Source organism: Echeneis naucrates, chromosome 11 (genome assembly GCF_900963305.1).
Source record: "Echeneis naucrates chromosome 11, fEcheNa1.1, whole genome shotgun sequence".
NCBI classification, from domain to species: Eukaryota; Metazoa; Chordata; class Actinopteri; order Carangiformes; family Echeneidae; genus Echeneis; species Echeneis naucrates.
The window spans coordinates 20,448,273-20,570,168 of NC_042521.1; the positions used below are offsets into that span (position 1 = coordinate 20,448,273).

Here is a 121,896-nt window from a genome sequence, read left to right on the forward strand (position 1 = left end):
ATATTACGCGTATGCATGTTCTCCCTGTGTCTGTGTGGGTTTCCTCCCACCGTCCAAAGACATGCATGTCTAGGTTAACTGGTGACTCTAAATTGTCCGTAGGTCTGAATGCCAGCACTTGTTCGTCTCTGTTTGACTTTGTGTGTGGGCCCTGTGATGGACTGGTGACCTGCCCAAGGTGTACCCCACCCCATGCCTGAATAGGTCTAGCAGCCCTGCGGCCTGGAAATGGAAAAAGCAGTAGAAGATGGATGGATGGAGACTAATTTCTTGTCATGGATGGGTGTAGAGTTGAGGGTGGTGGTGTGGGAATGAGGACCCAAATACAGGAGCCAGGAACCAGGTTTAGGAGAAAACTTAAAATACTTTTAACAGGAAAATCAAAATTACAAAGTAAAACAAGTGAACAGGCTGGGGTACAGAAAGGCAGGCAGGCAGGCAGGCAGGCAGGCAGGCAGGCAGGCCACCACCAAGACTACAGGTAAAGGGCAGCAAAGTGACATGTGGCAAGGATCTCATGTGGACTAAACAGAAAACAGGACTTAAATACACAGTGACTAGACAAGACACAGGTGATCCACATTGGGGCAGGGAAAGCAATCAACAGGGGATTCAACCAGGAAGTAAAGTAACGGGGAACACGACAGAACCAGGACTTCAAAATAAAACAGGAAGTGGCGCAGACCAAACACTAAACACCAGACAGAACCCAAAACATGACATTTCTATGATTGATTGTAGTTTCTTTCCCTTCTAAGAACATCAGTGGTGTGTCAGGGTCTGCTAGTGTCAAGTGTCATTCGGGTTAGTTGAGTTTCTGCCTTTGTTGTGCCACTTTCTGTTTTATTTTGAAACTCGTTTTGCTCCTCTGGCTTGTCTTCCTGCCCAGCCCTGTCTGATTTATTGCTCTCTCCGCCCTCATGTGTTTCCCCTGTGTGTCATTGGCTCCCTCTTCCCTGTGTATATAAGCTGTGCTCCCCATTCTTCCTGTGCCACTATGGCTTTTTGTCTATCAGCGGTCCAGTACGATTTCGCCTTGTGGCTCACTGTTGTGCTCTCTGCCTGTTTCCTGTTGCTTGATTTTTGCCCACTGGAAATTTGTACCTCTTGACTTCCTGGTTTTGACCCTGCTTCTGAATAAATACCCACTGAGCCTGCCTGATCCTTGACACTTTCATTGTGTTTGCCCAGTCTGTACCTGATATGGTGGGTCACATAAAATATGTATTCCATAATGTAATAAGATATGAGAGTTGGTATCATCATATGATCTTTTTTTTGTCTGCGTTAGTCCTCATATTTTAACACCACAAGGTGTGTCAACTTTTAATGAGATTGATGCACTTATAGTCTTGCAGCTAAATATTATATTGTTTCAATGCATATGTGTGACCGTCACCAGCCCACCCTGGAAGTTAGTTTTTTGATCTTTATTGAGTGAAATGACCTTTGTGTGGCAAGGAGGGCAGTGCTACACCTTGGTGAATACAGTGGGGAACAAAGGATACACAGGATACAGAAGGATGGATAGAAGAAGGGAAGCAGGTGGTGCTGGTAGGGACTGGTGGAGTGAAGGATCCTGTGCTTCACTCAGGATTAAGAGAGTCCAGAGGGTTTCTATGCAGATCACTGCAGAGATGGGAGTGGAGAGGAGAAAATGTCCCAAGAAGGAATGAAAGAACGGCTCAGCCCATTTTTGTCAGGATTCATCCATTCTTCAAGCTGTGACCCAACACGAGCTGGCAAGTGAAACCACACATGCATGTGAGCATTCCCTAAATATGAGTCAGACAATTACCAAGGCCTCCTCAGGTCCACCACCCTGTGCTTGATTATTTATATTTGTATTTAAAGTCTAATGGTACAAAAGTGTTCAATAGATGCAGCCAGTGACTAGTTGTGTTAAATTCTTTTGATCGCTGTATGAATTACTCATCAAAATGATAGAAATTATGATTTTCACATAATTGAATAGCCCTTAAAGTAACTAATTAAGTTAATTTTTGCATTTAATGACAGTAGTAAAGACTAACCCTGAGGTCATGTATGTTTGACAATATTATAAAGTCATTAAACATAAGTTCCATAAATGTTCCCTCACCGAATGATTGTCTCCATACTGTTCCCATCCCAGTAGTAGTTTGAAAGGTTATTTGCCCACAACCAATGCCTGCTCACCCCATTTTGGGCCTCAGGGAATAACCAAAGTATTGTCGTATTGCAACTGCTGTGTGACAAGAAAAAGGTAAAGCCAGCCACTGCCAAAGCAGTGAATCACCAGAACTAATCCCACAGGCAGGGGCTGAGGATCTCATAACTGAGAACAAAAGCTCTATTTCCTTCATGACAGAGCCACAGCAGGGGTTTGACAGTATCCAAAGGGTACTGTCAAGGTGAGTTTATGATTGGACCAAAGTCCAGACACGTTTTTTGGACACGAGTCACACCATGAATCAATACATGGCGACAATCCACCTAACATATTTCTGGCAATTAAATAATGACAGTAAAGAACAAAACTTGACCAAAAGAAATAAACTATCAAATATAGGGAGGCTATATCTTAGCCAACAAGCTAGTGACTGGCTAACAAGTATGTGTGAATAAGAAAACCTTGAAGCTGGAGTCGCTTCTTTTTCTCTCTCCCTTTGCATTTTTGGCAGGCCAGGCCAGGCCAGGCCTCAGAGGGATGTCTACAGTCTAAGTGTATTCCCAATTCACAGAAATGTCAGTGCTCCTTGAAATTGGTCTTTCAACTTCTTCTTCTGGGTAATATATATATATATATATATATATATATATATATATATATATATATATATATATATACACAGCGTGATTCTGAGAGCGGAAAAAAGGAATTGATATCAATCTTGTATGGATGTGCTGGTATGTGTGTGTTAGTGTGTATGCATATCTTGAATTAGGATGAGGTTAGCTTAGTTTTATCCTGCAAAACTTTTGTTTACAGCGTAAAGCAATCCCATCTGAAAGACTTAGTGTTAAATGGGTTGAATGTTGTTTTTTCTGTCCCATTTTATTTAGTTGTTAAAACAACTATGTCAAGGCTCAAATGTTTCTCCTTGAATGGCTACAAGCAGTGACTACATAAGTGTTACCAACTTTATTCAATTCTAATTTTTATATTGTCCAAAGAATTACTAGATGTTACAAGATTATGCTACACCAGTCTGCATCTACAAATGTTAAAAACCCACAAATTGAGACAGAAATGTATGATTACTGTGTTTTTTGATGCAAAGTTGTAGTTTGTGAACTCATTGTGTTTTCAGACAGGGCTAGGCTGGCTGATTCCTGCTGCTTCCTGTCTTATACTAAGCAAAGTTACACACATCATGACTTAGAATTGCTAAAGAAGGATGCAACTTGATGTTACATTTTCTGCCATTTTTTATGTCATAATATATTTACCTGGTGGTCTTTTCCCAGCTATTGTTCTCACATGTTCTTGCCCATCTGAGAAACCCACAATGGAGAAGCAATGAATTTCGGAAGTTCGAAAGTAGTTATTGTAATTTAACACATCTTCCTACTAAATCAGATGTTGCAATGTGTTGCCATAAGTTAATTTACCATGGAACAGACATCCCACACTGCTCTACCTGTTTTGATATTGATATAAATGATTGTGTTTGAGGGCTTGACGAAACATGACTTCTCCATACAATCCATGAGTGTAACAGATGTATTTCCCCTCCAGCAGCTGAATGAAGAAAAAGAACATTCAATATGTAATTATCTTCCAGTGACATTGTCACAGTCTTGTCAGGAATTCAATGTTCCCCCATGACAGTGGCATTTTAGCACAAAAAAATAAATACATATCTGTTTGGCTTCTTGGGAGTAGGCAGGGACCACCTCAGCAGTTCTTCATGAGAAGCAGGTCAAACATCCATTTGATACTGCTAGACATCCCACCGTGCCAATGAATTCCTGTTTAAGCACCTCCCACCCCCGCACAGCTACACCTATAGTATTTGTAATATCTGTGTGAGCTTCTGTTGCAATATATTTCTTATTCTTATTAACAGTGTGGGTGCAATTTATTTTCCTCTCAGGCAATGAAGGTGGTTAGGAGAGCAGGAAACTCTGGTTGAAGCTGATAAGCTGCTGATTTACCACTTATACAATGTCCACTAGGTCAGATGCACTCAAGCACAAAAACACACGGCCTGGGTCCTTTCTGTGTGGAGTTTGCATCTCCCCATGTCTGCGTGGGTTTCCTCCCACCGTCCAAACCTGCATGTATAGGTTAACTGGAGACTCTAAATTGGCCGTAGGTGTGAATGCAAGCATGAGTGGTTGTTTATCTCTGTTTGTTCTTGTGTCCTTTGGCCTTGTGATGGACTGGCAACCTGTCCAGGGTGTACCCTGCCCCTCGCCCAATGTGAGCTGGGACTGGCTCCAGAAGCCCTGTGACTCGGATATGGCTAAAAGCGGATGGAGATGAGTGAGTGGCTACGTTAATGCAACAAATTCATAACATGCAAAGAAAAACAAGAAAGAAAAACAAAACAAAACATGAAAGTGCAGTGGTTTTAAAAATGGAGACTTATCGCCTTAAGCAGATACTTTGTAGTAAATTCAGTAGTTTTTTCTTTTTATGTAAAAAAAAAAAAAAACGAGGGAAGAAGAGTAAGAGTCAACAGTCAGCTTATGTGTTACAGGTCCTGTGAAATCCTCAGTTCAATGTAAGTTATAATTTACAACTTATAATGATAATAATATGATCATGGTAATTATTATTTTAAAGAGAATTAGGATACACAAGACAACAAATGAGAGCAATTGATTAAAGAAACATGAAACATTTTATAATAATATAATAATAATATACACAGTTTTAACAGTGCTGACTTTTTCACTGTATTTATAAATAAATAAATAAATATGAAAATATGGCTTAGTCAGTCTGCTTCTTTTAATTATGGGGAACATGTAGCAATAAATATAGCTGCTTTCCTGTGCAGGAAATTAACTGTTGCTTATAAGGCATTTTTAGAATGTGCTTCCTTGTTTTTTACTGTATTGAGCACTTAATTCAAAACACCATACTAATGCTGTAAATGACCTTCCTCTTTGTACTCCAGAAAGGAACAAGATGTTAGTAACTTTCTTCTGACATTTTTTTGACATCACTATCTTCATCTTCATCTTCATCCGCTCTGACTGGGGGATCCCAAGGCGCTCCCAGGTCAGCGTGGAGATATAATCTCTCCACCTGGTCCTTGGCCTGCCCTGTGGCCTCCTTCCAGCTGGACAGGCCAGGAACACCTCCCTTGGGAGGGATCCCAGTTGCATCCTTATCAGATGCCCGATCCATCTCAACTGGCTCCTTTCCACGCAAAGGAGCAGCGGCTCTACTCCGAGTCCCTCCCAGATGGCCGGACTTCTCACCCTATCTCTAAGGGAGACTCCAGCCACCCTCCTGAGGAAACCCATTTCAGCCGCTTGTACCTGCAATCTCGTTCTTTCAGTCATGACCCATCGCTCATGACCATAGGTGAGGGTAGGAACAAATACTGACCGGTAGATAAAGAGCTTTGCCTTCTGGCTCAGCTCCCTCTTCATCACAACAGTGCGGTAGAGCAAACGCAACACCACCCCTGCTGCTCCGATTCTCCGGCCAATCTCAGGCTCCATTTTATCCTCACTCGTCAACAAGACCCCGACATACTTAAACTCCTTCACTTGGGGTTAGGACTCAATTCCTACCCGGAGTACACAGTCCACCAGTTTCCTGCTAAGAACCATAGCCTCCAATAAGAGGTGTTGATCCTCATCCCAGCCGCTTCACACTCGGCTGCGAATTTATCCAGTGAGCACTGGAGGTCACAGAGTGATGGAACCAATAGGACCATATCATCCACAAAAAGCAGGGATGTAACCCTCAGCTCCCCGAACTGCAGCCCTCCTCCCCACGAGTACGCCTCGATATCCTGTCCATGAAAATCACAAACAGAATTGGTGACAAAGTGTAGCCCTGGCGGAGGCCAACCCCCACCGGAAACAAGTCCGACTTATTGCAGAGAACTCGGACACAGCTCTCGCTTTGGATATACAGAGATTGGATGGCCCACAGCAGAGAACCCCTCACCCCATACTCACGCACCACCTCCCACAATGTATCCCAGGGAACCCGGTCGTATGCCTTCTCCAAATCCACAAAACACATGTAGACTGGATGGGCATACTCCCAAGCCCCCTCTAGGATATGTGCAAGAGTAAAGATCTGATCCCTTGTTCCACAACCAGGATGGAATCCACATTGTTCCCCTTAGGCATACAAAGATTGTGGGTAAGGTACAGATAGGCCAGGGAGGCTTGGGGCTTGGGCCAGGCAAACCGGTGTGGAGTAGAGCAGGTCCCAAAGAGAAGAGGAGGCTAGTTCAGGTGCAGGTTCGTAGACAGGAGGAAATATTAAGGAGTGCAAGGGCAGTGGCTCTGGGTAACTCTGGGTAAATGGAGACCCGTTATGTTCTTTGTGTTCAGGTGCTGCAACACTAAAGCACATTTTGTCATGTTGTAAGGTTAGTCTCTCACAAGAACAGTATACGTGGCCACATAACCAGGTTTTAAAAAGCTTAGCTGCAGGTATTGAAGATATACGGAGGCAGGCAATTTTAGGAGGGTCTAAGACAAAGTGAGTTGCAATACAGTTTGTTCAGGAAGGAGGGAAAGTTAATAAGATAATAAGGAAGCAAGGCTGCTTAGAGGATGCTAGTGACTGGGAGATGCAGGTAGATTTAGGAGGAAAGCTTGTTGTTCCCCAGGAAATAGCCTGTACAAAGCTAAGGCCTGATATAGTTTTGTGGTCCAGGAGTAGAAAGAGAGTATATTTCATAGAGCTGACTGTGCCTTGGGAGGATTCAGTTGAAGAAGCATATGAAAGGAAAAAGCTCAGGTATGCAGATCTAGGTAAGGATGCTGAGCAGCGAGGATGGAAGGTTAGGATTTGTCCAGTGGAAGTAGGATGTAGAGGGTTTGTAGCCAGATCTGTTGTTGCTTTGTTGAGTGAGTTAGGAGGAAGGGGACAGAGTGTGAGGAAAATAGTCAAAGAAATGTTGGATGAGGCAGTAAGATCCAGTCAGTGGATTTGGATTAGAAGAAGTAATAGTAGCTGGGGGTCAGAATAGTTGACAGTAGTGCTGCTTGAGATAGTTGTTTTTGTGTGAGGAGCAGTGATGGTGGGCATTAGGGGGGTGACTCTGGGACGCCAGTGATCACTGTTTAGCCTCCTGGAGGTTAGATGCCTCTCTGCAGACCTGATAGTCCATTGTAGTCTGGACCATTTCGTGGCTGAGCCAACCCAGATAGTAATGGATATGGACAGGACAAAAAGGTGGATCCTAGGAATTTGAAGCATGTTGAGCTCCAGGTGGTTCTGACTGCACCAGTGGACCAGTTGGTCTGCCTCCTGTCTGTACACAGACTCCTGTCCTGAATTACAGCATTGACAGCAGTGTTGTCCGCAAGTTCACCAAATGTGTTGTGAGTTTATTAAGTGACTTTGCTGTGTTGTACAGAGCACTGCCCTGCAGGAACATTTAAAGTTACTGAATTGATGGTAATGAGTTGATAGACCTCTTATATCGTCCCCCCTGTGTTTGCATATGTGTAGACGCCATTGCTGGTTTGGCAGTTGGTTCAAGAAAAGGAATAACAATAATTTATTGGGATGTTGAGATGGTGGAGAATGGAATCTGTGTGGGGAAGGAATGGGAGACCCAGGGAGCTGAGGATGCTGATGGAAGAGCCGACGGCAGAGAGGCAGCGAGCTCGCAGGTCGTCCTGATGGAAGCCATATATAAGAATTACTGGGAAGCAACAGGGGAGACAGCAATAATAACAACTCGAACGAGTATTGTATTGTATTACATTGCTGCTTGAGATTATCCTGTTTTAATCATGTTTTTAAACCTAGTTGAAAAAATTTTATTCTATTTATCTATTTCTATATGTGCACACATTCATTGTGGACAGCAAAAACGAAAATAAATAATTTTACGGGGAAACACATTTCTTTATGGTACATATGATAATAAACACTTTGACTCTTGAATCTTACCTGAAGGTTCGATGTGTTGTTGGCTCGTGAAGTTTGTGAAGCCTAGTTGTAAAATTGGTTATCTGAGTGATCACAGTCTGTCTGTCAGCTCCAACCAGGCTGTCTATTCTTCTCTAACCTCCTACCTTTGGCCAATACAGTGCTCCTGCTCACTGGATGCTTTTTGTTTCTGTTGCCATTCTGAATAAGTTGTATAGTTATAGCTGCATAAATGAAAAGCATATTTTTTTTATGCTTTGAGAAATAAAACCCCACACAACCTTGACAGATAAGCAGGAGAAAATGAATGAGTGAGAGTGAGTGATTAAAACACCCAACCCAACTTGGACTAGCTGGGAGAGCCTCATCCACTCTCACATTCGTAACTACTGCAGGTGAGGTACACCACTTTACTCCTATTCAGCCTGTTAAATGCACTGTGAGCACAGTGAGAATTTTCTATGAATGTGAGTGTGAATGGCTGTTTGTCCCTATTTGTCATACCTGTGATGGATTGGCAACCTGTCAAGGGTGTACTACACTCTTGCAAGGTGTCAACTGGGATTGGCTCCGGCATAGATGATGGGTTGAGATGAGAGCAAACCCTATGGTTTTAGTATCACTTTCTGAACTGTGCTGAATTCAGTTTCAGGAACATTTTAGCACTCTGCTCTAATCTGAAATGAACCACGCAACACCAAAAAGAAATGGCTAAGTACTATATATATATATATATATATATATATATATATTATTTAGCCGTTTAGCCATCTGAAGGGGGTAACCCTTTCTCAGATATTTGAAACTTTTGGTTACAAGCTATAAGCCTTATTCCTCTGCTCACCAAGAGCAGCAGAAAGTAACTCTCCTTTATTTAAGACTGTATAGATCACTTGCACAGTCTGCCCAGGTCAGACCTCTCTGATACCGGTCAATGCAGCATCCAGACTGGAATGTTTTATTACACAGAGCAACATCAGAAATTGAGGTCTCCTCCACCACAACCAAGCAGCTATTACCTTCCCTCAGTCCTCAAAAGTGACTGGAAAAACACACAGAATCACTTACCTATCCCAAAACAAACTCCTCATGACATTTAGCACGCTATTTAGAAAAACCCAAATCTGAGAGAAAAATTGATCATCTCATATATTAATAAAGTTATCATCTCTCTCTCTCTTCAAATTCCTAATTACAAACTGGTAAATGGGTAACTTTGAGGGTAACTTTGGATTGTAAACACAAATCTGTGAAAATAATCCCGAATGGATGTAATAGGACTGTTAGATGTAACAGACACTGAAACATGAATGTCAAATATAAAATTTTTATATTATTATCATGAGAAATGTAAATCTCCTTTAACTAAAAACAAAATAAATCTTGGATTACAGAAATCCTTATATCTAACTTATTCCCCTTAGCACGGGTGAGGTTGCCTACCCTCCAAGTTAGTGTGTGAGAAAGTGTGAGAGAAATTTCCTATTTTTCCTATTCAGGTGACTGTTGCAAAAAAGAATGATTCCCAAAGTTAGCAAAGTACCAGCACTTACAAATTACATTTGTAGTTGATCTGTACATGGGTTTGAATGTCTGATACTACTGTAGAAATTTGAACAGCTACAAGAAAAAAAAAACTTCTTACTCCCTCTGAAGACAAATAAACACCTTACATCCAAATCCAAAATTAAACACAGAACCCACAGCACCCAAAGTAAAATGTTTAAACTGGTACTGGCTGGCACAGATACCTGTCCACAATGCACTGTAGATAGCACCAGTAATTATGTTCCTGTTCATTCTCTTTGGACTGCAGTAACTGAGAAACTTTCTCTGTTTTGAGCTCCAGAATTCCACTGGCCCCATCACTCTACTACTGTTGTAGCTAGAATATATTTCCACATCACTCACTGGTTGAACATAAAGAAAGGCACAATTCAATAGAGGACAGAGTAGCTCCCAAAAAGAACAATATGCCAAGCCAGAAAAATGCAATACACTCTTAAAATTCACCTAAAAATTAAAGCCATGTTCATGACCACTGCCCCGAGACATAATAAGCAACCCCTTCTGTCATCCTCTTCTTAATTTTTCCTCCTTTTAAAGAGTATGTGTAATGTATATATTATCTGTTTGTTTTAGTGCAATGGAAAGACTTTAGCTAAAGTCACACTGGATGTGTGCTGTGTGGATGGCAATCTACCATTTCTGATCTGTCATGGAAAAGCAGGTGTATGTTTTCACAGTGGCTGTGAGTTTGCTGTTTTTCTATATGTCCCCAGGGTGAGCCACACTTGAAACCAAGTTACTGAAAACCTTTTTGTTCTTGTTTGTTCTTTTGTGTTATTTCAGTGGTCAGACAATAAAGTATATAACCTACTTAATAGTTATCACTCCATGGCTGCAGATTCTCTCCTCTGTCTCCACTCCAGCAGGAGCTAAAAAATTTGGTGACTGAACGAACCATCTGCAGGTTGATCAGAAGTAAGTGATAGGATCAATGAATATAGTCAAATGATCAACAAATTAAATTTAATGCTGTTGATTCTCAAAATAACTAAACAATATGTTATGTTTTAACAATTTTCTAATTTTTTGAAAAACACAAGGCAAGCCGTTGTTATCCCATAGAAACCAATCATTGGTGCATACATTTACATTCCTGCGTTCCCATTCAGTCCCTGACAAAAGTCTTGTCACTTATCCATTTTGTAGAAACAACAGCTTATAACCTGTCAGTTGTCATCTCGCCAGAGGAGACTCTCAAGCTGAACTCACTGTAGTAGTCCAGGATGAGGTGTTTCACCTTCTGGGGAACATGTTGTTGGTATGGTGTTAATATACTAAAATAAATTTGCTTCACTGAAGAAAGATTGATTATTTAATGAACACAGAAAGGTCAGATTTTGGCAAGACAAAAGTTTTGTCGCCTACAGAGAGTAATGTGAAAATTCAACAAATAATTTACTTCAAATACAAAAATATGTTGCATAACATCAGTGAATGAAGTAGTGGTGCTGTGAGATCCATATTTAATATCTTGTATGACTTCCATGAGCTTGAAGGACTGCATCCATGCGGTTCGACAATGATTCATACGATTTATTGATGAAGTCATCAGGAATAACAAAGAAAGCAGTCTTACATGGCTCCCAGAGTTCATCAAGATTCTTTGGTTTCATTTTCCATGCTTCCTCTTTCATTCTACCCCAGACATGTCTGGTGACTGGGCTGGCCAGTCCTGGAGCACCTAGATCTTCTTCACCTTGAGGAACTTTGATGTAGAGATGGAAGTATGCGATGGAGCACCATCCTGCTGCAAAATGTGACCCCTTTTATGGTTGTGAATGTAAGAGGGAGCTAGTAGTTCTTCATATTTTAGGCTATTGATATTGCCTTCAATCCTGCAAATCTCTCGCACACACTCATACTGGATGTAACCCCAGACCATGATTTTTCTGCCACCAAACTGTTTTCTGGGTGAATCTTGGATCCATGCAGGTTCCAGCAGGTCTCCTGCAATATTTGTGGTGTCTGTGATGTAATTCAACCAAAGATTCATCTGAAAAGTCAACCTTCACCCACTTTTTCAGCATCCATCGTTTATGCAGGCTGTGGTACTTTGCAAATGCCACACCTTTTTTTAATAGGTTTTTGTTGGTGCTGGTTTCTGGGCACTGGTTCGACCATGGAGATCATTTCGAGATAGAATTCTACAAACTGTCCTGGTTGACACGGGGACTTGAGGTGACCAGGCCTGATGGAGCTCTGCTGTGGAAAAGGGGCTGGCCTTGGTCCTCCTGAGCAGTTGTCTTGCGGGGTCTGCCAGACCTGGGCATGTCAAAAACAACTCCAGTCTCTTCAAATCTTTTTCTTATTCTTTGTACTTGACGCTGAGATACATTGAAGGTGTCAGCCGTGGATCTGGTCTTCAGCCTATTGATAATCAACCCTTTGGTCTCAGGGTGAATCTTTATACACACCCACTAATTGATTGACCCATTATTGATCATAGGTGAGGCTGTAATCTAGGATTGGGTGCACCATATGACAAGGCTACAAGACTTTTGTCTTTGCAAAAACTGACTCAGAGGGCTTTGCCAAGCTGTGAACGTTAGAATGCTTTTCAGCAGTTTTGTTTGGCACCAAAACATTATTTCAAAAGCTGTTGGGATTAAAATTAGCCATTTCTTGTAAAAAAAAAAAAAAAAAAAAAGATTACAAATATATTTGAGCAGCACTTAAGGTCAATTTGTACCCAAGCGACAAGACTTTTGTCAGGAACTGTACAACATAAGCATTTAATTGTGAAATCATGATCACGGAAGAAACATTTCTGATGAAGAAACTAGTAATGGGGCTTACTTACATGTTTATGAAGATAAACAATTTTCAAAGTAATGATCTTATTGTGAGCTATTTTCTTGTTTATATGAAGGAGCCACAAAACAGCAGTGTCATGATAAGGGAGAAAAACTACATCTTGAAGTGCATGAAGTGCACAGTCAGGAGCACAGAGACGTCCATAAAGTGAAAGAAGCACTGTACTGTTGGAATATGACAGCCAATCCATCAGAGAAATGGAGGCACGTGTCTAAAGCACCAAGGAGAGAGTGGCTGGATGTTTTATAAATAGTTACACCTTTAAAGGGAAATTGGAAGTTGTCAGACATGTCATCTGCATTTTGTTGAGAATATCTCCAGTAGAAGCACTCTCTGAAAATGAAATACCATAATATACAATGTGGAAGAGCTGACGGATTGCTTGCTGCACTAAGAGAAGTCTATTCACTGCCCAGTAACACAATCTCAAGGAGCCAGGACGAATGAATAGAGTTTTTATGACATCTATTAACCTTCCTTATACAGACGCTGTATGTATGTTTGTTTGATTGCATGTGTGTGTGTGTGTGTGTGTGTGTGTAATGTCAATATTCATGAGGACAGATGAGAAAAGTCCTCTAAAAGGAATTTATCCTTATTCTGCAGAGGGGGCAGTTTTTGAGTTTGGATTAGGGTAAAAAGCAATCTTTCTAGGAAATAAAATTTAACAGGCATAACTAAAGTTAGGGACAGGACAGTGCCATAGTGGTTAGCACTGTTGCCCCACAATAAGAAGGTCGCGGGTTTAGTTCCTGGCCTAGGGCCTTTCTGTGTGGAACTTGCATGTTCCCCTTGTTCCTGCATGGGTTTCCTCCCACTGTCCAAAGATATCCATGTTTGGGTTAAATTGTCCATAGGTCTGAGTGTGAGTGTGAGTGGTTGTTTGTGTCTTTTTATGTCTCTGTGTGTTGGTCCTGCGATGGACTGGCGATCTGTCTAGGATATATCCCACCCTCACCCAATGTGACCTGGGCTTGGCTCCAGCATCCCCCGTGACCTGGAAAAGAATATGCAGTCGAAGTTAAATTGATGAATAAATCTAAAGTTAGGGCAGCATTCCATACAAGGATAGCACGTTGTACTAATTAATCCTTACTATTTATAGATAGAATATGGACCTTTTCTTGCTAAGGTCATTTCTTAGTGTTTGTCCCTTCAAAAATTCAGTTACATGATAATAAAACGGTTGAGCCCAGCTGGCATGATTCCATAATAATTAGGTGAATGTCTTGTAACATTTAAGTAGACAATAACTGCTTTGTCAGCGTTCGTCAGTGTTTCACAGCTGCTTACTTTCAATTCAATTCAATTCCAGAGCAGACTGTGAGCCTCATCCACATTTCATTTCTAATGTCAGCTGATCATTTTTGAGGTATACTATAAAGCATGAACTGTAGACTGAAGTTACTGTGTTACACATTCAAAAACTTTTCACTGGATTTGACATGACATTTTAAGTCTTTGTAGTCTGTCATTTTGTAATACCTTGTACTAAGGGCCATGTGTATGAAGCAGCTCCCATGACCAGTGTTGCCCATTTGGGTTTGCACCCCTGATTATACTACCAATGAGGGTTAGGGTTAGCAACACTGAAATGTTGCTGTTTGGATCGCTAATAACAACAACAAAACCAATAATACTCTACTAGCTTTGCTGCTGGGACCCCAAAAAATCTATACCTGATTGCATTACTTACAGGGCCACACTGCTGCTACACTATGTGCATGGCCCCCAGCACACTTTCGCTTGGATCCCTAGTAATACATTTTACTCAAACCCTCTCTGCTTTCATTCATTCATTCATTCACTCATCTCCTACCGTTAGCTATTTCTGGGTTCGGGGGGTTGCTGTAGCCAATCCCAGCTCACATGGCTCGACGGCGGAGTACACCCTTGACAGGTCACCAGTCCATTGCAGGGCCACCATACCGTATACAGACAGACAAAGACGAACACTCACACTCAGGCCTACAGGACATTTACAGTCACCAATTAACCTAAACATGCATGTCTTTGGAAGGTGGAGTACCCAGAGGAAACCCATGCACACACACGGAGAACATGCAAACTCCACCCAGAAAGCCCCCAGGCCCAGGAATCAAACCCGCAACATTGTTGTGAGGCAACTGCACTAACCACAGCCACCATGCTGCCCCTCCTCTGTGCTTGAGCACTAATAATTATGATAATAGTAATAACCCATATATCATAAACAAAGTGGGCTTGGACAGGTCTGTCCTCACTCAGGCAAACAGACTACTTAAAATAGGGACTCATACTGCCTAGCGCCTGGCGAATAAACTTTACAAAAGACATCGGCTCCAGTCTTGCCATTGGTCTGTTCTGGCTCAGGCCTTACTAACAGTAATAATCTAAGAAGTTTCTACAGGGTTCCTGTTCCAGTTGATACTTGGGCATAATAACCTGTGCAAGAACAGCTGATTTCTTGCACCTATTGTTTCTTTATCATGAAAAGTTTGTGTAAGCTCACGCAGATCAAAAGGGCATACTGTGTGTGCAGGAAGTCATTTTGTTCAATATAAGCAAGATCTCAATATCTCATAAATAGCTTGCTATTAATCATGCTGCAACAAGTGATCTATGAAACAGTCATACAAGCCAGCTGAGAATTAAAAAGTAAAGCAAGATTTGGCTCAACATTTGAAAATGTTCTCAAATAAAGCCAATTGAAAGTACTTACCTAAGTAAGTAAAATTGTTTTGATTGTCTGTCCATAGGTTACCTCATTCACAAGTACTCAATGCTTCAACCCTTGGTGGACCTATGGGAGTCTCTTCTTTATTCAATGTTCATCAAATTGCAATCCCAGCTACATTTCAGTGAGAGTTGTAAAAAATGGTTCATGAAATATAATTTGTTCTGCACGCCTCACAAGTAATTGGTTACCAGAGAACATTTTATTGCATTAAGACATAATCAGGCACTACCAGTGGAGTAATAATACAATTCACTGTCTAGAATGAAATGTTAAGGCAGTCTTAGGAAAGATAAATGTAGAATATGGAGTCCCATGATTTATGCCATATGAATGGATAAATATTCCAATTTAAATGCAAAATCCTGACGTGAAGGGAGGCTGTAAATCAACAAAGACATTTTGGTACATGTTACAACAGCATTCATAAATAACATCGAATGCAATTTCTCCTCTTAAACTAAGGTTTTAAACCTTGCTAGTCACGGTGCATCTTTACAGTAATGTTTTTACTTCCTAAACCCTCTGCTATTCTTCCATTCAGTGCAATTGCAAACTGTCCTTTGCTTCATGATGCTGACTGATATCTGTGGTAGGATCCTTTCTCAAGATCTCAGCTCTGCACTGAGCCTGCACTGCCCTTTTCTACTGCTCCCCTTAAATCACACTAAAGCAAACATTGACTTTTATTGTTTGATTCATTTCATCCTAGCCCTTGGACATTTGTGCACCTTATTTGTTTTAAAGGGCCCTAGCACTTTCTTACACCACCATATCAAATAGTGGAGAATGTGTGATGATTCAGGATATTATTTAAGGAGCACTAATTTATTAATATAGAGTAATAAAGGGTGTTACCGGATCAGACATCATTCCCAAATGCAAATACTTCTTAAATAAAAGATTTACTCTCTCAAAAGTGTCCTGGTTGTAACAAACTTCTGCAACCTCAGTGATCAAGGCTGCTGAGCTCTTTGGAACATACAATACAGCAGAAATGTCCCTGTGTACTTGATCATCTGTCTTAGTTGTGTCTTTCTGAGCTCTGCAGAAGCTCCTTTCGCCTCAAATAGTGTGTTCAAAACTTTTGAGTGCTCCAGACCAAGGCTTATATTACACACATCTGACACAAGACCTTTATTTTACTTTTGATACTGAAAGACTGAAAAAAATAAATTATTCCGCATTCAATTTGAACATCACCAAGCATGATCGTTGTTCACAAATTGTATCATCAGGATGGCAAGTCATTTAAAACAAAATATGTAGATTTGAGTATCCCTCTCAACATGTATTTGCAGTACTAGCCAAAGGTATGAAAGTTGATATATATATGTAGGAAAAATATCATATCTACTGAGTTTAAATCTGTTACATTTTTGCCTGGACTCACTTAAAATTTCCAAACTGATTGCAATTTCAGACCCACCATTGTCGTATCTCTACAAACACTATCGGCCGTATCACAGGCATTGTGTTGATTTAATCAAAGCAGGAGAGGAAACAATCAAAATGCTGATGGTAATGGTGACAATGATGGTTACCCTGATATTCTCAATGTGTTTTGATTCAAGCTGATTAAAAAAAACTACCTGTCCACAGCAAAAAACAGGGCTATTTGTCATCAAGCAATGGCAGGGGTAATCATCCCTTCTGCTTGCCTGCCCCATCAGTGCCATCGTTTTTTTATTTGCTAAATTTGTAAAGTCAGAGGAGGACAAGTGAAACAAGGCTCATTTTGAGATGTGCAAATTTATGCACCCTTTTTTTTTTACCATGGATAGTGAAGAAATCCATTATATTAAAAAAAGTTTACAATATAATTGATCAATCGATCAATAGACCTACATTGATGAACTATATTTCAATTTAACACTTCAGCCATAAATTCTTCTTCTTCAAAGTTTAAAGAGGTCATCACTGACTGGTGCTGAGCTGAACTACATTGAAATGTTATACTTTTTATGTGATGGTGGTAGAATATTAAAATGACTTCCAAGCCAATGCAATGGGTATGTTATACTTTTCATATGTGCATTAAGTATACAGTAGTGTGCAAAAGTCTTTGACCACCATTGCATTTTTTTTTTTGCTTTAGGAATGCTATAATGATCATATTATAATCATTCTTTGGCCTCTTTATCAGAATTCAACCAGAAAATACGGGAAAAGTATATACAGTATTTTTAGTTTTATTTTTTTTTTTATCTGAAAATAACGCTTCTATAAGCTTAAGTGGCAAGTATTTACTGGGACTTCTCCTTACACTTGAGCAATAGGGGGGGATCTTTTTTTTCTCAAAACTAAATGGAATGGAACCTTTATTCACACCATTGCTAACAGCTTTATGTGACCAGTGATTTACTGAAAAAGATCTTTTACTGACAGCTTCATCAGGAGGCCAAGTTGACCCTTTTAAAGTCCAAAGAAGTGTGATCAGGAATGATCTCTGTGAAAATGTAGCAGCCAAGAAACTACTTTTTTTGAACAGACTAAAGCTCATAAAGAGTGGAATAAAGCTTTGTGGAAAAGCATATTAAGCATTGAAAGACCAAAGTTTAAACTTTTTGGGTCCCAACATGCTTGCAAACTTGAGCAAAACATGCTGGAGGGTTTGTTCTGGTTTGGGGCTGCATTTCTGCCAATGATGGTAGCGATATTGTACATATTGATTGGATCATGAATGCGAAAAAGTACAGACAGGCTTTCATTCATCATGCCATTCCTGTTGGAAAGTGCCTAAACAGGAATGGTTTTAATTTTTGGCATGCTGACGATCCTACACACACTGCAAATGCAATGAAAAAGAGACAAACAGCTGATAAAACACAGTCATGGACTGGCCTTCACAGAGTCCAGAACTTTACATTATAGAGACAGTATGGGATCACTTGGACAGAGAAGTAAAGAAAGAAAATACCGAAACCTAAAAAGTTAACCAAAGTTGATCAAATTGTAATTATTATTTATTTACTCGTGTTTTTTCCTATGAATTTGTACATTTAATGTAGCTAACCTGTGCTTCAGTCTAAACTGTCCCCATGGCAACAACATCCTGTCCTGTGTGGACGTCAATCGTGTGTTTGTCATTGTCTACCGAACATGCTGCTAACAGGAGACCTGCCTCGTTCCTTGGAGTGAAAACCAACATCCGAGTGAGTACTGCATTCTACACTGCAATGTTTCTCTAAAATCCAGTACGGTTTTGTTTTTAGACGTGTCGGTGTAACGAACAAATACGCTAATTTCCTATGTCGAACTGATGCTAATTAGCAGCTATCCCGATAGGCTAGCCTAGCTATGCTTCGTAAATAGCGTTTGGTTTTGCAAGTAATGTTGATATGTATTAGTTGCTCGTGCTGCTTGGCACGTTTGGTCTGTTATTGTCATTCAAATCTCAGACTTTTAAAGCTGTTCTCATATTCTCGTCATTTAATTTGGGTGAAGCGGGAATCTTAAGGGAATGACAACAATGCTAATGCTAGCCGCTACTACATACAGTGCTTGGGACACAAGAATGTAAATTGGCGACGCAGCTGCCGTTTTAAGGATGTTTTGTGGTCTTAATGGGTTTGGCAAGCTTTTTATGTTAAAACAGCTTGTGTGATTAACTGTTATTTGCATAGTAAAGACTCTCCAAACATCCTTATACCCCTGCGAATCGTTTTGGGAGGTATAGCAGCTCCGTATTGCTCTTTGTTTGCGAACATTGCAGCGTGAGAGGGGCTTGAGGATCTCATAATCGTCCCAATTTAATAGGTATCGGAGAAAACGAATGTTATTAACATGTCATTTGCTCTTCTGCTGCTAACGCTGAAGTGATTCACAGAGGTCTGTGTTTGCTATATACAAACACATATAAGTCATATTTCTTTGAATACAACAGCAGTTACCACTTTTGAACTTTAAATGTTAAGGTAGAACAGGAACTCCTGAGTAACATTCATTCTAAAGCCACACGGAAGTTTCCTCAATTCAGTGCTGCGCACCATTTAGGTTAAAGTAAGATATTAGCTGCAAAACAACTGTTTACAATGATAGTACTAAAACAATACAGTGCTACTTCACATTGACATACTCTACCAGTCAAACGTTTGGACACACTTTATCATTCAAATGAATAGGAAAGTGTGTCCAAACATTTGACTGGTAGTGTACATGTTTGCTGCTTAGTATGGTTTGTTGGTGTTTATTGGTGTCGGCCACTTATTGGCTAAGGCCAGTAAGTTGAATGTCAGTATTCGTTTGCTTAATATTTAAAAAAAATAACTCACTATAGCAGCATGTACACTATGGAATTTTTTTTATGTCACTGAGGTGTGGAGAGTATATGTCAGTGGAATATGAATTGACATGCTGTGTTTATATGTATATTTGTTTCTGTAAAAAACCAGTGACATGCACTATGGCTCAACCTGAACACTAAAACAAGAGTTATGTTCCGTAATGGCAGACTGGACAAGACAACAGCAGATTCAGTTTTTAAGTGGAGGACTATGTTAGGCAGCCGAATGCAATATGACTAAGTTACACATAAGCCTGGAAAAGGGAGTATGAGCAAGACTACAGCTTTGCTTCAATCAGAGCTGTATATCCCAAAAATAAAGACAAACCATTGATGCAATGAATTGAGCAAACCCAGTGCAGGCCAAGTCCAGTAAGATGATATCCAGGAAAAAACCCTCACTAATAAATGGCTAATAAATGGATAGTTTTTACTGTCTGTTTTTATTTACCTCAAAGAATAAATTGAAGTCTGTTTTGACAGATGGCTCCAGCCCCTGAGCAGAGCAGGGTTAAACCACTTGTCATTCTAATGTTTTGTTTACACGTTAACATACAGTTTTCAACCACCTTTTTGTATCATAAATTTGTACAGCTTATTTTTGCACTGTAAGCCCAATTTTTTCCCTGCGATTTCTCTTTGTTAGTGGACCGCAGTTTGAAGCGCCGGCAGGTCAAGCCATTGGCTGCCTCTCTCTTAGATGCCTTGGACTACGACAGCTCAGATGACAGTGACTTTGAAGTGGAAGATGCATCAGGTAGGCATGCCCTAACTGCTATAACTATAAACTTTTTTTACATCCTTACTAGCAATTGTTCTGTTTATACATGCACAGTGTTTTTTTTTTTTTTTGTTAGTTTTTTTTTTTTTTTTTTGGCTTCCCAGGTGTATACACACAAGCTTTTGCTGTGGACAAATGGTAGTGCTTTTTTGTTGAAGTACTTGATTAGTATACATAATTATCAAATGTTTCTTTATGCAATAAAAATGCAATAAATATTAATATACATTAAATTATTTTAATACAAACTTGAATTAATTGGAGAGAGAGAGAGACGAGAAGCAGTCCACTGCATCAACTTTTTATGCTGCACCTTAGCCTTTTGCGCAAAGGTCTATAGTTTAATGGAACCATCAGAAACTGACTCAACTAAGACTTTAGTCTTGATGAGGAACAGCAGATCAGTGGTGTGGAACTATTTCAGCTTTAAACAGGAAGATGCTGCGCAGTGTCAGGTGTTGCGCAGAACATGCTGTACCACTTTTGCTATTTCATGGGCCAACACAACAAACCTCTTCCAGCACTTAAAAAAACACCCCAAAGCCATTTACGACAGCCGAGCACCAGTGCGCCACACACACTAAACCCAAGACAGGCATTATTTCCCGACATGTTTGAAAAGAGTCGCTCTGTATGAGCGTAGTTCTCAATGGCACGGGGATGTCACTCAGGCAATAATTGAGTTAATTGCTAAAGATAGGGTGCCTCTCAGCACGATAACCAAATCTGGGTTCACAGCATTGATAAATACGCTTGATAAATGGTACAGTATGTTTATTTATCTATTTTTTTTTTTTTTTTTAAGAACTTTATTTACTTTGATTTTCCAAAATAATTTCAAAGTAGTAGAGGCAAATTGTGTGTTTCAGTTTGTGTAACTTGTTACTGACTTGGGAGCAGTAAGATAGATGTCATTTAAAAATATACTGTTAAACAGTACCTTTTTTTTTCTTTCAAATACATAGATGCAAAGCCAGAGATTTGTTGCTCTTATTTTTCTGAAATGAGCAGTTAATTAAACATTTTATTTATTTATTTCAACTCTTGCATCTTATTGTGACCTTTGACCTATGACCTTTTAATTCTAACAAAGACACCCGGCTTATGGGAAAGAACATTATATACTAAATGTATCTAAAATTTTGTTGGCCATATTAAAATAATTCATGATGTTTTGTTGAAAAAAACAAAAAAACAAAAACATGGTTAAAATAAACATTTTTAAAAATCGCAATTGCAATATTGGAGATAAAAATTGCAATTAGCTTATTTTCCAAAATCGTTTATCCCTAATTGAAACAAGGGCACATGGTTATCTCAACCTCAATTGTTGGTTGCTTTGTTGCACCCACTTGATAAACTACCTTTTGTCATCCATTCTTGCTCTTCTGAGTATCTGTTTTTGGATCACAGGGATGGTAGTCTATGCCGGTCTGCCCTGTTGTCTCTCTCCCAGTGAATTTTTGCCAACTGATAGAGAATGTGTGTCTGTTTGGACTGAGTGATCTGCTAGCCCAGTGGTTCTCAAACTCTTTTGGTCATTCCCCACTTTGAACAAGTGGGGATTTTCAAGCCCCACTTGACCCTGTCGCCCCAACAATAATCTTGACAAATTACATTTCATTTTATAAAACATCAACACCAAGTTCAAAAAGAAAATGAGTGCATTTGTGCCATTTTAACTGATATCTTGAATCAAAAACAAAAATTACAGTAGTCAACTAATGAAATATGTTTCATTTGCAATCTTTGCAAAAAACAAAAACAAGAGAACTTTCCCTGTATTAGTGGCTGCAATGTGCCTGTTTTGCACTGCACATCCTCTCAAAATGGGGTTGCAGGTTTGAAACTGCCACTCTCAAGTCATTCTCAATGTTGAGCTGAGATCTGTATTTCGTTTTCAGAGAAGCAACAGTCTGTCTTGTGTGTGTGTGTGTGAAGGTGCTGGCTCTTTTGTGGTCCGCGTCACAAATTTATCAATGTGGCTCACAGCTACCTCCTACGTAGTTGTCCTGCTGCAAATAATGGCCCGCTGCAATTATCATCCCGATGTCAATAATCTTTTTTGCACTTTAGTCTCAGGGTACATATATGTTCTATGTTTGGCACAATAAATGTGAATTTCCCCATTGTGGGACAATAAAGGAAATCTAATCTAATAATAACACACTCCTAACCAGGCATTTTTTTTTTTTTTTAACATTATGTTTTACCTTAACTACCAGAGGTAATCCTTTTTTTACCTGCTTACTGGGTGCCAGCCAATTGTAATATAATGGTAACTATCTAGATATATTTAATGTTGTTTTTGTGGCATGAGAGAGAGGGCTTGCCCTGAGGGGCAATGCAGATCTTCACAGATTTGATATGATTTCATTCATATGGCATTTTTGTCATCATCACCACAGTGTATGAAGTTCAAAGCACCATGCTTTAGGTCTCAGCAGAAAACTTAAAATGTTTATGGCAACAGGTTTAGCTTGTACAGCTACACGAGTGGCTAAGTAAAAAAAATAATAGAAAAAACAATGATCACCACCCACAGACATCAGATATCTGAAGCAGGTTACTGTCATTGGTAAACCATAACGATTATCCAATTACATTATCATGGAAACCACCTGCTCTTAACATTGAAAAGCAGAAATTATGCCTTCAGCAGACAGTTACATGTCATTTTAAAGTGGTAGAGTGACAGAAGTTGATTTTAGTGTTAGACTGCCAAGTTTCTGTGTAAAACACAATACCAAAGGCTCATAACTGAGATTTACTGTGAGATCCAAATAAAAGATTGATTGAAAAATACCCTCTGCTGAATGGTAAGCATTTGTTTGTATATTTGTACATTATTAACGGATGTGTTTTTTTGTGGAATTTGTTTGTGTACTTGGATAATCCATTTTTTATTTACAAGATATTTTTATGTGTTAACAAATTAATGTTTGGTATTCATGGAAGGTAATATTAATATTAATATTTACAGATTAAACATTCAAACATGGGTTGTTGATCAGTTCACACTAATCCTATTGAGCCAAATTTAATCCCCTAAAACCTGTTGCTAGTGTTTGATGGAATTTTGTCTTGTAGAGACAAAGGTTGTTTTGACTTACTGGGTTGCTGCTGGGTTGTGTATAAATTTGCTTCCGAATAGCTTGATTATCACTCTTTTTATTCACATTTGTTTTGAATTGACCATGTTGAGTTTGTGTCTTTGCTGTTACCTATTTTGCTTCATTTTCCACTCTTACATTTTATGGTGGCTTTCAAAACTACCATCACAGGACTTTATTTATTTGTCGTGTCGGTACAGTAGCATCTGTATGATATACAGATGGTATGAGGTTGGGAGGACATCACATTATATTACTTTATTGATAGTTTTTCTTTTTTTTTTTTTTTTTTTCTTTTTCTGTTTGCATCATCCCAAAGACTAATGCACCCCGAACCTTAGGTATATAAATTTGTCAACTACTTGTGGTCATGCTATTTCATCTTCATCTTCTCAACATTATTACAGATGCCTTTTTTTGGGCACACCTTACATACAAATGTACACTACCAGTCAAAAGTTTGGACACACTTTCCTATTAATTTGAATGAGTAAGTGTGTCCAAACCTTTAACTGGTCGTGTGTATCCTTCATTCCTGTGGCTGGTCAAAGTTCAGTTTAAATTTCTGCATGCCTCATGTTTTTCTGTTTCCTGATTTAATGAAAAATTCGAATTTGCCATACTTTCAGAAAAAGCACAATGTGTCCTTGTGTGACATAACTCCATTATGTATTCTTATTGCATCATTTAGGATCTGTCCTGCTTGATAAGAAAGGTTGTATGTATGTCTGCTTCAGAAGCCCAACAGCTGCAGAGCTGTGTTGCCCTTCCCGGAATGGCATCGCATTGCCCTCTTTTTCCATCACTTATCGCTATCTTGCTTAGTTGTGGGGTTTGGTTATTTTATGGCAAAACTTGGTCTACAAACTTCGGAACCTGAAGTTGCTGAGGCAAGTAGACAGGCAAAAACAAAGTTGACTCTTCTTATCAACTTAAAGGGGCCATTCAATGTGTCTACAATAGATTTAAAGTTGTTTATCCCATTACCAATGTTCTCTTCTTGTTACTCTTTTAAGTCCCTTTCATCACTTTCTGCTCTGACAGGCTCAGACGGCACAGGAAATGGCAGCGATGAAGAAGGGTCAAAAGCGAGTGCTGCAGGTTCGGAAAGTGAATCGGAGAATGCCGGTTCTACAGAGGATGGTATAGATGAGAAGGAGGCCAAAGACCCGACTGCTGAGGACAACTTAACGGAAGACGATGAGAAGTCCAAACAGCAACCTTCCTCAGACAGCTCTGCCAAAGATGTTACTGCTACCACTCCACTGAAAAGCCGACGTAAGAGCAGGAAAACATCAGAGCCTGTGCCTGAACCTGAGCATGAGCCTGGGCCAGCTTCAGGTATAACCTCTACCACTGGCTCTGGTAGTTTGAACACTGAGGAGTCTCAGGCTGAGCCTAAGAAATGGAATTTCCGCAGGAACCGTCCCTTACTGGACTTCACAACCATGAAAGAACTGAATGAGATGGATGACTATGACAGTGAGGATGATAATGACTGGCGACCCACAGCAGGGAAGAAAAAAGGCAAAGCAGCTACTCAGAAAGGAGCTACTGAGGAAGAGGATGGTGGCAGTGCCAGCGATGATGATGACGATGATGATGACAACGATGATGACGAGGATGAGGATGATGACAACGATGATGATGCTGATGACGACAAAGAAGATGGTGAAGAAGACAACAACAATAGCAGCAGTGATAGTGACAAAGAAGTTAAGAAAGCCATTAAGAAAGCGAAGAGCACTGGTACTTTTGATGAAGAACTTACTAATGACAGCATGTCCCAGGGAAAGGGCAATGAGGTGAGTACAACTCGAAATATTATAGCTCCCCTCTGCTCTAAATTAAGCTTTTGTTTTTCTCTTTAAGCTCACTGTTTGGATGTACCAGCACCAAAGTGCCAAACATTTAAATTTATACTAATTTGAGCAGTCGCAATGTAATAATATAAAGGTTGTGTAAGCCAGACTTCATTCTATTAATGAAAAAGTTACGTTGGAGAAGTAGCTCAAAGAAGCTCTTGAAAAACTGAAGTGTCTTCTACCTCCTACTTTTGTAAATCACAAGGTATTTGGAATTCACATTGTCCACATTTTATAGTATTCCAGAATACTGAACAATTAGTCACAAATCATAATCCAGTGAGAGGTTTAGATTGTGCCTGAGTGATTCCAGGACAATATTTCTTTAATCAACTTAGTTACTGGATCTGTGCTCTTGTCAGAAGGATGGATCCTTGATAAATGGATTTTCTGCATCTATGTTTCCTGATTCCCCAGGATGCCTTGCTGGACCGATCCCAGACATGGAGCACTCAACATATCCTCATTTGCTGTGTCTGTCTGGGCGACAACAGTGAGGATGCAGATGAAATCATCCAGTGTGACAACTGTGGGGTGACTGTGCATGAAGGTAAGCCAATATTGCTCAGTGTATTACTGAGGTGTATATTAGTTCAGAAGGAAATTTGACCTCAACCAACCTGGAATTCATATAAAGTCTACACACCCCTGTTAGAATGCAAGGTTTTTGTGAAGTAAAACGTTAGACCAAGACAAATAATTTTTCCACCTTTAATGTGACCCATATCCTGTACAACTCAATTGAAAAACAAATGAAAATATTTTTTTGAGGGTGGTAATTGCTTTCTATCCATATCACATCACTCACAGTGTATCTGGAAAGCATTCACAGCGTTTCACTTTTTCAATACTAACACTGAAATGTTATAGCCTTATTCTTAAATGGATTTTACAAAATGTTCTCAAAATTCTACATGCAATACCCCATAATGACAAAGTGAAAAAACAAACATAAGTATTCACAGCCTTTGTTCAATATTTTTTTGAAGCAGCTTTGGCAGCAACTATGGCCTCAAGTCTTTTTGAGAATGACATGCTTGGCACACCTATTTTTGGGCAGTTTCTCTCATTCCTTGCAGAACATCTCAAACTCCATTAGGTTGGCTGGGGAGCATCAGTGCACAGAGATGTACAATCGGGTTCAAGTCTGGGCTCTAACTGAGCCACTCCTTTGTGATCTTAGCTGTGTGCTTTGGGACGTTGTCCTGTTGGAAGATGAACCTTTGCCCCAGTCTGCATTTCATAGCACTCTGGAACACATTATAATCAAGGGTGTCTTCTACATTACTGCATGCATCTTTCCCCCAACTCTTCTTATCTCCTAGTTCCTGCTGCTTAAAAACATTCCCTCATCATGATGCTGACACCACCATGCTTCATTGTAGGGATGGTATTGGCCAGAAGATGAGTGATCTCTGGTTTACTCCAGACAATATACAGGCCAAGTAGTTCAATCTTTTTGTCAACATACATCCAATTATTTTTCTCACAGTCTTTTTGCAAACTCCAGATGGGCTGTCATGTGCCTTTTACTGATGAATGGCTTCTGTCTGTCCAAATTACCATACAGGGGCCAGATTCACAATAGTTTATTGAGGAAAAAAAACTTCTTAAGTGCCATTTTTTTCTTAACTTCTGTTTTAAGAATAAAAAAAATTGATATCAAATAAATTTCTTCAGTATTTTCTCAACTTTCTTTGTAAGTTTCTTCTTAAGAAAAAACTTAAGAATAAATGGTATTCTTGAAAACAAAGTTTTCAAATTTGTTTTTAATTTTTTTTTTTTTTCTTCCCCTCAAGTTTAAGACATCGATCTGTCTTAAAATTCCTACAGTGAAAAGTTAAGCCTCTAATGTAATTAATCTTATCTAGTCAAGATTATTACTGTAACACTGGGTATGGGGACTACTATGATATGGGTTTGTTGCTTTGTTTCTGCTGCGGGAGGTGTGCACCATTGGGGTATTTGCTGATTGGTTGTTCTGGGGAGGGGTGGGGGATGTTGTGGGTAAGCTGCGAAATTTCACGACAGTTAAAAAAACATAGAGACCCTGTTTGTTGTTTTCAGGTTGTCATCTCAACCTTGGGTTAGCTGTAATGTGGCAAGGAAATAAATGTGGGCTCTGTTGAGCTAGCAAACTGCGACACCGCCTCCTCCTCATCCTTCCTCCATCCACCTAGTTACCCCACAACGCTACAATACTTTCAGCTCCACCGGTCTTCTTCATCAATCGTTTCCTCTCAGCTCCCTTCTTTCTCACCTCCGATTTGAAATCCACCCACTTTTTCTTGACAGCTGCATCATCTCTCAGTTTCCCTCCCACTGCTGAGACAGCCTCAGCCACTTTTGCCAACCCTCTAGACTTATTTTCAGCTGTTATTCCAATGTTGTCCATTTCCCCAAGTAGTATTTTTTATTTTTTTTTGCTTACAATAATTTCCTAAATTATAACCTCAAGCTCCAGCTTTGAGAAGTTTTTGGACCTCTTCTTTTTCTTCTCCATAATTTACGTCTGACCGTTAATTTTATGACTAACGTCCTTTTAAATGTTTATTGGCTTGTAGGGTGCAACACACACATTCGTGACGTATTTTTAGAAGTTCGTAAGTAGGAAAAATACAGAAATTTGTAAGATTTGAGACTGTTCTTAAGAAAATTTTGAGGAGTTGCACTTCAGAACCTTCTTATAAACTTACTGATTTGGATCTTAAGACATTACTTAAGATCTTTCTTAAGAACAGATTGGAGAATCTGGCCCCAGGTCTGATTCTTGGAGTACTGCAGAAATGTTTGTCCTTCTGGAAGCTTCTCCTCTCTGCACAAAACAGTGCTGGAACTTTGTCAGTGTAATTTGGGTTCTCTATCATGTCCCTGACTAAGGCCCTTTTACCCTGATTACTCAGATTGACCGGGCCAGCTCCAGGCAGTATCCTGGTGACTCCAAATCATTACAGATGATGGAGGCTGCTGTGCTCATTGGTGCCTCTGATGCAGCAGAAATTTTTTGTACCCTTCCCCAGATCTGTGCTTCAGTGCAATCTTGTCTCAGAAGTCTACGGACAATCACTTTGACTTACTGGCTTGGTTTGTTCATACATACATACATACATACATACATACATACATACATACATACATACATACACACATATATATATATATATATATATATATTCAATTTTTTTGTATGGAGTTTTTGTGTTCTCCCATTGTGTTCTCTGCGTACATCTGTTTCCTCCCACAGTCCAAAGAGATGCACATGTAGGTTAGTTGGTGACTCTAAATTGTCTGTCGATGTGACTATGAGCACACTCACCCAATGTCAGAAGAGAGGTCCTTCAGCCCACCTGCAACCCTGATGGATAAATGGTTTCAGGTAATGAATGGATGGATCATGTCAATGGGCTTGTTTACGTTTTTCTAATAAATTGCAGTAAAACTGCCAAGTGGTTAGTGACCAATTTTATTATCACTATAACCAGGGTTTATAACCGTGGTTAATGTAACTAAATGCCGTACAGCATCAGCCAACAACAGCCTCACATACTCAGTAGCAGTAAAGTAGAGTTGTTTCATGTCTGTCATAAACAGAGAAAACGGGGACAAGGCTGCTCTTGAGATTATCATCATCATCGAAACGATGATGATGATTTTACCTTTCTGTTGAGTTTACACACAACTGCGGGGAACACTGTCCTTGCACCGATCCATCCAACCTTATTGCCAGGTTGCTGCTCAAGTGCTGTTCAAGCCTTTGTGTGAGACTCTTCAGTCTGTTTTGCTGTGCTGTTACTTGCTCGACAACAGCAGTTGCGTTTTGTATGTGCTATGAAGCACAAAATCATTCACTATACCCTTTTTACGGAGGGGGCATGTTGCATGTAAACACAGTACTTCAATATTGCCCATCTCCTAATCAGTTACATTGAATTAGGGGTCCAGTCCCCATCTACACTGACTGGCCAAGTTGTTAGGTCAACCAAACACAAGACAGCAAATTGTTAAAGTTCAAACTACGTATCAGAAGAAAGGTGATATATGTTGATGTATGATGATGTATGATGATGATATATATGACTGATGTGGGTATTTCATAACTACTGATCTAATGAAGATTTTCATGCACAGCCATCTCTGGAGTTTACAGAGGCGGTCCAAAAAAGAAAAAAATATATCGTGAGTGTGACTTCTCTCGGTGCAAATGCCTTTTTGATCCCAGAGGTGAAAAGGGAATGGCAAGACTGGTTCGAGCTGATAGATAGGCAACAGCAATTTAAATAACACTTGTTACAACAGAGGTGTGCAGAACAGTTCTGAATGCACATTATATCAAACTTTTAATACAGCGGAAGAAGGGTGCTACTAAGAACATGAAACTGAAACTACAATTTGTGTGGGCTCACAAAATTCTCTCAATTTCTGCTGTGACATTCGAATGGTATTTGGATTGGTAGAGTTTGCCATTAACTAAAAAGAGAGCATGTATGGTTCAGGCAGGTGGTAGTGGTGTAGGGATGGGGAGTATATTTTCTTGTTACCATTCAGGCCCCTTAGAACCTGACAAATACATTTGTGGATAAAAGGTGTATATATACAGTGGTGGTAAAAGTCTTTTGTGATATATTGCATTAAGAATCAATCTTAAGTCTCCAATTGATATTTCCTTTAGTACAGTCACAGCTAAAACACTAAGCAAATCGTAAGAAAGCCATTAAAAACTTGAAATTGATTGGTTTCAAATAAGGCTGCAACAATAAATTGATTATTAAATCCAAGTAAATTAATCATTGATTGTAATTGGCAACAAATCGTTAAAATTTTTGACGATGTACACGGGTGTTTTCTGATGGTAAATTTAGCTACACTAAGGGCCATTTCTCTGGCTGTGTGATTTGAGACCTGCACTTGCGCAATAGCGACCTCAAACCAAAATAAATCAGTGAGCGCAATAGCAGCATCCACGTCTCACGCAGCTCCTGCTGCATTAAAACCTTGAAAGTTTGGGAATATTTTACTCACGCCAATTCAAAAAAAAAAAAAGGGGGGGGGGGGTAAAATGTTAACTTTGCGAAAGAGACTTTGCTTGGCACAGCAGCATGTCCACAATGATGGTGCATTTGGAGAGGAAGCACATTGGAGTTTTGGTGGACCGTGATGACAGAGACTCGGTTCGGTAAGAACTTTAGCCTGTACACTTGCTAACCATGTAACAGACTGAGCTGTCTTGGATTTTAACATTTATCATTAACTTAGCGACACTACAAATAATACGCTTGAATGCATGCAAGATGCTATATATTTCCCTGAGAGGCAAGACAACTATGTCTGTATTTGCTGCAGGATTATATAATTAAGAACAAAAATATAGCTTGAATGTTTATTTTTAAGTAAAATAAAACATATGTGAATCATAAATAAAATATGTAATCAAATAATTTATTAGAGTAATGTTACACTTAAGCTTGACAAATTTCTTTTCTTATTGTAATCAAATGTATGCAGTCAGAAGAGTAAAGGTTCAATGGATGCTTTTCATAAAAAGCATGCATGCACCAAACGGCAAGCCATTGCTTTCACCCAGTCCGTACTTAGCATGTTGGTCACAGACATGAGGCCAGTCTCCATGGTTGATGACGAAGGCTTTCAAGAAGTGATTCATCAATGAATACACCCTGCCCTCAAGAACTTACTTCTTCACCAAGTTAATAGAGAAGAGATATGAGAAAACATTTATGAAGGTAAGTGTTTGCACACACTAGCATTTCAATTTCATAAGCAATTATACATCTGATAATACAATTAATTCAGAAATAATATTACAATTGAAGAAGAATAAATTTAATTAGAATAAATTAAAAATTAAAATGGCTGAGATAAGGTAAACAAATCTAAAACTGATATTTTAAACATATGGGTCTCTGCACTTAAACTTAGCTAATATTGCCTCTAATGTCTTTAAAGGTAAAGTAGATCATAGATGATTTCATCAGCTCCCTTGCAGCTGACATGTGGACCAGCTGTGTCACAGAGGCATACCTTGGAGTGTCCTGCCTTCACTGAAAATTGGAAAACGAAAATCTTGAACCTTGTCACTGTGCCTCTGGAAGAGAGGCATACTGTTGAAAACATCATGACATGGATGGAAGACGTGCTAGAAAAATTCAACATCTTGCCTATCAAAATAAAAGCAGTAGTTCATGACGGTGGGTCAAACATAGTGGCAACTACGTGATTGCTTGAAAAAAAAATATGGATGGGCCTCTGCTCCGCTGGGCATATACTCCAGCGCATAGTTAACACTGCCCTCAAAGAGTCCAACATCATCAAAGTTTTGGGTGCAGCCCGAAGCTTAGTGGAGCACTCCAAAAGAAGCGAGCTGGCCACTACAAAACTGAAGGTGAAACAGCAGCAAATGAACACCGCAGAGCACAAGCTGATCCGGGATGTCAGCACAAGATGGAATAGTACAAACTCTATGCTAGAGAGACTCCAGGAACAGTGCTGGCCAATCACTGCAGCTCTGTCTGATCCTGAAGTAACTCAAAGCAACTAACACAACAAAGTCAGATCAATGGGGTCTGATTGAAGAGCTGGGTTACAGCCATTTCAGAGTGCTACCATTTACCTTAGTGCGCTGAAGTACACAACTGCTTCTTGTCTTTCACTTGTGGTCTAAGGGTTGGAGCAGTCCATAGACAAACCCTGTTTTGAGATAACTTCAGGGAAAGCTTTTCTGGTCAATGTAAGTAAAGGGATAACCAAAGATCTATACACTGTTTCTGCAAAGAAAAACAACCCACTTCTTGCACCCTTGACGCAATGTTTCACACGCTGAAGTTTATGGCAGCTGATGATGTCACAATGGTGAAAGGAACAGTTGAAGTCTGTGCTATCAAAGATGCAAAGGAGAGAGCTTGTGGTGACTCTGAGCAACAGCAGAAGGACATTTTTGTTTACGCTAAAAAATCAGCACTGGATGACCTCCTTCAGTTATGCATAGACAGTCTGAATGAGGAGGAAGAGAAAACCCAGGACGACGACAAGATCCTAATGGCAAGAAATTAAGTACAGTTGTACTTGGTAGAGCCATAACTAGGCAAAAAGGGGAAGACCCTCTCAGACGGTGGAGAGAAAATGAGGGGCATTTTCCCGCACTGGTAAAAGTGCGTACATTGTCTGTAGAATGCTGTACATGCTCACTGCACTTTGTTTAGTTAAATGCTTGTTTTGTCTTTATGTTATTACCATTGCTAAGTCCTTGTTAAAAACTAGGACTTTTATATTTTTATATTGCATTTCATCGGTTCAATTTAATAAAGATTATTTGAAGTATTTATCTGTAATGGCTACATTGTGAGTTAGAACATGCAGAAAACAACCTCAAGCTCAATTAAAAAGTAATAGGTAAATAAGTGCCGGAATCTGATTAATCAATTATGAAAATAATCGCTAGTTGCACCCCTAGTTCCAAAAGAAACACGTTAGAAATTTTGAGTATTGAGTCATTTTGGTATCACTGATCTACTAATGAAGGTCATTGTTTGAAAACTTCTTTTTTTTTTTTTTTTGGCTGTTGTGCTTTGTACCTTTTGTATAAAACTAGCTTTAGCTAAGCTAATATGCTGAAAGATACAGTTTCTCAGCCAGGAATGGAACAGCTGCTGTCAGATGGCCAGAAAGTGCAAAGGCAGTCCTGCAGCAGCTAGATACACTGTGCAGAAATATACAGAGAAAACAACAGATTGGAAGACAAACCAAGATATGCGCATCCAAGGGTTTTCAGGGTTTCAGCAAGAAATGATTGCATCCTGGTCAGCATGTGCACAGAAAACCGCTGAATGACAATATGTGAATTCCTGCATTCGTGTTCAAACCGAACTGGTATCCAGACAGCCAGGAATTAGAAGACAATTCTGTGGTCCGATGACCCCAGTTCCCCTTTAAATTCTCCTCCTGGTAATGTGAGGCTAAACGGAAGGCCAGGCGAAGCATTATCTTTAGCTACAGTCAAGCATGGTGAAGGCACAGTTTAGGGATATGTGTGCTGCTGGTGTTGGCCATCTTTCTCTCTTTGATGGCACACTGAACTCTGCCTAGTATTGTGCCATTCTCAAAACCCAGCTGTTCCCTTCTGCACATGCACCGTTCATTCAGGATCAAAACTGGATGTTTCAGCCATATAATGCCCCTTGCCACACATTCAGGGCAAGTAGAACTTGAATGCTGAAGCACAATATCTAGGTCTCAAAGTCACTGGCTCAATCTCCAGACATGAGGTCCATTGAGAATCCGTTTTGAAGTTTAAACCAAAGAATTTGGAAGGATTAAACATAGTTGTTCAAGAAGAATGGGATAAGATTAGCCCTGAACTGTGAAAAGCTAGAGCTCTACTGCATGCTAATGGAATGGCTACTAAATTTCAATTCAAAGATGTGATGGTTTATTTAATTTTGGTTTGGTTTTGAACACATTCTCTTTTATTTGTTGATTTTGATACTGATGATATTGAACAGACATGTTGAAATGATCGCAGATTTCCTTTTGGTATTTCTTTCTTGTCAGTTAACCAAAAAAAAAAAAAAAGCATTTGTTTGTGTCTGTCTGAAGCAGCCATGCATTCTGCAACACACAAACAATTTTTCTACAAATATAATATTTGCGATTGTATCCAAGTATAAGGGTATGTGGATACTTTTTTCCACCAATTGAATCATGGCTTTTTTCCTTCTAAGATTCATAATAATGAATGGAGTGAGCACTCTTCTGCGCTCTGTAATCAGAAGTGGCATTAGTGACAACACGTCCAGTTGGAAGGTGAGGTGAAACTCACAATCCTGTTATCCGTTATGAAGACCGGTTGATCTGTGTCTCAAGACCATGCAGCATTGAAGCTCTCAGTTATAGCTTATGTAGCTTCCCTATTATTTGGCCCTGTAATGTAATCATTACAGTTTTCCAGGGATTGGTTTAAACTCCCAGGAGATAAAATGGTCTGAAAGATGCCAACAGCAGTCATAGTCTCTCCTGTACAGTGTCTAACAGGATACAGTCCCCCACCAATGGCTCTGTAAGATGTTTTATCGTGGTCTGTCCTTAAGGAAATGGTTTCAGTTCATTAGTATTCTTGGGATGTCTGGTTTGAAGTGGTCTCTCCAGGTCATGCCACAGCATCACAATTGGATTGCAGTAAGGACTCTGACTGGTCCACTTCTAGAAGGTGTATTTCCTTCTGTTGAAGCCATTCTGCTATTGATTTACCTCTGTGCTTTACCTCTGTGCATCTGCTTTCCTGTGTTCAGCTTCAATTGACAGCGAGACCTCAAATTCTCTAATTTTCCTCCAAAATTTCTTGATAAACTTGGTATTTCATGTTACCATGCAGGCCCTCTTCACCTCACTCAGCATTCTGCACTGTGCTCTTGCAGTCATCTTTACAGAACCTCCACTCCTAGGGAAAGTTGCTACAGTGCTGACCTGCTTTCATTTATAGACAATATGTCTTGATGTGGAGTGACGAACAACAAGGCTTTAGGAGATACTTTTTTAACCCCTTCATGCAAGTCAGCAATTCTTAATCATAAGTCTTGCAAGGCGTGGTTCACATCAGGCAATGCTTCTTGAGATAAGCAAATTCAAAACAGGTGTGTGTGTTTTGTTTTGGTTTTTTTTATAGGGTAGGGAAGCTTTAACAAACTTCTCCAATCTTGTCACATTGTTTGGACTCCAGGTTTGCTGACTCTGATTAGCTCTTGCAGAAGCCATTAGCCTATGGTTTCACATACTTTTTCCACCCTTCACTGTGACTCTTTACATGTTGTGTTCAATAAAAGCATGAAACATATAACTGTTTGTGAGGTTATTAGTTTAAGAAGACTGTGTTGTCTATTGTTGTGACTTAGCACAAGATCGGATCACATTTTATGATCAATTTATGCAGAAATCAAGGTAATTCCAAAAGGTCTATATACTTGTTCTGGCAACTGTATATATGTATGTATATATTTATATATGTGTATATATATATATATATATATATATATATATATATATATATATATATATATGTACATGAATCAAGCATAACATTATGACCACTGATGTGGCAAGATTAACACTGATTATCTTAACCCTAACCCACTTGTAATTTGGTGGGTTCCATTAGGCAGTAAGTGAATATTTTGTCCTCAAAATTGATTGAAAGTGGCAAGTATAAGGATTTGAGCTAGTTTGACCCAAGGCCCAATTTGTGTTGGTAGATGACTGCATCAGAGTTTTTTGGCAACCGGTACACCTGCAGCTGCTTCTGTAAATTTACCCTTTGTAATTACATTTGGCTATAAAAGCTTTTAAAAGAATGGCATCAACAAAAGAAGTGCAAAGTCTGGGGTAGCAAAATTAAGGACGCTGGATCAGCTACTTCAATCAGGCACCTGAAAACTCACCTGGATTGGGAACTTGCGTGAAGTCACATTAGTGCATATGGACGGTTAGCTTAACATTTTTAGCTTAGCATCAGCTATGCAACATTGACTTAGTTTGTAACTGAATATGTGCAAAGATGAGTGAGTGTTAGTTTGCTTGTCACACTTGTTTGCATTGAGTGGCGTTGACATGACGTAAAAAAATGGACGGGTTACGTTCCGCTGCCACCATCTACTGGGTAACGTGAAGCAGAGAACAGTTATACTGTCGGCTTACAGACTGCTTACAGGTTTATTGTTGACCACATAACATTAATGTTACAGATTTATCAGGTTACCATCACACTGGGTGATAGATGATAGAACGCTCATTACAGCCAGAATAGACATGAGACTTATTTTTTAGAGACTAGACACTTGACTTGAACTCATGACCAAAGACTTGAGACTTGCCTTGGACTTGGAAAAAAACTTGTGAACATCTCTGGTTGATGCAAAAAAAAAAAAAAAAATGGGATGGTATAAATATTCTTAAATATTCTTAAAATCTTGTAAATTTACTTAAAATAGGCAGTAGTTATTGCTCATCTCTAAGATACACTGACTCTCCTACACACACAGAAGGTGTGTGTAGGCAACAATTCAACACCACAATTCATACACCAGGCAATTAAAAGTGCTTTACAGACATTGAAATTATTAATAGAAAATACATTTCAAAGAAAAAGAAATTACGCCAGTAAAGGACAATAATAGCAATTAGGATGATTAAAAGCATTAACATTTTCAAACTTTATTCAAATGAATTTAAATGAGTGGGCGCAGACTTCAGGTGTGCAGGGAGGTTGCGCCACAGGTGAGGAGCTTAACTGAAAGCTGCTTCACTTTGTTTGGTTCTGATTCTGGGAACACGCAGTAGACCTATCCCTGATGATCGGAGGGGTCAGGATATTTCACATGGAGTTAATAAGTCTAGAATATATTTTTGGTCCAAGAAAATTCAGTACTTTGTAGACTAACAGTAAAGTTTTAGAGTCTTATCATCTGACTCGCAGGAAGCCAGTGTAGTGATAGTGATAGTGACTGGTGTTTGTAAGGACTCTTTTAGCAGCATTGTGCTAAAGCTTTAGTTGTACTGTAGCTGTAGACAGCTGTAGTTGTCTAATTGATTTTTTTTTTTGTTTAGGCCAGTAAAGACACCATTACAATAGTCCAAACTACTGAAAATAAATGCATTAACACGTTTTTTCCATGTCAATATGCAGAAACCCTTAAATCTGGTGGTAATAAGCTGTTTTTGTAATGAGCTTTAAAAGGTTGTTAAAATTCAAGTCAGAATCAATAATTACACCAAGATTTCTGGCTTTATCTGTTGTTGTCAGTAACATGGAGATAAGGTGAGCGTTGATCTTTGATTTTCATTTTTGGGGCCAAAAACAGTCACTTTTGTCTGATCTGCATTGAGCTGAAGATGATTCTGGCACGTCCACTCATTGATTTGATGAATACACTTACTCAGTGATAGAAAGGGACTGTAATCGTGTGATGACACCGAAATATAAAGTTGTGTCATCTGCATACATATAAGAAACATTATGGTGCTCCATAATCTGAACTAGAGGCAATATATAGATATTGGAAAGAAGTGGTCCAAGAATGGAACCTCGCGCCATTCCACACATAATCTTTTTTCTTTCAGACACATGCTCAGCAATTGACACATAGTCCCTATCTTGTAAATAGGATTTGAACTAGTGTAGTACAGTGCCAGTAAGTCCCACCCACTTTTCCAGTCTGTCAAGCAGTATGTCACGATCAACAGTATCAAAGGCAGCACTAAGATCTAATAATACCTAGAGACATAGAAGGGAGAATAAGTGGTTAGCAGAGTGAAGTGGCACAGGGGCAGTATAATATGGAGCTGAGTTGTAGCAGTGTCATTCTCATTCCTTCATAGGATAGCTAGATCTGTAAAGGTGTTGGAAGTTCAATAAAACAGCACTCAATAACTCGTAATGTCATGTGTAACAGTAATTTCAAAAGAGGGCAAACACCTGTAATATGCAGAAACATCTATGTAACATGAGGCAGTCTTTGCCCATTTTACCTCAGCAAACAAATGAAAAGAGAACCAAATCACAATGAAAACAATGTTCCTGGTCATATATGTAGTTCTTATTCAGTTTATCTAGGTTTTGTCATTTAAATTATTAGCCCTACACTTGTCCCCACTGTGCACATACAGGTGGAAAAGTTTTTACATCCCTGAGCTGTAACCCACTGCCTTCCAGAAACTGTTACACTTCATTAAGCAGCAATGACCAGGCAGTAGAGATGAAACGCTGTAAACTGTGGTATCAAGATTACAGTGACCAAAACGGTCAGTGCTATCAGTGTTATCACAGTGCTACTAAAATGTGCTGAAATGATCAAGAAGTAATGAAACAGAGCCTGAAGTCATTCCAACAAGGGAAGGATTTCAGTATTCAAAGAATAACAGTATCTCTGTGTCAAAGAGGAAAGAGACTAGCAGATGTACAGGCTTTATCTGCTCTAGGCCCACTGTGTGAAGGAATCATGTTATTATTATCATCATCCTCATCATTACTGTTTTAGTTGTCACCATTATTAGAGTGAGGATGAAGTTTCAAATGAGGAATTCAGGTAAGAGAAATCTAGACATGCAGAGCAAGAGATCCTACAATAGAGCAGAAACTATACTGTTACATGTCCAACATCTCAACAAATTCTGTACCATACACACAACTTTAAGCATACTAACAGACTCATCGTCTCATCCTCCAACTCTATCTGAGCATAAGGAAACACAGCAGCTACCCAAACAGTACCTTCAGCAGTTCGCTTAGTAGCTAGCTATATAAATAAATAAACAACAAAATGTGTGTATGTGTTTATTGTATTCTGCATATATTAATGATATATGCAGTATACATATACTGCATATATATAGTTACTAATTAGGTACATATTGTTAATGATTAATAACTAATTTAATTTCAGTAACTCTGTAGCACCAGATTGAAAGGCAAAAGATAGAAAATATTGGTTTCAAAAATATGTTTGCATAAAACAGGATATATATCCATTGACATAGAGGAGTCCTTTACTGACGTGCCTGTTGATTATCAGACGCATCAATCAATCCTATTGTTTCCATACCGTAACTTCTGATTTTGCTCATTAACCTTCACTTATTTTCCTTTGTATTTTCAAGTTGATTTTGTCAGTTTTCGCTTATCAGTGATAGACTGCAAAATATATAGCCCAGAGGAGGAAAAGGTTGGTCCCATCCCCTTAGTAGTTGCATTAACACTAGAAGCATTTGATGACTTGTCGAATAGGCTTCTGCTGAAAGCGGTTCCACAACAATTTTCAGCTGTTTTTTCAATTTTTCATGCTGACCATCCATTCATAACAGGTTTTGATTTAGTCTTGTTTTCTCTTTTTGAGTAATATGGTAATCTTTGGACTAGTCGATTTCTTTGGTCTTTAATGTCACATATAAAAATAATACAATAATAATACATTTTATTCGTATGTGCCTTTCACAGTAACCAAGGACGGATGGAAACAATGTAAAATAACCATAGTAATGATGATTATAATTAAAAATAATAAATAAGGTAATCTATGCAATACAAAAAGTAATCTATAATCGACAATGTACCCATCCTTACTGTTTTGTATCAAAGTAAAGCTGCAGTAAGTATTTTCCTTCAATAAAACTTGGGTTTTAAAGGTCTTGGTTTTCACAGTGGTATCTGAAGTTAAAATGAGGCAATCGAGTGATGAAGTATCGTCTGGAAATTCAGCTTCACATCCAAGGTCAGACGGTCCAGCCCAGATACCCAAAGATATTTTGCTTACGGTTATTAAGAACAACCCCCCCTCCCCCCCCCCCCACACACACAAAAAAAAAAAAAAAAACAGCTAATGATTACATATGATAAGATGGATGGAATAACTTGCTAAATAACAGACCAAACAGTCTGGTCAGTTAACACAATGTACGAATAACACTTAAAGGACTAGTTACTTCTGCTGTGATGTAAATATGAACAAACCGATGGGTGGCAAATGAAAAATACTAATAGTGCCTCATTAAGGCTTTTTCTTTTTTTTTTTTTTAATCCACAAGCCTCCATAACAACTTAGGTTTTTGAAGTATATTCCCTGTGTTTAATGTTCCCTCAATAGTGTTATGTCATCTTGTTTTAAGATCTGGTCGCTGAAGGTAGCATTTACTGACCAGTGAGCGCTTAATGGAAGCATCTGGTTCCTTTTTCGTACTTTATTCTATTATTTTATTTATTTGCAGCCTAAGTTGCAGCCTAAACAAGTAAAATAAAAAAATCTTGCATTAATCTAGACTCAATACCCAATAAAGACAATATAAAACCTGAAATTTTTGACATTTGTTCAAATTTATTGAACAAAACAATTTTCATACATTGGCACAGCTAGTCAGACTTGGGCAGGATTGGTATCTTATATATAAATCTTGGGGAGAAGACAAAGGTGTTGCATTGAGGGGTCTCAAGAACTCAGTGAGGTCTTTCCTGGCCAAACAAAGCAGTAGGAGGAAAAGGGAGAGGTGACCAACAACCTTATAGTCTCTCAGGTTGAGCTCCATAGATCTTGTGGGGACAGAATACACATTTAACCTGAATAGATAGATGATTAATAAGAAACTGCTGCAAACTTCAAAATGTGAGCCTTTTCTGTGTGTGTATGATGATGTGCTTATTCTCTCTTGTGAGAGATCCCTTTTCGTGTTATCCCACAGATACACACCACCTTCCATTACCTTTATTATTTATTTATACGGCATACTATTATGTTTGATGTATACATCCAAGAATGTAGCTCAGTGGTACAGCTCATGGTTTGCATACAGATGCCTGAGGTGTAAATCCCAGCCGCAAGGCAAACCAGTGGTAGGCTTGTGCTGGTGCCTCCCTGAGATGTGTGCATATGTGCATCCACATATGGTTGGTTAGTATTTGCTGAAGTCAAGCAAATGGTTCTTTATATGAAATTTCAATACAGTTAATAGTACTTCTCAAGGTACAGTCAACTCTACTTGGCCCCCTTTTTTTCTGCCAAACTTGTCATTTTTGAAAAGGATAAGCTTTCCGTTAGGGATTATGAAGTTATCCTGTAGTCATCATTTTTTGTCAGCTTAGCCCATATTAGCGAGCAACCCGTGGCTTAACGGTCTGAGCTTTGTATCTCAGTTCAAAAGGAACATCCAAGATTTGTGCCACGGTTCAGCCAGCCATAAGTCGGCTAAGCCAGCGTGGTGGTCATTCACAACCCCCAGTCCCACAATTCAAAGCACAGACAGTGAAGATGAAGCACCCAACTATTGCCAGAGGTGATCCAGTCATGCCCATTTTTAAGAAAATACAGTTTGAGTAGAAGTACATTGGACCTTGCTTCCTGCTCTTGCCTCATACTGTGGAAGAAAATTGAGGCAAATATAGGCAGTAGTTATCTCGACATCATATACAGTTATATTCTAAGCAGATCTTTTACTCTGAAGGTCAGGACAGAGTCCAGCTGTAAATTAATTTTTCAAGTGAAGAAGCTGGATTGGTTTATCCTTCAAGCAAGTACATTTTATGGAGAAAGAGGAAAATTGTAAATACTGAACAAAGGTTGACATGCAAAAAAATGATTTATCCTGGTTGGCTGGTTCCTCAGTCAGAAAAAGGAATGTGCCCAACAAACAATGCAGAGCTGAATAAACAACTCCATCTGGCCTGATGTTTGCTTTTGATTGGCTGCCCTGCTCCCCAGTGTTGCACACATGATGGTCAAGCAGAACACTAGGCTTCTGATTTGTGTGTCTTTGCCATTGCTCAAAAAGCCTGAGGGCTGGGCAATTGAATTAGAAGTCAGACTGTTATTTCCCCAACGAAGGTACAGTACAGTACATTACATTAAATTCATAATGAAGAGCATGTTTGCCTGATGTAATAGCTGCCATAGAAACAACATCAGTCTAGTAATTATTTAGGCAACCTCAGAAAATTAAGAGGATATTAAAATGCTTTTGCATAGCTTCTTCCTTCTCTCAGGCTACATTTTTATTAAATGGTTGTTTTGTGGTACTGCAGACAGCTTTGGACTAGAGAGCCCTTGGTTGTGTTTTGTATGTAGTGACAGAGTGACTATGGTTACATGTCACATAGCGGAAAAAATAAACAATATCGACACAGTCTTTAAAGTACAGATTTAAGTCAGTTGAGTCTCTGTTGTAAAGTAATACCACAAATGTAATACTTATAGTCTTGCCTTACACTATAGTAGCTAGGCAAGAAAAGCTCTTAAATCAGCAAACACAACAATTCTGTCGGCCACAAATCAAGGACTGTCTAGTAGAGGAGGGTTTTACTTTCTCATTCATGCCTATTTGGACCATGAGTGGTTTAACTCCAAAGCTTCAGCTGAAGCAAGCTGTAGGCTAATATGGGGACAGCAAGAAATGATTGGCTGTTTGTTTTTTCCTCTATACAACTCTTGATTGGTTGAGATTACTTAGAATAAAACATTAAGTAGGTTAAGGAATGATGGCCTTTTTCATATTTAAAGCAATCATAACATACAGCTACAGTTAACCTCCTGCTTTTAGCATTAACAAGCCAACCATAAATCTAAAAATGTAGCTCTGAATGTACCACTAATGTAATAAGACTTCAAACTTAGCGACAGGCTAAGGCTGTTCTATATGCTATCTTTTTATACCCACTGCCTATTGCACTCAAGGCTATAGTGTATCATTCTTTGATTGAAATTAGCGTGGCAGCATAGCAGTTAGCACTGTCTTTCTGTGTGGACTTTGCATGTTCTCCCTGTACCTTTGTGGGTTTCCTCCCATCAACCAAAGACATGCATGATTCGGTTAATTGGTGGCTCTAAATTGTTCATAGGTCTGAGTGTGAGTGTGAGTGGTTGCTTGTCTCTGTCTCTTTGTGTTGGCTCTGCGATGAACTGATGGCCTGTCCAAGGTGTACCCCGCCCTTGCCCAGTGTGAGCTGGGATGGGCTCCATCACCCCATGACCCTGGAAATGCATAAAGTGTTTGAAGATGAATCAATGAACAACTGAAATTAGCAAATTCTAGATAAGATTTTTAAGTTTTTTTTTTTCAACATGCAAGCCATTAATTAAGGGATTTCATACCCCATTAATTTTTTCCACTCTCAGATGTCTTTCTCAAATCTGCCTCTCTGTCCATTGAAACTATCAGCTCATTCAAGTTCAAAGATGCTCATCTGCCCTTTGGAGGGTAGTGATTCATTGTGATGTTCACATTAATGTTCTAAATCAGAAGCAACAACATGGAATATGCAATGACTGATGTTATCTTGAACGAAGAATGGAACTGACATTTTCATGCTGGCAATACTTTTCTCTGTTGCAGGTTGTTATGGTGTGGATGGTGAAAGTGACTCAATCATGAGCTCAGCCTCAGAGAATTCAACAGAGCCTTGGTTTTGTGATGCCTGTAAGAATGGAGTGACACCCAGTTGTGAGCTTTGTCCCAACCAGGATGGCATCTTCAAAGAGACAGATGCCGGGAGGTGGGATACAGTTGCATCCTAACCTAGTTGTCAGTTGGTATTTATGAGGGCAGCAAGCGGAACAACTGAAACAAATATCACCTAATGACCCCAGCTGCTTGATATGCGGCAGGCGACCAAAGGCTATCTAAATTGTGCATATATTCAGTGCTGAGGAGAAAAGTAAGTTGGAGAGAGAGAGAGAAATAGCAGAGGATTGAGAAAGGGGGATGGAGGGAAGCAAAGAGATAGTGGAAGAAAAGGAGGGAGAGAAAAGAGTGTGTTATGTGAAGCATGGAGACTTCAGCCACGTTATCGCTGATAGTGCTCCTCAGCAAGGCTGCACCCAAATTTACTACTTCACTAGAGCATGAAAAACACAGCAAATTAAACTGTGAAGCGGTTGCTTGCCAGAGATGGATATCTTTATATTGGACTTCGGATTCTCTTCCCTAAAGTCTGCATTTGAAATTGTGTCACAGCAAACTGTAGTCAAGAGTCTCAGGCTACATAAATCTATGAATCCATTTCTTTTTGAAGTTTCTGGGCAAGTCACTGCAGCCAATTTCATGATATTAAGTTTCTTTTGTTTGTAGTAATTCACTACTCTGAAAGCAGAAGGAACCACTGCAATAGATTTCAATCAATTAATTTTTTTTGGATATCAGGCTTAAGAGGTTAATGCATTTTAATTGTCACCTTTGTCATCTTTTCATCTCAAAATATTTTCCGGTCATGATTTTCATACCGGTTTATCAGCCAATTTAAGATTTTTTTTCACCTTCTTTTTCAGATGGGTACATGTTGTTTGTGCGCTCTACGTTCCTGGAGTAGCATTTGGAGACATTGATAAACTACGACCAGTGACACTTACAGAAATGAATTACTCAAAATATGGGGCAAAGGCAAGTACTCTTTTTTGATACTGATGCAGGCCAGTGATACATTGTATTACTAAAGGTTAACTGACATGTTTAACATTCTGCAGAGACCAACTTTCTATGATTTTTATTTTGTAATTTATCTATGTTGTCACTGCATCGTGACAACATAGAACAGTGTTTCCTCTCAGATTTTTTTTTTTTTTTTCAGCAATGGGGACAGGCTGTCTGGCGGGCTGTGGCAGCATAAACAAATGACACTTGACTTCAGATTTAACTTTTACAACCTATTTATTGGCTGGCCAGTTGAAAATGGCTTTTTCTCTTATAACCACTACAATCTATACATCTAAGCCATGTACAATGTTAGATAAAGGCTGAATGTAAAAAGAAAAATGAATAAATAAATAAAACAATTAATTTAAATAAATAGAAATAATAAATAATAATCTCTTTAACAGCTAGATGGCTGTAGAATCAGTGGCAAAGTTTGCACCCAGGCTCAGAACACTGACTTTTTCTTGGCTTATTATAGAAGAGCTCTAAATCAAATTAAATCAAAATCAAATCAGATTTATTTATATAGTGCCAAATCATAACAAAGTTACATCAAGGCACTTTACATATAGAGCAGGTCTAGACCAAACTCTTTATAAAATTATTTAAAGAGACCCAACAGATCCCCAATGAGTAAGCACTTGGTGACAGTGGCAAGGGAAAACGGAGGGAGCAAAGTTGGGGAGAGTAGGTAGAGAATGAAACTCTAAGTCTCTCTTGCAGGGAAATTCTCCCAGAGGTGACACATTGATGCTTAGCAGCTTCCATGCTGCAAGGTGATCCCCAATTCATCTGAAAATGCAGCCAGCAGTTAATACATCATGGCATGCATATATTAGCTTAATGCTATCAGTTAATTTACCCACGTTACCATCACTGAGTTGGCACCGGGTCCAATTAACTGAAGCTGCAAGTATGTTATGTAACGTTAACTGGCCATCAATACTATGTCTATTTAATTTGTAAAATCTATGATGAGTTATCTTAAGCTAATAAATCTGTATTTTCTCCGGTAAGTTGCTGCCCTATTTTCCAGGACAACACTCCTCTGACTCTCTGACCGGGTGGTCATGCTTTCCCAAGTAATTAACGTCATATTAACTCATCACCAGGCTGTGCTGTGAAGGTGGAGAAATGTGGCGGCCTGCCACTCCTGAATGAATGTAGAGGAAATGCTGTGGAAATGCTGTAGAAATACTTCGTAGTTGTTTCCTTGGTTGGTGTTTCAAGGTGTATTAAATGGGTCAAGAAAACAACCCCCACACCATCATCACCACATGACAATCGGCAGTCTGGAGTATTGACTCAGGCAACTTGTGTCCATGGACTCGCGCCATTCTGAGTAAAAACCCTAAGCTAACCCTGTTATGAAGGAAAAGAGGGAGATCTGCGCCTTCAAAAACTTAGACCAACAGAAATCAAATTACAGTCACAGAGTCACATTGTTTTTCATTCTAGTGCTTCTCTGTCAACATCAACTGAAGCCCTTGGCCTAGATAGTGTTGATTTTATCTGGCAACATGATTGGCGGATTCGATCATTAAACAGCCAAGTGGGTGTACAGGTGTTCCTAATAAAGTCCTCAGTTGATACATATTGATCATGACAACTTTGCCTTTAGTTATGGAGTTATTCTCCACCATAAACTTGTTTTCACATCCACAATTTTATTACTACAGCTTTGTCTTTCAGTGTCAGACTCGTAAGGCAAAATGGATTGAGTTGGACTAGTTATGACTTCACCATTGTGACCTTTATATTACAAAGTAACTGTGTTGCAGCAACAAATTGAAGTCTGTCTTGTTTTGTATGTAGGAGTGCAGTTTCTGTGAAGACACTCGTTTTGCCAGGACTGGTGTGTGCATCAGCTGTGATGCAGGAATGTGCCGGTCCTACTTCCATGTTACCTGTGCACAGAGGGAGGGACTTCTGTCTGAGGCCGCTGCAGAGGAGGTAAGAGTAGAAGCCTCGACATTCAAAATAAAATAGCATGGAAAAAAAAGAAGCCATTGACAATTGACATAGAGTTGACAATTTTGTTGTTTGTGCCACATTTCTTCTATAGTTTCTTAAAATTAGATTTTCAAGCTGAACTACCATTAAATATTGTTTGTTGGGCTTTAGAGCAAAAGTTCTGTTGCACCCAGTCAAAATCCATCCCATAGCAAGGCTAATACCTCACTGCAGCAGCCTGGGTTCAAATCCAGGCCAGACCCCTTGCTGTGTACTCCCACCCTCTCAGTACTAATCTGTTGTGGTATTATTTTATTCATATTAGATACACCCAGGGCAGAGGGAACAGAACAATTTTATTTAATCACATAGAAGGTGGGTTTGTATTATTGAAAAAGTCATTGGCTTTTTGGAGATCTGTAATAGCTGCAAAAAACATAATTGTATCAGCCAGTCAAACTGTTGATAACTTCCCGTGGTAATTAAACAGCTGGAAAAACTTAATTTGCTTTTTGTGTTGCTCCCCATCACAGATAGATGAAACTGAGATAATATGTCTGTTTTCAGGAATTATTAAAACTGGTATATTCATGTAATTTTTGCTCTTTTAGGATATTGCAGATCCATTTTTTGCATACTGCAAACAGCATGCAGACCGCTTTGATCGGAAATGGAAAAGGAAGAACTATCTCGCCTTACAGTCTTACTGTAAGGTCTCTCTACAGGAACGAGAGAAACAGCTTACTCCCGAGGCTCAGGTAAGGTTCATTCTTTAATAGCAGTTGCAACAGCCAAACAACTTCCCAAATATACATGTGTGTTTGTTACTAAGTCCAGATGTCCAAGGTTTAGGTAGGTTACTACTGTTTTTTTCTTGAGTGGAGTAAGGCGCCCTAATCACTACCCCTAGCCCTCACCCACTACCCCTTTACCCTCGAAAGGAAGCCACAAGGGATAAGGCTTTATACTCTTCCGTAGGAATTGGGACACCACTGGTAGTTTACGTTCGGGCACGCAAGCTACTGCATAATCCCAGCAGCAACATGGAGGCTACAGTTGCGATTTTTTTTTTTTTTTAAGCATTCATCATGCTTCAGTTGACAAATAAACCAAGAGCTACACAGAGAGAAATACACCATCGACGTCTGTTGTCTCTTATGAATTTTTTGTGATTTTTCTTCTCCGACTTCTCCACATCCTCTCACTCTCTATGGGTTGCCATTGTTGTTTGATTCAGTATGCAAATTATGATGTGAAGCATTCTGGGAACTTTTCATAAGCCCTTCTTCAGGAAGTCAGTATTGGAAAACACTTGCTCTGAAGTGCTTGATTTATAGCCCCTACCCATTGTTACGCCCACTACCCCTACATGAAAAAAGGAATTGAGAAACCACTACCCTCACGGGAACGTGCAAAATTTAGGGGTGGGGCTAAAAAGTAGGGGTAGGTGGTGTATTGGGACTGGACCTAAGTCTAGGTTTGGGTTTGCAATTAGGGCTGGATTTGGATGTTATTAGGAATTTGTCAGTATGAATCCCAGTTACATTGATAAAAAAATGAGTTTACTTGACTGAGTGGGCCAGTTTTGGTACGGATTGAGTGTATAATGTGTTCTTGGCCAGCTATTCAACAATGTTTTGGCCATGTAGGATTGTTTATTCTCAAACTTCAGGGTGGCTTCCGCTATATTCATGTAAGCATGGACAGACGACCAACTCTACTGTAAAAAGTGTAGGGGTCTCCAACTCCAGTCCTGCAGAGCTACTGCCCTGCATATTTTAGATGTAGATGTTACCCTGCTCCAGCACACCTGATTCAAATGATAAGCTAGTCATTAAGCTCTGCTGAGGTCTGATAAGGAGCCACTCATTTGAATCAGGTATGAGTTGGAGACCCGTGACATAGGCGTATAGTACATGGATGATGATATATCTATTTGGAATCTCCTAAAACCCAAGTTGCATGTTTCTGGATGCATTCTTAAAGCCTTCATGCTTGAATGTCAACATGTCCATGTTTTCACTGGTTAGATTGGTTGGTCTAGAAGTGAAATAGCCATGTCCACCTAAATATAATGTATTAATATCTACCAGCATGATATGCGATCATAATTAATAATTGGCTAAATTATGGTGAATCCCTTCCTATGAGATGGTTAGAAGTCTAATTGTCTGATCATTTCTCAGTAATTTTTATTCCTCATAATTAATTTTAATTATTCTTCAAGTCTTTTTTTTTTTTTCAATTCTCATTCTTATATTCATGCATTTTTCAAAGCGTTTCAAGCTACAATATTGTATTCTTTACTTTATTTAAAATTAAAAAGCAACGAATAAAATGTGGTGCAAATAAAGCAGCACATCTTATCCGTTTCTCTCGTCATCAGCTGTGTTGGAGGGTATGCACATAAAATGGAGGTCTGTAATGATTCATGTGGATTTCATGCCAAACCAGTGATGCAATTGTTTCAGTCAAAGAAACTAATACCACTTGGTTGTTGCATCATTCTAGCTTGAAGACTGTTGTTTGCCCTGTCAAATTAGACAGGGGGGATGGGCACTTCTGAACTGATGCAAATAGACCGCCACACTGACAAAGGCTGCAGCTGGAAAGTTGACCAGTTTTCCTTTTAGAGGTGTTTATGGGGGCTGGTGAAAAAAAATATCAAAAATTCCCCAGCTTCCCTATTATTGACTTAATTCAGTGACCTGCTTAAAAACTGCTCCTGTAGACACAGAATTAGTGAAGAAGTCTGTTTGATACTTTATGGAATGTTCTGGAAGCCAGCGAATCATTTATTATATGTTACAATGCTGACAAAAAGGTGGAGGATCAACCTCCCTGATGCCCCCAGTGTTGGTGTAGAAAAGGCCAAAAAGAGGGTGGGAGCCAAGTGATTGCTGGTCAACAGCTTTAATCTGAACTGGCTGGCTTTATGTGTTGACATGAAATGGGAGTCACAGTACACCCACATCACTCACTCACCACAGGTGTTCGTATTTACTATTTACTGTCAGACTGAGGCACTGATGTGTGCCAAATGTTCAAGTTACACAAATTATGGATTAGGAACATGAGCAAGTGTGAGTTAGCATTTTGAATTCTCTCCAGAAAAAGTTAACTAATAATAATAATAATAATAATAACCAAGTTTGTTGTGCAACCCATAGTTAAAGAAACACTGTTTTAGAGCCAAAGTTTCTTCCCAGATGTGTGGAATCCATATGGCAACTAACTGATGGTTTAAAATGTGTATCTGCCACTTATAGGCCCGAATCATGACCCGCCTGCAGCAGTACAGGGCAAAAGCAGAGTTGTCCAGGAACACCCGGCCTCAGGCATGGGTTCCCCGGGAAAAGCTGCCAAGGCCTCTGACTTCAAGTGCCTCAGCCATCCGGAAGCTGATGAGAAAAGCGGAGCTGATGGGCATTAGCACTGACATTTTCCCCGTAGATACATCTGATGCCAATGCCACCATGGATGGACGCAGGAAACACAAACAGCCGGCCCTCACAGCAGACTTCGTCAATTACTACCTGGGTGAGGAAACTATTCTTGCAGTGTAAATTTCTGCAATTGTGTTCTCTAAAATTAAAAGAAAAACTCACTCTTCCAACCTTTACTTGCAGTAAGTGAATTGGTGTGTGTCGGAAAAATAAGCAAAAGTACGTTAAGAGCAGAAACCTACAAAGCATTTATAAAGCAAAAAATTGGCATTTGTATTTAGAATGAATTTGGTTGCAAAATGACAATAAGAGGTCTGTTTGAAAAATAAATATTGTTGTGGCAGAAAGAGGTGAAAAGAGGAAATCAGGTTGTCCGGACACAGGTGTCAGATGGGGAATCTCTTTATTCACATCAGCCCTACGAACAACGTAGTCAGAGACAGAACCCACCAGAAAAACATGTGACATGCTTCTTATACCTAAGACAGGTTACATGTGGATAGCTTTCACCCTTATATTGAACTTCAACCATAGTGACTGTGCAGCTCTGTGCGCGTATGTGTGGTGTAGTTCTCTGTCCTGGCACCCAGATGTCTTCTACTTATTGTTTTGACTTGTTAGGCGTCAGATCAGGTCCTGATGAACTGACTCTCATTTTGACGTATGAACAGAGACAAGGCCTCTGAACCCTGTATTTCTCCCACATTCAGTGCATTCAGAATGTATTCAATTTCTTATTTTTGTTTTGCGCCTTATTTTGCTGTCTTTATGTTAAAAAAAAAAAGGTACCATATCAAGACAGAATATATATTAAAAAAAAGGGGGAATAACCCTCACATTGACAAGCAGAGGGGCATTTTCTCAGAAAATTTAGTTCAGGTACTTACTATTTTTCTAGATCCACTTTAGATAATCCGACTGGATCTAGAACTAAGCTGAAAAACCAGATGCAATAGTTTTTTCTTTCGTCCAGATTAAATGAACTAAACTACAGGTCATGAACACACCTAATGAAATAATTTTATTGGAGTTCAGTACTAATCAGTGTAGTGCTGTTTTTTACAGCCCGAAAGCAAGCAAATGACTACATGGTTTCATATCCACGTAAGACCCTGTTACAGGACTCCACTGGAACAGCTCTCTTTAAAGGGTTCGATCTCTAGCTCCAGAAGGCTCTGACCTGGGTAGAATTTTTATAGATTGTTTAACAGGTAACTCACCTAGCTACTCACTGTCTTCATCCAGATGTCTACCCTGCTGCCTCCAGTAGCAAGCCCACAGTAGAGTAACTGGGTTGACTCTGAACTACAGCTCAGCAGGGATTCAGTAGCAGTGCAAAAAAAAAGCAATGAATTAATTAATCAATTAATCTCTTCATTAATTGTTTTTTATTTATTTTTTACCTCTCAGCATTTCACTATGGGGGGTCCACAGCAAGTCAACTCCATGACTTGCATGAATGAATGACCACAGTTTTTTTTTTTTTTTTTTACCCCAGATACCCCTCCTGTTGCAACCCTCCACACTTTTTTGCACAAGCCTATCAGAAATTTGCAATGTGGCATATTGGTTAACCCTGGACCCGGTTCTGTACAGAGTTTGCATGTTCTCCCCACACAGAAGTTGTTTGTTCTGTATGGAGTTTACATGCTCTCCACTTGTTTGCTTGGGTTTCCTCCCACCCCAAAGACATACATGTCTTGCAGTTCCTCTTCGTCCAGCGATGCCCTCATGAGCACCCTCGCTGTCTCTTGAAGTCTCCCTTTTTATATCATAGTTCACACTCCTCCACACCAACTTCTCTATGGTTTACCAGTTACACTTCTGATAGTTTTCTGATAGTCTGATTATTTGTTCATTATATCCTACTGTCATCCTTCTGGTCAATATTATTTCAGATACTTTTCCATTAGCTCATGTCTTTCCGCCAAATTCCCCTCGCTGCCCTCTGCTCATGTGGTGGCACTTTTGTTTTCCATAGTGCACAAACACTGCAACATCACTTTCTGCACAGTTAATCACTTTAACACTCTTAACGTTACATGGTTAGACTTGTGCTTTACACAACATTTTCATGATTTTACATTTATTAAAATATTTCAATACATTGGTCATGATTGCTCTTGGTTAAGCATGTCCAGTCCCTGCAGGAGGCAAAGTTCTTGGGTCCCAATCTGACTTGACAATGTCTAACAAGAATAATTCCATTTTGATTAGTAAAGCACAAACAAACCTTCACATGTAAAGGGTTAACCCTTCTTTTGACAGCCCTTCCTTTCATCTTACTCCATTCTTTTCCAGAGCCGAGCTAAAAGCACAATGATTGCATCTGAGTTTGTTAAGCAACTGTGTTCAGCTCCATGCAATTGCATTTAATATATGCATTTAAAGTGTCAATGAAAATTTGTCCGTAATTCTTATGTCCTAAGTGCTGAATGATGCCTGGTATATGGTTGTAATTTTATTGAAGTAAAAGCCCATATCTCCACACTCTGTGGTTGGACTTGGTGGTTAAGGTTTGGGAATGCTTGTAAGTATTTTTCCCACCAGATGCGGAGGAGACACTGTGAAAGTAACCTTGAGCAGCCTGCATCTAGCCTGCATTTAGCCTGCATCAGCAGCCATATCTGCCATCAGAATGCTCTGTTGTGTCCTTTTTTTCTTTAAATAGATTGGGATCATATCATTGATTTTTTTTTCTTTTCTTTTTCCCCCCTTTCTCCCTCCCATGGGTATTCAGAGCGAAACATGCGAATGATCCAGATTCAGGACAACATCTCTGAACAGAAGAGCTTAAAAGACAAGCTGGAGAGTGAGCAAGAAAAACTGCATGTAGAATACAACAAGGTGAGCAGCACAATGCCAATCCACAGGAATCTGACACACTTCATGAATCAGTCCACATCCTGAGAAACCCCAGTCAAGTGCTGTCACACATTTTAAATAAGATCTTGCTAATCCTGAGCAGTATTTGAACCAAACTTAATGTTGTTATGATAATAAGTAAGATTGTAGGCAGCCATTCAAGCACACACAATAAATATGCAACAGCATGAACAAAGAATTATCACCTCAGAAGAAAACACCTGCTCTAGGTGTGCCACAAACTAAAGTACTGGACACAAGCATGTCAGGAAAAGTCAGAATGATCAGTGTGTACCTGTGTCTGTGCTTTTATGTGTACAACATGGAACATCATGGAAAAAATCATAATTTGTCATTGACTGCAAAAAGCAGCACATTTATTGAGCATTAAAAAAAGATCTTGTATCAGACTTCCTTTATAAATAAAATGTAATTGAAAAAAATAACTAATTATAAATTTATTTCGTAAAATAATACAGAAAAAATTATACATACAGTAAAAAAACAGTATAACCATATAAACAGTATATGAACAGTACAAAAAAAGAAATTCAAGTCAGCTGCAGTTAAATTTTATCTATTAGTAATTTTTTACAAGATAATATGTTCCTAATGAACTAGCAACCATACTGTAAATATGTTTTGTTTGTTTTTTTTTCTTGTTTTTTTTTCTCTGAGTGTTTCACACATACACAGACTTTTGAGTTTAACCTGGAGGTGTAAAGAGAAATTTGATGCAGAGTATGCAGCAAAATTATAATTTTATCATATTTATCTTATTCTCATAATTATTGGAAGCCAAAAATGTGATTGAAATTAAAATTAAATTAATCAGCCAGCCTTGACAGTGTGACAAATTAATTCAGAATCAAGCCAGTCACTTTCTCATCTCTCCTCAAATATGGCCCTTGTGTAGTGGCTGCACTTCACTTTATCAACATGAGTAAGGGAACACCATGGCAGAATCTCAAGAGTTAATGTTGCGTTCAGTCTTCTGCCAATAGTGTTAAAAGTTATTAATTGAGTGTGTGTTGCTAATTGTACTGCTTGAGTTTTGGCCCTGGAGACAATGTCATCACAGTGAAAATGTCTCACCCTGACTGATGTATAGTCATCGAGGCCAATGCAAGGTACTGACACATGGCAGGAGCATGTGTTAGCACTCAGCAGACTGCAAATTTGTCTCACATATAAATGTACGTGTTATAACATTACAAGCCTTGTTTTATTGCCAATTATGTTTATATTCAAACTCTGACCGTTTCTGTCTTTACATCTCCTAATCTTTGACCTTGAGCTAATTATGTCAAAAGTCTAACCTAACTTTGACTGCTGTCATCTAAGAATTGAATTCTCATCATTCCGAAAAATTGTTAATTTACATACTCAAGATAATTTTTCCAACAAGACAAACTCCGCAAAATTTCAAAACTCTCCTCCAAAAAATGCTTTTACATTGTTTTAACATGAAGAAATGGGAGACAGCATGCTAATTAAGAGGCTTTTTAGAGCTTTAGGGATGTTTGTAGCAGCATGTTGACCTTTGAACAGAGCCAGCTGATTGACCTACATCCAGTCTTGATGTTAAGCAAGTCTACGAGAGCTCCAGGTCAGACTGTATAACACACATGCTTGAGAATGGTATATATTTTAAAATAATCAATACAATTTTTAATTTGTGAGAAGAACTGTAACTTTTTGTCTTTCTCTCTGGATTTAAAAGACATCCTATTGTGAGGTAAGATAAATTCCACTTCAGAATATCTAACTGGCTGTGTGTTATAAAAAAGGTTTTAATCTGTCTTGCATGTCATGACAGTGTCTCTTCTCTTTGATTGCAGCTTTGTGAGTCTCTGGAGGAGCTGTTGAATGTGAATGGGGAGCTGCGGAGTGAAGGCCAGGCCATGTGGAATTTGCTGGGGGGCATCCTGGGCCAGGTACCACCATAGCTTCTTCACAAACTCTCCCTCTACTGTCATATCCAACCACTTCATGCACAAATTAGCTGCTGTCAAAGCTTTTTTTTTTTTTTTTTTTGCTAAATGTTTTAGCAGTGTGTGTCGTGTGATGATGTTACGTCCCAGAGGCTAGGGGACCTAGATGTAACATAGGGTAAGCTCCCCACCTCTGTCAAAGTCTCAATGAACAAAGCCAGCATGACAAAGCTCAAGTCTCAAAGGCAGCTTTTATTATCCTCTGGTGTGAGCGTGATCAAAAACAACAAACCAAAAATGACTTTGGGCCCTGGACTTAGCCAAATCACTGTCCACACAGGACACCTCCCCCAGTAAAAACAAACATTTCCCCCTGAAGAAAATGTTTGGCCAGCTAAACAATAAACAATACTATAACCAAGAGCTACACAAGAAACGTGACTATGACCTCGATAAGGCATCAGCCATGACATTCCTATAACATAACATATGTCAATATTGAAGTGTTGAAGCCACCACATCAGAGAAGTTATAGCAAAATGCACGATAATAGCCAACCATCCCTGAAAAACAACGCTCATGACACGTGTGGGGGGCTGGGAGGGCTTTTCCGAACTAACATTTGGCCAGGTTATGTGTGAGAGAAGTTGCTTTCAAATGGTTAAAGATCTCACGAAGAGGCTGCACATGTTCAGGCAAGACTTCACAATGAGCAGTATCACTTAAAACTGTTCTCATCAACTACTTAAAGTGGTCAGGGCGTTTCTGAGACCGAATGATCGGGGCTAACAAAGGCACTGATTTTGGAGGTAAACTGTGTCAATGGGACTTGCCAGTAACCTTTGAGGAGATCAAGCTTGGTTACAAACTTTGCTGACCTCACACGATCTGCACAGTCATCCATCCTCGGAAGCCAGAACAAATCTGGTTGTGATTGCATGCTAATCAGTGCAGAAATGCAAGGTCTGGTCTAATCGAGGACCTAGGAGAGATGAAGAGCTCCACTGATTATACCTTGGACCAGCAAAACCGTGATCAAGGAGGTATTGGGCCTCCTGTTGCATATTAATACATTTGTTGGGAGCAAAACAATACGCATGTTGCTCAGTGGGGTTGTGGTCATCCACATCAATCCATGCATCCATCCATCTTCATCCACTTTACTGGGGTTGGGTGGCGGGTCCCACATTAATATCTTGCTTAAATACAGTCATTTGAGATAGGATGTCACTGATGAGCTCCGGATTGTCTTTAATGAGCTTTGCAACATCAGATTTAGGGGATCAGACACATGCACAAGGTAATCATCAAAATCATATATGATTTCCAAGCTTTTTAGACAAGCACCCAAAAAGGAGCTGCACCTGTCCTTCAGCTCATCATTGCTGGGAAGACAGTCATAGGACCAAAGAAACGACGACTGTGGCGAAATTGCTGCACAGCATGTTTCCACACAACTTTTCTTTTAACGATCTGGAACCGGATCTGGATCGAATTGTTTCACTAAGCTTATGGTTCACCATGTATGGACTAGAAAACCTGGGTTGTAGAGCAGCGCCAGCAACACATAGCATAGGACAAGGAGATAGTCACTGGGTTTAAAAGACCACACCACATACTTAATTTTTGTTTGGGCTGCTTAGAGCGTTTTGCGACCCACTCCCATGCATGTTGGAGCCTCTCTTTCAATTAACTGACATAATCAAGGATGTTTGCCTTCAAACTGGGCCTATCAGAGAGCCAGTTTTCACGTAACAAGTGCAACGGACCACGAACGGTGTGTCTGAAAATTGAGATCAACTGAATAGTACCCCAGGGATCTTGTAGTTAGTTAACAATGAAAGAGCGGAAGAGAAGAAATGAAAAAAAAAAATAGTATGTGGTTGTAAGTTTTACTGATCCCTAAATTGGATGTTTTACTCATGTGCCAAAGTTAAAACTTGGGAATGAAAAAACTGAAGCACCACAACTTGGATTACCAACTTGTGCTGAAAACCAGTAGCAGGAGGCCCACAACATAGGAAGACACCATCATTGACCAGTCTTTTCCCACATTGGGGATTCTACTTGACTGAGACTGAGAGCAGCTTTAATCAGCTGCTCTCAGTCAACAGAAAAGTTTGAACTGCTGTCATAGAGCCATTTTACCTGTGATGTTTTATTGAAATAGAAAAATATAATAATAGAAAATATTATAAATAAAACTAATACCCTCACTTAATATAGGAAAACAAACCTAAATCTAAAAATACTGAATATTGAAAACAAATATTGTTTGTTTGTTCTATTTTTATTTTTTTATCTTTCAAAGTAGCACTAGACAGGTTTCCCCTTGAGTTTATAAGCGTTATTAATGTTGGCCATTTTAAGTGGAAACCCTCAGCCATATTAATAAGCAGCAGCTTTTATTATGTACTAATCTAGTGGCCATACATTTTAAATCCTCTCATGTCTCTATAGTTAGACAGACAATAGGGACGGGAATTAATAGAAAGAAAGAAAAGTAAAAACCCCATAAATCAGTCCCAGCCAAGAACAAGGGAGTAGAGAGGGAAATAGGAATCATTCAGATTTTGGTGAAACAGCCCCTCAAGGAGAGTAAAACCTTGGTGCTCTACAGTACTACCAACCCCTAGCATCTGGGTATTTATAGTTTCAAAACCCACATATATATATATATATATATATATATATATATATATATATATAAAGAAGGCAATATAAAAAAAAAAAAAAAAAAAAACAAACCGCATATAACCGCTTATTTAGAATCTTTTAGACAGCGGCTGACAGACTCACTTGTTTATCGGAGAGGAGAGCTGATCACTTCTGATGTACAATGTTACCTGGAGTGACGAGATATTTGCAAGCCAGTAGTGTCAGCTTTTCACGGGCTGCTGCATGAGCTGACCGCTAGTGATGGAGCTATCGATTCCATCATAATGATTTATCAATACTCACACGCAACTCATTTGAGTTTTGATTACTCTAATAAATTATTGATACTTATTAATAGATGCGTTAAAAAGTGCAAGTGTCACAACTGAATCTTTTGTTGTAACTTACTCCTGGCTGCAATCTTGGACAGCAAATTACGGCAACTTCACTTGGAGAAATTTCATTAGCGCACTGCCCAGTATGCATTGTCGGAGACATTTTTGGGATTTTGAGCGTACTAATCTGTGCCTTAGTAGGAGGCTAGGGAATAAAGCTCTGTCAGACCTTGTATAAAGAATTATTTAGGACTGAAGTGACTTCTCAACCTCTTAACTTCTCCAAAGTACAATTGTTGAGAGCATGAGCCATATAGATAAGATGGTCTAAAGATGTTAGGATGGCAGTGAGGCTGCAAAATGGACAGGGATGAGGAAACTGGTGAATCTGAAATAATCAACATAAATCCCCTTATTATGAAGACACATGGTTTAAGTAGCAACATAAGTCACAGCAACTAATGCTTTTGTGCCACCTATCTGCCATATTTTCATCTTCTATTTGTCATCCTGCCTATGCATTTGCAGAAATTACTGACGTTCCTAACTAAGACGTTCGTTCTTCTTTTGGTTCACATTCTGTTTTTGCACATGCTGCTCATACAAGCTGATCCCTCCTGGTGTCTTTCCCCAAAATAGCAGATGACATTTTCTAGCAGCTTCAAAAAAATGCGTTGAGGTTCATCTAGTTACCAGGGGATTGATATCAAAAGACATTTGTCCTGCCATACAGTCCACTTAAGTATCGATCGACAAAGAAATTGTTATGAAATGGACCCAAAGGAAGATATACTGGAGTTCAGCCACTTGAATGTAAACTGAATGCACCCTGAGGGCAGTTTCAGCAGCGAAGAGGCCAAGGCCATCACTAACTCAGTCAGGGGTAGTTTTTTTGGTGTAATGTCAAATCTGATTTATTTGTGTAGCACCAAATCATAACAAAGTTACATCAAGGCACTTAACTTATAGAGCAGGTCTACACCAAACTTTTTATAAAATTATTTAAAGAGACCCAACAGATCCCCCGATGAGCAAGCACTTGGTGACAGTGGCAAGGAAAAACTTACTTTAAGAGGCAGAAACCTTGAGCAGAACCAGGCTGTGAGGGGGGCGGCCATCTGCCTCGATAGGTTGGGTTGAGAGAGAGAGAGAGAGAGAGAGACGAGGGGGAGCAAGGTTGGGTAGGCATTTTTGACAGCATTAAAATGATTACCACATACTTACAGGATATTCTCCACAGAAGGAATCCCAATAAATCACATTATTGCATTATTTTGACTGACAGATTTACTGTTTAAATTAAGAGACCACTGCGAATTTTTCAGAAATCAGCACCTCTACATATACAGCGTGTAAAATAAGTTTTGAACACATCACCATTTTTCTCCATAAATATATTTCTAAAGGTGCTACTGACATGAAATTTTCACCAGATGTCCGTACAAACCCATGCAACCCACACATGCAAAGAAATCAAACCTTAGATGTCCGTAAATTAAGTTTTGTGTAATAAATATAAATATAATATAAATATATATATATAATTACTGAAAAAAAATGGTGACATGTTCAATACTTATTTTTACCCGTTTTACCCTTTTTCATTCCAGCGTCTGTTGAATTCCAACACAAGCAGACCTGTTTCTAGCTAATAAGGTACTGATGAAGTGATCACCTGAACTAAATCTTATTTAATGAGGAAATATAAAAACCTTTGCTGTGGTCATCACTATCCTCTTGCAATAGGACCAACTAGATGGCAAAACCAGTGGTAGTAGTACATCAAAAGAAAATGGAATAAACTATTGACCATGCCAAAATAAGTGAAGAGAAAAGTTTTTTTCTGGGGAAAAGAGGGGTTCAGTTCTGGCTTTACTGGCAGCCGGATGCAGTGAGTTTTGTGTTGCTTCCATCCTTAAAATTTCTAAGACAGCAGTTCATAAGAACAAGGTCAAGTAGCAGACATTTGGAACAACCAATCACTGACCAGGATGACTGCCACCTCAATTCATTGTCGCTCAGGAACTGTACAATGACATCAATGCAAATGGATAGCATGCCAAGACGAATGAAAGCTGTTACGTTCCTGTCAGAAGGGAACAAACAGAAACAATAACACTGAAAACCAAAAAAGATAACTCAAGGCAGGTCTCAGTCAGGGGGGTTTATTTAGAATTATTTGATACAATACGCAAACCAAAAAAATGGAAAAAAATGGAAAAAATGCAAAGTTTTAGGGGAGGAGGAGCTGTGGGGTTTGTGCCAAACAAAATATAACAAAACAGGGCCTACCTCAGCACTTCCTGAGAAAGAAAAGAAAATCAACAGGCCTAACTACCTGAACATAAAAACAGTGGCTTACAACGGTGGCACCAATCCATAATCTAGTGGAAATAACAATTACTTCCTGCAAGTGTGTGCAGAATGTATAGGGTACCCTGGTCTTACCTCAGCTCTACCTCCCCTCCACAAACCTTCATGAGCATTCTCTGTTCTACAGACAAAAGAAAGAGTAAGCCCTCCTTCTCCAGGAGCTTGACAGGCCTTTGTTTTAAAGAGCCTCCTTCATCCCCGGTTGGCTAACTGGTCATCGTGTGAGCCAATCCTCTGCTCTCTTGGAGCCCACAGGTGGCAGCCAATCTTCCAATTCTCACCTGCAGGAAAGAGGAGGGGTGAAGATAGGGAGACACACACACACACACACACTCCACTCTGTACACGTAACACCCACACCCATACAAGTTCAACCAAGGGTATGGACAGTCAACTATTCCATTCTGCACTGGTTATGATTGTACATCCTGGAAAGGAACACAAGGTTCTCAGTGAAGACCTTTATAGGCTTATCACCAGATGTAAGGTAGACCTCAAAATGTTGCAAAGCATTCAACAGGGAAAGAGATTCTTTCTCAGTAGTTGGGTATCTGAGTTGATGTTTGTTGAACTTTCTTGAAAAGTAACCTACAGAATGGTTGATGGAGACCTGGAGATCTTCCTGCAGGAGTACGGCTCCAGCACTGGCATCGACTTCAAGCTTAAATGAAGAAGAAAATTCGGAGCCGAAAAGACAGGATTGCAACTGAGAATTCACTTAAGATCCTCAAAAGACTGCTGGCACTCACTAGACCAAGAAAAAGGCTTCAAAGCACTAGTTAGTGTCGTTAATGGGGCTGCCACAGTAGAGAAGTTTTTGCAAAACCTGCGGTAGTATCCAGCCATCCCAAGAAACCGACGCAACTCCTGTCTGGTGGCTGGCCTAGGAAATGCGGCAATGGCTGTAATCTTTGCATCCGCAAGGCATACCTTCCCTCAACCAACCTGCTGACCAAGATACAAGACAGAACCCCTCCCAAATTCACATTTAGGAAGGTTGAGTGTAAGATACACGTCAGCTAGACATTGAAAAACATTCCTTAAAGGTAATCATGTGAGAAACCCAGTCGTCAGAGTACACAACGTCATCTAAATACAAATTACAGCTTGGAACGTCACTCAAAACTTTGTTCATTAGTCTCTGAAACGTAGCAGGTGCATTATATAGGTCAAAGGGCATTACCGTGTACTGAAGAAAACTGTCCTGTGTAACAAAAGTGGAGGTTTCAGAGGCACGTGGTGTTAATGGGACCTGCCAGTACCTTTTTAGCATGTCAAGTTTGCTGACATATCTGGCTTGACCTATCTCATCAATACAGTCATCAGTAAGTGGCAATGGATGCACATGAGGTACAGTCACAGAGTTCACCTTATGGAAGCCAGTACAGAATCTTGGACTGCCATCTGACTTTTCATCTAAGAGACGAGGTGAGCTCCAAGGATTGGAGCTAGGCACAGCAAACCCATGTTTCAGAAGGTAGTCAACCTCTTTCCTCATGCTCTCTCTTTTTTCAGGGGATTAACCTGATAAGCATGCTGTTTGATGGGTCTTGGCTTGGTGAGGACAATGTCATGGGTGATGACACTAGTTTGAGAAGGGATATCATTAAACAAGTATGGGAAATCAGAAATAAGTGTCTTGACATCACTATGGTGGTCCTCAGGAAGGTGGGCCAGAACGTGAGACAAATCAGAAAGCAGCTCAGAATTTCTTAGTCTTACCCCCTGTGGTGTGGCTGTACGCATAGTCAGCCCATCCTTTTCAACACAGCTTATTGCAACGACAGCTACTGGTGACACAGCATTTTTTTTCTCTGGGTCTACAGAGGTTACCTTTTCACTCTCTCTTGAGAGGTACAGCTTCATCCTGTTCGCATGACCCACACTGTTTCATCATCTGCGGTCAGGTGCGATCTGAATAACAAAGTTAGTGTCACTTACTTTCTTCTCCACCACGTAGGGACCAGAGAATTTTGTGGATAAAGTGGAACCAGGCATAGGAGAAAGGATCAAAACCTTGTCGCCAGGTTGGAACGAAGGGACCACGGCTTTCTGGTCATAGCGTTGCTTTATCTCTATTTGAGAAGAGGATAGAGTCTTTGGCTAAAGAACCTTGAGCCTTGGATAGCAACGACACTTTCTGTTCATTCAAAAACATAATCACTTTCTCTGGCAAAGAGCCTTTAAAGTCATCCAACAGAACAAGCTGCCGAAGTGACTCAAAATTATTTTTGACATCAATAGCGGCACACCATTTATCAAAGAGGATGCCCTTCTGCCGCGCAAACTCAACAAAAGTCTGACCATCAGGTTTCCTGTGGTTCCTAAATTTCTGCCGATAGGCTTCAGGAACAAGCTCATAAGTACGCAATATGGCCTCCTTTAAGACATCGTACTGCATACTGTCTTCTAGAGAAAGTAACGCTGACAACCAAAAGAGAGAACTCAAGGCTGTCATTGCAAAGGGTTATTTATTTCTGAACACTTCCTGAGTTAAAACATTAGTAATGTGTTGCAATGAATATGAACTTGTTTTTTGCATTATTTGAGGTCTGGAAATACTGGACTTTTAGTATTTTGACAATTTTTCATATTCTGCAAATAAATACTCTAAATCACAATATTTTGTATTTGGCAGTAATGTCAGTGTATAGAATGAAACAAAAAATTTCATTTTATTCAAACATATCTAGAAATAGCAAAATCAGAGAAACTTATAATTTTGCAGTGTTCTCTTATTTTTTCCAGAGCTGTATTAATTAGAATAAAAAACAAGCTAACCATCATATGATGTGCCAAAAGTATTTCCCCCCTTACAGATTTCTTACTTTTTTTTGCACTTTTGTCACTCCATTTCAGATCAAGCAAACTTAAATATAAGTTTAGAAGATAACTCACAAGTAAACACAAAATACAGTTTACATGCAGTTCACAATACATAAAGTGCCAATTTTATTTATTAAGGGAAAAAAGCCACCTGAACCTACATGGCCCATGTGAAAAAGTAATTGCCCCCTAAACCTAATAACTGGTTGAACCACCCTTAGCAGCAACAACTGCAGTCAAGCGTTTGTGATAATTGGCGAGTCTTTCACATCGCTGTAGAGGAATTTTGAAATGTTTCAGCCACATTGGAGGGTTTCTGAGCATGAACCGCCTTTTTAAGGTCATACCACAGCATCTCAGTTGGGTTCAGGTCTGGCCTTTGTCTAGGCCACTCCAAAACCCTCATGTTGTTTTTTTTTTGTTTGTTTGTTTGTTTGTTTTTTAAGCCATTCAGAAGTGGCTTTGGATGTGCTTTGGATCATTGTCCTGCTGCAGAATCCAAGTGCGCTTCAGCTTGAGGTCACAAACTGATGGCTGGACATTCCACTTCAGGATTTGTTGGTAGAGACTAGAGTTCATGGTTCTTTCAATCACAGCAAGTCATCGAGGTCCTGAAGCAGCAAAGCAGCCCCAAACCATGACACTACCACCACCATGTTTCACTGTTGGCATGATGTTCTTTTTATCAAATGCTGTCTTCATTTACGCCAGATGTAACGGGATGCACTCCTTCCAAAAAGTTCAACTTTTGTTTCATCAGTCCAGAGAATATTTTCGAAAAGATTTGGGGATCATCACGATGTGTGACACACATGCAAAACAGTAAGAAATCAGGAAGGGGGCAAATACTTTTGCACAGCACTGTATTTATTATATTCATTACACTGAATCACAAGTGAGAGAGCAAAATATAATATAAAATATGCAAAAAAACATTGCAACTATGTTGGCAGGTATTGCAAATATGTCCTTTAGATCTAGAAAATATGATTAAATGATTAACAGGCCGTGGCTCTGTTTTGTGAAGCCTCCAATTTTAAATTTGGCCATAGCCATGTTGATGTTTTTTTTTTTTCCCCAAACAAGAGGGAACCATAAGAAGTGGACATCAAAAGGAGGGAGAGGTGAATTTACCTGCTCTGTACTGTATACCAGATTGTCAGGCAGATCACTGTGTGTGGAATAGTTGGTAATCCATCCCACACTTTATGCTCTAATATCCTATAAATGGAAGATTATGCTTTGTTGAAGACTGAGGAAAACCCTTTTACATACAGTCTATGGTCGCACTATAATCCGTGTTATGAAAAAGAGTAGATTGTGTGATTTGGATCCTCTGTCAAGTGATGCAGTTCAGCCAGTAAACAGACAGCTTAAGGCTTTTCTCTGCACCTGATTCCTTCTGCTCACTATTTATGAAATGTACTTTTAAATTTGTCTGATAAAGCATGTTAACAATGAGTAACTGCACCATATCAGCAGCTGAGTCACTTTCTCTTGTGGTTAAAAGTAGGCAGACTGTGGTCCAGGTGGAGAGAGATAACCTTTGCAGCCCCTTGTGCTTTTGTTACCCTGTCTCCCCATCTATCAAGCGTCCCTGTAGGGACGCTTCCCCTGTGGTACAGGCAGAGCTTGCATGCTCAGATTAGAGCTTCCCTAGGGAAAACTTTTTTCTGTTTAGTGACGGACTTGGTCCCTACAAGATAAGTTTTTTAATTAACCTGAGTGGCAGCAATGCACCTGAGATGCAGGGAGAATAACTGGCTATCTCCAGGTGATTTTCACCTACGATGCACAGAAGGTTCCACTCCCGACTCTCTTCACAATTATGCTGCAAGGGAACTTTACAGCTTTACTTGGGCTAACCCTTTATTTTTGACAGTCCAATATTTCAGGTTACAGATGTTCAATAAATGTCACTTGACTCATATTTATACAGTCAGTGACCCCTACTGTGACTTTGGCTCATGCTTTCACTTTTTTGTCTGGGATGTAATTATTTATTAAGACTGCATGTAGTTTACTGTTAGAGCAACACTGACTCTTCCAGCACCTGGTTAGATGAGTAAATTGCATTGACAGGCATGACGACTTGCTCTAATAATGAGTGATGTTGATGCAAATGCATTATTCAGCTCTGATTTGTTACTCATCTTACAACAAGAATTGGGCTTCCAGAAACTGCCAGGCTTAGTTAATTATTTTAAGTGAAATGATGCTTCACTCAGACTGCAGAGGGGATGAATGAGGTTTTGTTTTAATTTGCCCAGAGAACAGAAAATTATACTTGAATAATCAAACTGCAACCTTTCCAGAATTAGTCATATTGTTCTACAGACATGGACATTCTTGTTAGAATCTCATCATATGAAGAGCTTGAACTTTTTGTAATTTAGGACTAACCCACTGGTCTTGCCATCCCCAACGCCAGTGCCATTGCAAAACAAGTTGCTGTCACATGAAACATTCCTCCGTTTTTGTCTTGGTAGAAACTAAACACTCCAGCTGTTCTGAAAGCCCCCAAGGAGAGGAAGCCAAGCAAGAAGGAGGGAGGGACCCCAGGCAAGTCTTCCAGCCTGCCAGCAATCCTCTACAGGTGTGTCTAAAGAGATTCTAAAGTAAAGATTGGGATTCAAGTGATGATTAAAAGATAAAGTAATGATAGAGAACCCAGGGTTCACTGTAATTGTATTTAAATATCATGAAATGTCAGCGGCAGGAACAGTATTCTTCACTGCACACATCAGTCATTTGTTTTTAAACCCTTTGGAGCTGTGAATTTACATTGCATGGTAAAACAATCCCATAGAAAGTGTATTTGTTCAATTCAACTCACTTTACAGTATACAACAAACAATACAAAGCACAGAGTAAACAAGCACACACACACACACACTCAATCAAACACTGTTGAGAAAAGAAATGTTTTTAACCTATTTTTGTCCAAGTATTGACTGACGGAGCAGTCTTTACTGTCTCAGGCAAGCTGTTCCACCTGCGTGGGGCATAAACAGAAAATGCAGCCTCCTCTTCCTGAGTTTTTGTGCGGGGAATGACTAGTATACTAGTGTTTGTGTACCTGAGGGTTCTTGCTGGTGTGTAAGTAATTAGCATGTCTGCACTGAGTTGCAAGACACTGAGGTGCAAGACCATTTAGTGCTTTGTAAACTAACGTAGGACCTTGAAATCTATTCTTTTTTTTTTTTTTGACGGGTAACAAATGCAGGGTTTTAAGAACGGGTGTGATGTGTTGATATTTTTTTGTACCAGTGAGAATGCGTGCTGCTGCATTTTGAATTAATTGTAATTGTCGAAAGCTGATGTCTGCAAGGCCAGTGAATAGGCTGTTACAGTAATCTAATCTGCTGGTTATGAATGCCTGAATTAATTTTTCAGAATCAGGTTTTGATAGAAAACTTCTTAATTTGGATATATTTTTTAGATGGTAGAAAGATGATTCTGTGATGTGGTTGATATGACTCCTGAAGTTTAAATTGCTGTCCATGATTATGCCAAGATTTCTTGCAACAGTTTTGTTCTCCAGAAAGAGGGACTTGAGGTATTGAGGTATTGAGTCTGTGCACCAAAGATTAGTATTTCTGTTTTGTCTTTATTTAACTGCAGGAAGTTTTCTGTCATCTATTTGTTAATGTCACTGATGCATTGGATGAGGGACTGTATGGAAGATAAATCATCGGGGTATAGAGAAATGTAAAGTTGCGAATCGTCTGCATAATTGTGGTAATTGACGTTATGATTATTGATGACGTGAAAATGGAAGCATATAAAGGTTGAACAGTAGTGGTCCAAGAATTGACCCCTGGGGGACCCCACATGCAACGTCCCTTTTGTTTGAAGAGAAGTCGCTGATGGAAACACAAGACTTCCTGTCACATAAATATGAATTGAACCATTTTATAACAGGTATAAGCCCACCCACCTCTCGAGTCTCTCCAGCAGAATTTTATGGTCAACAGTGTCAAAAGCAGCACTGAGAGCAAGTAGAACAAGAATAGATATTTTTTTGGAGTCTGTTTATATGCAGGTCGTTTATTACTTTGATGAGAGTTGTTTCCGTGCTATGTTGGGGACGAAAACCTAATTGATAAACATCTAGGAGGCTATTTGATGTGAGATATTTTTTGAGTTGAATGTAAACAGTTTTTTCAAGTATTTTACGAAGGAATGGCAGATTGGAAATGGGCCGATATTTTGCTATAACATTTGGATCCAGATTCTTTTTGTTCAGGAGTGGTTTTATGACAGCTGTTTTAAGTGATGTGTGTGTGTGTGTGTGTGTGTGTGTGTATGTATTGGGTGTGTGTATTTGTTGTAGACCTTCCCTGATTATGTGTTTCACCACTGAAACTTTTTTTTTGTACCTTCTGCTTAAGCAATGACTAATAATGTCATTAAACAGTTTGTCACACATAATCCCACTTGATTTGTTCCTACAGCTGTGGTATCTGTAAGAAGAACCAAGACCAACACCTGCTGGTGCTTTGTGACACCTGCAAACTCTACTACCACCTGGGCTGTCTGGAGCCACCACTAACTCGCATGCCCAAGAAGACCAAAAATAGTTACTGGTGAGAGACATGAAAAAAACCTTTGGGAGTGGGAGGAGATGGAGATGTATGTGCATCAGGAATATAGTGATTAAGGATTTGTGAAGGAAGATGTGGGAAAAAACACTTCTCAAACTTGGACTCGGACTTGGAGCTGTAGACTTGAAAGATGACCAGATTAGATTTTGGTGGCCAAAATAACTGTTACAGTGGCTCTCACTGGCAAGGGTTGCTCAATATCTGAGCTTTTGTGCAATACCCTAATCCTGTGGGGTAGATTTTCCATGCATCCATTTTTAGAACCTCCAGTAAAGGTTTGGAGAGAACGTTGCTGGCTAACCCACTCCCTGCTTGCAGTGTCTTGACTGTTTCAGAGGACCTCAACTTTTGTGGCTTGCTGACTGGTTGTGCCCTATTGCATCTTGTTAATTTCCTCAAGAAACCATTAATGGTTGTAGGTTTGCAGTTGCATTGAAGTACTACAATTTAAATTAGCTTTGGCTGCTGTTACGGTAGATAATAATTTAACCAAGGCATGAGGGTGCAATGGAACTGTTTCCCACAATTGTTTCTTTAAACATCCTGAATTGTAGTTAGCTCATAAATCTGTGGCAAACTGGGTAGCATATTACAGATTGTATACACTGCAGTATTAATGCAAAAGATTCATATTCCTGGCTTTCTCATGAATAGAATAAGAAGAAAAAATGAGTACAGGCGAGGATGATGGGAATGCATTCGTTTTTACAACTCACAGATGTCTATTCTCGAGTGCCACTGCGTGAAAATGTTTTGGAAATGTGAGAATGAGTACTACATGTAAACAGAGCGGGTCTAACAGTTTGCCTTATATTGAAAGATATTGGCATATCAGGTTTTTTTTTACCCAAACATATTGATCAGAACAAGCTCTGAAAGTATATCTCATTTTTACAGTAACAATTAAGGATTTCCACTTGTGATAATAAAATCAATGCAGTTTGGTGATAGGACCTCGCTTTCTCCTCAGGCAATGTTCTGAGTGTGACCAAGCCAGCAGCGATGAAGCTGATATTGCCATGGAGACACTACCTGATGGCACCAAAAGATCCAGGAGGCAGATCAAAGGACCAATTAAATTCATCCCACAAGAGATGTCACCAGAGCCCAAGAAACATCAAGTGAGAGGCACGGTGTGTATCAACACTGTGGAATATTTTTTTCTTCCATATGAAAAGAATGGAAAATTTTGCATTACCACCTTGCCCTATCCAATTAATTGATCTGTATTGACTAAAAATAATTAGCTTGGATTTTCTAGTCTCAAGGTCTTTTTAGGGTTATCACAAAGTTGCACAAGGTGATAGTGTTTTCCCCCTGCACACAAAAACATTTGTTAGCAAAGGTTTTGTAAGAAAACCACAGAATTCAGGATGAACACAAACACGTGGCTTCCCTGTTGGTGGATCATATGCAGGATGTATTCCATCAAACTTAAAAAGCATATTTTAACTACAGTGAAAAAAGGACATTCTAATTTGAAGTTAGACATTTCAGAAAGGACTCTGGTTAGATTTAACTCACACAAAAAATACATCCTAGAAGTTAGTCTGTCTGTGCTTCAAGTCAGCAGTCATTTCATTGTGAATAAATATGAATACTTGTAATAATAACAAAAACAACAGAGGAAGAATTTAATTTCAGATATCTGAAAAACATTTAACTTTTTCAGACCTAGAAAACATATAAAAGAGAAAAAATAAACTGTCTTGGAAAATATTGTCTATTCCAATATCTTGGGAGATATTTTAGTTTTTATTAATTTTACAGATAAGCATTTTCCCAAACTGCTTTAGATGTTAGATAATGGCTTAGTATGTTTAGCTACCTTTAGCCTGTAGCCTATTGCTAACGAGTTAAGATTTGTGATTCATCACAGGCCAAACATAGGTTGCAAATCTGTATTAGCCATTTGCATAAAGTTGCATAGTACGAGGGCAGCACAGCGACGTGGTCACCCCACAGTAAGAAGGTTGCAGTTTCGGTTCCCAGCCTCTGTACTTTCTGTGCAGAGTTTGCATGTTCTCCCTGTGTCTGCATGAGTTTCCTCTGGGTACTCCGGTTTACTTCCACCATCCATGCATGTCTATGTTAACTGGTGTCCGTAGGTCTGAAGGTAAGCATGAGCGGTTGTTTGTCTCTGTTTGTCTTTGTGTATTGGACTGGTCACCTGTCCAGGTTGCAACCTTCCCCTCGCCCGGAACATTGGCTGGGATTGGTCCAGCAACCCCACGACCGAAATGGAAAAGCGGTAGAAGATGGATGGATGAATATTACGAAATGTTATGCCAGGTCAACACAATGCCTGGGGACCAAGCTGAATTCATTATAATAATTCTAGGCACTTTGACTTTGCTAGCACTATAGTTCACATTATTTTTAGAATGCCACAGCATTATTTGGGGAAAAGAAAACATAATATGAAATTAAATGTTATAGTTGTAACTCACATCGTGTGCTAAAACTCATTAAGATGTCATTTCCTGTTAAAAGCAACCAGGATAAAATGTGGTAAAAAAAAATTAGCTGCAGGGGCAGTAAATTATGGAAACTCAACTGTGATTTAGCTGCAATGGTCTTAGAGTTAAGGGAAACCAAGGCTACCATTTGTGTAATTAGTACTCAAGCAGCAATGGTTAATATAATTTATTCAAAATCCATTCAAAAGAGGCAAATTATATGTAATAATGACAGTAATATTAAATTTGTCAAAACTTTTTGAATTGAGTGAACATGTTAGAGGTGATTTCCACAAAGCAACATACTAGTGCATGGTGTAGTTCCTCTCTGTCAAGTGAATGACATCATACGTTTCATGGTCCTGGAAGATGATCTCTGATAAAACAGCGTGAACCTTCTCATTCCTCACATTAATCCTAGTCATTAAAATATGCAGAGGTCCTGAGATTATAGAGCACAAAAAGAAGAAAGAAGTTCACTCATTGGCTTCTTTCTTATCTCACATTGACTAAAAACTCCATAAAAGGTGATTATCAAATGGGACCTTTTAAGATAAGTACTGGTGTTTTAACACATACACCATTTGTATTATCACCTACATTCATACATACGCAGGTTTGGCGATGTGTCTGATTCTTAAACTGAGATGTGTTTGTATTCTACCAATACAAACAGACTTAATTCATTAGAAAACACTGACATCAAACTAACAGATGGTCTATGGGGATTTAAGAAAGTCATCTAGGTTACGTGTTAAGTGTATCTAGGTTAAGTGTTGTCATAAATTCTGTGGTGGTTTCCCAGTGACTTTTTCCATTGTCCACAAAAGGGAGACAGCATGTGGACTGAGTCAGCTTGTGGTGTAACATTTTGTTTCGAGGGTGGAACAGACCGTTTTCCCCTACCGTCCCTGGATCCTCCTTATCTGTGCCAACCATGCTCTGATCTTACGATACAGAGCTGTCTCTTCAGTCCCTCAAGAAACCCTCCAGATTGAAATCTAACAGCTTGGTGGTGAGGAGGGGGAAGTGGAGTTATCTATAACTTCTTTTTTTGTTTTTCCACTGTCAATGTATGATCCACTGCCATTCACCTGGGACTGGAGGGAGCTTTACTCCCATGATTGAGGCTCACAAAGGAACCCGAATCACAGTACTGGGTCTACAAATAGAGAAATTAAGAAAGAAAAGGAGGCCTTATACAGCTAATTCCCTGAGCTTTACACTGTTGGAGCACATTTGAGTTTATGTGTTTTTCTGCACGGGTTTTAAAATCTGAAGTTCAGATATGTGCAGAAGACTCTGCTGGAGCTCTCAGGCATGAAGCTACTTCCTGGTATTTTTTCTTTTCTTTTCTTTTTCTTTTTTCTGAGCTACAGCCACTCAGGCGCAGCACTTCAGTGCCGCATTTATCTTCAAATGCAAGGCGTGCAGTGGCAAGCGCTAAAAGGGCCCTGCTTTGCATTTTTAATGCTTTTACCAGGGCACCCAAGTGCTGGCACTTCTCTAAAGCCATGTTTCAATTTATCAAGACTGGCTAATCGACCTCCTGCTGCCCTACAAGGCTGAGCTGTGGATGTGTTTCTGTGTGTCATGGAGTTAGTACAACACAAAGGAATGTGTGAATGTGTATTTGTACAGCCACATGCTTGCCCGCATACATGTGCAAACAGCTAAAATGGCCTAGAATCCCATCGATAAAGATGGTTATATTTCTGTTATTCATGGCCTGTAGTGGCTACAACCCACTAGAATAAAACCCTTAAAAACCAGTGAGCTGAATTTTACACAGCATGTACGTAATGTATTTTAATTTTAGGCTGTAAAATTAATGCTCCCTAGCACCAGTCGGATTTTAAGCAGTGCTGCTAAAGATAGCCAGACTGAGCTTTGCACAAGGACATTTGTTCTTCAGTGTAGGAGATGTAAAGGAAACACAACCTGTGTTTATGGAAGTCAAAATGGTTAGTATTTTAATACTAACCATTTTTCACTATCAGCTGGTTTTATTCCCCCTCCCTGATGGTCCTCATGCATGAATTAATTAATGCACTAATTAGGTGAAGGGTGTTTGTGAGTGAATCACTCAGAAATTGAAAGAGGTTTCAACAGAAAAAATGTTGAATGATCATAACAGTCTGAGCAAATCTCATTGGAACTTGTTTACATGTTGTGTAGACAGAGACCACTATCTTAATGTTGGATTTGCATGGCATTAAAGTATTTGAAAGGAAAAATAGATGTTTACAATAGAAGTGTTGAAAGCAAGATGTTTTTAGTGCATTTAGATTCATTTACAGCAGTTTGTTCCACCAAAGCACTTTCCTGTTTTGTGATCCCATGTCTTTTACCACTTTGTCTGCTTTGGATGCATTGCAGTGCTGTAGTACTCTAACGCCCTACCCTACAGGAGTACCTCATCATTCCTGGTGATAGCAGTATCTCTGGACCACAGGTGTCACTGTACATATACCTTTAGATCTCCCTCATAATCATTAGATGTATGCAGTTCATCTTCTGTCTCCTGTCATACAGAGTTTCTATATGACATGAGCAAAAGCACAGTTCAAACTGGCACAAATTGAATCATAGAACCATGTGTATGTTTTGAAACTGAAAGGACCAAAAGTATTGGTACATTCTGCCATTGTGTTACTTGTAGATTATTGATTATTGAGTCCCCTGGACCCCACAGTTTTAGCTTATAGCTACATAGAATTTCTGAGGAGCATAAGTCTGAAAGTAAGAATACACATCCTGTCCAGCCCAGACATGAAGTGATATGCCATAATGAAACTGTTTTTAAGGGACGATGAACATCGTGGCCAGCCTACCGTTTATTTGAACATTTTTACATCCATACATTATTAATACCATCAGCTATACTATTTATTTGATTGGCTAGATTGGGTGCCCCCTGAACATGTCTCTAGTCTGTCTCAGGAGACTATAAAAAAAAAGGCAACACTTAAGCCTATGGGCAATTTTGAGAGACACCACTTACGTTAACCTTTAAAATATACATGTCTTTGGACTGTTGAAGAAAGCAAAAGTACAGCCCAGTTAGAAAAGCTCCAAACCAAACACAGCATTCTTGCTGTGAGACAACATAGCTAGCCACTGCAGTAGTGTTCTGACCCCAAATTAGAATTAAAATGATATATAGAAAAGAACTAGGGAGTGAAATCACCTTAACACTCACTGTTGGTTTGATGCAATGGTTTTGCCATTGTCTAGGATTAAAGAAAATTAGGGAAAATTTTAAGGGGAATTAAAGCTTCAATGGGCTAATTGAAGGTGGCAATAAAAAGCTCTTCCTAATGGGACATGATTTACTGTTGCAGCAACCCACCATAATGTTAACATTAAAGCTGCTCATTAGAACATATGACATCAATCATTTGGAAATTATGAGAGTTAAGTTAATATATCTAGTTACTGCCACTTCCTATGCTCTGTTAATTTATCTCATCCTGTGGGAAATGATTCATGCTTGTTAAAGATGTCCTGATGTACTTCATTAAAAGATTGATTTTGCTTTGTACTTAAAACTGCCTGCACTTTTAATTTCCTCACCTGAGCAGAGCCTGAGATTAGCTGTTCAGTGTGGCTGAATGATTTTCATCTGAGCCAACTACTGAACTGGTCTCTGCTCTCTCTGGCCTTATGGATTACTTTAGGACACAGCTTTGATATAGAAATTATTAAATAATACTCTATGTTTTGTTTAGTGCTGCATTTGCTAGAGAAATGGCAAAGGTCTGATGGAGCCAACTGGCAGCATTCTTACAGTTAGCATTCTTAATGATAAGTGCTCCATCTGGCAAGTGGTGGAGAGCCAAAGGCGACAGATGGAATTGTTTTCACAGTCTGTTTAAATATGTTGTCGATTTTTCCACCCCCTTTAAACCCTCCTTAGCTCCCAACACTCACTCGCTAGCAGCAAGAAGGAGATGTTTGATTTTCATTTCCTTTCATGCTTTGTTCAGTCTCCTGTGAGGAGAAAAGCACATATAAGCCTATATAGTAGATGGAAGCGTTTATAGACGTCCATCCTCTGCTGGTTAGCATGCACAGACAAAATTTGATTACTGGTTGTATTTATTTGAAGGGCGCCTCCCATATATATATATATATATATATATATATATATATATATATATATATATATATATATATATATTATTTTATTTTATTTTTTTTTTAATTATTATTTATTTATTTTTTTTTTCAGTTTTTCAGGCACCTACACATTTTTTGGGTTGGAAACAAAAAAGCCATTTTTCATTGACAGAAAGGACGTAACAGAAAGTTTGAAATAACTATAATGTTATTAAAGCTGCTTGGGTCTTGGTAAGGGAGGTGGACGCAAATCTGATGGTCCTTGCTAAGATCTAGAGATTTGAACTTTCAGAACGACAAGCATCCCTGCAGCTCCACCAATCTGTCTTGATAAAGCCTCTCCTCATTAAAAGGTAGCAAAAAAAATCACTCAAATTTCTCTTATACAAGGAATAGTGTTTGGTGTCAGTTTGAAGGATCATGTCAGGAGGAAGCTGACAGCTCTAAATACAGTAATTTTAAATGTAAACCTGTCTGATACCTTTGTCTGATATACAACATTGGATTCAGTGCCTGAATCAATTTTTTAACTAACTATCATGTACTGGCAATATATAAAATCATGGCCGTTGGTCAGTTTAAAGAGGATGTAACGGATATTGTTCGTTTTTTCTCTACTGTCATTGAGACTTTATGCTGTGGCAAAGAATGCAGTTCAAGCCAGGCATGTCATAGCTGCAAACAGACATTGAGTGCATGATGATTTCTCATTATTTTGAAACCTCCGTTGGATTCCCAGTCAGCCTGGACCTTTTGCTTCTTTGTTTTTTTCTTTTTCCTTTTTGTCACAGACCTATTCAATAAGGATATAAAAAAACAGCACCCCTAACCCTAGCCCTTTTCCCCAATCAATTTCTAAATCAACTCTGTCAGCTGTTACTGAAGTGGTATCCCTTTTGGATTTTGAGATGCTTGGGAGTTTGGTAGTCAGTCTTTTTTACCCCCACCCTTCTCTCTAACTCTGTATCTGTCTCTCTCTCCCTCCCCACAATGCCTGTACATTACAACATTACATGTCACTATGTTTCTCCCTGTAGACTGTGTTTTTCCCTGCTGTCATCTCTCTTCCTGTCTCTATCCTACAGGAGCTGAATCATCTCTGCTCTGTGTTCCTGCTCACAACGTACTGTTGCAATTACATTACCATTAGTTGTCATTAGCTCCCTTTATTATTACACAATACTACTTATTTCCCATTGTTACTTCTTCTGCTAAAAACGCTTTTTCGCCTACTGCTAATATTTAGTAGGGCACATTTAGTGGAGCCAGACTCCTATCACTACCTATGTTCCATCCCCATCCCTCCTCACATTTCCTGTTCTTTATTCTCTCTCCCTCTGTCTCTCTCTCTCTTTCTCTCTCTCGCTCTCTTAGTGTGTCCCTTTCCCACTCTGTCAACTCAACCAGTTGAGCCAGATGGCTTCCTGAGACAAAAGTTTTTCTGTGCCATTGTCACTAAGCACTAGCTCATGGAGGGATATGTTGGATCTCTGTAACAACTCCATAAAAACTTTGGTTTAGACCTACTCTATACAGTATGTAAAGTGCCTTGATGTAACTGCTACAATTTGGCACTGTATTAATAACTGAACTTGCCCTATAGATTTATTTTTAATTAAAAGAAATGTAATAGGCCTGAGTGAAGACAATGCCACAAACATAGCTGCTAATGGCTAAATGGAAGTTAACTGTACGGTGAAGGGGCAAAATAGCAGCATTCAATCAATGCAATTTAAAATAAAAAAATATGTTAATGGCATCCTTTTAATTAATCGTGGTTAATACATTAAAGAAAGTCCTAAGACATACGTTTCGAAGAAGGTAGCTATCAAATTCAAAGTTTGATGAAAAAAAAAACCTTATATTGGTTTCATCATAATAGAGAGGGTATTATGTGGACAGACCTGGATGGCAGTGAACAAAATTACTCATGAAATGACCAGAGCAGCACAAACTTTGTAAGGACATTGTATGTTCATGTTGCACCTTGTTGCTTATGATAAAAGGCTGGCTGGGAAATGATTAGCAATGGTGAGGGAATATCACCCACCTCATCCACTCACCAGGACACACATTTGTGGAGCATCACCAAGGTCAGGCTTCTTGTCAGTCTGCAGAACAGTTTCAGAATGTGTATACACTGTTTGGTCCATGGGCCTTTCTTTTTCACAGCAGCCACCTAGTCTTGTGTGCAATGAATAGATTTTAAGAGTGAACACTCTAATGCATCACCCAAGATTAAATGAGAGTAACATCATCTCAGCTTTGCTTCTGGCTTGATATGTCAATCTAGCTGCTTTTCAGGCAAATAATAAGTTTCAATTAAAATATTGTGTATTTTGAGAAGCATCTGCAAGGCTTTCTTTCTGGTAACTTTCATTACCTTCATGAATACCTTCAAAGGCTTATGACTATGAGTGCATAGTGATATCTGAAGGCAGATAAATTATTGTTTTTTTATGGGATTGAAATTACATCTAAGGCCCTAATCTTAACAAAATGTTGCCTCACAGCTTAAAGTGACTTGATCTGTTTCACAGAGAACCAGAGGGCAGAAGAGGAAGAGACTTCCTATCTGTGAGGACAAAGAAGATAAAATTGAGGTTTGTTGCTTAATGCTGCTACAGAAAATTTTTCCTGTTGTTATAGCTTAATTCCAACTAACATATTCAAGTTCCTTGTATAACCTTATAACCCCTTCTGATTACCTTCATATTTGCTTTTTCTCAACCCTTTAAAATGGCACTCTTTTTTTTTTTTTTTTTTTGTGTAGACCAACCGGTTATCAAAATTATAGTTACCATATTATTCCTTTTAGGCATCAGGAAAGTTATATTTTTGCATTAATACATAGGGTTTGTTTTGTTTATTTTTTTAAAACACAAACACACACGCAACATGTCCTTAAGTCTGTTGTTTATAACTCACCAATAACCTATTGCAATAATTTTGGCAAATTAATACTTGTTAGTTAACAGTAAAATTATAACAGTATAATAGACTTGTGTGTACGAGTCTAGTGCTTTTTTTTGGAGTCTTTTTTTTGAATAAAAATCAGTCTACTGAAGACTGAGTTAGACTGATTTTATTTTCAATTCCGGTCTCTACTCTTGGTGGCATGAGTTTGCACCAGAGTATATTTCTCTGTTCTTATTTTAATCATACAGAGCTTTTTATTTTTATCATAACCTTGTGCCACATCTTTTCTTCTTCATTGGTCTCATGTGATGATCTGTGAGGGTTAAGGATGGGGGCTGTATAAGTGTGAAAGCAGTGTTATCAGGTTTGCAACATTTTTGCATATGTTTTGCTCTTCATTATATAACTGTGGATTCCAGCATATCTAACCCTTGTGTATTGGTAGTTTTAAGGGGCTCCAGACACATAGTGTATTTTAATCTTGTTGGTGAGAAAATTTTTTTAAAAATGACCATTCCTGTCTAAATGCGGATTCCATCAGTTTTCTGACTGATAATGACAATGAAACATTCACAACACTCATAGTCACTTTCATGAACTTCATCGAGGAAATATTTGACTCTAATTTCCATCTTTCCCTACTTTCCCAACATTTCATTCCTGTTTACATCCCAACCAATGACAAGTCCCAGTACAGCTCTTGATTCTAATCAGCCGTGTTTCCATAGGAACCGCTGCCAAGGGAACGCAGACGACAGTCTGTTATGCAGAAAAAACCCAAAGCAGAAGACACGAGGACTGACTGTACAACCTGCAAAGGACCAGGTGACAACGAAAACCTAGTGAGGTGAGGCAATATTTGGAGCAGGGGGTTGGGTTATTATATGTGTGCGCTTCAGCGTGCGTGAGTGCATGTGTGTCTTTCTCTCATGAAGCAGCCATATCCTCCTGATGATTAAAGTTCAGTCTTCATTAGGCTCTGGCTGCCTGGGCTTTGCAGAATGAGGGAGCTGAGGTGTCCATAGGCCCCCTATATTGACCTGCCACATACATTTGCACAGTTCATTAAGGTGGAATGAATAACTCAGTATATTCTGCTCCTTCCTTGGGATCTCAGGTGTCAGACTTCTAATAAACATGATTCTTCTTTGATATTGGAATTCTGCAGAGAAAAAAACAAATTGATTACAACAGGCACCTTGCCAGCCTGTTACCACGTGATGAATCTCTTACATTAAAATTTTCTCCTTTCTCGCCTGATAAGATTTCACATTTTGAATTTCATACTGTCTCCTGGCAAATTTCTCTTTTCAACTTAAACAAATTTTTGACTTTTTGAATTGTATTGAAACATTAATCTTCATCTTTTTCCGTATTTCAAGTTTTTAAAACAGTGAAAGACACTGGTATCAGCCATTTCCCTAATCAACTTTTTTAACATATTGTTGAAGCAAACTCAACACTTCCAACATCTTGACATGTTGTCTTGGTTAATCCAGCAGAATGTGCATTCAACAGCACTAGTTTCAACTCTACAGCAACATACAATGGTAACTACTCTGGTCCCCAACAAAAATGCTCAGTCACAAATAAATCCTTACTGTATCTTTTTTGCATTTTCTTTTCATTTAGTCAGTAAAAAACAACTATTTGCTCCAGATTAAATTAAACATTTAGTCAGTTAGCAGAAGAACTTTCTCTCTTTATATAATGGTGAAATCAATTAATTTATTATTCAAGAAATGACTAAAATATGTTGGAAAGTTGTTTCTCCAGGTTACTTTCATTTTTTCCAGATGTCTTTTTAATGACAAATGATTTATCTGTTAATCAAGAAAATGAATGGATTATTGTGGAGAAAATTATTAGTTGCAGACACAAGTCTGTATATTTACAGGCTCTTACTGTCAAATCATCTCTTCAGGATGTGTTTTGTTTTGTTTTGTTTTTTTTTTTTGCTTCTGTGTAATGGAGATGGCAGCATGTTTCTGAGTAAGACATGACTTAATTCTGTTACTTAGTATAGATATATTAAGGGTGTGAAAATGTGCAGAAATCTTTTTAGATGTAAGATAGGCCACTTCCCCGCTAATCTGCCCATAAAATTGTTACCTTTGCTATTAATTTTCCTTTATTTGTTCATATTCTAGAATCTGGGGTATTTATTTACCATGGTTTTGAGTGCTATATAAATACAAGTTACACTCACCTTTCGATTTATTTAACTTGGCTGTATCTTCAGACAGGCTGTTTTGATTCAAAGAAATATTTACAGCCAAGATAAAATCTGATCTGCATAAGAAAATATACAGAAAATTAAGCAAAACTTCATTTTCATCTATGCAATGAATGCTTGTCCTGGTTTTTGACAATTATACTCTGTCCATGGCAAGACTAGTGTAATCGAAATAGGTGGGAAAAAAATCTGAACACTTGAATATCAAAGTGTTTGTATTTTTCTTGTTGTGCTCCTGAGGCAGCGTTTACGTAATGAGGGTTGCTGGTCGGGGTGTGAGGTGTGCTGCCCTGACTCTTTCTATCTTTGCATTGCACAGGTTGTGAGAGCCCAGGCAGCCACCTCACCTCCCATTAAAACTCGGGACAGATGACCGTTGGCTTAGAGACAGAGAGGCAAATTGAGGCGTTTGAAGAATGGCACTCGGGTCAGGCCGAAGAATGAGAGCATCACGGCACCCCGCAACCACCTCTGATCCAAAAGTGGACCAACAACTGTCCAACGAAATTGAGCAGAACTGTCTGAATCCAAATTCTGGAATCTAAATTAAAAGGTTGCTTTCAACCAGTAACACTTGGTTAATGCTTGTATACACGACAAGTGACTTGGTTGATGGGTTAATTTTTATTTTTATTTTTATTATCATTTTCTTTAATTTTTTTTTTTTTTACTCCAATTGCATCTGTGCAAAAGTCTGCAACTGCAAGGTTTTGACAAAAGAAAGAAGAGTTACCCTTTTTTACAGTCCATGTATTAAAAGAGGCACATAAACACAATACTATGGTTTCTATGTAGCCAAATAAAATAAGAGCTTAAGAGAAGCCACCTGATACAGTAGATGCACTGTTCTGTTTATATATATTGCTAGACACAAACTCCTTTAATCTTCAACAGTTCCATGGTATGACATCATTACTTCTTGAATGTGATGTATTTTATTTTGCAAAAGGATATTGTGGTTTGACATGAGACAAGAAAGGTGATTTACTCTGAAAGATAAGCAGTAGTTTCACAGATATAGTAAATCCAATACAACATGATGTTGACAAAGGTCACCGTTTCCATGCAGTTGCAGTTTTCCAGGATGCAGCCATCTCATGGAATCTTTGAGATTTGCGTTTAAATCTGGCTGCTGTGCCTACCAATTTGGTCCAAGACTTGACTGCTCATTTGAACAAAGTACCGCTGGCTTGTCATCCACAGTGTGATGCAAAATCAAAATATCTAAAACTGCTGCACTTGATAGTTGATTTTTGTATCATTTGACTCTCTGTGCCTCAAGGTGCTAACCTGCATCCACTATGTTTGAAAATATATATGAAATATTTTAGATCGAGTGTTTTTGTACTGGGCTGGTGCTCTACATTTTTAGACCTCCCAGGTAGAGTTATTGTCAGAGCCAATCAGCAGTATTGATTAAAGTGGTCTACCACCCAGTCATTCTTAAGAATTTCGCTGCAGGTGGAGTTGAACTTCAGCTTTCTCAGATCGTGTGTTTTCAGTTGGGGACCAGGTGAATTAAGCTGTCTGTTGTTGAACGAAACACCAACTGTTTCTTGTGTGTCAGTTGTAGCCGTAAGGTAACGCTGCCTTCCAGCATCTGTAGTGTGAACAAAATAGTGTACTTCATGGTAATAGCCCCTAAATATTAGTCTGACCGTTTCTATTGTCTTTTGGCATTTAGAAGTCTTCCTCTGTCTCCATATGTTGAAGTGACTGTTAAACTGACACATCTTCAGACAGAACCCCAGCTTTGTCTCCATGTCCCTGGTGGCTCATAGTCAGTGCTGTCAAAACAGCAGCTGCTTGCTGCTCTGTCAAGGGCTCATCACAAGTGACACACTCCGACCTCATGTGTCACTCTGTTGCCTATCCAAGGCCCAATGTGCATGCTTTTGGGAGCAGTCAAAACCATACAGTTTCACTGCCCCTTGCCTCTGGTGTATGTCCACTAACATTGGGTTTGTCTTCAGACAAGATCTTGGTGTGGAGTGAGTATCTCTCATACTCAGTCTGTTACACAATGCATGGCTCTATCTATTTACCCAGATCTGTATATTAATTTAAAGCTGAAAATAAGTGATGTGGTCTTGTAGAGTTTGAATCCCAGGTAGTGCGATGATATGCACAGTATTTATTTTAGAGGATAAACTTATGTTTTTTTGTTTGTTTTTTCGTGCCTACAGACTTGATGATATATCATAAGCTTGTGTTGTGAACAGAGGTGAACTCTGATTTGTGACGTAGTCTTGATGCAGCTTCCATGTTTTTATTGAATTGCCACACATTTGTTTACGTTCTTTAAGGGAATATTTCAGATTAATTGTGTACTGTGTAACTGTGATCCTGTATGAAGCGAGAATATGAATGTTGCTCCTGTTGTGTATGTAATGTGTCTCAGCCTCTGGTCTACAGCTCTTGAAAATTAAGCAGAGCTCTAATAAAATCTTGACTTTTTCACCTTATTGTTGCAGTGATAAATGAGTGTCAGACAGCTAATTAATCGTTCTAAAGGTGCGGCAGTGGCAGTCCGTTTGTGCGTGTAATGCCCTCTGTCATCTGTGATTTATCACCTGGGAAGTGGCCCCTTGTTGTCCTACGCTCTTCAGTATAGGAGTACAGTTTAAATCTCAGTCTTGTCAGAATAAAACAACTTCTGAAATTTGGTTTAGAGCATGGGAAATGCTGAGAGTCCAAAGATGAATCATAACAATAAGATATTGCGCAATAATTCTGTAATCATGTAAATTCTGTGTCCCCGTGTCTGCATCATCCTGGAATAGGATAATACAGATGATTGGAGCCAAACACATAAAAGCTTGGCAGCAATGGGTGAATGATATATTTTGGGGATTTCAAATAAAAAAAAATAATAATAATAAAATAAAAAAAATAACTTCTACAGCAGATATTTAAAAATTAGACTTAAATATGGCATTAACCCTAACCCCTTCTTGGCAAATATAAAAGCTTGCAGATGCTTACTGCAGCCAGTTATGAGTCCTTATATTCTCTCCTGCCAACATGATTTAAATCCACTCAGATTTTCAGTAATGGGAAACTTTTGTTTCCTGAAGTAGACTGCCCCTTCACTTCCTTAATTGACTTCCAATTGCCATGGATTAACAATGTAATGGTGACAGTGTTTCTAAAAGCATTAACACATCTTTTGCATTTCTCTATTCAATATCTCTATCAAATGTACACAGATGTTGACAAATCAAAGATAAAATCTGAAAAATTAGTAGAGAAAAATGAAGACAATACCCCCATCTATCAGACATGAGGGGTGGCTGAATGGTTTAAAAACGATGAATTAGATGCTGTGATCCACTCACTAGATCTCAACCCAATTGAACAGCTGTGGAAGATTTTGGGTCAAATTATATGTTCGGCCATACATGTACCAATGAAGAAATTTGACAGATTATATTCTTTCTAACCTCAAACACACTACAAAATGTAAAAGATACTGAATAGTGGCCATCACACACAACATAATATCAAGATTACTGTCACAGTGGGAGCAATCAGACAGTGATGGACCACTTCACCTTATCTCATCTCAGTAAGTAAAATAAAGGAAGTAAACAGATGAAATGGAGACTGGCTGCGACCAAGCAGGAACCTCCAGGGCGGAAAAAAGAAACCAACACATAAAAGGTAAAAGCTGCAATTCTTCTACAGACTATTAGAATCTGGCTCCAACGGTGAATCAGTATCCAAGACACCTGTGTTGAAATGTCAAACAGCAGAAATAAACAGGTTCATAGTCTGATATGGTTTTGGTGTACAGGGATCCTTTTTTTATATGTAACTCACGTGTTTAAATTTCATTGAACTAAAGTTCTACGTAAGTGAGGGCATGTGTCAAGTTGCTCAGCGCATGCTTGCCACAAACTGGCTCCAGGCAGCTTTTTTTTTTTTTTTCCAATTTTAGGATTATTTGGGAACTATAGGAAAGACCAAAAAGTTCAGTCTATCTTCCAAACTGCTCTTTGAAAACCTCTGGGTGGCTACACCCATCTTTACGTACAGTCTACAAGTATAGTAACGTACTCTGACATTAATCAGACATTGCAATGAGAAAAACTAAAGCTGAAGGGGAGTATGGAACAGAAAATGGTTGGGGAGATGCACCCACTCTGGGTTGTTGTAGACGGTGTCGTCAAAATATTAAATCAGGGTATTTTTAGGGTGAATGGTGAAAAACAACAAAAAAAAAATATATGGAAAGTCTTCATGCAGTTTGCATGCAGTTTAATTAATTACAAATATTCTCAGCAGCAGGTCCACCCCCTGGTTATTTTCCTGGACTTTGGCACATTGGTGGCCTTCAAAAGAAGGTGTTTTTCTCAGTTTTGCGCAGGTGTCAGAAAATGCTAATCATGAAGGCTGAAAGATATGACTGACAGATGTTATGCAAAAAAGTTGTGTTAAATTGGGCTCTCTAGCTGTTGTCCTCTGTCCTAAAACTGGTATCTGGTCAGGGAATGAGACTGGGGCCAAGAGATAAAGAAAGAGAAAAGCTAGCAGGGAGATTCTGGAAAGCAGTAACCTTTCATATGATGAGTGCATTTCCCATTACTGCTCTGACACTGGATCCGGGGAGATGATTTAATGGTGGCATTTTGTTTTGCTGACTTCACCCTTTTCCCCCTATTAAAACAGAAAACACAAGAGCTGGGACTGGGGCTGTGTGGGAAGTGTGGCCAAGCAGCTAATATCTATTACTCCAGAGCCTATTTTCTCTTTATCCCACTGATTCTGCCACATTGCAGGTCTGCGTAAACAATTCCTGAGATGCATGCTCTTCCTTCTCCTCCTCCTTAAATGATTTCTGTCTAATCATCTCTTAACTGCACTGTGTTTCCTCCTACCCAAACTATTAATCATTACACACAGAACATGAACCACAAAGCCCTATGACAGCCTTATATTTTAACTGTCTACCCCACTATAGACTTGTTTTAATAGAGATGCAGTGGGGCATAAGCTGTGGGTATTTCTTGTTTAATTTTTGTTGGGAGGTCCCAGATGAGTAGATAGGGTTCCTGGCAAGGTCAGGTCTTGATTTTGTCCCACACAGGTGAGGAACACTGAAATCAAATCACTGATAGCGTTGTACCCAGTTCACTGAGGCCCCCTGCTGGTAAACATAGGAATCTTCAGTCAAATACAGAAATAGGTGAATGATGCAGAGAGAGAGTTTTACCCAGATGAGCTAATAAAGGCAGTAGCACTGACTTTTCTCTCTCTGTAGGTGCAACTTCAGCAGTCAATAGATTACTTCCCCTCTTGTAAAACAATGGCTCTTTTATAATGTTACAATGACCCAACAGTAAATCTAAAAATAAGGGGCTTGCAAAGTCCAATAATCCACTCCTTTCTATAGAAAGACACCAGCACACTTTGTCATGGAAGCGAGTCAATGGCTGAGTGCTTTGTGGCATATTGATTTCTATCACGTGGCCACTCCCAAGGTAATTGTATTGCTCACTTGTGATAAATTCACTGCCTTGTTTCAGCCACTTGGTTTCAGATGCCAGCACTGCTGGAGACAAAAGGGTTTTTAAATACAAAAGCACACTATCAGTGCAGGGACCCATAACTGTGGCTACAAAACAAAATAATAGTGCCCAAAACAAAGAAACACTAGTTACTCCCAGTTAATTACTCGGATTGTACTGATGTGTTTAGGCTTGATGTAGGATTTCATATTCAGAAAAAACTGTCTTCCTCTAAAAATAAAGAGAACACAAGGTATTTCAAGACACCCTTGCTGACACCTCCCAACTTGGTGGCAGTAGCTTTTATATAACATGTAGTTTTAACGTGAACACAGCAACAAAGTTGGATCAGTGTCAACCTCTGTACAGGCTGGGAATGCATCTACAGTAGCAATCAATTGGATTGACACCTTCATGAAACATTTTACACTCATGTTGTCTTTGCCTCCAAAAGTCCCGTTTTGGTAGTAAATAACCAAAATGTATCTTCCCCCAGAAGTGATATAATGTTACTATATCGCCAACTTAGACTCATATTTGAACTTTCCAAAGGAATCATCCAATAAATGTTCTCATATGGCCAATGGGCTTTGTGTGCATAATATAACTTACAATGAACTTCTTTTAAAGATACGTAGTGAATTCTGAGGGAAAGCACTTGCATGACCTAAACATGATGTGAAAAAAGGACCCCAATAGTCTGGAAAGGTTTTGGGCTGATCCATGTCTTTAGAGAACCTTTTGACAGAATGGGTTCCCACATTGATGAATTCAATTCAATGAAAAAATTTTATATATCTCTCAATCATTGATTTATTTATTTACAATTTATTTTCACAAGTCAATTTCTCTTTGAGTGAGGATTCCTTGAATTCATAAGACATTGATAGAAATGTGACAGTGGTTTTGGTGGACTCCTTACTTGTGGACTCCTTAGCCTCAGGGGGGTGACGCCCAAAGGGAGGGAACATCTATGAACTTCACACAGAGATTAAACACCAGATGAAAGTGGACACAAATGGCCAACTGACAGCAACATGTATAGCAGACAAAAGCAATCAATCATGTCCTCACCACCTCCTCACCTCCAATAAGATTACATCAATCAATGACCTCTCTTATGAGTGATTGGATTTGTCAGTTTCAAACGTAGAAAGTGGGGAATGGGGTGGTGGTGTTGGTGGTTGGTCAATTTTCCAAATGATTAAAGCAGGGTCAAATTGCTTTGATAACATCAAGGACCTTGCAGTGGCTGCTTGTGTAAGGGCAGTATTGGGAGCAAATAGAGGCTGGTTGTAGCTGGTGACTCAGACACTGGCTAAGAGATTGAGAACACTACCCTCTATGTTACACAAACCAAACAGCATGCTACTGAAGGGGCAGTGCAGCTAAAACACGTTTCCTCACAGTCTGGGAAGTTGAGTAGTCTTTTATATCATTTATAGAATACTGAATGGCTGTTGGATGGTTGACATTGTGGTTGCAGAGACGGTAACAAAAGCCAGTAAATCCCAATTTGGGCAGAGTGGTTACTACATTGGCTTAAGGTGGGACAAGCAAATGTGACACAGAGCTGAAACCATGGTTCTCAATGTTTTTAGTTTAAACATTTTGTCCTCAAGACACGGCAGAATAAAATGAAACTACCAAATAACAATCAAACGTATTGTGGAATAAAATTATTTGTAGTATGTTAATTAGAGAACCCATATTCTAGCACAAAACTGAAAATTACTGTGCAGTTCTGGGTGAAGGATTTATGCACTAAAATTTTTAAATATTTATTCAAATATATTGGCATCTATTCCAATAGTGATATGCAATTTCAGTCAAAATAAGCATATTTGTATTTCTCTTCACTAGGAAAAAAATAATAATTATTATTATTTTTACTAGGTCTTGTACTAAGCAAAAAAAACTCCCTCGCTTTGGGAGAGAATTTTATTCGTAGCCAACGGCATCACTGTATCACCACAATAATTTTGTGACACTTTTTAGCTTGATAAAATTATGCATCTTTTTGCCGCTCTTGCAATTTAGATGATTTTTGGCATATTTACTTTCTTGCAAAAAACTAACCCCTGTGCAAAAGCACATAGCAGGGGAAATGAGATTTTTGGACCTCACAGCCAACATATAGTTACAAGTTGCCCACCAAAACTGGGATTAGATTGGTTGATTCCTGTCTTAAACTACAGTGTGGAGTAGAGTGAATGAATAAATCCCTCCTACCCAACAGAAGACATTGAGTCTTTAAAGGATATAAACTATAAAACAATATTTTTGAACGTTTGACTTTTAACTGAATTTGATCATGGCAGCACGGTGGCATAGTGGTTATCGTTGTTGCCCCACAACAACAAGGTCGCAGATTTCGGCTCCCAGGCTTGGGGCCTTTCTGTGTTCTGTGTTCTGAGTTCTCCCTGTGTTTGTGTGGGTTTCCTCCAACCATCTGCGGAAACGGGCATGTTAGGGTTAATTGGTGACTAAACTGCCCGTGGGTATGAGTATGACTGTAAGTGGTTGTTCGTCTCTGTCTGTCTCTGTATGTTGGCCCTGTGATGGACATGTACCTCTCTCACTCTGGGATTTGCTCCAGCACCCCCAGTGACCTGGAAACTGGTAAGCGGTAGTAGATGAATGAATGAATCTGATCACTTTGGTTTTTCTCTAAATTTGCACCTAGAGCTTGACAGCAATGATAGCGTATCATGCTAGCTGCCCCAACAAACTAGTTTATGCTCTTATTTCATGTTTCTTTTAAACTGGATGCTGTCACACTGTTTACGCTGACTGTTTTGACATTTGTCAGCACTGTTTGGACATTTTGCTCTTGCTCTCGTGATGCCCATTAGCATGTCAAGGTTGAAGCTGAACTGTCTGTGACGGCTCCATGTGCCTTTACTGTGCTGCTTTACATAACTCCTCTGAGTTCACTGGAAAGCAGTGATATCTGTCTAAATGAGTGATCCATATTAACATACTAGGATCCTGCAGTAGACCGTGGTTCTATTATGTGAATGAGTGGACTGCCCAAGGTCAGTTTTGCACAAAACAGAATGCCAGCCCATCTATCTTCCCCATGGCACACAGCAGCCATCACAAAGGGTTCATTAAGGAGCAGGACTTACGAGAGCATGCGTAGTCAGTTCAGCCTTGCTAAATAAAAAGAGCACTCCTGTGAAGTTTGGAAGGTCTTCAACCATCTCCAACAGTGAAACCAAAGACGGAGATTCATGTGAAATCAATTGCCAGTTTGTGTGCGTCATTAGCGGAGAACACACGCTTGGTCATATGTCTTTTATTCACTAGGTAGCCAGAGGGCACTTTAAAGTCCCATTGTTTGTGTGTGTGTTTCAGTGTAAGTGTTGGAGAGAGCATATTTGTGTTAGTGTGAAACAGCTGTTTGCTTATGCCCCTACAACTCATAAAACGCCAATTATCTAAGCCAATTACATTCCTACTCTGATTTTAGTAAATCTACCATGCTTAATGTGGAAACACTACAGGTGTATCATTACACCTGTTTCACAGCTTTTCTTTGTCTCGTGCCAGAGGGCTGCATTCCATAAATTTACGCTAATTACAGCTTGGCTACCCTCAGTTTACCCACTGTGTGCTGTTGGTTGGTTGTTGAATAGATAGTTCTGGTTTATTACAACATGGGTTCCGTTTTTGATTATCATTCCAAGAGATAAGTCACCAAATTAATTGCTGCAATATGGGATCATGCTGTCGGTCCAAACAAACTGTCAAGTTAGCCAAGGTATTTGAAGGGAGTGAAGGGTCAACTTCTCAGGGCTGCTCATTGTCCCTTTTCTCTCCAAATGAAGAGGTTTAAATCATTTGAAAGCTACTGCAACTGGGCAGGTGTGTTCTCTTCGCATTACATGACTGGCTAAGCTTATGTACTACCTATCTCGTTTTTCTGACTTCTTGTATTTCAGTGTTGATATGCACACATCCCATAAACATGAACATATGCTAACAATCTAATTAAAACAAATTAAACAATGTGAAACTTAAAAACTAAATTCTGCGTACTAGAGTTCCCCTCCATATTTTTAATGAGATATCTACCAGCTACATGCTCTTCCTCAGGCTAATTAACTACATACAGTCAGCATTTCAAATTGTTTATCAATGTGATATGTGTGCCAACACATTATATTCATATATTCACATTTCAAGTGCAAATACGATGATAGATGGACAATGGACTTCAATAAGGCTAGATTAAAAGATGGATGCTTTTATTTTGTAAAAATACATAATTCAATCCTAACAGTGCATGTAATCAGCACTCAGTACATAACAGAGAAATATACAAGCGCATCATAGCAAACAGGCTGTCATATTAAACCACAGAAACAGAAGATCATATTGACAGGAAAGGTCATGTTATGTGTATGTGTGCATGTGCGTGTCTGTCGCCTCTTCCAACACTGTGGAGCAATAAGATTTAACTGGATGCCTAAACTGTCCCACTAATGTGGCAGGCATGAAACTGCGGTATGTGGTGTTTTTACTAGTTTTGATCGACTGGTCCATTTGTTTGTTGTAACATGTATGTAACTGACCAGAATTATGGCAAAGTTGCTAAAGACAATAACTCCCATAATCCCATACTTCTGCCCTAGACCATCTCTTTTACCATTTTAACTTAATTATCGCACAATATGAAAAGTCACAGCATCAACAGAGTTCTTGCAATTCATCCTGAGGGAGAGATAAAACTAATTTTACATATATATATATTTTTTTCTGGTTAATGCAGTAAATATTGAGCTATTCACAGAACGTACTCTAAATGTACCACAGATATTTCACCTTGGATGAAGAATTAAAGTAGGCCTCATGCAGGTAATCCCCTCTGCTTCCTTTTAGTCCTGTTTCCAACACAGTTTACATTGTGAGACCATATAGTCTTTACAGTGGCTGTATTGAGTCATACACAACCACCATCCACTCCATTGCCTATATACACAGCAACCAACAGAGGTCACAGTGCATATTGAAATCACAGTGGCTGAATACTTCAGTTCACAAAATAATCACTGAAAATTACTTACATTAATAAAATGCAGTAATAAATTCCTGTAACTTCTCAAATGGGCATTGCTGAAGATTCCATACACTCATGATGATACAATGTAAAGTCCAGCACCATCAGAGATTATATAATTTGAAATTTCTGATTTGGGTTATGGATGATGAATGACTCAAAATGGTTTCATTGTATCAGAATTGTGTGGTAGTACTGGATAACATAATGGGTTGACTGAATTGTTAACTAACAACGCATCATTGGAAATTAGATCTCTCTGGAAACAATGGGACAACTGGAAGAATCAGTAAGGTTTATAAAACACTCAATATTGCACACACAATACACACAATAAAATGCATTAAAAGCAATGTGTCTGTCTGAACAAGAGAAAAGTGACATGTGACTGTAGTACAAAGAGAGCAGACTTTTCTTGTAATTATTTCTGAGGCTGGCTGCCCTTCAACAAGCTCCCTGGGTATGGTAAATACACACACACTACAATTAGAGTCAGTTATTTCCTAATCAATGAACAGATTCACATTCTGCAGTGAAAATCTGATAACAGCTGTAACACCCTGGGAGGTCAACCTGAACCCTCTCCATTCATCTCCATTTCTGGGGAAAGAAGGACAGAGAGGGGATTTGGAGGCCAGGGGAAATACTCAAAGCATTAGTGAAAAGTGCATAAATAAGCTCCAAAAGGTACTTTTTACCACCTGTGCAATCTACCTAGGACAGAGTTTTACACCCATTTATGTGACATTATTGACAAGCAGCAAATCACAAAGCACCGCAGGACATGCATAAAGGAAATATCAGTCTGAGAGTGGACTCAGTGTAAAGCTGCCATAACACAATGAAGAAAATATTTACCTTGAGAGCCTGTGGTGTTATATAAAGCATATATCTATATCATTTTTATTTCACTTTGATTCCCAGTAAATACCTGCAAAAGCTAATGGCATTCCTGTGACTCAGCTGTGCTTTGCGCTGTTTGACAGGAGTGACTGTTCATTGTCTATGCAGTGACTGTGTACAGCTTTCCAGGTTCAGTTCATCACAGTATATCTGGGCAGACATTCAGCATTTTTCTTAATCTTGTACATTGACAGTTTACTTCACAACACAGCCCACAAACATGACAGAAACAAGCAGAAATGTGGAATTGCAAATACGCGCAAGATGCAGACAAATGGTGTCTCTCTCTTTGCAGTCTCAATGTCATATTATGTGTGATGTTTACTTGTGCTGTCCCCTTACTTGAAAAGGGTTAGGGTTAGGGTTTGCCCACTGTGAATTCACTTTGTTTATCCAATGATCAGACACAATCTGTATCCTTTTATTTTGGATTCAGGCTTTGTTTTGTCACATTGGTTTAGATTAGGTGAAAAACCTTTGAAAAAGTAGAAACAATAGACAGTTACTACATAATGCAGTACAATATACAATTCTTCCTCTGGAGGAGAAATGTGTGGCTTTGCCATGTTGTGACTGAGAGAAACTGGGCTTTTTCTTTTGTGATTTGGTTTGGAGTGCAAACAGCAATACACTCAGTCAAGATTATAGTTTAAACTACATCAAAAATACTACTCCGGTCACTCTTAAACACCCTCACCACAGACTTTTTGAAAGTGCCATGTGGGAACTTGAACTATGGAGCTTCTCAAAAAACTGCACATCTTACCTGATGATGGTTTTCTCCTCAAACATCAAGTAAAAAGAAAACTGACATTTGCAGACATTTGGCCTGATTCTTAAATCAGTCTGGGATAAGTGACTCTGTGCCATGTCTACCTTAAGGCAAGTTTGTATGTACAGGACAATTCAAAGAGTTAAAAGCAAAATAAATTAAAGAGACAGAAACAAGTTAAGATACAAAAAATGCAAGTGCTTTGCAGGAGATTACTGAAATGCAGAAGTAAATAAAAATGTGTTTAATCTTGATTTGAAGCAATTAAGAGTTTCAGCAGCTCTGATACATTCTGGGAGTTAATTCCACAGCTGAGGTTCATAAAAGCTGAATGCTGCCTCACCATGTTTGTTTCTAACTGTTGGCACAGAAAGTAGTCTTGCCCTGATGACCTGAAGGTTGTGGTTGGTTCGGAATGGGCCATTAGATCAAAGATCCATTCTGGCCCTAAACCATTCAGATCCTCATAAACCAGCATCAAAATTTCAAGATCTATTCTGTGACAGACAGGCAGCCAGTGTGAAGATCTAAGAACAGGAGTGATATGGTTTGCTCTCTTGCTCTTAGTGAGAACTTAGGCTGCAGAGTCCTGAACTAACTGCAGCTGTTTAATGGGCTTTTTAGGGAGAAAATAATAGGCTGACTTCACTACTTTCTTAATGTGGCTGTTGAAATTCAAGTCTGAGTCCAGAACCCTACCCAGGTTTCTGGCTTGGCTGTTGCTCTTTAGCATCGTTGCTTGATGGTGGATGCTGATTTTTAATCTTTCTTCTTTGGCTCCAAACACTATTATTTCAGTTTTGTTTTCATTTAATTAAAGAGAATTATGGCACATCCACTCTTTAATTTCATCAATGCATTTGATCAATATCTGGATTGGAGTATAGTTTCCTGATGAGATGGTTATATAGATTTGTGTATCATCTGCATAATTATGGTACCAAATTTTGTTGCTTTTCATAACTTGAGCCATAAAAATATAGGTTAAACAACAAAATGGACACTTGGGGAACCCTGCAGGTTATTTTTGTTCACTCAGATTTGTAGTTTCGGAAAGAGACAAAATAGTCTCTGTCATTTAGATAGGGCTCAAACTAGCTAAGTGCTGTGTCCAAAAGTCCCACCCAGGTTTTCAATAGATCTAGTAAGATGTTATGATTGACTGTGGTGAATGCAGCACTAAGATCTAGTCTGACCAAGACTGAAATTTTGCCACTGTCTGTATTGGAGTGGATGTCATTTAGGACCTTCACTAATGCTGTCTCAGTATTGTGGTGTGGTCAAAAACCTGAATGGGAGACATCAAAACAATCATTCAGTGTCAGGAAGTTGTACAGCTGTTGAAATACACACTTGACAACCATGTGCTCAGGCTAAACAGTGAGTTGAATCTCTCTACTCTTCTCACCGGTTGTTAAGGGCCACTAATAAACACTTCAGCATCTAATCAATCCTATTTCAGCACCTCAGACTGCTTTTTCACTTAAGACAGGCAAGTTCTAGCACAGAGGTGTCCAAATCCGGTCCTGGAGGGCCACTGTCCTGCATGTTTTAGATGTTTCCTGCTCCAACACCCCTGATTCAAATGAGTGACTCCAGATCAGACTTCAGCAGAGCTTGATGACGAGCTGATCATTTGATTTGGACACCTCTGTTGTAGCACCAAACACAGACCAAGAGCTAAGCCTGTGCTTTTGACTGATTCTTAAGTCCATACTCTGCACCTATAGACTCTATGGTGAAAACAGACAATAAATTTAATGTCATTTTACTGTCTTCTTTGATGTTGTAATTTAAGTAATACTTGGAGACATGAGAGAGGATAAAACCATAAAGCCAATCTATGATCTTAACTTTAAGCTAATCAGAAAGGAAGAAATAGCTCTATTCACAACAATAGCTTGGATTCACAACAGAGCCTAGACAAGAGTGTGGTATGGGCATTTAGTCATAGTTATTGTCCAATAATATCAGTGTCTGCTTTCTGTCAGGATACAAGTAGGTGACTTTTCAGTTCTTTGTTCTAAAAACATTTCTGACAATTAATGTCTCTCATATGGCAGTCTTTACATGACGTTGATGAAATAGTTAAAGAATATAATTCTGCTTTTTTCAGTTCTGTAATATCAAATTCAGCCCAGACAGAGACAGTAATAGAATATATCAGTTTTTATTTATATTACTGGATGAGTTCAAAATAATGTCAGCAGGTCTTTTTTTCTCTGTATGTTTGATGAAAAATAGGTGTAATGCCAAATAAAGTCAGACATCACAGCTGTGAAGCATCTCGTATTGGCAGTGTCAGTTCTAATTAGTTGTTCCAGACACTGGAGGGAGAACCATGATGTTTGGCACCTGCCATGAATCCAGTATTTCCAGCACTTCAGCAGCATTGGTGTATGCTCATATATGTTTTGTTGACTGTTACATGCTGCCCATAGAGTTTTCTCCAGCCTGCTATTGGTTATAAATTTTTACATTCAGACTGAACCAGACTAGAATTGAGACCCTGTCCTTTTTTAAAATTTTTCACGTCATCTGTTGAATAAATGTTTCCCTAACCAGGCTCCAAGTGAAAACTTGGAGTATTCAGACACTTTGCTATGACACTTGAAATATAACTCAGATATCTGCCACTTCTCGTGATCATCTTAGCACTGTTTTGACACCTTGATGGAAGTAGAACTATGCAAAATTTTCTCAAAGAAATACACATGGCAGGTGCTTGGAGTTTGCAAAACAAGCACCCAAAGGACAGTCAGACAGTGAAAATTACATTCTATGGACTGAAATGCCCCAGTTTAAAACATCATATCTGGAGGGAACCAGGTACTGCTCATTACCTGCCAAACATCAAATAAGCACCATCCCACTAAGGAAGCATCAGACTGCTGAGAGAGGAAGACAGCTCAGGTTTGAAGAAAGGCTGAACAGGCCAAAATCTAAACCAATCCTCAGTAACAATATGGACCAGAGGGCTTGGGACCTCAGACTAGGGCAAAGCTTCACCTCCAAACCGGACAAGGACCTTCAGCCCACAAACCAAGACACCAACGAATGGTGGCTGCATCAATCTGAAAAAAAGTAAGAGGACAGAAGACTCTCTGGTAATATTCACTGTCATGCTTGTTCCAGATGCTAAACCTGCACAGCTGGTGGTCATATTCTCTTTATGCTTCTAAAAGTCAATGCATGAGCAATATTTTCAATTTTTGCATCTTACAGGTAAGAGAGGTATTCATCAAATCAAATCAAATCAGATTTATTTGTATAGCGCCAAATCATAACAAAGTTACATCAAGGCACTTTACATATAGAGCAGGTCTAGACCAAACTCGTTATAAATTTATTTAAAGAGACCCAACAGATCCCCCGATGAGCAGGAAAAACTTCCTTTAAGAGGCAGAAACCTCGAGCAGAACCAGGCTCAGGGGGGGCTGCCATCTGCCTCGACCGATTGGGTTGAGAGTGGGAGAGAGAGAGAGAGAGAGAGAGAGAGAGAGAGAGAGAGAGGCATTGGAGGGAGGGGGGGGGGGGGGGGGGGGGGGTGTAGGCAGGAACATGTTGTTGCATGAAGTTCATGGAGTTAAGCATCTGCTGCAGGCAAACTGTCTCTTCAGTGTGCCTGTCTTGTCTGCCCCACATTGCTTTATCTGAGGACATAGGCTTTGAGAGATCTGACAGGCATTTATCTGAAACTAAAAAGGCCTCAATTTATCTGGATGTTGCTACAACTCAGCCAATCCCAGGTCACATTGGACGAAGGTGGGGTAAAGCCTGAAGAGATCGCCAGTCCATTGCAGGGCCCGCTACAAACCAGTGGACAGTCATTGACATAAGGTCAACCCAGAACCATTACTGGGACTTTGGAATGCAATAACAAAATCTAACTGTCTGACAAAGGATTTTCCTTGTCATCATTCATCATCCCTCCTGAGCTGACCTCATTTTTTAAAAAAGACAGGTTTTATTTATGGCATAACACTTTTTTTTGTGTGTGCCTCAGGTGTGACCAGTGTCAGCTCTGCTATCACTTTGGGTGTCTGGACCCCCCACTGAAGAAATCCCCCAAGCAGACAGGATATGGCTGGATCTGCCAAGAATGTGACACATCCTCCTCCAAGGTCTGTGTACAGTATGAGTGTGCATGTTTGGGGCTCAGCTGGCCTCATCTTGACAAGAGATTTAAATGCTAAAATAAGACTCATGCATGACCTAATGCCCAAACGTCTCCATAACCACCGGGGATACAGTAGACTGCGGTGATTTCACATGGAAAAATACTGTATGTATCTATTTGTGTATTTGGATATTTAGGTATTCATTTATTTATATATGTCTTTACTGGTTAGACCTGTTCCCAACCTAAAAACTTAAAATTAGAAAGGCAAAGAGGCCAGCCAAGTAGGTGCCGAACAGGTATCTCAAAATAACTAGGCTTATGCCTTATACCCACAGTTATCTCTTTCCTCCTCCATGATGCAGAATTAAAACCTCATATTACAAGATAAGAATTGAAGCCCTTCATATGGCATTGTACTTAACACAAAAGAATTCATGCACTGTCCAAATGTCATTAAATGCACCACAAATCTCAGTCACAGTGATAACATGATAGTCAAATGAAACACTTACTCTTGTGTACATTGTTTCTAATGGTTTGGTTTTAATGCTTTTCACTGCCTCAAGTCAGTGATTCTGTCTGTTTTCAGTGCGTGATAGTGTGTGATAGTGTGCGACAGGCAGCTGATAACTGGAGATATTTGACTCAGTCCCAGAGCAGGTTAACTGTAACTTTTAGTGTCATCCACATTTCCTCTCAACTGATCATTTCTTGTGTAAAACAAAACTCTAGAGTGATTAAACAGTGTGACACAAACACCAGAAAACAGGATATTTACCCAAATTTATTTGCAGACAACCTGATGTCACTTAGGACCACACACATTAAATTTTGCTTCAAACCTCTTTTTGCCACTTGGGCTGCAGAAGACATACATGGATGCTCATCAACACAGAGAGCATAGTAGGTATATTCACTGACAATGTAACAATGTGCCAACAAAGCAAGTTGATTAAATTGAATTTAATCTTCATTTAATGTTTCACTTGCTGCTAAAATCTCAACTCCAAAAGAGAGAACAGAAAACAAGAAACAATCAGAAGAACACAACAAGGGACTAAAAACAAGTAATTAAGAAAAATGGTTGGGAAAATTATAATTATATAAAAAAAAATCTTTAAGTGATATACAAGGCTTTAGTTCGGGGCATTTGTGGTCCACTTCCTATTAATGGTGCGTATTGCCAAAAACCAGCTCTGCCAACATTAGTGGGGATGGAAGGGATGTCTAAGGTTAAGTGATTCACATAGCTGATAAAACATTGATTCAAAAGAAATTTCTAGGCAAACATAAAAATTTAGATATCATTGTTATTTTTTATGTAATGCGTGGTTTTTGTTTTCCTTTGTTTATTTTGGAGAATTGTTAATAAGGACAGAAAGAAATTAGCACCACTACTGTCTGCATTTAAATGAGAGAAGAAATGAAAACATTCTTCTCTGCATTTAAAATTAGTCTGTGATGAGAAGTAATCATTGGGGGGAATTAAAGCCATTCTGACAACAAGCCTGTGCTTAGATGGATCCTGGGAAATATTAAAATATATCATTGGTCAAAAAGGGACACTCATGTTATTCATGTAAAATATAAACAGCAGCAAACCAACCATGTCTGTTTCAAGAAAGCTTGACTGAGCCCCAACCAAAGTCCAAGATGTCTCTGCAAGGTCAGAGTGAAAGCACACATACAAGCCATAGCATGTTTTTATGGAGAAAACATATTTTTAAATCAGTAGTTTAAAAGGTTTGTAGAGTTCAACCAAGAGGACAGCTCTAATCTGTTTTTATCAAGGGAGAGGACGATCTCAAAATCAAATCAAATCAAATCAGATTTATTTGTATAGCGCCAAATCATAACAAAGTTACATCAAGGCACTTTACATATAGAGCAGGTCTAGACCAAACTCTTTATAAATTTATTTGAAGAGACCCAACAGATCCCCCGATGAGCAAGCACTTGGCAACAGTGGCAAGGAAAAACTTCCTTTAAGAGGCAGAAACCTCGAGCAGAACCAGGCTCAGGGGGGGCGGCCATCTGCCTCGACCGGTTGGGTTGGGTTGAGAGAGAGAGAGAGAGAGAGAGAGAGAGAGAGAGACAGGCAGGCAGGCATTGGAGGGGGGGGGGTGTAGGCAAGAACATGTTGTTGCATGAAGTTCATGGAGTTGAGCTGTAGTACAGAATTCATGAAATATGGGACCAGCAGGTGTTGCAGGAACATGGGATGGTGATGAGTCACCACCTGCAGGATGAGGACAGGGAGAGAGAGGAGAGGACCTGGGAGAGACAGAGACTTTGGCAGAACATGGTTAGTAAATGCAGTGTAAATGCTTAGAACTGGGTGAAACTGTTTTTTTTTTTTGTTGTTGTTTTTTTTTTAAGAAGGAGAGAGAGAGAAAGAGAGAAGCTCAGTCCTTCCCCCAGCAGCCTAGGCCTATAGCAGCATACCTAAAGAGTAGAGGACTTTTTAACTATAAGCTCTGTCATACAGGAAAGTTTTAAACCTGGTCTTGAAAGTTACTAAAGAGTCCGCCCCCCGGACCGATGCTGGGAGTTGGTTCCATAGAAGAGGAGCCTGATAACTGAACGATCTGCCTCCAGATTTACTCTTGGAGACTCTAGGAACCACAAGTAAACCTCCATCTAGAGAGTGGAGTGGCCTGCTAGGACAGTAAGGAACTATGAGCTCTCTGAGATATGATGGAGCTTGGCCATTAAGAGCTTTATATGTTAAAAGAAGGATTTTGAATTCTACTCCATATTTTACTGGCAGCCAATGAAGAGCAGCTAACACGGGAGAGATGTGATCTCTTTTCCGAGTTCCTGTTAATATTCGTGCAGCAGCGTTCTGAATTAACTGAAGGCCTTTTAGAGATTTGTTTGGACATCCAGATAGTAATGAGTTACAGTAGTCCAGCCTAGAAGTTACAAATGCATGGACTAGTTTTTCTGCATCATCCTGAGAAAGGATGTTTCTGATTTTCCTAATGTTTCTCAGGTGGAAGAAAGCTGCCCGACTAACTTGTTTTATGTGAGGGACAAAGGACATGTCCTGGTCAAAAATTACTCCAAGGTTTCTTACAGTGGAGCTGGAGGCCAAAGTAATGTCGTCCAAACTGATGAGATGATTAGATAGTATTTTTCTGAGGTGCTTAGGACCGAGTACAATAACTTCTGTTTTGTCAGAGTTGAGAAGTAAAAAATTTCCAGTCATCCAGACTTTTATGTCTTCAAGACATGTCTGCAGTCTGACTATCTGAGTGACTTCATTTGGCTTCATTGATAGGTACAGCTGAGTATCGTCTGCGTAGCAGTGGAAGTTGATGCTGTGTTTCCTGATAATGTTGCCTAGAGGAAGCAGATAAAGCGTAAAGAGGATTGGTCCAAGTACCGAACCCTGCGGGACTCCATGACTGACTACAGTACATGAGGAGGAGCTGTTGTTAACATGAACAAACTGATGTCTATCTGATAAGTAGGATGTGAACCACCTTAGTGCACTTCCTTTAATTCCAATTTCATGTTCCAGTCTCTGTAGTAAAATATTATGATCTATGGTGCCGAATGCAGCACTAAGATCTAGAAGGAGAAGTATGGAGGCTGATCCATTGTCTGAGGCCATTAGAATGTCATTGGAGACTTTAACCAGCGCTGTTTCTGTGCTATGATGGGCTCTAAATCTCAATGACTCAATGATCAATGATCAATGATCTCAATGACTGAACGTGCAGCTGTTAATATGCTGCCAAAAACTCCACTGCTGTTGTCACTGTATGTTTCGTAAAAGTGCATAGTTGTATTTTAATCAAGGATTCAAGGTTTAGGTTGGAGACATTAGACAGTAGACTCTCATTATCTATCACAGATATGAGGGCAATTGTGTGGGGTTACTACTAAGGAACGTCAACACAGCTCCCTGTCTACTGTAGTTGTGTGCAAGTTCTATCAAAGATAATTCAGACTCAAGTCACAGGACTTTTTTAATTTTTTTATTTTCATTTTGTACATTTTCAAAATGACAGAAAGGGAAAGGGGCTGCAGAAAAGGTTTGGGTGCTCTGAATAGTTAGTACCAGGTAGCTCCTCCCCTGACAACTATCACAGCTTGTAAAAGTCTTTCAGACTTGCTTTTCTAGCAATCCTATGAGCAGTTCTCTCTGGTATTTTTCTTGGTCTCTCAGACCTTATCTTGACCTCCACTGTTCCTGTGAACTGCCATTTTTTAATTACATTTCAATCTGAGGAAATGGGTACCTGAAAATGCTTATGGCCTACTCCTGCTTTGTCAGTGTCAGTCTTTTTCATTTTCAGAGTGCTACGCAACTGCTTAGAGGAATCCATGGCTGCTGATTGCTGAGACAAGGGTAGAGGAGTCTGGGTATTTATGAAACTTTAGAATTACCAGTGCCTGGCCTTTCCTAACAGCAAATGTGAACAAGACTTTTTCATAATGCAGACTCAAATGTTTTTTTTGTTTTGTTTTTTTTTATTGCCTAAAGGTTAACCATTCACCATCAGCTTGTGAATGCAAGTGTCCTTGGATTTGTCAATTTGTAAAATTGATAACCCATAAAGTAAATACAGTATAGCACTTATCTATCACTTATCAGACTCAACACAAAGTGACAGGATAAATCCAAACACTAGAGATTTCTTCTCAACCAAGCAGGATAACTAAAAGGAAGAATATTACGTTCAAACATAGGAACAGGCTAAAACTTGAGGCCACAGTTTAAGCTGGCTGAGCAGGCAAAGCAGGGCAAGGTGAGATCCAGACAAGCTGAACAGCAACAGAGAGCACTAGTTCCAACAAGGAATGAACAGCAGAGCACAGTTTATGTCGTTATGTAGTCAGACTGGTCCACACAAACCAGTCTCTACAATCACAGCGACATTGGGAAGAAGCAGAGCGCATGGGGTCAGGACACTACTGTATCCATCTTAAAAATTAAAATCTTCAAAATCTGGATTTAATTTTCATTATAATACTGGTGGTGTAACGGTACATGCATCCATACCCAACTGTTCAGTACGAATACTCATTGGTAAAGAACTGCACTTTGTCCAGGGAATTGTCTTATGTTTCCCTATTTTCATTTTTTGATTTGAAAATAAATGAAAAACAAGGTCACTTTCTTTTTTTGTGAGTTTTCTTGTTTTTTTTTCGCATTTTCACCAAAAATGTACTGAACAGTGATTTCAAAACAAGGTACATATTGAATCGTGACTTCATTCCACCCCTATAAAATGCGCATCCGTGTGACGTCATCCCTGCAAGACTTTTTTTTCTACTTGTTTGCTTGTTTTTAATTGAATGATATTGCAATAAAGAACAACATTTGGCCATCTCTTAACATAATTGATAAATGTATCCCCATTTCCATCTCACTTGAATCTAGTGGTCTGTCCTGCTAGGTTTGCTGATGTTGAAAACAGGGGCTGATTGATGCCAGCAAAGTGGAAATTAAATATAAAAGCAGTATTAGTAGTGGAATTGCTGAACCACAGGAAGCATACATGCAATTTTGAAGAAAACTAAATGCTCTCTTTCATTGATGAATGGTCAGCTTATAAAATCTAATCATTTTTAAAATGTTATATATTAGTCTGTTTTTTGAAACTTTGGAATTACAGTGTTGAACTTTCCTATCTCACTCTCCAGCGGTGGTCAGAAAGCATAGGGAAAGGTGCTGCTATCTTCCAGGGCTGAAAGAGTCACGTCTCCTCCAGGTTCAATTACCCAAGTCCGTCTTATGATGCTTAATATTTATTTTTAAACAAACCCAACACTTTTTCCACTAATTTATAACTTGTACTGCTACTTAGCTCTATTCTCTCTTATCTCATGAACATACTCATGAACACACACAGAGGCACACACGTCATCACCACGCTCTCTCTTAAAGGGGCACTCACACACATTGCCTACTCTCACAACACTACCACCACTATGGATGACAATTACATAATGTCACTCCATCACTGTACAGAAATTAACACAATTAACACACTTTATATATAAAATGAAGTTAATTATCAGTTATCAATCCAGTTCAGTCCATTTGTAAGGGAAGAAGGTTAGGTGAATATGAGTGCTTGACTTCATGTCCCTCCTTTTTCTTTAGATTAGAGCAGAGAGGATGTACAGTATGACAATCCCTTTTTTTACATACGTATGTGTCTTTTTTGGCAGAGCATGAAAGGCATTAGTAACACATTATATGGCTAAGACCATTCTTCCAGAGCTCTAGTTTAGCGATCAGAAGCAGTCAGAATAGAATTCAGAATATTTCCAGAACCAAACATCCACACCAGTATGAATTTTACCTTAAACAGTCTGGATAACACTAGAATATGCTTATAGAGTGCTTACAATCTCTCCACCTTTTTTATGAACACTGTCTATGACTAGAGTCAGTCCACCCACTCACCAAACCAGCAAGGTGACGTCGGCTGGCAGACAGGCCTTTGAGGGTGCAGACTCAGACTGTGAGAGTGCTGTCTTGGCCTTTGGGGAGCAAGTCCCCACCAGTGCTGCTCCAACACTCCACCCCCACTGGCCTGAAGGTCCCCATCAGCAGTAGAGTCTGGAGGCAGGGTGCAGGGTGTCACAGCTCTGTTCTCCTGGTTCCCCTCTTCATTCTTCCACTCTCCCTGCCTCTGCTTCACTCCACCTCTCAGCCACGCCCCCTCATCAGCTCTACTCCGCTCACCTGGTTGCTCAGCTGCAGCTTGTCTCATCAGCCTGGCATATAAACTCGTCCAGTACTCTCACTCCTTGCCAGATTGTTCTACTATGAGAGACTCTCCAGCGGGCCTTCTTTGCCTGACCTCCTGGGGCCGACCCTGCATGTACCCGACCTGCAATATCTGGATCAGCATTCTGGGCCTGCTGCAGCTCCCCTGGAGACCAGACACTGAACAGCCCAGAGTTGTTTGTCTTAGTGCGGTAGGTTCTTTCAGCGAGCTCCATACTGTCCATGCTAGCAGGGAAAATGTCATCTACCCCCACTGGATTCTCTGCTGGTGACACTCTGTGTCCCTCTACCCCCACTGGACTCAACATCACCTGAATTACATCTGAGTCCAAGTCACACTGCACGGCTTGATGACTGGTGTTCTCTGTGTGAAGAGAGGGGTCCGGGAGCTTACATGGACAGTACTGGCGGCATGGTTTCCTAGAGAGACTATCAGTATTGGTATGGACGATGGACAATTTCCAAGTCATACTCGGCTAGCCTCTCCAGCCACCTAGCGAGCTGTCCTTCAGGCTCTTTGGACCTGCTGTGGTCTGTGCGTACGATCAAGGGCCGCCCCAGGAGGTACTGCCAAAAATGTCTTGTGAATTCCACCACAGCGAGCACTTCACACTGTGTGGTGCAGTAATTCTGCTCGGCTTCTGACATTTTGCGACTACCATAGGCCAGCACACGCTCTTCACCTTGTTGGATGTGTGAGAGCACCATGCCAATGCCCGCATCGCTTGCATCAGTATCCAATATTATGTCGCCTGGGTCAAGCGGATAACCCAGGACCGGAGCTGTGGTCGACCGCTGTACTCCATTGGAAGTGACCATATTTCTTATTTAGGGCATCAAAGGGCTCAGCCACAGCAGCTCCTCCACAAAGTGCCTATAATATGACGCAAGGCCGACAAACTTACAGACCTTCTGGGCTGACGTCAGCGTCGGCCACTCCTTCACCTTCCAGATCTTATTGGGGTCAGTGGCCACACCGTCCTCCGAAACAATGTGGCTCAGTTAGGCTACCTGGCGATGAAAAAGGCAGCATTTGGCGGGCTTTAACTTGAGGTTGGCCTGGTGGAGACAGTCAAACACACACATTGCCTACTGTCACAACAACTGGATATTTGTCTTGTAATACACATGTCTAAAAAGTTAGGTCTTTTAGGTGGCACCAGGAATGCATATGTACGCACTTGGGATGTGTGAACCTAAATTTATGGAAGCAGATAAGTCGCACATAGTGCTGCATGGTTATAGTATGTACCATATTTTTCGCACTATGTTGTTAAGAGACAACATTGTCCAGCATCACACTAACTTCAGGTGTTTGCTATCGCTGGCAACGATAAGCAGTACTGCTGCCATTTTTTGTAATACCGGTACGCACTGTGCTTCGCTTTATATACATTTTATCATGTGCCTTATAACGCGGTGTGCCTTATGTATGAAAACAGACCCGTTCATTGATATTGCGCCTTATGGTCTGCAAAATACAGTATATATAACATAACAACATATAACATACTCATACCATTCATATACACATAAACATAGTTCTATCAAGAAAATATCAAAAGAGTATGGCAAAAAAACACTTCAAAATAAATAAAATAAAACCATATTCAAAGATAAAAATACTATCAGAATCAGAACCACTTATCACTATAAGTTTAAATGAAAAACTCAATGGCAGTTTTGCACAAGGCTATTTGAATATGGACTACATAAGAAATAGCATTTCTAATCATATCACAGATATTTAAAGATACAATTGCCCTACAGCCCAACACCAGAAACTCTCAGCAGATGTTTGAAGCTTCCAGGCTGTATTCAAGCATACCCCTCCCCCTGATCTGAGCATTCTGGTGGTAATGGTGGTCCACCACGTTCCGATGTAATGCCTGCATTTACAAAAGAAAGGTGGCTAATTGTAGGCTGTTGAGTTGTAAAATCTAAGCCAGCAACTTTTTAGCTGTCCGCTGGGCATTGTGGCAGGAGTGAGAAAACCCTGGGTTTGCCTTCTTTGTTCAATAGGGAAGGTGGAGAGAGGCAGGAAATGTGGGAGACAGATTGAGAGAGAGACTGACATGCATTAAAAGTTACATGGAGTGGAACCAGAAGTTCAACAGAACAACTAATACTTGGATATGTTTGTGTTTTTAAACGTAACATTGAGCACCGATGACACAAACTCAAACACTTTGCTTTTCCTGAGTAAAACCAGTGTTTTATCATCTGATGAGCAAGAATCTCATGTCACATCAATCTTTTTTGTTTTTGTTTTTTGCTTTTTTAAGTAGATGATCTGTTATACAGAAAGGTTTCACAGGAATAAGCTTTAATCGCCTTAACTGTTGTGTTGCAGTGTGTCTCCTGTTGTCTTAAAGCAGTCTCCATAAACCATATACCAGTGACATTTCTTTTTCAGGTTTTTAAGGCCACTGGTGTTAACAGTTGCCTTGTTGGCTGGGCTGTAATCCAGCATAAAAATGTTAACACACATGATTTTCTTTAATGACACACAACGTTTCTTGGGACAAGTTGCGCCACAAACTTGGCTCCATATTATCCAGTCTAATTCTCCTATTTGTTTTTATGAAAGCTTTTCATATTATACAGAATTCCCTGAGTGAGTATGGTTTGAAAGTTGAGTGAAATATTGTGATGTTGGTTCAAAAACAATTTGTTCTTTAGTAGGAGATGGGAAGTGAACATAGTTTTATGGGTTAGGAACAGATGTGTTTTACTACTGTAGATCTTCTACAGTGAAGCCAAATAGTAGGTAACATAAGTCGGTTACTTGGGAATTTCTCCCCCTCAACTTTGTATATTATCTCCTGATTCTACCATCTCTTCGACTTTCCTTTCTCCTTCCCCTCGAAGCATCTGGTCCCTGTGAAGTTGCTCCCATCCTCCTCCCCTTCCTCATGCCTGCTTGTTGAGATCAAAAGGGAAAACCTTTGGGCTTTGGCTTGTTTTGTTCCAGAACAGGGGAACCTTTAACTGGAGACAACATTTTTACTGTTGACATGACAAATCATTGTGAACATTTACTTACCTTCAGCAAGAAGAGATCACTTGTGTTCAGTTAGAATAGAACGCATTATCTTTATTGCCATTATACGTCACATAATGAAATTAAAGGTGCTTTAAGTTTATTCAAAGCATTCATTATAACAATCTGTTTATGGCCTACATTAGAATGTCCATTGTGTATATATACATAAAGGGTGAATGATTTCTTATTTGGAAGAATTTTGATTGTTCGATTTGAGTTAATCTGGCACATTGAAGAAGCGTGTTTAAGATACAAATGGATGAAAAAGGCCAACACGTGTAGACCATTTTTGAATTGCAAGGTTTCCATTTTGAGAGACAGTGAAGAATGTGACATTTTTGAAAAAGCTTGGTGTACAGACCATTTAAGGCGCAAGGTGTTCAGAGTGTCTCGGTAATAGCAAGTGTGGGGAGATAATTGACTCCACTAAGGGCATCTAAAAAGCACTCTGAGATGAGAGCTGTATTTAAGGAAAGTTTTATTATCGTCTTCTAAATGCCAAGCCATGCACCATTTTTACCTGTCGGGGGAGAATGTTTCTTAAATGCCAACATTAAGTGCAGAATATTACCTGATCATTGCGACTGAGATTCAGCTGCTGGAAGAGATAGGGGACGGCCATCCTCTCTTCCTAACAGTCTTCTACAAAGAATGGTACAGGAAGTGATTTGTCAGAGCACCCTGCAGCCACTTCTCTTATCTGAGAGGAAAATGTAGGTTATCTGAAGAATGAGGTGTGCAGGAGGCAGCACATGGTATCTTTCAGTATGTGATGCTGCCCACAGTTCTGGTTGCCTTCTTGTTTGAAAGTTAGTCTCTTTATTTTGAACCATAGGTTTGTTTGAAAAAAAGATTACAGTAAATGGCATACTTTTCTATTAGTACTCAATCTCTGCCTTGTCCACAGAAATTAATGCAAAGACAAGAGTGTGAATATATGTCCCATATTGTCATAGTAAGTCATAGCAAAAGGCAATGGTGACAGTTCATTAGTTCCCTGGTCGATTACTATATGTGAAGAGATGTAACCCAAACTGAGAAAATGGCTCACGCAGGGGTTTTAATGGACGAAAACCCAGATAAGACAGTTTTAATGCTGACCGACAAATCAAACTACCTCTTCACATGAAGCCATGCTACAGACTCTGTGAGGTTGTACATATCACACAGCTAACACATTCACTACGGAAATGCTAATTTGCTGTGCGAAGTGTAATGTTTCCCATATTTGTCACATTAATGTACTATTTGATTTGATATTTCATTGACAAACAACAAAGATGTAGAAAGGTCAGAGAGAGTTAGTTCAGAATATTTGTAATTAATAGTAAAACTGTAATTGATAATTATGATTTAAGGATCTGAAAACTGTTATTGGATTTAATTTCATTAACATTAATACTAACTGGATTTAGATTCATCGATGAAAATGATAATTGTATGCATCCAATCAAAATTACACCTGCAACACAATAAATGGAAAATTCAGGAAGTATTCAGAGGATGAGTTGAACATTGCAGGTATCACTGAGTAAAACACCAAATCAAACACATCTGAGGGTTTTTAGTCATTCTTTTAGATTCCTGCCAGTAATATGCTGATATGTATGAAAGGGAAATGTGTACAAGACCAAACATCAAACAATATTATTAACATAGCTCCTGTCAAAGAAAACAATCCCTCCTTGTGCCTGTTTATGTTTCTCTCATTGTCTCCTACTAAAGGTCACAGTCAATGGGTTTCTGTCTATGAGGTTGTGATTACTCATAGAGTAATGCCATTAATGACGGTTTGTACCGCTACATTGTGTTGTTTGGCGATTGTAAAACAGTAGAAATTAGAGAGGAGTTGCTGGTTCACAGTGCTGCAGGAAATTCCAGGAGCTGAGCACTGCTGTCGTACACATTTCTGTTGAGCAAAGGGGCAGTAAAAGGCTTTATTAGACAGGCTTAAGTTCATTATGGACGCTGTGTTTCACCCAGCCTGCTCGATTTAGATAAACCTTACTCTGACCAAGGCCACATTCCTCCCCCGGTCCTCACAGAATTGATTTGAGTAATAAAGTGACAGACTTGCCGTAATATAAGTATGGCCTTTTATTCAAGTCTGTCACTGTGCCAAGGGGCACTTGTTAAGGCTTGATTTACACCCTTGCAGCGCTGCCTAGCATGCTGGGCTCCACGGTGAATCAGACCAGAAGATTTGGATAAAAGGTTTGAAATGCCAAAAGCTGTTAAAGTTACTCAGGCAGTGTTTAAAATATTCAACTATGAACTTATGTGGGATGTACTACTTTCTCTGCACTCTGACTTGTTGTCATCAAAAGGATTGCAGCTGTGGAATTTATTGTCCATAAAAGTTTAATTTTCTTTACTTCCTCCACAGGCATAGGCCTACTCCCACTCAGGAAATAGTTTCTAAGTCCTGTTATGAACTCTGAGTCTTCAGCTCTGTGTGCATGTATGACAATGATGTCCTTAAGGTTACTGTTTTTACACCACAAGGTCCTTGTAAGACCAATGTACCTCAAGCGACTCCAATTTTAGATGGTTTGTAGCAGCAGACATACACTGAAATGTCATTCCCGTTTCAGAGAGATTATATTTACAAACTGTGCCATCAATCAGAGGCTTCCTCACTTGACCTGTGAAAGACTGTAATTAAGTTAGCCTAATTAAGTTAATGAAGTATCACACTTGGGTGACTTTACTATGTCGAGTTAATTGGAAGAAAAATAGGCATCATTACTCATCACATAGCCTGGTATTTAGAGTGAAGTGCAAGGAACGCATTTTGTTCTGCCAGCCCTTCATCCAGTGGGCATTTATCTTGGTGGAAAGATGTTTTTACCGTTCCCTCTCCTGAACAGGATGCTTCAGGAGCCAGGGAGTTTTGTGGTGCAAACATTCACTTTCAGCTCAAAGATGAACTCTTTAGTTGGTGGGAGGTCCAGTGTCACGATCAAGGTGATCTCACTTCCAATTTGTTATTGTGCACAAGATAGAGTAAGAGTTTGAAATCGGCACTCAAAGGTTAAGGCTTCTATGACGTCACATAACAGGTTTATGGCCATTATTCATAGCTTCTTATGAGAAATGCGCCAGTGTTTAAACACAAGTGTCTAATTAGAAAAAATGAAGAGGTGACATTTTATATTCAAAAGGCAATAGGCCAACTTCACAATTTTGTAATATTCTGCAGAGGATTTTTCTAGCCTTAAATTAATGCCTTGACTGAAAATTATAATATTGTATGGATTACATTTTTTAGATTACATTATATTAGATAAAATAAGATTATTTTCTGTGTGAGCCTGGACAGACATGGATGTTAGCTCAACTTCAGTGTTTGGTGGAGGCGAACAACAGTGAAGCAGAGAAGCAGGCCTCCAAAGTGTTTTCTTTAGAAACCTGATTGGTTTAATCAGTATCACTGGTGCATTTATGGAATGAAGATAAATCCCTGAGTGTGATTTGAATTTGTTGCTCTCCACTTTCCCTTATCTGCAGTCAAGTATAATCTTAATACCACAAGGACTGTGCCATCAATAAGCGCCAGAGTTGAGTGTAGTCATTTACTCAGGCATATTAGGTACTTAAAACACAATGACCTCATCAATGATGGTTGTCTTTTAGATGTTGCCAGTTTAACTAAAGTTTAATGTGATTTAAAGGTGATTCGGGGCATCTTAACTAGCCTGCAGGGAGCACAGGACATGGTCAGTGGAGGCCAGGCGGGATGCCAACGATGAAGGGAAAATCAATGGCTAGGAGTCACCTCAATCACTTTAACTAGGCGCTACAGACGCTCATGCCCCTCTCAGGGTCCAATTTGCGGAGTAAACAGGAGTGTGTGATTGCTGTTGGGGTCCCCAGAGGCCCAACGATGCATTTCTTTAGGCCTGGCTCAATTTTAATAACCCTCTAAGTGGAGAGTCTATATGATGCCACTTGTTGGACCCTCCCCAGTATTTTATGGCCATAAAATGTAGCAGACAGAAAGCGGAAACATCCACTGCTCCTGCTGTGTGGGAAGGATGAACACTATATTGTCTGGGTATTCTGAATACAAACACTTTCTACATTTTCAACTTATTTTTCAAAACAAAACAATATTATTTGTATCTAAAATACATGTATAACATGTATAACTAACTTTAAATTTCATGTATGTATATGTATCTATACATGCATGTATATAATAGCTTAGTTGTGTGTCCAGTTCCTGTTGGAAAGCAGGTTCGGGGAAAGGAAAAAAACAAATCCAAAAAATTGCACAATATAAAAGTATAAATCAAAAAGCTTTAATGACGCTTTGTAATTAAAGTGAGGAAGATCCCAGCATTTCTTCATAGCATGTAATACAATTTTGTCACTTTGGATAGAGCAAAGTTTGAAAGTGACAGGATGAATGAAACCTTACTCAGGTTTCTGACTGAGTAAGTCACAGGTAGTGCCTTTTCTTCACTGCATTATTGGTTATGAATGAACAATTGACAGTGTGTAAAAAGACCATTAATTACAGATGCAGGACTAGTGATAAATATACAGCTGTTTATTTTTACACCACAGCTGGTAGCAATGAGTGTATTAAACAAAACATCATCATCAACTGATGCATGTGATTAGCCAACTCAAAGCTGAATAGTAATTCAGCTGCTTACATGCCATGCTTGAAGACAGAAGAACAAATCATAATTTTTTATACTTTTGCTTTTCCTTATATACATATATGCTTGTGTGTGTGTATGTATTAAAAAGTTAAGTTAGTAGTTAGTATTAAGTTACAGTAGGATTTGGGATACATAAGGCTGCTCTGTTTTGCTCAAAGGAACATGTACGGAGTCAGTTACACACTCGCTGTGTAGTCAGATACATTTGACAAAATGCTCATCATGGCTATAAATCACACTAAATGGGCACGAGAAGAAAGGCTCTTGATCATAACAGAAAAGTTTCATAAACTGCAGCCTGCTGAAGTCTCTATTTCTCTGCTATCAGCATGACTTTCCTTGTCGTGCTATACAGATATCAGTGTTGTCAGCTCATCTTATTTCTCTGGACTGGCTCATTACGGGAACATAAGGTTTCCAGTAACCCTCCAACCTCACTTTACCTTAGTATATCTATATATATACACAAGTATTGTAAGTATAGCATGTGGATGCAGATCCTGAAAAAGTCAGTTTCAATCATATTTAACGTAACACAAGCTGCAGTTTCAAGTATTAAATACTTTGTTACTATACAGTGAAATGCTAGACTGAAGCTGAATGTGGAAATCTTTGTATCTTAGCATCAGCCCCGTGGAGACTGTAGAGCAGTGGTGACATGTAGGCAGGGGATCTGTGGGATGAAGGTCTTTCCTGGCTCAAAATGAGGTGGAGGTAACACCATCCTGATCATGTAGGGACATCTGCATGTGCAGCTGCACCCAACTGGAAATTCCAAAAACTCAAAGCTAATAATTATTGAGTCACTAACTCACAAATTCTTGAAATTTCAAAGACAAATTAATTTTTTCATTGAAAAATTTGAATATTCTCTGAGTTCCTCCCCAGAGAAAATCCTTTAAATCACATTAACAAATTCAATGCTCATGCTGTCTGAATTTCTTTAACCTTTACCAATCATATTTTTGGCTGAATGAGTGCATCCTCTGTGATTTATTTTTAATTAATTAATGTATTTATTTATTGCTGTTTTGCTGTCAGAGTCATTCACCTGTGACAAAAAAAAAAACTGTGTGAATACTGCTTATTGATATGAACTGCAAAATTAAGAAGACATTTTGACTGACTAAGAAAATATCACATTGCTCATAATGAATTGTGCTCTAATTTAGGACATCAGGACATGGATTATTGTTTAGTAAAGACTTGAGGTGGGGGGTCACAGCTAGCCGAGCTGAAGTCCTAAAGCTCTCTAATTAACATATTACAGCCAATGTATTTACAGTTTTAGTTAAAATGACATGCTGGAACAGTTTTATTGTGGCTAGCAATTATAAATAATTCATGGGCCTTATGATCAGCAGAGAGTGTAAATTCTATTCAACCTCAGTCCAAAATGACTATTCCTCTAACTATTCAAATTAGTTTGGTTCAAACTAAGAAACAAACAATGAACTATCACTACAACAATTTGTGGTTTCAGTCTCAAAATTAATAAACATCACAAAATAACATGACTGTAATATATGACCTCCAGGTGGGAGAGATGTCAGTGCTCACTAATTAAAACCAGCTGCTATCGCCTGCCATCCTCCACAGTTTCTGGTGTTATAATTGGATGAAAGTCAGACTGAGAGAACAGAGCCAGGACCAAACATGTCCTGCATGTAAGAGAAAAACTGCAGGATTCTGTCGCTGTATGGTTTTTAATGAGGAATTATTCATGACATGTATTTTCTGTGTATGAACCAGGCAATGTGATTTACATGCATTAGTGGTGCAGAGAAAAAATGTGTGAATTGCTGTTAAATATTTCACATAAGAGTCATTATACCATGAAAGACACTCACCACTTACTGTCATCTTTATTTCCATTCTACAAGAAATTTTGTCATTTTCTCCTTGTGATGTTTAGAAACAAAGCATAAATGCATAAGTAGTGTTTCTACTATGCTCAACACCGAGACTCGTTTATGTCACAGTCTAGTCGCACAGCCTTTTTCGCTGCTTAGGAAATGGCGAAGATGGGAGACATGGCAAGCTTTAAAAGTGCACAAATAGAAATGTATTAACAAAATTAGTAGTTAATTCACAAAATTGCTCAAATTAAAGTAAGTGTGGAAGTCAGTCATCAGCGGTGCCTGCATGTATAGATGTGTGCAGATGTATGGAACAAGCTAAAGAAGAAAAACTGTAGCAGCAGCTGTGCCCGTGCTCCAATCTGTCCAAAGAGAGAGCGAGAGCAGGCAGGAGTGGAGCTTTTAACAGAGCGAGGTGTGGCTAATCAGGCTGATCATACTGACAACACCCTCCGTCCCTGCTTCCTGCAGAAATGCAGGGACAACTAGAGGATTGGAGGGGTTTATGATTCTCTTCTTAATTCTGATTGCTTCAAAAATGAGACAGAGAGACAGAAGCTTTCCCTTTCCCTCTTCTCCGAGGTATCTTTACTTATTGAGGCAGTTAAAAAAAAAAAAACCTGCTTGCAAATTTTACCTATGATTAAATTAGGCGCTGCCTTGTAAGTTCACCTCGGTATCAGTCACACCTCACTAAAAGGAAATAGGTTTCTTGGGATAAAAAATGGGCGTTAAAGAATGCCCTTTGTAATAAATGAAATGGGAATTGCAAATATGCACCGTCATGAAACGGAATTGTGCTCTCTGGTGATGGGTGTGTGGGTGCTAAGGAGCAGAAGTGCTAGGGGCAGTGATGGTTAAATGTAGCGAGTAACGCACTGCCGGAACAGGCTAATGAAGCCGCTGTTTATGACCCACTGGAATTGTGGCATCACTTGAATTGCAACAATATTCCAATGCGCACACAGAGGAGCCTAAGCAAGCACACTCACACACACTCAACATTGTGCCTTTATCTACCAAATGTGGTGTTGTTTTTAGTGAATTTTATTAATGTCTTAAAGTTTTTGGAGGAGAAAGGGAAGAATGTGCGAAACTGAAAAGTGCTATAGGGGGCCACATGCCCAACAATCTAAAACACATCAGGAGAGTTTTGTCAGTGAAAGCACACACAGATGTTTAGGCATTTCATTCATTCTTTCATCTTTTACCACTTATCAGGGCCTGGTGGAGCCAATCCCAGCTGACATCAGGTTTTGGTGAAGTATAGCTTGGACTGGGCAGGTCGCCAATCTGTCACAAGGCTGACATATAGAGACAAACAACCATTAACACTCACATGCATGGGCAATCTATAGTCACCGATCGACTTAGACATCTTTAAATTGTGAAAGAAACAAAGTAGCTGGAGGAAACCCATGCAGGCACAGGCAGAACATGGAAAGACCCAGGCCCGGGAATCAAATCCATGACCATGCAATATCGCACAACAACCACTCCACTGTGCCACCCAGGTTTAGGAACAAATCAGTTGAAAGACAATAACACACGAAGGCCCACATTGGAACCCCTAACAGCAGATAGACCAAATAATACCTTCACTTTTTATTTTGATGACAGAGATTCAGGACTAGACTGAAATCACTCATCATCAAGTCATCGTCTCTCACTCTCTTTTGTTTTCATTGTTCCTGTTGCCAACCACCTACTTTGATAATGTAGTGTTTGCTACATATGAAATGTTTTAGCACCAAATTATACATATATATATATATATATATATATATATATATATATATATATATATATATATATATATAGAGAGAGAGAGAGAGAGAGAGGGCAGCACGGCGGCAGAATGGTTATAGTCGCCCCCTCTGTGCGGAGTTTGCATGTTCTCCCGTTGTCTGTGTAGGTTTCCTATGGGTACTCCGGTTTCCTCCTGCCATCCAAAGACATGCATGTATAGGTTAACTGGCAACATTAAAGTGACCGTAGGTGTGAATGCGATGGTAAGTGGTTGTTTGTCTCTGTCTGTCTCTGTGTGTTGGCCCTGCGATGGACTGGCGGCCTGTCCAGGGTGTACCCCGCCCCTTGCCTGATGTGAGCTGGGATTGGCTCCAGCAGCCCCCCGGAAAAGGATAAAGCAGATGAAGATGAATGAGTGAGTGAGTGTATACATATATATGTGTGTGTGCAGTTCATTGCAGTGTAATAGCTACTGCACTCTCACACATACCCGGAAAAGGACTTGAATAAGACTTGATAAGTGAACAGAATTTTTTTTAAACAAACTGAAAACCTATTTAAACTAAAAGTAATTGAAGTAATTCAAAATTTTTTATGTTAATACAGAATTAAACATGTACATTTAAAGTATAAAAATGTATCCAAAATTTTATTGAAAAAACTTTCTTTTTAGGAATCTCTCATTAGATTTGCAGATCATAAAATGAAAGTTACACCGTCAAAAGTGTAATAAAATACTTAAAATACATGTAATAGTTCAATGAGAATATGATAAGATCCTGCAAAATTAATTAAAACTCATCTCTTGGCTGTTCTAAAATAAATCTCAAATTAAATCTGGTTTCATTATTAAACCCAGTTCAAACTGGGATTAGCCCTAGTGGGACTTTACAGTAAAGCTTGTGGGTTGTGCTTCCTTTGATTGTTTGGTAGCGTTGTGCAGAAATGTCTGTATCTCTACTATCCCCTGAATATTTAACTGCAAGTGTAGCAGATGCACCAAAGGTCAGAGGTTACAATAAAGCCGAGCCTCTTCTACATACAAACGGTTTGATACACACTTAAATAAATAGAGTGCAATCAGAAAATAAGATAAGAAAATCTGTCATACTAATTAACTGCTAATTCTTTTGAGGACTGTATAGGCTTGATAAAGGAAGGGAAAGCTTATTAAAGTACACACACATTGCACATTATGATTCCTTTTCAGTGGAATTTTAATCCGAGTCTTTGAGGTTGGTTGATTGCATTGGGTGTGATGTTGGCAGAAATCTTTCTGTGTGTGCGGTGTGTGTTTCTTTGTATCTGCATTTGTGTGGTGTGTGTGTTCTCAGGTGGCAATTAGAGATGTAAGCAGCAGGGAAATGAGGCTGAGCAGTGTTACAGCTGGACCTGACTCAGACTCTTCTCTCTCTGTGTCACATGACAGAGATGACACTCCTCTCCTGCCCTTTAAAAGGCGACCCCCTCTCGATGAAAAATGTGGCATTTCCTTATCGCTTTTGTATATGTTATAGCCAGAGGGCCTGTCAACCCATGGAAAGCAAGAGGGGAAAACTAACCCAGCCTCTCCTCTCCCTCACCTCTCAAGAGGGAATTGATGAAGATATCCCACAACGCTAAAGCCCAACGGCTCCTCCAGCCCTGTCAGTGGGTGAACTCTGCGCAGTGCAAACGTATCTAGCAGGGGCCACTGATGCAAAACCCAGCTGCAGAGTGGGAAGGCCGTAGGAGGCAGAATATCGCTGCATTTTCAACGTGCTGCAGATTCAATATAACAAGCAGCACACCCTTTCATTCAAATGAATAGGAAAGTGTGTCCAAACCTTTGGCCTGTACTGTATGTGTTATTTAAAATCAGAAATGGGTTGTTTAGCATTGCTAAGAAAGACATAATGCAGGTTTATTAATGGATGCACAGCTTAGGGTCACAAATTACAAACAACTACTAAATACGTCATCTATGAATTAGAAAATTGTCCAAGGGGATTTTTCTTTTATTAAAATATTCTGCTTGTTCAGTTTAATTTTAATATCCTGAGAAAAACTCTGTATCAGGGCTCCTGTCTCCTGCCAGAATGCAGACAACAGAGGAGCCTAATGGTCATGTTGCTTGGTTTCCATCACATGCACTCACAGCAAGAAGCTTTGCCAGAAGCAAGGACAGCTAACTGACTTTCTTTGCCCCAAGTCTTGGTGTTCGGGCTACATGAACATTGCCTGAACAGTCCTTCCCGCATACAGTTGAAGCTTTTGCATTAATACACAATTTCTGTCTGTTTCCGGGGTATAAAAAACACTGAATATAAATTTTTGTTCAAAGTCAACTTACACAAATACTTTGGAATTGAACATTTATCTGTATTACCCTAAATACTAAATGTGAATTTCAGTGATGTTAATAATTTACTGAAAGCAAATTTATATTTTTTTTCTGAAAGTTATTTTTCAAACTGAAGCTGAGATACACAAACACATACACCCCATCATAGATTGTTGTTTTCCATTGCAAATTTTACCCCATTTTGGATACGAGTTTTTGTCACACTATTAATTTTGGAGTGTATTGCAGGAATATAGTTAAACTGCTGAAGCATTGTTATGCTACAGTGACCTGGCCTAATTATTATATTCTTAAATATAATACATTATTTGTGTATGTAAATCCAAAAATGCTCATTCTCATGAAAATTGTTTCTCATTACAATCACAGTGGTTTTTGTTTCACATGATTCTATTACCACCAGCTGATAAAGAAATGACTGGATTCTGTTATAATTATTCACTGCTTCTCAAAAATCTTTAAATTACAGCACAGTAGATTTCAGTAAAGTTAAATAATGATGACAAAAAGGAACCAGTCTCAAGAATTAATTTTCCTGAAATATGTTCACTCACAGTAAATGGACCACTATCTCCAATAACTCTTCAGATACAGTACTGTGCAGGGAGTATGTGCATTTCAGATATGATTAACAGCATGTCCTTTCCACCTGTCTGACACTTCAAATTGCATGCTGTACAGGCAATATCTGTATTCACTTCACTTTATAAGAAGAGATAAATGAGGAGAGGGCTCGCTTTTTATAAAGAGTTTGGTCTAGACCTGCTCTATATGTAAAGTGCCTTGATGTAACTTTGTTATGATTTGGCGCTATACAAATAAATATGATTTGATTTGATTTGATTTAACAGGAGGCAATCTCCAGATGTAGGTTTACTTCATGGACAGTATTTCATTTCAGATGAAGATTGGACTTTGTCTCTGCTGTTGACCCAGATTGAGAAAGGTGGATAGATAGCTGAATAATACCAGCACCAGCTGAACTGTGGAGAACTTAGAGCTGTTCTTTCCCTCAGGCAGAGGTGCTACTGACACATTGCCGAGAGGGTGGAATGTGTATGATAAGAGCATATGAGAAAACCAGAGAAGGCCCTGACAGGCCAAGAGTCCTGTTGTCCTCCCTCTCCCGAGGGACATGCACTAAATTAGTTGACAAGGCTTGGGAGGCACATCTCTGGCTTTATGAGATAGTTAGCATGCGCTGGCCCCTCCTCCCCTCTTGTTTCCCATTTAAGAGCTGACTGGCCCTCTGATAACGGATGGTGCCACAGGTAATTGGAAAATTGGCAGGCCTGTCAGGGAGATTTGGTGGATGGCATGAGTGTATACGATGGCAGAGTTCATGAGGTGTCACCCTACAGCAAGATTTATATCAGCTCTATGGACCATCACCAGTGAGTACCCAGAGTTCAGGAAAAAAGTAACACATTTTTCTCCAGGGGAGACTGCATATCAAGACTGTTCCAACAAGCTTCCTGTTCTTAAAGGGATGATATATGGTTTGTCTTATGCATTTCTCCTTGCCTTAATTGACTCTTTCCACATATCCCTTAGCTGCTGCAAATGTCCCTGCGCTTCCTCCACTCTGAATTATTCAAAAGAGAATTCATTGAATAAGAGCAACCTGATAGCTGAATTGTTGACATATTCCTTGATGCTCTGAGTGCCTGGTTTAACTTTCTGCAGGGAGCCTTGCTGGCTGCTCTCTTCATTTGGTTTTATTTAATTCTATAAATAAAGGCAAAATCCACAAAACAATTCAATAAAAAAATCCAGCAAATGCACTGACTCAACTGACTCGATACAAAAATGGCAAACACAGTGAACTTGGAATTTTAGTATGAAAAATGTCCCTTTCAGGTTAATGACTAAATTCCTATTGTGTTTTCCTCAAAATGATTTCCATGGCTAAGACTGTCAAACTAGGACTTAATATGGTCTTTCAGTGAACTTTTTCTTGAAAGCATCTGCCAAATAGGTAAAAATGTATGTAAAATATTACAGATCAATATTAGATAAACATTGAGTTGTATCCTGAGAAATTTCATTGTTAAGATACAAGACAAGACAGAAAAAGCATTTGACCAATGAAATCTGTGTCTGTGACAATATAATGACAATATAATTTTCACACATTTCTTTGGAATTTCATTTCAAACTCACATTCAGTGAATTGAGGGATTCCTACTCACCAGGGCCCAAAACTGCTTCCACACCAGTGTCAGGACCAGACGCATTATGCTTTTGGGTTGTCCACATGCATTACTTTTAATTTGGCACAAATATTTTGAGCATCGAAGGATGAACTGATTAGACGTTGTTGGTCAAAAAACATGGTGCGGTGACCGTATTGACTATAGTATATGTCTGGATATGGAAATGAAATCAGGCTTGACCGTCGGAGAATTTGAAGCTAACCCCTTGCAGCCCACTGGAGAAATGTGGATTCAGGAGGGCATTGTAGGTTGCAGATCCCAACTTGGTAAACACACCCTCTGGAGTTGCTTTCATTACTGTCCCTTTCACTTTCTCCTTTACTAACCCAGCCTGTACCTGAGTTGGGTCTTTGTGATTCATATTCTGGATGTGTTACTTTGTGTATTTCAGTTTTTAAAACTCAACATTTCAAAGCTGTCATTTGTAAAAAAGTAAAAATTAATAATTAAACAATGTCCTATGGGGTCAATACTGCACACTTTCCAATTTCATCTTGAACACATGGATTAAAAATTGAAACCCTGAATTTTATGTGACTGAATTAGAATAGATGTCTAAAGCACTTTTACACCAAAAATAGCAGGTCAGAGAAAACTAAAAAAATGTACTTAACAGGAAAATACAGGACCTTTTAGTTATTTCATTTACTATGTACAATAGTACAGCATCTAGTAAAGCATTTTACATGTAAAAGAATACACAAAGTATGTGACAGCACAAATGGTTTTCTTGTCACCTTGACCTTATAAAGTGATTTATCATGCTCACAGCATTTCAGATTCAATCACTCACATATATGCCACACCCTTACTAGGATGGAACATCTTTACTGCCTTCCTCCAAAGACACGTCACCAGGTGGATTGGAGTAGCTGGGTTTATCCCCTCTGATTAAGACTTTATCTGCCTCTTGAATTACAAACTGTGTGTGTGTGTGTATTTACAATTGAGTCCTGTTAACACCTGCTAGCTTGTGCGAAAGTGTAACCTTGTGATTTTTCATTCTGTGGATTTTCTGAAAAGCTGATCGGTGATTCTTCAATTCAATTTCCAGTCTTACCAACTGCTACAGGTCCCTGCATGACATTTGTCATACTATGGGAGACTGATGATGGGATAGGTTGTTGTGCCAATCTTCGAGAAGCTCTCATTTCTAGTGGTTCTCTTTGACCAATAGCAAGCTATCAGCTGTTGCTATGTTGTACCTGTGACACAACATATTTAGATATATTAAGTTTAATAATGCAGCGTCATTGTCATGCAGCCGTAAAAAACACTTGCAGGCAGTGACACAGACACAGATCATATGGCTGAATCTGGAAACAAAGTGGTATATATATAATAAACATACCAACCTGACTCTGGGCAGGACTATTGTTGCCTCCAACCATTATCCATACACCTCATCTGCGCAGGGTTGCAGGGGGACTGCAGCCAATCCAAGCTGATTCTGGCTGAGGGTTGAGCACATCCTTCATAGAGACAAAAAGCATCTTGTTCACATGCACATCCACAGAAAAGTCATCAATCACCCTAATGTTAATGTCTTTAGACTCTTAGAGGAAATGCTTTGGGCTGGGGTTCAAACCCAGAACCATCATGCTGTAAGGTGCATCACCATGCCTTTCTTTAGTGATACTGGCCATGCTCAGCTCAGCTCAGCATGAGTATGACCGATTTGTTTCATGCGTCCACGCACCATATTACAGTGTGCTGTGTTCTGTGTTCACAGGAGGAAGAGGAGGAGCAGCTGGAGGAAGATGACTCCGTAAAAGAGGAAAAGGCAGAGCAGGAGATTCCAAACTAAAAACCACAAGAGGATATGAACGCAACACTGCCCTGTGGCATCATGGGGCAGCCTATAGCACGTGTAACTTTATACTAGCCTCCCAAAGTTTGTAGAAAGCCAGCAGTTAGTTTCCACTCCAGATAGTTTAGCAACCAGAGGTGTATTTTAGAAAACAATATTTAAATGGTCATATCTTTGGATTCAAGGGTAGAGTTTGTACTTTTTATGGGCAGGGCTGAACAGATGGATAGACATCTTCATCAAACAGCACATTATTAAAGCATCCAGCTGAAGGTGCACACACATGCACACACTCCACTGTGCTTCTTCAACAGCAGCGATACGTGTCCAATTGTCAGCACACAGCCACCTGATCTATTAAGGACACTTTCCAGGCAATCTATTTTCATACAGTAATGATCCTCAGACAGTATGTTCACATAGAGCATCCCCAGTGTCTGGTAGCTGAGTGAGGAGCACACTCATTTTGGTCTGACACAAGCAGTGATGTGGTATCCATCATTTTCAAATGCATTTCACATTTCACATGTGACTGGAGGATTTTATTTTTATATTTTATGCATATCTTCTTTCTTTCATTTTAAAAATTGACTTATTTTCTCACTTGCCTGTCAACTCCTATGTGAAGTATTGAGTTTTCTTTTCATGTTCAAAAACTTTTTTATCTTTGATTTTCAGTATCTTGTGCTACATAAAAATATAGTATACTGTCATTGGATTTTAATAAAGCATTTCAGATTTAGAAAATGTACGTACTCAGAGATTGTATTTACACACTTTGTAAACAATAATTTGTTTGGGGCTTTTTTCTAAGTCAGACTGTAGTCTGGCCTGTTGATGGTTTGTGGTACAATTCTTTCCTGTCAGCAAATTTTGCAACTAAAAATAAATTGAAGTGAAGCAGCAAAGTGCTCACAGCTTTAGTCCTCAAATTAGCTGGTACCTCAAATAAGAAGAAAAGTAAAGTCGATATGTTTAGTTCATGCTTCACAGTGTGTGTGTGTTCACAGTGTTTTACATTCGAGAGGATGACTGAGACCTGGTCAGAGATGACTCTCAGACCAGAGCACTGTCTCACAGTAAATCTGATGCTGGATGCACAATAATGTTTGAATCTCTCAGTCTATGTGGTTGTTGTATGACTTTAGTGACTCATTATAGCCAGGTAACTTAATGTTATTTGCACATTATAAAGCTGCATACAGTAAATCACTGTTCACCTTTCATCCCATCTAAAAACGCAACTCAGGATTTATTTCAAAACCTCTAGTTCTTCAAATGTCAGCAGCTGATCAGTCATAGCATTATGAACCCTGGCAGAGGGAGTGAATAACACTGATATTATGGGTACCATGGAATCTATCAGTAATTTGGATTTATTAGTTGAGTGAACATTTATCCCTAAAAGTTATTGTTTACTGTTATTTTGTATTCCACTTTTCCTGGGGTCCACACCAAAAGTACAACAATCTACCAATATTGTGATTACTGCAATATTCACATATAATTCATGCAACACACAACAATTTTTCAGCATACACGCTGATGTGCCTAAGCTGGTAAAATGCTTAACTAATGAACCAAACTGAGCATCTCCAACACTTCAGCTCTGTGGGATGATCCTGATCTGCAGGGATCAGGATCTACCAGGGGTACGAGGGGTCCAAAGAAGTCCAATTTTGTTAAGTGTCAGAACACAAAGAGCATCACAGATTGATTTGTATGAAAATGAGTAACTGCAGACCAGTCAGGGTGTCCATGCTTACCCCTGCCCAAAAGCTCCTGCAATGAAGACCTGAACAACTGTACCACAGAACAATGGAAGACGGCAGCATAGTCTGATGGATCAGGTTTTTTTACATCGTGGCAGGGTCTGTGTGTGTCTCTTACCTGGATAGCACATGGAACCAGATGCATTATGTGAAGATGAAAAGTTGGAGAAGGCAGTTTGAAGCTGTGGACAATGTTCTGCTGGGAAACCTTGGGTCTTGCAATTTATGTTAATGTTACTTTGACATGTACAGTAACACAGAATTAAACCTGGTTCAGACCACATCAAGGCCTTCATGGAAACAGTATTTCCTAATGGCAGCATCCACTTTCGCCAGGATAATAGCTAGATAGATAGATAGATCGATAGATATACCTTTATTGATCCCCAAAAGGAAATTCACAAAAAC

The 121,896-nt window shown here is 39.3% G+C and overlaps 1 protein-coding gene and 1 long non-coding RNA gene across 4 annotated transcripts; both read left to right on the forward strand.

Annotated features, from left to right (window-relative positions):
- Nucleotides 1-18,215: 18,215 nt before the first annotated feature.
- On the forward strand, nt 18,216-120,586 carry phf14 (PHD finger protein 14). Of its 3 annotated transcripts, none has more exons than XM_029513557.1 (18): nt 18,216-18,322; nt 20,099-20,209; nt 24,391-25,151; nt 25,629-25,761; nt 43,083-43,242; nt 44,015-44,126; nt 45,975-46,112; nt 46,724-46,870; nt 49,382-49,652; nt 52,299-52,405; nt 54,265-54,360; nt 65,039-65,145; nt 67,007-67,138; nt 68,127-68,289; nt 76,278-76,340; nt 77,385-77,503; nt 95,149-95,266; nt 119,639-120,586. In XM_029513557.1, coding segments are annotated over exons 1-18 (2,814 nt in total). In that variant the 5' UTR covers nt 18,216-18,321; the 3' UTR covers nt 119,714-120,586. The 3 variants fall into 3 exon arrangements, with proteins under 3 accessions (XP_029369417.1, XP_029369418.1, XP_029369419.1); XM_029513558.1 differs by having other exon boundaries at nt 68,127-68,277; XM_029513559.1 differs by lacking the exons at nt 95,149-95,266; nt 119,639-120,586 and adding an exon at nt 79,212-81,357.
- Nucleotides 30,270-31,998, forward strand: LOC115050628 (uncharacterized). The gene is made up of 3 exons (XR_003841221.1): nt 30,270-30,384; nt 30,714-30,949; nt 31,173-31,998. It is a non-coding gene; the product is annotated as an uncharacterized LOC115050628 (long non-coding RNA).
- Nucleotides 120,587-121,896: the final 1,310 nt, after the last annotated feature.

Bases quoted from the DNA above. Each gene is read 5' to 3' on its own strand.
- phf14 (XM_029513557.1), top strand. The intron at 65,146-67,006 runs GTGTGTCTAAAG...TTGTTCCTACAG, and splicing joins CTGCCAGCAATCCTCTACAG to CTGTGGTATCTGTAAGAAGA. The intron at 68,290-76,277 runs GTGTGTATCAAC...TCTGTTTCACAG, and splicing joins AACATCAAGTGAGAGGCACG to AGAACCAGAGGGCAGAAGAG.